At 43.7% G+C, this 104,296-nt stretch overlaps 5 protein-coding genes and 3 long non-coding RNA genes across 19 annotated transcripts; 4 read left to right on the top strand and 4 right to left on the bottom strand.

The window, feature by feature from the left end:
* Nucleotides 1–4,641: 4,641 nt before the first annotated feature.
* On the bottom strand, nucleotides 4,642–14,247 carry LOC310703202. Its single transcript, XR_014523985.1, has 2 exons — nucleotides 13,621–14,247; nucleotides 4,642–6,076 (listed from the first exon to the last, which is right to left on the bottom strand). It is a non-coding gene; the product is annotated as an uncharacterized lncRNA (long non-coding RNA).
* On the top strand, nucleotides 5,997–9,913 carry LOC310703199. Its single transcript, XR_014523982.1, has 2 exons — nucleotides 5,997–6,128; nucleotides 9,732–9,913. It is a non-coding gene; the product is annotated as an uncharacterized lncRNA (long non-coding RNA).
* A 1,506-nt stretch (nucleotides 14,248–15,753) lies between the features above and the next one.
* On the bottom strand, nucleotides 15,754–30,635 carry SERPINE3 (serpin family E member 3). Of its 6 annotated transcripts, XR_014523950.1 has the most exons (11): nucleotides 29,243–30,635; nucleotides 27,603–27,684; nucleotides 25,867–26,157; nucleotides 23,769–24,005; nucleotides 23,137–23,334; nucleotides 22,037–22,235; nucleotides 20,190–20,290; nucleotides 19,103–19,189; nucleotides 17,960–18,043; nucleotides 16,501–17,127; nucleotides 15,754–15,802 (listed from the first exon to the last, which is right to left on the bottom strand). XR_014523950.1 is itself a non-coding variant. In XM_083495267.1 (10 exons), the coding sequence occupies exons 3-10, from the start codon at nucleotides 26,123–26,125 to the stop codon at nucleotides 17,084–17,086; spliced, it is 1,209 nt and encodes a 402-aa protein (XP_083351393.1). In that variant the 5' UTR covers nucleotides 26,126–26,157; nucleotides 27,603–27,681; nucleotides 29,243–30,635; the 3' UTR covers nucleotides 16,444–17,083. The 6 variants fall into 6 exon arrangements, 5 of the variants coding, with proteins under 5 accessions (XP_083351393.1, XP_083351391.1, XP_083351394.1 ...); XM_083495267.1 differs by lacking the exon at nucleotides 15,754–15,802 and having other exon boundaries at nucleotides 16,444–17,127; nucleotides 27,603–27,681; XM_083495265.1 differs by lacking the exon at nucleotides 15,754–15,802 and having other exon boundaries at nucleotides 16,444–17,127.
* On the top strand, nucleotides 23,342–27,579 carry LOC310703229. The gene is made up of 3 exons (XR_014524016.1): nucleotides 23,342–23,708; nucleotides 26,898–26,998; nucleotides 27,559–27,579. It is a non-coding gene; the product is annotated as an uncharacterized lncRNA (long non-coding RNA).
* A 15,590-nt stretch (nucleotides 30,636–46,225) lies between the features above and the next one.
* Nucleotides 46,226–61,608, bottom strand: FAM124A (family with sequence similarity 124 member A). Of its 2 annotated transcripts, XM_083495190.1 has the most exons (4): nucleotides 61,510–61,608; nucleotides 58,628–58,659; nucleotides 50,972–51,702; nucleotides 46,226–47,948 (listed from the first exon to the last, which is right to left on the bottom strand). In XM_083495190.1, the coding sequence occupies exons 1-4, from the start codon at nucleotides 61,572–61,574 to the stop codon at nucleotides 47,154–47,156; spliced, it is 1,623 nt and encodes a 540-aa protein (XP_083351316.1). In that variant the 5' UTR covers nucleotides 61,575–61,608; the 3' UTR covers nucleotides 46,226–47,153. The 2 variants fall into 2 exon arrangements, with proteins under 2 accessions (XP_083351316.1, XP_083351317.1); XM_083495191.1 differs by lacking the exons at nucleotides 58,628–58,659; nucleotides 61,510–61,608 and adding an exon at nucleotides 54,816–54,933.
* A 5,134-nt stretch (nucleotides 61,609–66,742) lies between these two features.
* LOC310703174 (uncharacterized protein C13orf42) lies at nucleotides 66,743–75,836 on the top strand. 2 transcript variants are annotated; one of them, XM_083495324.1, is made up of 4 exons: nucleotides 66,743–66,773; nucleotides 68,753–69,458; nucleotides 73,179–73,329; nucleotides 75,068–75,836. In XM_083495324.1, the coding sequence occupies exons 2-4, from the start codon at nucleotides 69,042–69,044 to the stop codon at nucleotides 75,310–75,312; spliced, it is 813 nt and encodes a 270-aa protein (XP_083351450.1). In that variant the 5' UTR covers nucleotides 66,743–66,773; nucleotides 68,753–69,041; the 3' UTR covers nucleotides 75,313–75,836. The 2 variants fall into 2 exon arrangements, with proteins under 2 accessions (XP_083351450.1, XP_083351451.1); XM_083495325.1 differs by lacking the exon at nucleotides 66,743–66,773 and adding an exon at nucleotides 67,603–67,736 and having other exon boundaries at nucleotides 69,086–69,458.
* Nucleotides 75,837–80,489: 4,653 nt separating this feature from the next.
* Nucleotides 80,490–97,668, bottom strand: APLF (aprataxin and PNKP like factor). 3 transcript variants are annotated; one of them, XM_083495197.1, is made up of 11 exons: nucleotides 97,527–97,668; nucleotides 95,342–95,413; nucleotides 94,971–95,137; nucleotides 93,618–93,789; nucleotides 92,729–92,852; nucleotides 92,530–92,609; nucleotides 90,185–90,585; nucleotides 89,082–89,207; nucleotides 86,553–86,599; nucleotides 85,032–85,073; nucleotides 80,490–81,517 (listed from the first exon to the last, which is right to left on the bottom strand). In XM_083495197.1, the coding sequence occupies exons 3-11, from the start codon at nucleotides 95,081–95,083 to the stop codon at nucleotides 81,309–81,311; spliced, it is 1,314 nt and encodes a 437-aa protein (XP_083351323.1). In that variant the 5' UTR covers nucleotides 95,084–95,137; nucleotides 95,342–95,413; nucleotides 97,527–97,668; the 3' UTR covers nucleotides 80,490–81,308. The 3 variants fall into 3 exon arrangements, with proteins under 3 accessions (XP_083351323.1, XP_083351321.1, XP_083351322.1); XM_083495195.1 differs by lacking the exon at nucleotides 97,527–97,668 and adding an exon at nucleotides 97,209–97,409; XM_083495196.1 differs by lacking the exon at nucleotides 97,527–97,668 and adding an exon at nucleotides 97,209–97,409 and having other exon boundaries at nucleotides 85,006–85,073.
* On the top strand, nucleotides 97,522–101,279 carry FBXO48 (F-box protein 48). Of its 3 annotated transcripts, none has more exons than XM_083495352.1 (3): nucleotides 97,522–97,656; nucleotides 99,441–99,801; nucleotides 100,747–101,279. In XM_083495352.1, exons 2-3 carry the CDS (start codon nucleotides 99,475–99,477, stop codon nucleotides 100,906–100,908), a joined length of 489 nt encoding a protein of 162 aa, XP_083351478.1. In that variant the 5' UTR covers nucleotides 97,522–97,656; nucleotides 99,441–99,474; the 3' UTR covers nucleotides 100,909–101,279. The 3 variants fall into 3 exon arrangements, with proteins under 3 accessions (XP_083351478.1, XP_083351477.1, XP_083351479.1); XM_083495351.1 differs by lacking the exon at nucleotides 97,522–97,656 and adding an exon at nucleotides 97,813–97,982; XM_083495353.1 differs by lacking the exon at nucleotides 97,522–97,656 and adding an exon at nucleotides 97,989–98,252 and having other exon boundaries at nucleotides 99,445–99,801.
* Nucleotides 101,280–104,296: the final 3,017 nt, after the last annotated feature.

The following is a 104,296-nucleotide window of genomic DNA, read 5'->3' on the forward strand; positions in this document are numbered from 1 at the left end:
ATTTAGCAGTACAGTGATTCATGCGATGGTCACCTCAAGGCTTGACTACTATAATTCGCTCTACATAAGGCTGCCCTTGAAGCTGTCCTAGAAACTCCAGCGGGTGCAGAATGCTGCAGCGAGGCTCCTCACGGGGTCTCTGCCATGGGAGCATATTCACCCAGTGCTTTTCCAGCTGCACTGGCTTCCGGTGGAGTACAGGGTCAGATTTAAGGTGCTGGTTTTGACCTTTAAAGCCCTTCACGGCCTAGGACCCTCGTACCTATGGGACCGCCTCTCCTGGCATGCTCCATGGAGGACCTTAAGGTCCATAAATAGCAACACTCTGGAGGTCCTGGGCCCTAAGGAAGTTAGATTAGCCTCAACCAGAGCCAGGGCCTTTTCAACACTGGCTCCGGCCTGGTGGAACGCTCTGTCTCATGAGACCAGGGCCCTGCAGGATCTGATTTCTTTCCGCTTGGAATCAATTTGATTCCCTCCCCCTCTTTCTTTTTTCCTTTCTCCTCCTGTGATGGAACTCCTGTTTGGGGACTTCCCTGGCTTTTTTCTGGCCCATGTAGGACCAGTCTGGATAGTTAGCCTTGGTGAAGACCTGATGTTTTCATCCCCCCAAAAGTTTTTGATTTGAGTTTCCATTGAAATGAGGCTGCATTTTAATGCTTTAATGCTGTATTTTAATCTTGTTTTTAAGTTGTATTTCAATCAATTTGTTTTTATATCGATTGTTAGCTGCCCTGAGCCTGGTCTTGACGGGGGAGGGGAGGGTATAAATAAAATTTATTATTATTATTATTATTTGCCAACACCAGGGTAGCGAATAGTGGAGAAACGTAGGAGCATATGAAATTATCTGACCTCTGAGCCGTCTAAAGGCAATCTAGTATAGGGAAGGTTTTTTAAAAAAAGTTTAATGTTTTATTATATTTATATATATGGTGGAAGCTGTCCAGAGTGACTGGGGCAACCCTGTAAGATATGTGGGGTATAAATAGGAAAATTATCATTATGGCATGGAAATTCCCTATTTTCATCAGATAAATGTTAGAGGGTATGATTTTTAAACAATTAACATATTAAAACTACCATTATAAACCTTTAAAACATAAAAAAAACAGCCCATTAAATTTCCTGCCTAAAACTGTGATCTCAGAAAGCCACTAAGGAGGGGCCGTGAGGAGATGGTACTCTCAAGGCAGAGATACTGAAATCATCTGCACCAAATCCCAGAGTTGGAATGAAGCATAAAAATGAAGGATGTGCTGCGGTAACTTTTGTTGCTGAGGATTGTGTAGGCTGAATCCTGATGTTCTAAGTAGCACTTCTGTTGTAAAAATACTACCTTCTCTGTGCCTGTGTTCACAGTCCCATTTGCTGTGTGCACTCACTGTTTCCAGTGCTGGGTTTTTAATCCTTGATCAATGGACATCCAGAATGCCTATGTATCCTGCTCTAAAATCCTACTGTTTTGCTATGGTTTCTCAAATGGAGTGGAGTCCTTAAGCCTCTAGTCAAGGTGTGAACACCAGTTGCATAAGGCAAAGACATCCCTGGCCTGTCAATGTCCCCTGGTGCATGCACAAAGAGAAACACTAAGGAAACCATGCTGATGTCAACAGCTAGTGGGAAAGAACTGTGAAACACACTGGGGTAGGTGGGGACCCTTGACTGAGCTCTAAGACATTAAGGTTTAAACATCCTAATACTTCGGGGGTAACCAATGTGGTGCCCTTCAGATGTTAGTGGAGGACAACTCCCATCCTCTCTGACCATTGACCATGTTGGCTGGGACTGGTGGGAGTTGTGTAGCCCAGCAAGATGTGGCGGCCATTGTTTCACAACTTCCAGAGGTGTCTATTGGATAATGCGTATGGGATTTTTAATGATGTGTGAAATGACAATACTCCTCTCTTCTTCTCCCTCAACGTTCCACACATATTTTTGAAATCTTTCTTGTTGTACCACACAAGCATGGCATTGTTCCTAGAGCCCCCGCAACACGTGGCAAACTTGGTGTGTCTATTTATTTATTTGCACAGTACTTTTGTCTGTATAATTCTAAGCACCATATCATGGGTTCCCTGATGGTCTCCCATCTGGGCACCTCAGCAGACCTGCCAAGTGTTCCTATTTTCAAGGGACAGTCCCAGATTTACAGAAGCCATCCCGTTTTCTGATTTGACCCCAGAATGACCCTCTTTTCCTTAAAGGTAAAGGGACCCCAGACCATTAGGTCCAGTCGCAAACGACTCTGGGGTTGCGGCACTCATCTCGCTTTACTGGCCAAGGGAGCCGGCGTACAGCTTCCGGGTCATGTGCCCAGCAGGACTAAGCCGCTTCTGGCGAACCAGAGCAGCGCACGGAAACACCGTTTACCTTCCCACTGGAGCGGTACCTATTTATCTACTTGCACTTTGACGTGCTTTCAAGCTGCTAGGTTGGCAGGAGCAGGGACCGAGCAACGGGAGCTCACCCCGTTGCGGGGATTCGAACCGCCGACCTTCTGATCGGCAAGTCCTAGGCTCTGTGGTTTAACCCACAGCACCACCCTTAGGACATTCCTATTTTCACGAGAGAAATTGTTGCAGCATATGCAATTATGTGACCCCCGAGCCCAGGAGATAAGTAACTATACAACCTTTAGAAGACATCTGAAGACAGCCCTGTATAGGGAAGGGGTTTTTTCAAAGTTTAATGCTTTATTATGTTTTTGTATATGTTGGAAACTTCCCAGAGTGGCTGAGGCAACCCAGTCAGAATCATCATCACCATCATCATCACCATCATCATAATAATAATGGAATAGGACATTTCTATTTTCATGGGAAAAATGTTGGAGGGTATAAGACAGGTATAGGAGACAGCTAGTGCTCAGTAGGTGCAGAAACAACTTCAGCTGGAATCCAAAGGAATAGGCACATTTTGCATATTTATAAAAAGTGGAACATGAAAGAAAACCATATGAGAAAACTTAGTCGCGTCCCTTAAGAGGAGCAGTGCTTGTGGCTGCTAGTTATCTCAGGGCCCAGGGTTGTTGGGTCACAAGGTTCATTGTGACATCTCCCTCTGCTGGCTCATAGGTCACCAGAGCTCTAGAAGGCCTGGGATCTCCTATGCTTGGATCATTCTGTGATTGCGAGAGAAAGGAGAAGACATGCAAGTAGGATTTCTTTAACATCAAAATTCTTTGATGATAGAGAATTCATCTTGAGCATAGAGGCGTTAGAGAGCACTAACAGTGAGCCCCATTTCTCTTTCTCTTTAGGCTTTGCAGACTCAGCAAAGTGTTTTCCTGATTGGGAAGAAAGAACAGAATTTCGCCTATCCCAGAGACCTCCCCCTTGCCCACCTCCTCCCCCTTGGCCTCCCCCTCTGGACCCCTCTTTGAGAGAACAAAAAAGGTAAGACCCTTCAGCATATAGATGTTGATTTCAGAATAGGCTGAGGTTCCAAGATGGCGACGGCTTAGCAAGCAGGCTCCGGAGCTCCGCAGATAACAGGACTGTAATTAGCATTGATTGCCACCCAGGGAAGTAATTTTTCCTTTTTTTTACTTCTCTACTTTTAAACTTACCAACCTACTGAGATTCTAACAGCACCTTCTTGTCTATGCTATGAGAAACATCTTGGGCAAGTTCTGTGAAGCATCCTGGGCAGGCCGCCAGCTGCCTTCTATACAGTGGTGCCCCGCAAGACGAATGCCTCGCAAGACGAAAAACTCGCTAGACGAAAGGGTTTTGCGGTTTTTGAGCTGCTTCGCAAGACGAATTTCCCTATGGGCTTGCTTCGCAAGACGAAAACGTCTTGCAAGTTTGTTTCCTTTTTCTTAACACCGTTAATACAGTTGCGACGACTTCGAGGAGCAACTCATAGAACGCAGTGTGGTAGCCTTTTTTGAGGTTTTTTGGTGATTTTTGAAGCTTTTCCAAAACTTTTCCAACAGCGTGGTTCGCAAGACGAAAAATTCGCTAGACGGAAAAACTCACGGAACGAATTAATTTCGTCTTGCGAGGCACCACTGTACTTTGTTCCTGAAACTCTTGGCAGTCTCCACACGGAGAAGCTCTTAAATTGAACAAACTGAGCACTTTCTATTTTTTCTCTTTTTTGGTTGGGGAAACCTGTCATGGTATTGCCGAAGAATGAAGGGGAAGAGCAGAGACAGGCAGAGGAAGGGGGGCAGGAAGTGGCGGTGGAGGAAAGAAGGGAAAGCCAGGAGGAGGGACAGCTCACAGATATTGGACCAGAGCCTCAACACCGCACAGGAACTTCTGGCACAGACAGTGAAACAATGCCTGTTCCGTCTGCCAAGGAAAGGAGAGAGTTAAAGAGGAGGGGACAGAGACATCACATGAAAGTTCCACGCCTTTTCTGTTGGAGAAGGGGCAGGCATAAGGCACTCCCAGAATCTGAGCTGGAGGATTCGGATGCATGATTGTAACGTGCTGCTTGTACATATGTAAAATAAAGACTGTATATATGTATCTCTGAGTGAGCAGAGGTATTTCTTGCGGAGAGCATTCACAAACCATCACAAAACCTCTCCTTGTTTACTCCCCACGGCGACGCTATGCCTGCTAGTAAACGCTACAGGGACCCAGAGGATGTAGCTCTCTCACCGGTTCCCAATCTAAAATAGAGGACTTTTTAAAACAAATATGCTTTTATAGTTCCAACAAAAAACCGGGTTTCTCCCCTTGAGGATGATTGTGAGTGTGGGGAGAGTATTCAAGGTGAGAGCGTGGAACTGGATCCAGCAATGGGGCAAGTTGATCCTGTGCCGCTAAGAGAGGAAGGAATAACAAGTAGGGAGAGCACTCAATTAACTCTAATTGCAATAACGGTTGAGCATATCTTCCAACAAATTAGAGGTATTGCCTCTCAAATAACCCAATTATCCAAAGAGGTCCAGAGTTTATCAGTTAATAACAAGCAGGCATTAACAGAACACCATAGTACCAAAGTGAATTGGCGATAATAAGAGCAGACCCCTAAGCTCGACATAGAACATGCAGGGGCTCTTATGACAAACTCTTCTTATTTAATCTTCCAACCAAAAAAGATCTGCATGACAATTTGTGGAAGGCCAGATCAAACTCCTAACTGGAAAGGTGCGTAGCATTCCAAACGACATTTATCAGACTTACTTGGCATTGGACTTACAGATTTCAGAATAATATTAGTCGCAAAGGTCTCTGAACTGTCTGAGGCCTATTTTGAGGTTCAGAAAAATAATATCACATGTGGCTCTTTGTTTTTCCTGTAGGCTCTGCAGACCTCCTCCCTTCCTCATGTGGAGAAAGATGGTGGAAGAGCTCCTTCATTGGAGGAGCTCAAGAAAGGCCCAAGACAACATGAAGGGAATGTCTATTTCCAAGAATATTTCCAGTGTATATAAGAAAGTCTCTCTAACTGCCAGCCTTCTCTTCTTTTCCATTCAGAAGATCTAATTGCAGAAGACCTTGAAGAAGACTGTGAGCAGTGGCTCTTACTCCTAGGTAAGTGCAGTTAGGATTTCACCCTTAGTAAATCAGTTTTCGGCCAGTGGTCATTCATTCTACCCCAGCCTTATTTACTTCCCCCCTCTGCGCTATTTTCGCCTTATGGTTATAAACTGGCCATTCATAAATATGGATTGTATGAATCTAAAAAAATGTATGAATATGCAAAAGGTCTGAGGTCTAATATACGTCCCTAAGGTTACTCAGGAAAGGTCTCTCTGTAACTGTCTGAGGCCTATTTTGAGGTTCAGAAAAATAAAAATGGCTCTTTGTGTCCCTGTAGGCTCTGCAGACCTCCTGCCATCCTGATCTGGAGGAAGATGGTGGGAGGAAGAACACTCAGGAGAATATGAAGGTAATGTCTATTTCCAGGGATATGTTCAGGGTATATAAGAAAGTCCCTAAAACAGTTATAATCGCTAGCCTTCTCTTCTTTCTTCTGGACACAAGGGAGCACATTGGCCCAACTGCAGCATTCTCTGGGATACAGCACTCATGGTAAGGCAGCCTTCAGAGAAACAGCTTTTCGGTGAGCAGTGCAGGCTGTTGTGAACTTCGCCTTACAGCGTGGACCCGTCCTGGGGGGGAAAGCATATAAAAACAAAACAAGTCATACAGGGGGACTTACTTGTGAGTTAACCCCCTTTCATTCCATGCTCTTTACTTCAACGGGCTTTACATGTGCATGCTACACCTTGAAAGTACATTCTTTCCCGCAAAGGATTCTGGGCACTGTAGTTTACTCCTCACAGAATCGCAATTCCCAGCAACCCTTAACAAACTGCAGTGCCCAGAATTCTTTAAGAATGTGCCTTGGCAGTTGGACTAGATGACCCTTGAGGTCCCTTCCAACTCTACAATTCTAAGATTCTGTGAATGCACATATATTGGTGTGTTCACTTTGGCTCTGTTGAAATCAGTCACAGCTAGCTAAATCCCAATGATTTATGAAAGTGGCTAATTTACTGCATAACCCCATACATGTCTACTCAGAAGTAAGCCCTGTTAACTTCAATGGGGGTTACTCCCAAATAAAATGGGTACAGGATTGCGGATCCTGCCCCCTAACATAAATCCTGGCTCTCCCCATGAGCAGAAGGTCCGAAGGGTGTGATAGATATTTAGGAGGGACACTGCATCAGTTCAAACTATTATTCATTCCCTGAAAAGGTCTTCCAACTTCAGTGAGCCCAACTGGACTGCAGCTCAATAAGCGAATGGTTTCCCACAAGCACTGGAGGGAAAGTGGCAATGCAGAACTTTAGCCCCAGGACTTTGAGATGTAAACTAAACAGACTGCAGGGCACCTTCTTTCTGGAACCCAGGTTGATAAGAAGCACATGGGGAGACATTGCAAGAAAAGGGAACAGCTGCTATCGCGGTAGGAACATGAGAAGCTGCCTTCTACTGAGTCAGACCGTTGGTCCATGTAGCTCAGTATTGTCTGCACAGGTCGGCAGCCCCTTTCCGTTGTTTTAGGCAAGATTTTAATGTCAGGGGCTGAACCTGTGAGCTTCCGAATGCAAGCAGATGCTGTACTACTGACCTTTCCTTTTTATTATTTGAAATATTTATATAACCAGGTTCTTGGACCATTTAAAAAGATAAAAACACACACAAAAATTACATATAATGAAGCATATATATATATATATATATGCTTTCGTAGATTTTCACGGGTACAGGAATGCAGGTTTTGGTGTCTTCGGGTGTCTTCCCGTGTAAGAGTTGGGGTGTCTAGGCGACGTTTCGACGAGGTCTCACTCGTCATCTTCAGGCTGGTGCTTTCGGCTTCTTGTTACTGGAACAGAGCAGGATCTCAGTGTTTGAGTTCCTATAAATACTGTTGAGGGGGTGTGGTGTATAGCCTCCAACGTTCTGGGCAGAGAGGAAGTTCCCAGGTTAGTGTGCCTTTTCTTCTTTTGTTCCTTAATTACTTGAGGGATATCTTGAGTGATTTCTTGAGTGATATTCTGAGTACCACTTAGGTGGGTCATTAAGTGTGGATTAGTTGCTAAAGCTTTCGTGTCTTGACCTCTTGAGCTTGTGAAGAGTTTTTCTGAGAAGATGGCTGTACTGCACTTAGTTGTGCTCTGGCTTGGCTTCGTGTATAGGGGCGAGCTGTGGTTTTGTGCCCTGTGCCAGCCAGATCTGTGTAGGGATTGCAGGGGGGTGCAGCATCCGGAGGTGCCACTATGGTTTGGCTACTGGATGGTGTCTGTAATTTATCTGTGGAGAGGGTCTGGGTTTGGGTCTGGTGTGGTTGATTGGTGATGGCGTTCTGTGTGCCTCTGGTTCTGGTGTCGGTTTTTGTGGGGAGGGCTAATTTCCAGATGTCTGGCAGGCGGGACGTGTCGTCACGCTTGTTCATGTTGTGAGGGTGTTTCTCTATCTCGATGGCTTCCATGATTATTCTCTTGTGGTGATGTTCCATGTTAAAGAGCAATTTGGAATCTGCAAAATTAATTTCGTGTCCTGTTTCTTTCATGTGTTGGAAAAGAGAGGAAGTTTTTTCTTCTTTTTTGACGGCATTCTTGTGTTCTGCGATACGTGCATTTATTCGTCTGTTTGTTTGTCCAATGTACGTGGCTGGGCAGACTTTGCAGGGTATTTCATAGACCCCTTGGTTTTCCAACTGGATTTTATCTTTGGGGTTTCTGAGGATATTGGCTATTTTTTGGTTGGTGCAAAAGGCTGTTTTGATATTGTGTTTATGGAGGATTTTGCTAATTTTATCTGTAGTGCCCTTGATATAAGGAAGGAGGGCCATGCCATTGTTTTCTTCTGTGTCTTGGTTTTTGGGGGGTGTTTCTTTTTGGATTAGCTTCGTAACCCTGTTTTGCTGGTATCCATTGGCGATTAACACATTTGAGAGATTCTGTAACTCAGTTGTCAAGTGGTCTTTGTCAGCCAGGCGTTTGGTTCTGGAGATGAGAGTCTTGGCTACGGAGTTTATTTGTGCAGGGTGGTGGTGTGATTGTGCATGTAAGTAGCGGTTGGTGTGTGTTTTTTTCCGGTAGATAGTGTGTCCTAGGGAGCCATCAGGTTTTTTGTAGATTAGGACGTCAAGGAAGGGAAGTTGGTTGTTGGCTTCTATTTCCATAGTGAATTGTATTTTGGGGTGTAGGCTGTTGAGATGTGTGAGGAAGCTATCTAGTTTTTCTTTCCCGTGTGGCCAAATTACAAAGGTGTCGTCAACATATCTGAGCCAAAGTTTGGGTTTGTGTTCTGACTTGTCTAAAGCATTGGTTTCAAAGTGTTCCATGTACAAATTTGCGATGACCGGTGAGAGGGGTGATCCCATAGGTGCTCCTTCTATCTGTTTGTATCTTTGTCCATTGTGGATGAAGTACGTGTTGGTTAGGCAGTGGTTGGTCAGGTCCAGGATGTATTCGGGGGGATTGTATTTATAGGAACTCAAACACTGAGATCCTGCTCTGTTCCAGTAACAAGAAGCCGAAAGCACCAGCCTGAAGATGACGAGTGAGACCTCGTCGAAACGTCGCCTAGACACCCCAACTCTTACACGGGAAGACACCCGAAGACACCAAAACCTGCATATATATATACACACACACACACACACACACACACACACACACACACAATGGTACCTTGGGTTAGGTACTTAATTTGTTCTGGAGGTCCGTTCTTAACCTGAAACTGTTCTTAACCTGAAGCACCACTTTAGCTAATGGGGTCTCCCACTGCCGCACAATTTCTGTTCTCATCCTGAAGCAAAGTTCTTAACCTGAAGCACTATTTCTGGGTTAGCGGAGTCTGTAACCTGAAGCGTATGTAACCTGAAGCATATGTAACCCGAGGTACCACTGTACATACACACACACACACCTTTCCCCATCATGTTACCAAATAAATTGATTGTATTTCCCTTTTAACAGCAGGTTAAGAGAATGCCCTATTCAAAACCATTTTCTTCCTTTTCTTGTTGTTATTAAATTTTTATGCCACCCAGGGTGGTTCCTTGATTAGCAGTTCCTCATTCTATTAACCCAGTTATATAAAGTTATATAATTTTTGTCTAGAAGTGAAGGCTGCTAATGAACATCTTTCCCATTCCCACTTTCTATATGTGACTGACTTTCATTAATCTTCTCTACATCCCCTCTCCACCCTGTTCTATACAAATAATTAAATTTAAGTTCAATCAGTATGACCATTTATAAAATGAAGTTGAAGAAACCAATAATAAATTCTTTTTTTTTTTTAGAGGTTCAACTCTGTTTATAGGAAGACTTACAAATCCTACAGAGTGAACTTGTCCTATCCACGTTTCCATATTCCATATTCCCATTAAATTAAAAAGCATTAATAGGACGTTTTAAGTCTTGTGACTATGAAGAGGAAGTTATGTGAAACTTAGGGCTGTAAATAAAAAGATATGCTGATTGCCATTTCTGTGGTGGTTCTCTTCTGTTATAGCAGTTATAGACTACTGGAAAATGCCTTAGGGCTCTTGCATTCGAATCCTACTTGTGGGTTTCCCACAGGCATTTCGATGGCTGCCTTTGTTATTGGGAATGACAAAACTCCTCCTTCCACCTTAGAGATATATGAGCGAGAGAGAGAGAGCGCTCTATATAAGTGCACACTTCCGGTTCTGATCAGAAACTTCCAAATGCAAGTTAAGAATGGTGAGGAAACATGGGAGAAATGTCAATAAATCAGGGGAGGTTTACAATCTCCTATGGGTAGGCAAACTAAGGCCCGGGGGCCGGATCCGGCCCAATCGCCTTCTAAATCCGGCCCATGGACGGTCAGGGAATCAGCGTGTTTTTACATGAGTAGAATGTGTGCTTTTACAGTGGTGCCCCGCAAGACGGAAAACTTGCTAGACGAAAGAGTTTTCCGTTTTGGAGGTGCTTCGCAAAACGAATCTCCTATGAGCTTGCTTCGCAAGACGAAAATGTCTTGCGAGTTCCTGCGGGTCCCCCCCTTTTTTCTAAGCCGCTTATCCGCTAAGCCGCTAAAAGCCGCTAATAGCGCTAAGCCGCTAATCCGTCAATGGGCTTGCTTCGCAAGACGAAAAAACCGCTAGACGAAGAGACTCTCAGAACGGATTCTTTTCGTCTTGCGAGGCACCACTGTACTTAAAATGCATCTCTGGGTTATTTGTGGGGCCTGCCTGGTGTTTTTACATGAGTAGAATGTGTGCTTTTATTTAAAATGCATCTCGGGGTTATTTGTGGGGCATAGGAATTCGTTCATTTTTTTCCTCTCTCTTCAAAATATATAGTCCGGCCCCCCACAAGGTCTGAGGGACAGTGGACCGGCCCCCTGCTGAAAAGGTTTGCTGACCCCTGCTCTTTCTGCCTTGCTCTACATTGCACTGTGGTGATATACAGAGTGGTGTTCACTGCAAGAGCCTGCTTCCGCTCTGGTTGCTTGAATGGAATTGTGAAGATTCTTATTTTCAAAAAACGATTTTACATGCTCCCTCCCTGCTGCCACAAGGTTTCTGCATTGCAGGGGGTTGGACTAGATGACTCCTGGGGTCCCTTCCAATTCTACAGTTCTATGATTCATTGCTGCATCTTCTCGTGTTGCACCTCCACTTATTGTGAGATATTTCACTGGAGTTATCCCAGGAATGCTCTCCCAAAGATGATTTCCAAAGATGAAGATTTCCTTCCTAAGTATCCAGGAAAAGTAACCAAGTTCAGCACGAAAACATAACGACATGAATTAGATTGGTCCTGGTTGTTAGATGCTATCCTGCAATGGCTTACCTCTCTATTTTAGGGAATCCACTTTTGGGTTCATTTGTGAAGCAGATGAAAGAAGAAGGGCAGCTTCCCAAAATAAAGGGGAAGAATAAAAAAGGGAAGAGGCAGGGAGAGAGGAGTTGGAAACTATAGCTGCTCAGACAGTGGAACAAATATGAAGGAAAAAAAGCTCAGCTCACAGCTGACTTAATCCTGCAGGGAGGCAGTTCTGTGCATCTCCTGCTAAAGGCTTTAATTCAGACTGAAAGTGGCTCTTGGGATTTCACTTCACTGCGTACCAGAGAGATTCCCAGCAATGCTTCAAAAGTGACACTTGAAATGACAATCCTCCTAGAATGGCGTGGTGCACCCAGGTATCTTGCCATGTGCTAAACGAGCTGGAAGTGGGTGTGCACAAGATGTGCCTTTTCTCTCTCTTGTGGCTGCCGCATGAAGAGAGCAGGACCTTGCTTCTGGGTTCAGGAACGACAGAATCGTCATGATGAGGTCCTTCTTTGAGGGATAGGGTAGCTGAGGGGCACCACGATTGTGACTGTGCTTCTGTTTTCGTGCTGAATTCTTGCTTACTTTTCCTGGACAGTTAGGAAGGAGATTTTCATCTTTGGAAATCTTATTGGGAAGGAAGGATTGATATGCCAGGCAGGATCAAAGCTCCTGATTCTCAGTAGGGTATCACTTTTGCCAGTTTCAGAAGGTCATACTGTGTTCTTAAAAAGACATACATCTGAAGAACCTTAAAGTTGTATCCAGAACAGACTTCCTCTCATGCAAAGTTACTGCTTCCAATTGACTAGTAAACTCAGAGGAAACTCAAAAGCAAAAATTTGCAGGAAAATGGGATGGTTAGAAGAAGTTGGGGGAAGATATAGAACATATAGAATATATGTTCAAAAATACAATAATAGTTCTGACTCCGTGCTAGCATTCGAGTGATAAAGGATGATAAAAGAACTAAAAGGAGGTGGACAACAATTAAGGATTTATTATGTTTTCAGAATGTATTGGCAAATTTATATAGAAAGGTTTATTGTTTTGTGTACATTTGATTGTAAGATAAAATATATGCAAAGGGACTTGACAGGAAGTCATAGTTGAAGAAAAGATTTTGGAAGATAAAAGGGGGGGAAATATTGACTTTCATTATCATTTTGTGTGGGTGTCTGCACATATGTATGCTTTTGTATGGAATATTTGGGAGGAAATAAGACTGTAAACAACAAACTAAATATTGATGTTGAAGGAAGGTGAGGACAGGTGACCTCACCTAGGCCCGAAGTCACCCCCCCCCCAAGCAGGCTCAAAGCTTCTCAAAGCTTTTCAAAATCATTTTCTCAGCAGCTAAGCATCAGAAACATTCCGCTTGCTGTAACTAAAAAGATTGCAACAAGGTAGAGAACAGAGCCCATTGTCTTCTCAGGCCTTTCTCAGAACCACATTGCAACTTGCTTTCTCTCCGGGAACCATGCCAAAGCACAAGAATGAAACAACGGGAACACTCTGAAAACCCCCTCACCCCCTTTCCTGCCAAGAGTCCACAATAGTCCCAAGACAGCTTTCTGTACATGCTCAGGAACCTCAACATGGGGCAGGACTCCTGAGGGAGGAGAAAGGAGGAGGGAACTGGAAAGGGGTATATATGCTTGTGCACATGATTGTGAACTCGTGCATGCTTTTTGTGACTTATCACACTTGCTCCTTCTACCAGTTCATGGATGGTAGAAATAAAAGCCTTTTCTCCGAAACTATTCCTTGAGTGTCTGTTGACTCCCACTTCCCTTTCCCAGGCGCAATATTTTTCCCACCCGAGGGCAAAGCCTCATAAGGCTACAATGTATGTAATTTTTATTTCTTAATTATATTTAGTGGCAGTATGGCTGTATTGTTTTTTGTAACATAAAATCATTCAATAAAAATTATTTTAAAAAACACACAACAAAGTTGCTGCTTCTTTCCCCTGTAGTTCCCATGAACCCCAAAATCTGCAGCTGCAATCGAGGCACCAAAGCAGCGCTGAAGGATGGGGAAGAATCCAGCCGTTGGTGGGAGCCGTTACAGCACCCGGGGGGGGGGCGCAGCAGAAGAGACCCGACCCCTCTGGCTGGTGGGGGGGGAGAGAGAGCCAAAGGGGGCCCAAAGGCAACATCTTGAGTGTCTTCCCATGGGGTGGTGGCGCGATGCTGATCCCAGCTGTCCTGGCCAAGGGAGCCCCCCTCCCCGCGGCCGAGGAGGCGCCCCTGGAACGCGCTGCCTCATGAATCGCTGTCTCCGCCTCGGACAGCGTCTCCGTCCCTCCGCGCCTGCCCGGCCTCCCCGGGAGGCTGGTGCCCTCGGCCCCCCGCCTCTCGCCCGGCCTGCGCCCCGTCCCTCCGGCTCACCTTCCTCCGGGGACGAGGGAAGAAGCGCCGCCGCCGGGGGGGGGGCGACTAAGAGGCGGAGAGGACCGAGACCGAGTCCCCCCCACAGCCGGTCCGGCCCGACCACGCATGCGCGCGGAGACGGAGGAGGCAGGGCTGAGCGAGGAAGGGCGGGGCCAGAGGGAGGCGGGGCTAAGGGCTTTCCAACGCCACCAACGGCTCCCGAGCGCCTCTCGGAAGCACATTGGGAGGCCGTTTCTCCCGCTTAAAGAATTCTGGGCGCTGCTGGGAATTGTAGTTCTGCGAAGGGTAAACTACAATGCCCAGAATTCTTTGAGGCAAAGAGTGTGCTCCCAATGTGCTTTAAGAATACAGTGTTTATGCAGCGTATTCACACAGTTCCCTTCTCGCACACTTCCTTTATTGTCGTAAAAAAATAAAATTATCCCTAACTAGACTCTCTCTTTTCTCCTTCTATGCTGAAAAATCATATTAAAACCTTTGGGCGGCAGGGACAGAAACTTATAAAAGCATCTTTTTGAAAAGAAAAGTCGCCCTAATTCTATTCAAGCAACCAGAGCGAAGCAGGCTTTTGATGTGTATATCATCATAGTGCCATGCAGAAAGCGACTGTCAACCTGCCCTGATTTATTGACATCCGCGCCCCCCACGTTTCCTCACCATTCTTTTAAAAAAATAAAATTACTCATTTTTCTTTTTCATTCATTACATACATCTCATATTCATAACTACTATGCATTCCTTCCTCCCTCCCCTCCTAGGCTTCCCCCAACTTCCGCTTCTGGTGTGATTCTCCTTTCACCCACTTTGCTACCTCCTAAAAGAAAAAAACTACTAATAATATATTTATACAATAACATCAACCCAAAAAACAAAAATAACAATGAATATACCATATTATTTCTCTATCTTCCACACATTTTCTCTTACTCACCATTCTTAACCTGCATGTGGAAGTTTCTGATCAGAACTGGAATTGTGCAGTTGTATAGAGTGAGAGCTGGACCATAAGGAAGGCTGATCGCTGAAGAATTGATGCTTTTGAATTATGGTGCTGGAGGAGACTCTTGAGAGTCCCATGGGCTGCAAGAAGATCAAACCTCTCCATTCTGAAGGAAATCAGCCCTGAGTGCTCACTGGAAGGACAGATCCTGAAGCTGAGGCTCCAATACTTTGGCCACCTCATGAGAAGAGAAGACTCCCTGGAAAAGACCCTGATGTTGGGAAAGATGGAGGGCACAAGGAGAAGGGGATGACAAAGGACGAGATGGTTGGACAGTGATCTCGAAGCTACCAGCATGAGTTTGACCAAACTGCAGGAGGCAGTGGAAGACAGGAATGCCTGGCGTGCTCTGGTCCATGGGGTCACGAAGAGGCGGACATGACTAAACGACTAAACAACAACAACAACATAGAGTTCTCTTTTTCTTATATATCTCAACGGTGGAAGGAGAAGACCTGCCCTTCCCTGTTTGTTTTCCCAAGCACTGCTGAATGTGTGGTGCCCTCAGAGGCACAATTCATTTTCAGGACTCCTATAATAAGATGCAGAATCAGCGGGAGGGAGGCTCTGACACTTTTGACCCACCAAACTTCTGCTGTTGAAAAAGCATGTCAGCTTCTTGAGTTATGAAAAGCTACAGAAAGAAAGATTAATCATGGGCAGCCCAATACGACGCAAGCTTTGACTCAGAATAAAATTCTGCTGAATTCAGTGTGGAGTGACCAGAGAATTGTGGCCTTAGATACACCTGCTTAAATTTGTGAAAGTCAAAGGTGTCTAAATAAATGGTGGAAACTTAGCACCCCTCTATTATCTGAAGTTGGCTGAAAGGACACCCTGTTGTGTTGTTTATGAAGAGATGGATACGAAATACTAAAGGATATTATCTTCCTAAGTGATGCAGCCTTGGCAGCTTTGAGCGAGGTTAACCTTTCCAGATCCTCTATTTCCCTGGCAGATACCGTATTTTTTGCACCATAACACTCACTTTTTTCCTCCTAAAAAGTAAGGGGAAATGTCTGTGTGTGTTATGGAGGGAATGCCTACGGGTGGCATGCCTACGGATTTTCCTCCTCTAAAAACTATGTGTGTGTTATGGTCGGGTGCGTGTTATAGAGCGAAAAATACGGTACTTTGGGTAGAAACTCCCTTACGCAAACTAGAATTAGATGGCTGTAGCTGTAAGGGATGCAGGTGGCGCTGTGGTTTAAACCACAGAGCCAAGGACTTGCTGATCAGAAGGTCGGCGGTTTGAATCCCTGTGACAGTGTGAGCTCCCGTTGCTCGGTCCCTGCTCCTGCCAACATAGCAGTTTGAAAACACATCAAAGTGCAAGTAGACAAATAGGTACCGCTCTGGCGGGAAGGTAAATGGTGTTTCTGTGTGCTGCTCTGGTTTGCCAGAAGCGGCTTAGTCATGCTGGCCACATGACCTGGAAGCTGTACGCCGGCTCCCTCAGCCAATAAAGCAAGATGAGCGCCGCAACCCCAGAGTTGGTCACGACTGGACCTAATGGTCAGGGGTCCCTTTACCTTTAACGTGTTGGTTAAACCACAGAGCCTAGGACTTGCCGATCAGAAGGTTGGCGGTTCTAATCCCCGCGACAGGGTGAGTTCCCATTGCTCGGTCCCTGCTCCTGCCAACCTAGCAGTTCCAAAGCACGTCAAAGTGCAAGTAGATAAATAGGTACCGCTCCGGCGGGATGGTAAATGCATTTCTGTGCGCTGCTCTGGTTCGCCAGAAGCGGCTTAGTCATGCTGGCCACATGACCTGGAAGCTGTATGCCGGCTCCCTCAGCCAATAAAGCAAGATGAGCGCCGCAACCCCAGAGTCGGCCACGACTGGACCTAATTGGTCAGGGGTCCCTTTACCTTTACCTGTAAGCAACAGGCATCTTTGAGCAGGGACAGCATATGCTGCCCGACAATCCCAGCAGATAGGAGAGGCTTGTTGCTGCCCATCAGCCGTCATCCTATTATGACAGGCTGCCATTCCTCAAGTACTTGAGGAAACTGAGTGGCCACACCTGGCTGGCACCAGGGGAGCTTGAGAACATAAGAATCATAGAATTGTAGAGTTGGAAGGGACCCTGGGGACATGTAGTCCAACCCCTTGCAATGAAGAAATATATGGCTGGCCCATATGGGGATCACACCTGCCACCTTGACGTTATCAGCACCATGCTCTAACCAACTGGGCTAAGCTGTTGAAGAACTTCACCAAATGCCTGAGGGAAACCCACAAGAGGATTCGAACGCAGGAACCCTAAGGCATTTTCGAGAAGTCTATAACTGCTATAACAGAACAGAACCACAACAGAAATGGCAATCAGCATATCTTTTTATTTACAGCCCTAAGTTCCACACAGCTTCCTCTTGATAGTCACAACACTTAAACGTCCTATTAATGCTTTTTTATTTTATGGGAATGCAGATATATGGAAGCGTGGATAGGACAAGTTCACTCAGTAGGATTTGTAAGTCTTCCTATAAACAGAATTGAACCTGTAAAAAAAGAAAAGAAATTATTATTAGTTTCTTCAACTTCATTTTATAAATGCTCATACTGATGCAACTTAAATTTAATTATTTTTATAGAACAGGGTGGGGAGGGGATGTAGAGATGATTAATGAAAGTCAGTCACATATAGAAAGTGGGAATGGGAAAGATGTTCATTAGCAGCCTTCACTTCTAGACAAAAATTATATAACTTTATATAACTGGGTTAATAGAAGGAAGAACAGCTAATCAAGGAACTGAGATCTACGGATTAAGGGTATAAAAATTTAATTAACCACAACAACAATAAAAGGAAGAAAATGGTTTTGAATAGGGCATTCTCTTAACCTGCTGTGAAAAGGGAAATACAGTCAATTTATTTGGGAAGGGTATGGGGGAAAGGGTGCAGTTCTTCATAAGGCTCAGAATAAATGTGGCTGAAATTGCATCCTTGAAAGTATCATCCTGGATTTGGAAAACTGACACCAGGAGCCAAGGGTGTAAACAGGATTTATAGTGGGGCAGGCTTTATTTTGGTGGGTAAGGGCAGAGCCGAGTTATCTGTGACACAATTGGTCAGTTAATTAAGTATTTTGGTTGATTTACTTGATTTAGGGAGCAGCTACCTCCCCTCCTCCCTGGCTACACCCATGTCATGAGACTAACACACAGTCTTTGGTGTGGTGATGCTTTCAAGAAAGCAATCCGCAATGTTCATTTTCTTTGGTTTAGTGAGCTTTTATGGACTTCCAAGCTATATAGTGTTTTAAAGAAGGCAATAGCATTTTGCTATCATCATCATCATAACTTCTACGGATAAATTTAATTTATATTTACCTGTTCTGCCTTGCCTAAGGAGAAAATTAAAAGGTCTATCAGCTTTGAAGACAGGAGCCCGGGATCGTTTTAGCAACACCATAGCTGTGTGGTTAAAAAAAAAAACAACAATTAGGGAGTGCCAGAAGTTTCACAAGAAGTCAAAGTTACCACGCTAGCATTGAAATAAATGTCTGTCCTGATCAGACGTGGTTGGTGCCACCACCCTTGACATGTTCAGGTGAACTGCAGGAACGTTGGTGTCATGGCCGATGAACACCAAGCCACTTCCTGGGCTGGTTCCCATATTTGCAGCCCATGTTCTCAAACTCTGGGAATATTCACAAGTTGGATACCCTACTGGCTTGGGCCCTTGCACTTATGTAGATCCATTGGCCCTTGCCTGCTCTTTCCCACTGTAAGTTGGAAACCTCTCATGGAGGTATGCTTTCTTTTATTTTATTTTATTTTTTTTAAAAATAAATTTATGCTTATACATCATACAAACAAACACTTAATAAAACGAACATATAATACAAAAACAGAAGAAAAAACAAAAACAAAATTACAAGGATATAAACATAACATAAACTACAATCGGAAAAAATAAAATGAAAAATAAAAAAGTGACTTCCAACTAACTCCATGTGGAGCTTTATTCCTCATATCACTGGTTGTCTGTAATGATTAAATTTAATTATATAGCTATAGCTTTCTGATGTAATCAATTTCATCCTCTGATGGGAGGGAGGCTTGAGAAGAGCTTTCTCCCTTGTGAAATGGACTACAACAGAAATGGTTTGCCAATATCAGCATAGGTAACAGGGTGGCTTTTTTGTCAAGCTAGGCACTTTTGTGCAGTTGCCCTAAGCCCACCCCACCTTTGCACTATTCTGCTTGAGAAATAACTCTTTGGCAATGAACTCATGCTGAACCCACTAATCATCTGATGTGGAATTTGGACTGCAGTTTGAATAGGGTAAGTTCCTCCCTATATTGCTTGCAAGCATTATGGACATAACATCCCCAGAACCTTCTACTGGTAAACTGGAGGAATTAGTTCTGTGGGACTGAAGGGCAATGGTTTAGGAATTGAATAAATGTAAATAATCAGCCTGTGCTCGTAATCAAGGCTAATGCAAGAACCATCTCCACCTGCTTTACCTGTAGTGCCTGAGGCCTTTGTTCCATCTTCCGTCACTTCAATCTTTGCTCTGTGGGTGGCTTCTGAGATATAAAGATGCTCTTGTTCTAGCAAAGAAAACCATTACTAGTAATTCCAGTTGTCAACGCAAAACCAATACAACCTTACTTTCATACTAATACTGAAAATCTTATTTGTCTAGTACAGCTGAATGGTGCAAGAGTCAGAACACAGGAAAATATGGAATTTATTTGCTGGATGTAATGGTGGCTGCTAACCTGAATGGCTTTAAAAGGGACTAGACAAATTGATGGGAAATAGATCCACTGATGTACTGCTGTTTCAGAAAGATATATCACAGTGGTTTACAGCAATATAAAAACATGAAGCCCAATGATAAAGTCATGAAAAGTTAAAAGCAAAAAAAAAAAAATTAAAAACAGACATCAGTAGAGCATTGTGAGGGATGTAGTTTTAATCGGCTGCATATGTCAGGTAGAGCAGTAAGGTTTTTAGCATGTGTTTAAAAAATGGCACAGAAAGCGCCCTCTGCATCTCTACTGGCAGCGTGTTCCACAGGATTGGGCCAATGGCACTAAAGGCTTGGTTTCTTCTTGTTGTTAAGTGAACATCGCCAACTCGGGGAATGACCCAAGGCCCTCCTGCAGATGATTTCCATGGTTTTATTACCTCCAGGTGGAATAACAAAATGCTTCTGAATTGCTGGGGAAATTGAGAGGAAGAGGACTGGTTGTGGGCTCCCCAAAGGCATCTGGGAGGCCACAGTGGGAACAGAATGCTGAGTGAGATGGGCTTTGGGACTTATTCAGCAAGGCTCCCTCCGCTGGCTGGCCAAGCCAAGAGGAAACAAGCAGGTAGTGGCGTTTACCCTGGTTGTCTGAACTAGAGTGAAAGGGAGCAATCTGGAAAGGAGGTCCACAGGGCTCTGGTTAGGAGGCCCTCTGCTGGGATGTGGGTCCTCAGGAGATGCCCAACCATGCAGACCCTTGACTTTGGCTTTGCCAGTTGGAAAGACCCGTTGCCCTGAATCACTGCGACAAAATGGACAAGGGGATCCAACACACTAACAAAGCGTGTGAGACTTACCTGAAATCCCTTTAAAATTGGCCATAGCGGGATCAAACATGTCTGTAATTCCTAAGGTAGGCAAAACCATTTTCAGGTCCAAGTGGTTTTCGATTCTGAACCTGAAATTTTGATGGGTGGACATTTAGACATGCTACTTGCAACTGCCCCTATCTTTGTTTTGCTCTTTATCACCCACCTGCTTAAAGCCATGACAATTTACGTGGCCCTGGGTTGAGACTCCTGTTCTCCAAGGCATGAGGACTCAAAATCAGAAGGAGAATTGCACCCAGGGACAAAATCAGAAGCACTCCCACAACACTAAGCCACACTGGTGGTCTCTGCATCTCTTTTCCATCCTCACTCACAGATTTTGACGCTGTACTCCTTTAGTTTGTATGTATTTACTTAAAAGACCAATTTCACCCCAGCAGTTTATCACAGCGATCAGTTGAGAAATACAACATTTCTTTATTCAGTGAAACAAAACGATGACAGAAAAACAAAGCAATGTAATATTATGATGGAACCATAAGATGTGCTAGCAAAGTGCCATCCAGAATGGGATTTAATCATGTTTGCAAGAGGATGCAGGCATGAAGCATCCCAGTTACTTTCTGACAAGGCTCCTATGGATCATTTGTATTCTGAGTTGGCTTCTATAATGTGGAAATTACTTGCATTATGACTACTTTACCAATGTTGCTGAGGTAAAATACGGGAGCATGACATTTCGTCTGCGCAGCTTATTTATTGCTCTTTGCCTCAACTCTGAGAATGCAAAAGCATTTCATGTGCCAGTTTTCTAAACCTGTTCCTAATCTAAAACCCATCTTGTAAGTCTGCTAAATGGTTTGAAACTAAAGGAGCCCTTAGGAAAGCCTTAGAGATTCTGGCTTACGTGCATTACACTTCTACTCGTTCCCCCTCTCCTCTCACCCCAACTGACTCTCATAAAAGCTAGTTTTCTTCTCCTCTGTTCTTTTACAATTCCAGCCACCCCAACTTTAGTCATCATTTCCTGTTCATAATAATGTTGTCTACCCCTACAGTTCTGTTCACGCATACCCACACCTCCGCTCTCTGTAGGAGTGCAAATATCCAGAGATGTAGTGATCAGGTGGGATTGCTATGAGGAATTATAACAAATATAGAGTAAGCCATCTGTGTCAGCAATGAAAGCATTGCGTTGACTGGGTTTAAACTATTTTTATATGATTCTTGATCAATCTACACCTCTGCATCTCTGGCCATTTCCTCTATTGCCCATTCCTCTTGTCACGTACACAGCCCAGTTGCTTAGACAGGCAAGCGTCCGGGGTCCTCAAAGATAGTGGGCAAGTTTCTTTGATGTATATTAATCTTAGGATGTTAATCTTAGGGCCTGGAAATAGTTTCACAGGAAGGTGATAAAGATGCCTATCTCCTTGCCATCCTTCCATCCTCTCTTGTTTACTCCTGTTTGTGATCTCTGGAGTTTCTCTAGTCCTCTTTTATTTACTCTCAGATTATGTATGCATGCTCAGAGTAGTAGTCTTTGTAGTTAAAAGAATTTCTTTTGATCTAACTTTCTCCCCACGTGGGTTTGTGGAAATGCTCAGAAGAAACCTGACTGGTTCTTTCAAACACTCTGTAAAAAGTTCTTTTGTGAATAAAAACTACCTGGGCCAGGGGGCTGGAGAGACGGACAAGCACAGAGAGACACGATTATACGCACCCTTCCCAGAGTCTTGCTGGTCCAAGCCTCTGTGTGTATTCTTATCAAGCAGGGTTCAATCCTTCCTTTACTTTGCAAATGCAACAGCTCTCCACAACCAAAGATCAAATTCCACAAAGGCCAGGCAAATGTGTGTACATATAACCTTTACCTGGGGAGAAATAGGTCCATCTTTGTTCTTCTCAGGCTGTTGGACCACAGCGGGAAATTTCGGGCTGAAAGGTATCTCTCAATCTCAGCTATAGGTGTTCTCCTGTCAGATGGAAGCACCACAAACATACTGACTGCCTCCCCCAGATAGGGCAATTCAACCACACTGACCCGCTCCAGAGAGTCCAGTAGGAATTCACCTGTGTTTTGGGGGGGAAATGTTTGTTTAGGACTATTCAAGTGACTCAGTGGTTATCTGAAGAAGTGTGCTTGCACACGAAAGCTCATACCAAGAACTAACTTAGTTGGTCTTTAAGGTGCTACTGGAAGGATTTTTTTTTTATTTTGACTATGGCAGACCAACACGGCTACCTATCTGTAACTGTCAGCAGTTAAGGTTAATCGGAAAGCACTTTTGTAGTAATGTGTAGCTTTGCAACATATCCATCATTTGCATCCGTTTGTACCTCACCTTGGGTGTCAGTATAAAAGCTTTTGGCTGTCAAATTGGCCTGATTTTTAAGGCTCTGGATCCACTGGATCTCAATAAGCAAAAACACACGCCTCTGCTGTTGCAGAGGAAACTGGCAGAGGAGCACAGCTCTCACCATTGTTTTCTCCTTCCTTGGAGGTTTTTAAGCAGAGGCTGGATGGCCATCTGTCATGGATGCTTTAGCTGAGATTCCCGTATTGCAGGGGGTTGGACTAGATGACCCTTGGGGTCCCTTCCAACGCTACAATTCTATGATTCTATGATACTCTATATGCATTGCAGATTACTTCAGCGAAGAAACTGCATGTGGACAGTCTGTGTGGTTTGTATCCATCCCCAATATAATTAGAAGAAGAAGAAGAAGAGTTTGGATTTGATATCCCACCTTTCACTCCCTTTAAGAAGTCTCAAAGCGGCTAACATTCTCCTTTCCCTTCCTCCCCCACAACAAACACTCTGTGAGGTGAGTGGGGCTGAGAGACTTCAGAGAAGTGTGACTAGCCCAAGGTCACCCAGCAGCTGCATGTGGAGGAGCGGAGATGCGAACCCGGTTCCCCAGATTACGAGACTACCGCTCTTAACCACTACACCACACTGGCTCTCCTTACCATAGTTGACTTCTGCGCTGAGATACATAGTAGGCACTTTCAGGATGAGGCCCTCTGTGGTTGTAAAGGACAAGGTCTGAGTATCTGTGAAGGTGAATTTCCTTTGCCAAGTGCTTTTGAAGGACATCACGCTCACCACAGCTATCTGGTTAAGCGGGGAATCAAGAGTTTCCAAAGATAGGTAACTTCTTTCTCCATCTGCAAAGGAAAGAAGAGGATAGTCATTCAGGCTAATCCTGTAGCAAAGGTCACATTGATCACTTGTATTTGAAAAGGATATTCAGAAATAGATGTGATTTCCTGTTTGGTTTTAGTCTATTCAAATAGAGTTGGGGACATACGGGTGGGAGAGAAGCTTGCCTAAAGCCATGCAAAGGTGCTGCCTACCAGTGCAGACAATACTGAGGCTAGATGAACCAGTGGTCTGATTTGGTACAAGTCAGCTTCTCATATTTCTACCACGATAGCAGCTGTTCCCTTTTTTTCCGCAGTGTGCTTCTTATCAACCTGGGTTCCAGACCGAAGGTGTCCTGCAGTCTGCTTAGCTGACATCTCAAAGTCCTGGTGCTAAAGTTCTGCATTTAAAAACTGCATGGCACAACTGTGGGGGGGTGGGAGCGTTGTCACTTTACCTCCAGTGCTTGTGGCAAACCATTCATTTATCTGAGCCGCGGTCCTGTTAGGCTCACTGAAGTTAGCCTGGTGTACTGTGTTGTTTGCCCAGAGTGCGGCATGCTGAACAAACGGCGGCAAAAGATGCGTTCCGGCTTGGACAAAGAGGGCACATGCCAGCTGTGCTACGACAGGGCTTTGGCTTGAGTTGGTCACTTCTCTGTACACAGTGTGCAGGAAGTCTTGAACGTCCTGGTCTAGGAACAAAGTAATTTATTGGGGTTATCAATCTCTTAAACAGTGGATAAACAGTGGGATGAAAAATGCCCTTAGAAGACCATTTCAAGGAGCGAGGCAGTGTTCTGCCTAACCAGGGTCTTCTTTCTAAAAGAATGTTTAGGGGTACTCTCATTTTGACTCAAGAAAATCACCATTTTATAGTTCGAACTGGGAAAAATAAATACGGTAAATGGTCAAAAGTACGACGATTCACAAAATGTTTAGGGGTATGCGTCCCCCCAGAAAAAAGCACTGCTCCTAACTATCTATTGCATCCTTCGGACCTCCTGCTCATGGGCATAGCCAGGATTTATGTTAGGGGGGCAGGATTTATGTTGGAGGGGGCAGAACTAAGATATCAGTGGCACAATTGGTCAGTTAGTGAAGTATTTTTATTTATTTACTTGATTTAGGGGGGCAGCTACCCCCCTGCTCTCCCGGCTATGATTAGTTCTTATTTGTTTACCATGCCTTATAAGCTTAGTTACTATGAGATATTCATGCATATCTGTAGATTCATACCATCCATATTTATGATGGCCAGTTTATAACCATAAGGCTACCTGAGGCACATTCTTTCCTTAAAGAATTCTGGGCACTGCAGTTCATTCATTGTTGCTGAAACTGGCAACTCTGTGAGAAGTAAACTTCAGTGCCCAGAACTCTTTGGGGGAAAGAATGTTCTTGAAAGGTGTAGCATGCACACGTAAAGCCCATTGAAGTGAAGAGCATGGCATGAAAGGGGGGTTAACCCAGAAGTACCATATTTTTCGCCCTATAGGACGCACTTTTTCCCCTCCAAAAATGAAGGGGAAATCTGGGTGCGTCTTATGGGGCGAATGCAGGCTTTCGCTGAAGCCTGGAGAGTGAGAGGGGTCGGTGCGCACCGACCCCTCTCGCTCTCCAGGCTTCAGGAAGCTCTGCGCAACCCTCGGGAGACCGGCTCCGAGGGTTGCACAGAGCTGCCTGCAGTCCCCGGCTCAGCACAGCTCTGCGCGGCCATCGGGAGCGGGGCACTAAGTCCCGCCCCGCTCCGGATGGCGGTGCAGAGCTGCCTGCAGTCCCGGGATCAGCGCAGCTCTGCGCGGCCACCGGGAGCCGGGGGCAAAGCCCCGCCCCGCTCCCGATGGCGGCGCAGAGCTGCCTGCAGTCCTGGGATCAGTGCAGCTCTGTGAGGCCACCGGGAGCGGGGAGCGAAGTCCCACCCCGCTCCGGATGGCGGTGCAAAGCTGCCTGCAGTCCCGGGATCAGCGCAGCTCTGCGCGGCCATCGGGAGCGGGGCGCTAAGTCCTGCCCCGCTCCGGATGGCGGCGCAGAGCTGCCTGCAGTCCCGGGATCAGCGCAGCTCTGCGCAGCCACCGGGAGCGGGGCGCTAAGTCCCGCCCCGCTCCGGATGGCGGCGCAAAGCTGCCTGCAGTCCCGGGATCAGCGCAGCTCTGCGCAGCCACCGGGAGCGGGGCGCTAAGTCCCGCCCCGCTCCGGATGGCGGCGCAGAGCTGCCTGCAGTCCCGGGATCAGCGCACTTCTCCCCATCGCCAGCCCCACAAGCTCGGGGGGCAGCGGGGAGGCAGAGCGTGCCTTCCCATTGTTCCCCGAACTGGTTCTTCCAGCCCCGCACCTGGGGGGGAAATATTTTTTTTTCTTTATTTCCCCCCCAAAAAACTAGGTGTGTCCTATGGGCCGGAGCGTCCTATGGGGCGCAAAATATGGTAAGTCCCCTTGGATGACTTCCTTTTGTTTTTATATGCTCTGCCTACCAGGACAGTCCAAGCTGTAAGGCGAAGCTCACGACAGCCTGCACTGCTCACCGAAAAGCTGTTTCTCTGAAGGTTGCCTTACCCTGAGTGCTGTATCCCAGAGCATGCTGCAATTGGGCCAGTGTTCTCCCTTGCGCCCCAAACTGCAGAAGCCCCAAAGAAAGAGCCACGCTCACTGGGGAGATGGCGAGGTTGATTCCATGGTTGCGCTCTGCCCAGCGTTGGTAGAGAGCGAGGGCAAACTCCGTGTTCAGGTTCTGTGGTTCATGGTTGTGCTCGCAGCCTCCAACGTTCGAGGAACCAAGCGACAGAAGGAGAGTAGTGATGGAAAAGGGCAACATGAAGGCAGATCTGCCGAAAGATGGTCTCAAGTCTGCATAGCAACCAGCGATGGGGATAGTCAGTCACCAACAGAGACGACTATCGAACCAAATACTAACATAGCGTTGTGAATATCCCACTAAAGTTACTAGCCTGCAAAAAAGTCTTACTGGCCTGTCAGGGGCTGGCAGTGGAAAGGTGGAGAGTTGTGTTTCTATACCGGTTGGAAAGGAGGGAGCATCGTTTAAAATAACATTTGTAAAGAAACCAGAAGCTTTTCCATTGGGTATTTTAGGTTTAAGATGTGAAGAAAGAATTGAGGACACTATTTATGTATGCGACAACAGCAGCAAGAATTTTAATGGCACAAAACTGGAAGACGGGAGAAATACCATCCAAAGAACAATGGCATGAAAAGTTGATGGAATATGCAAAATTAGCAAAATTGACAGACAAACTGCGTGAAAAAGATGATAGTGACTTTGGAAAAGAATGGGAACCTTTTGTAACATATTTGCAGAAACAATGTAAAAGCATGGATTCTTTGGCAGGGTTCAAAATAAACATATATAATGTAATTAGAGAGAACGAGAAAGATAACAATGTGATAATCTACTACTATATATAAGCAGCAGAATGCAACAAGTGGTTTAACAAACCAGAAACGGATATGGAGGGAAGCCGAGGGGGAGAGGGGAATTTACAAAATGATTGTTTGGTTAAGTTGAATAATGTATGATATATGTATGAGAACCAATAAAAACTGAATTATTATTTTTTTTTAAAGGAAAGGAGAAAGCATCCTTCCTCTTGCAGCCCACCTGAGAACGGGCAGGTGGTCCATCCTTCTCCATCAGTCCACTCATTCGCCTGCATGGAATTTCTGGTCACCTGTGAGTACCAGGCTACTGATTATAAAATGCCATGCTGGACATATAATGTAACATCTGTAATGGCAAAAGGGTTCTTGCTCCATTCCATGTATCAGGTATAAAGAACGTTGGCCAGAATGTCTAGTCAGTCAGTTTCACACAGTGGCAAGATATTAACTTTGATTAAAAAAAAAAAAAATGGTACAAAGCAAGTTGTATGTGTGTGTGTGTGTGTGTGTGTGTGTGAGAGAGAGAGAGAGAGAGAGAGAGAGAGAGAGAGAGATGTTTTTGCTATATTGATCCTAGAAAACAAGAGATACAAAACAGGAAAAATGTTCACTATTACTGAACTTTGGTATGTGCATGATAAAAGTCTATTCAAAGTCCTTAAGCTAGACAAAGTTATAGAACAGGGAAAATGCAAAGGTAGCTATTTTTCAGCTATAGACTGAACAAGGACTTCTAATGCATATTACTTTTAAATCTTCCTAGGCAAATGAACAAAACAGACTCACCAGCTAGATTTAAACAGCCTCAGTGGTTCTCTGTGTTCAGAAACACGATGTCTTGTTTCGTTCCAGAATTTTACACACAGACGTCTAATAAGCTCCGAAGACTTACTCACCGCAGTTTCCTTCGGATTGCAGTGCAATGCCTTTCTCTTTGTTTCAGCTGAGACCGGTGTCGTGTGTTGGGTCTACCCGCTTCTTTAATATATCAAGAAGTGGGGTGTTAGTCATAAGACCTCCCTGAAAGGGATAGTCAGCGATCGTGGTCTCTGTCGGCGATGTCTGTACCACCCTGTCCAAATTCCCATGGGCTCTGCATGGAGCCAGGCGAGGAGGCATGAAACTGCCCAGCAAATCCCAGGCAAGGAACAAAAAGGTACTGATGGAGAAAGAGCCAGCAAGCACCATTCAAGCCTCCGTAGGCGTGTGACCTGCTTCAGCTGAGAAAAGTATCACCTTCCAGTATCACTGACCTCCCTCCCGCTTCTCTTTCCATGCATTCCATAGATTTCTCATTCCCTAATGGAAGGGAAAACCATGCCTGCCGTGTGCCAGACACAAGGCTTATCTCAACGGCTGGTGGAAACAGCCACTCTAGACAAAACGAGTTAGAAACTTAGGAAGCTGCCTTGTACTCAATCATGCCCTTGCCCCACCTAGCTCTGCAATGGCTGTCCACCATTTCAGGCAGGGGACAGTCCCCTCACCCGTTTGGCATGCAAAAGATCCCAGGTTTTAAAAACCCCAGCATCTCACACAATTTTCGTATTTTGTTAGCTAAAAAGTGGAAAACCCAAGAATTACCAACAATAGAAGAATGGCAGATGAAGATGATGGATTTTTCGGAGCTAGCCGACCAAACCGGAAGAGTCCAGGACTAGAAGGAGGAGGAGCATCAGGAAGAGTGGAATAAATTTAATGATTATCTAGTTAAATTTGTGAAGTTAAATTAAATGAAAATAGCTTGCAGAAATTTAATTGGCTTAGGATTTTATTTATGTTGTGATGAATTAATATGTTTAATTCCATAAGGTGAAGATTTAAGGATGTTAATGTTTAAGTTAAATTTCATAAGAATTGGGATTTGGAAAACCGTTAAAAGGACATGCAATGAAATTCAACCAAGGGGAAGCGAGGAAATCACTTAACAAAGTTAATAAGTGAAATTTTCAATAAGGCTATGATTTATGTTTGTTTGTCTTGTGTGTTTGTCTGTTTGTTTGTTTATAATAGTGTGAAAACTAATAAATTTTTTGAAAAAAATAAAAAATAAAACCCCAGCATCTCTAAGCAGAGCTAGGAGAGATTCCTGACCCTCCAAGTATCCCTCTTTTCCAGGGACAGTCCCAGATTTACAGAAGACACCCCGGTTTCTGATTTGATCCCAGAACTACAAGGCAGCTTCCTCTGGTCTTATCCAGAGATGCTGGGAATCACACCTGTGGCTTTCTGTATGTCAATCAGACTGCCTACCCCCGAGGTACAGTCCTTCTGCAATTTCCAAGGAGTTCCATGGCCCCTCACCCCGAACCTTTACTAGGAAGTATCACATGAGAGGAAAGCGGTTCACCTAAATTATCATCCCTACTGCCATTCTTCGGCTGATTGTTCCTGATTTTTTTATTGGAAGAGAAAGAAGAGAGGGTATCAGGGTGGCCAAATTGGGGGGGGGGGGAGCAGATTTTCATATGCTAGTTTCAATGCACACATGCAAATTTAGAAAGAATTAGCATAATGGAAACACAGCACCTCTCACCCTAGCAGGGAAGACTTTGACTAGGTGACCTGTTTGTCTTCTCAGTCTGCTGTCCTGCTGCTCACAGTTGATGGACAACTTCAAGGCCCCTGCTCTTCCTCCACGTCTTCTAGGATGATGTCATCTCAGTGAAAAAGAGAAGGCTAGCAATTATAACTGTTTTAGAGACTTTCTTATATACACTGAACATATCCTTGGAAATGGACATTACCTTCATGTTTTCCTGGGGTTTTCTTGAGCTCCTCTGACATACGCAATAGTACAATGGCACTTTCTCTTCCTGGCGCCACTGGGCCGGTCCTCTGTTTCACTTTCCCTCAGGTGAAATCCCCAAATGGAGAATGAATCACGAGCGACAGTGGATTTTTTCTTTGTGAAAACAGGTTGAAAACAAACTTTATTATAACAGATGTAAACAAGGAGTTTTGGTTCTTCTTCTCCCACCGAAATGTAACAAACAGTGCTGTTGCTTTTTACTAAAATGAATACAGTTTCAAGTTATAGGCTGTATGCTGCAGGCTTAAGGTTACTTTCTTTTACACATCTTCAATAGATCAGACTTCTCTACACACACTTCAGGAATTTAGGATTTTAATTGGACTGTTTCCTTAAAGGTAAAGGTAAAGCGACCCCTGACCATTAGGTCCAGCCGTGACCAACTCTGGGGTTACGGTACTCATCTCGCTTTATTGGCCAAGGGAGCCAGTGTACCGCTTCCGGGTTATGTGGCCAGCAGGACTAAGCCGCTTCTGGCAAACCAGAGCAGCGCACGGAAACGCTGTTTACCGTCCCGCCAGAGAGGTACCTATTTATCTACTTGCACTTTGACGTGCTTTCAAACTGCTAGGTTGGCAGGAGCAGGGACCGAGCAACGGGAGCTCACCCCGTTGCAGGGATTCGAACCACCGACCTTCTGTTTGGCAAGTCCTAGGCTCTGTGGTTTAACCCACAGCACCACCCACGTCCCGACTGTTTCCTTATAGACCCCCAAATCCTCCTTTGCTTCAGAATCACTACTGCCCTTTCCTGTCAGAGTATTCCCTCTGAGGACCATTCCCTCTGAGGGCCATTTTTCTGTAAATATCATGTGGGACTATGTCTTTTCTATTTTTAACAATGTTCTGCAGTTCAGAACCTTAGAACATATACTGTGAGTTCTCAGCTAGCTCTCCTCAGCCCTACCCCGTCAGAACAAATTTCCTGACAGAATCCCACTCCCAGACCCCATGAATCTCTCACACTATCTCTCACTCCACTCCACCTGCCTCCCTTGGAACTCTGGCCAATCAGGAGCTGCTGCTTGTTGACTGTTTGCTGGCAGGGGAAAAAACATGCAGGTAAGCTCAAGAGGAATTCACTATCATCACAGAATGCAGATGTTGAGAGAAATCCTACTTACGGTACATGGCAAAGGAAATTCACCTTCACAGATACTCAGACCTTGTCCTTAACAAGCACAGAGGGCCTCATCCTGAAAGTGCCTACTATGTATCTCAGCGCAGAAGTCAACTATGGTAAGGAGAGCCAGTGTGGTGTAGTGGTTAAGAGCGGTAGTCTCGTAATCTGGGGTACCAGGTTCGCATCCCCGCTCCTCCACATGCAGCTGCTGGGTGACCTTGGGCCAGTCACACTTCTTTGAAATCTCTCAGCCCCACTCACCTCACAGAGTGTTTGTTGTGGGGGAGGAAGGGAAAGGAGAATGTTAGCCACTTTGAGACTCCTTAAAGGGAGTGAAAGGCAGGATATCAAATCCAAACTCCTCCTCCTCCTCCTCCTCCTCCTCCTCCTCCTCCTCCTCCTCCTCTTCTTCTTCTTCTTCTTCTTCTCCTCCTCCTCCTCCTCCTCCTCCTCCTCCTCCTCCTCCTAATTATATTGGGGATGGATACAAACCACACAGACTGTCCACATGCAGTTTCTTCGCTGAAGTAATCTGCAATGCATATAGAGTATCATAGAATCATAGAATTGTATATAAAGTAACGGCATTCCTCAACTAACCCGTTTATTGACCTTGAACAGGGGTCAGCAAACCTTTTCAGCAGGGGGCTGGTTCACTGTCCCTCAGACCTTGTGGGGGGGCCGGACTATATTTTGTGGGGGGAAGTGAACAAATTCCTGTGCCCCGCAAATAACCCAGAGATGCATTTTAAATAAAAGCACACATTCTGCTCATGTAAATACACCACGCAGGTGTATAACTCAGAGATGCATTTTAAATAAAATGACACATTCTACGCATGTAAAAACATGCCAATTCCTGGACTGTCTGAGGGCCGGATATAGAAGGTGATTTGGCTGGATCCGGACCCCGGGCCTTAGTTTGCCTACCCATGACCTAGAACATTCCCAGATCTTCCATATTATACCTAAGACACAAAGGAAAAAGGGGGCTTTCAGCCCTGTCCTGTTTAGGAATTAATAATAGCTGCAGAAAGGATGACATTTCTTAAGAGAGGGAGGCCTCCCTTTTGGCGAAATGGGCCTACGCCAACGTAATCCATGCTCTCTTCTTTTCTTCACCCGCACATAAATGAATCCGTAACTGGTAGCAGAAACTGCACAGTCCAGCTGATGACTGATGGGCGCAAGAGATCTGTCACCCCAGGTTGTCATCACCACCCATTTCTGCAGGTGAGGGTGAATGAAAGGCAAAATACTACAAATAGTGCCCACCTATCTTGGAACCTTGGCTGCCTAAGAAGTAGCTCCTGACAATATAGCAGGGATGGAGAGTCTGTTGCCCTCCATATGTTGATGGACTACAACTCCCATCATTGTTGGGAAACTGTGTATGTGCAGCTACTTACACAGAGTCAATTAAGGTTTGGCAGACAGCCAGAAGGCAATCTGAAGAAGTCTGCCTGGTGATAACAGAGACATGGAGTCCACTCCCTGATTGGTCAAGCTCTCTCAAGGGAGTGATAATTAATGGCCTACTAACTGGAATGTGTTAGTTCAGTAGTTCAGTTGTTCTGTGTCAGTGTAGGAGTTGTGAGTCGCGTCAGAGAGAGCTAGCTAAAGATCCGTGCTCTGTTCCTGTAAATAGTCCACTGTATATAATAAACACCTAACTACAAGTTCCTGGTTCCTGCTTCGTCTATCCTGTCTGCAGCCAAGTCGCCAATTGCTTCCGTGGATTCTGCGTGTACTCTGCTAGGTCTGGCTAAGGTCTTGCAACTAGTCAGAAAGTTGCGAAACACCAATAGGTTTTGCCAATAATCATCCCTGATCATTGGCCATGGTCTCACTCGGCCTGATGGGAGCTGAAGTTCAGGAGAGCAGAGAACAAGAAAGCAGCCTGAATGCAAAGAACCGGAGGTGCTGAAGACCAACAAAAAAGCGCAGATACATCATGGGAAAGTTTAATTGGTGGCCAATCTTCCGCTTTCATACTTTGTGGGAAGCAAAGGGGTGAGTAAGCCTCCTCCATTCCATCATCTTTCATTACGAGAGACATTTACGTCAAAGCAAGCTCTTTATGTTTCGGAGTTGATCTCCTCCTGCAGCTTAATGACCCTCTCAGTGCGATAATCCTGCACTGGTGACATCACAGAGTTAGCTGCAGTGACCAGAGTGATGTCACAGAAAGAAGATTAGGACCTTAACTGGGAAATAAGCTGTGAAACTCCAAGGAACGCTGACAGGACAAACATTTGTAATTATGTAAAGGCCTAGTAAATTATATAAGGAAAGCTGTAAGAAAGATAGCTGTCAAAACTGCTGTTGAAGAAATGTTAAGATGAAGTGTCTATCAGTATCAGAGGCTGCCACAACTCTACAATTCTAGTATAAACTTCCAACCCCCCACCCCAGAATTTTAACTTGATGGTATTTTTAATCCAGTGCAGAAATCATCATCTCATTTCAAAGCATTTCATAGTTCAACTGTACCTCATACAGAGATGAACACATAAAATAAGTTTGGCACTTTATGTCAGACCCTCCAAGTATCCCTATTTTCCAGGGACAGTCCCTTATTTACAGAAGCCATCCCAGTTTCTGATTTGATCCTGGAATGTCCCGCTTTCCCCTGGGATGTCCCTATTTTCACTGGAGAAATGTTGGAGGGTATTCTATCCAACCAATATATAAACTCAGGGGGAAATGCAGCAAATATTGGCCTGTGAAAGGGGATCTGGGGAGCACAAAATGGCAAATGAAGAACAGGGGTGAGGAACATCAGAACCAGGGGCAGATGTGGCCCTCCAGGGTTTTCCATCTGGCCCTTAGGACCTTCCTCAAGCCACACCCCTCACTGGTTCTGCTCCACACATGCCTCCATTTCTTTTACCTGATAAGGATGTGTTCTTGAACTGTAATAATGTCTCTTGCTTGCCTGGGTGGAGAGATGTGCATCAGTCTACTGTACCTCTGGGGCCTGCAAGGTTCCCCACTAAAGCCTGTGATTTTCAGGCTGAAAAAGGTTCTTACCACCATGTAGAAAGTTATTAAACCACTAAACCAGAAACTACAATGCTTTTCCCCACGCCCATGATGCTGACCTATATCTTTTAGTTTAGCCTAAAAGGCAAAAATCAAGCTCATCAGTTTCTTCCTGCTGCAAATGCCGGAGTCTTTCATATCAGGAGTTGACCATGGAAATTAATCTAGACAGTTTGTCAGTGGCTTCAACTCTTGGTTATGTCTTTCTGAGTAGCTACATCTAGGAAAGGAGAGGTGTGAAGGGGCCAGAGAAGGAACAGTCATGTGCAGGGAGCCCTATATGCCATCGGCGCACCTCCCCAAATGCACCAATCCTGCTGCAGCCTGGAACTGGGTGTGTGCAGACAATTTATTTGTTGAATGGGACACGGACATGGGCAGCCAGAGGAGCCTTCAGCAGACACTGTCGCCTGTCCACAAGTCCTAAAGTGCCAGACTAGGGTGAGGTCAGCAGGTTCAGGGAACTCTTTTCATTGTGAGAGAATTTGGGGTGACTCTGTGAGTTTGTCTGGGCCTTGGCTGAGAGCCAGGGTGCCTGGGAACAGAATGAAGGAATGAATGAAAACCATTTCTTAAGAAAGGGACCAGGGCTTGGCTTCCTCCACTGAGCAAGCTTTGAGCATCTTTTATTTTATAAATTAAGTTGGTGGTGGGGAAGGACGCAAATAAAGGAAGGAAAAAAGGAAATCCGGAGGAGTTCTCATGCGATCTCCCACCTTTTCCCTTCATACCACACCGTGGGACTTGTTTTCCTCTTGCATGTCTCATTTCATCTATGCTGACAAGTGTCAAAAGGGCCAGGAAAATGGAAAAGCCACTATTAGTTAATTTAAATCTTCCTGTCTGGCAAGTGTAGGGATGGGGGAGGGGTGTTTATTGCACCAAGTCTCGCTAGGATGGGGACAATCACAGTAAACTTTCTAGTGTCCCAATGGATGATGTCTGCTGTCTGAAAAAGATGTTCCTATGATACCATACACGTTTTGTCTGCTGCTGGATCCTGGGAGCAGAGCCTGACCTATGTAAGAGCCCTTCTACATGGCAATTTATTATGGAGTCTGTTCTGCTCACACATGCAGCTTTTGCACAAGGTCAACACAGTGTTGTCCTCCATAAAGTGTCATTCCATGTTATTTTTTCCATTTAATCAACACTTACTGTTTTTGAAGAAAATCCTCCTAGTTCCCCCCCCCCCCATGTAAAACTGGTAAATCCAGATTAAATGGGGTGAGGGTTGGAATATGGGATGGCATTTTGAGGAGGGTGTTGTGTGGATGCTCAAGACTTTACAACCTGGAAAAAAGAGACAATGCATGTACTTTTGTAAAGCAAGAAAACCTTTATAATTTTTTTCTTTTAAGAGTAGTACAGAGCCCACAATCACCTGCCATGTGGAAGCACCCTAAGAACATAAAAAGAGCCTGTTGAATCAGGTCACTAGTCCATCTAGTCTAGCACCCTCTTCTCATGGGCCAACTAGATGCCTGTGCAAAACCCTCAAACAGGATTTTTTTTTAAAAAAAAATTAATTCAAAATTAAAACAAGACATATTATTCAAAAACATATCATCCTTGCCCCCCCCCATTTTTCCTCCCTCCCCCCATTCTCCCACACACACACCCCAACTTCCCTCAGTTCCAGTCTTTGGTTTCTCTGAGACTGCTGTTTTCTGCATGTTACAAAGTTGTATAGATCCTCAAACTATTTAGCTGATTATTATCAATAAAAAGTTTGTGAATGTTTATTCAAAACCTGCCAAGGAGTCCAGTTCACTTTGTTGCATCTTCAAATACTTTGTAAAGGGTTCCCATTCATCCTTAAAGTCACAGTTATCCTTGTCCCGTAGCTTATATGTCAGTTTTGCCAGTTCTGCATAGTCCATAAATTTTTCTTGCCATGATTCTTTAGTTGGGGTTTCTTCAGTCTTCCATCCTTGTGCTACCAGAACTCTCGTGGCCGTTGTCGCATACATGAAGATGTTTTTCAGCTTTTTTGGCAGGTCTTCCCCTACAATCCCCAACAAAAATGCCTCGGGTTTTTTAACAAATGTTAAATGGAACATTTTCTTCAATTCATGGTATATCATTTCCCAAATTTTTAAAATTACCTTACAATCCCACCACATATGATAAAGTGTCCCCTCCTTTTCTTTACACTTCCAACATATATTTGAACTAGTTTTATACGTTTTCCCTAACTGCACTGGTGTTGTGTACCATCTGTACATCATCTTCATGTAATTCTCCTTCAATAGGGAACAACCTGTAAATTTTAAATCAGCTTTCCATAATTTTTCCCAATCTTCCATCATAATGTTGTGACCTACATCTTGTGCCCATTTAATCATAGCTGCTTTTACCTCTTCATCTTTCGTCTCCCGCCCTCAAACAGGATTTGAGCACAAGAGAACTCTTCCTTCCTGTGGTTTCTAGCAGCTGGTATTCAAAGGCATTGCTGCCATCAACTGTGGCGGCAGAACACCACCATCATGCTTAGAAGTCATCGACAGCCTTCTCCTCCATGAATTTGTCAAATTCTCTTTTAGAGCCATCTAGCTTGGTGGCCATCTAGCTTGGTAGCTCGGGACATGGGTGGCGCTGTGGGTTAAACCACAGAGCCTAGGACTTGCCGATCAGAAGGTCAGCGGTTCGAATCCCCGTGATGGGGTGAGCTCCCGTTGCTCGGTCCCTGCTCCTGCCAGCCTAGCAGTTCAAAAGCACGTCAAAGTGCAAGGAGATAAATAGGTACCGCTCTGGCGGGAAGGTAAAGGGCGTTTCCGTGTGCTGCTCTGGTTCGCCAGAAGCGGCTTTGTCATGCTGGCCACATGACCCGGAAGCTGTACGCCGGCTCCCTCAGCCAGTAAAGCGAGATGAGCGCCACAACCCCAGAGTCGTCCACGACTGGACCTAATGGTCAGGGGTCCCTTTACCCTTTACCTTAGCTTGGTGGCCACCACTGCCTCCTGTGGGAGTTCCATAGTTCAACCATGCACTATGAAAATAAGTTACCGTATTTTTCGCTCTATAAGACGCACCAGACCACAAGACGCACCTAGTTTTTGGAGGAGGAAAACAAGAAAAAAATTATTCTGAATCTCAGAAATCAGAACAGCAAGAGGGATCGCTACACAGTGAAAGCAGCAATCCCTCTTGCTGTTCTGGCTTCTGGGATAGCTGTGCAGCCTGCATTCGCTCCATAAGCCGCACACACATTTCCCCTTACTTTTTAGGAGGGAAAAAGTGAGTCCTATAGAGCAAAAAATACGGTATTTTCTTTCATCTGTCTTGAACCTACCAACATTCAGTTTCGTGTGACATCTGCAAGTTCTAGATCGGAGGCAAGAAGTGTGTGAAGAGCTGTTCCTTCCTCTCTTAGTGGCACATTGCTGGATCCAGTTCTATGCTCTCACCTTGAATATTCTCCCCACACTGACAATCATCTTCAAGGGGAGAAAACTGGTTTTTTGTTGGAACTATAAAAGCAGATTTGTTAAAAAAAGTCCTCTATTTTAGATTGTTTGGAAACCGGTGAGAGAGCTACATCCTCTGGGTCCCTGTAGCATTTACTAGCAGGCATAATATTACGGTGGAGAGCAAACAAGGAGAAGTTTCCTTAACCAAAGAAGAGAGAAAAAATAGAAAGTGCTCGGTTTGTTCAATTTAAGAGCTTCTCTGTGTGGTGACTGCCAGGAGTTCCAGGAACAAAGTATAGAAGGCAGCTGGCGGCCTGCCCAGGATTCTTCACAGAACTTGCCCAAGATATTTCTCATAGCATAGACAAGAAGGTGCTGATAGAATCTCAGTAGGTTGGTAAGTTTAAAAGTAGAGAAGTAAGAAAAAGGAAAAATTACTTCCCTGGGTATCAATCAACGATAATTACAGTCCTGTTATCTGCGGAACTCCAAAGCCTGCTTGTTAAGCTGTCACAATCTTGGAACTGCCGCCCTCAAAGAGCTGTTTAACTTCATGTCATTTTCTCATTCTTGTTATGTTGTTCTCTCTTAAATTATATTATATTAATACAGGTGGTCTAAGGAAAGCAGCCTGTAACTTAACAAGAAAGTGGCAAGCACTAGTGGGGAAAAGAAGAAAAACAAGATATTGTGTGTGAGTGCAAGAGACATAAGGAAGGAATTATATTCCTAAGAAATGTGGATGGTTTGGAAAGAGAATTTCTAACCTGGGCACCCCAGACTTCACATACAAGGGGGCTATAGGCAGAGATGCTTCCATGGTGATTTGAGGCTATGGGCTTATACAACAATTTCCAAGCTTCCAGTTTTAAAACTCACTCACAAAAGCAGAAGTTAGACCTGCTTCCAGGAAGCATGTGCATTGGCCAGATAATCCAGCTCACTTTACCTCTATGTACCTGGTAGCACACTACTCTGCAATGAGCAAATATCAGAAGTGTGTGGTTTAATTAGAGTCGGATTAATTCAAGCTGACTGCCTGTCTCTGTGTGTAAATAGGGCACTAGAGGTCAGAAAGTACTAAGTACCTTAAAGGTCTCCTTGCATAATGTGAAAAGCTATGGGAGATGGATGACCTTTGTGTAGACATAAGAATTAGGAAAAAACAAGTAGTCGACATTTGCTACCATTAATCTCTTTAAGACCACTGTCCCCTTAATTATTGGGAACAACAGAAGCCTGACGTTCTGCTGATAGAATCTTTTTTTTTTTAAGGTGAAGGATTTACATGATTTGAAGAGAAACCACAGTATTATTTTGAAAAGCTGCTTCTGGCGAACCAGAGTAGTGCACGGAAACGCCGTTTACCTTCCTGCTGGAGCGGTACCTATTTATCTACTTGCACTTTGTTGTGCTTTCGAACTGCTAAGTTGGCAGGAGCTGGGACCGAGCAACGGGAGCTCACCCCGTCACGGGGATTCGAACCGCCGACCTTCTGATCAGCAAGTCCTAGGCTCTGTGGTTTAACCCACAGCACCACCCGCGTCCCTGCTGCTTTCCTTAGACCCCTTGTATTAATGTAATGTAATTTAAGGGAGAACAACATTTTCCTAGTTCTGTTTCCTTGCATCATGTATGTTTCCATGTAATTTGTAAGTAAGAAGAAGAAATTAGACACTAGGAAAGGAAAGAGATGGCTGCTTGAAACTGTCTTGAATCTATTCACATGCTACCAGAAGTGTCATGAAATGGACCCCCTACATGAACTATGGTGTGGATACCAAGGATATTTAAAACAAAAACATGGTGCTACTCATAGTAGGCAGATGGGCAAATCTAGAATAAATCCAAAGTAAATGACTGCATAATACATAAGAATCATGGAATAAAAGGCATAAAAATGGATTGTGCTACTCAGTAGAAAATGTAAGTAGGATTCCTCAGCAGTTTCTGTATTCTGGTTCAATTACTAACTATTACTATTTTATGAGGGCTCCTTCCTCCCCAGAGATATTGGTGATTTGACACAGTCTTTAGTATGATATGGACGCAGGTGGCGATGTGGGTTAAACCACAGAGCCTAGGACTTGCCGATCAGAAGGTCGGCTGTTCGAATCCCCACGACGGGGTGAGCTCCCGTTGCTCGGTCCCTGCTCCTGCCCACCTAGCACTTCGAAAGCACGTCAAAGTGCAAGTAGATAAATAGGTACCGCTCTGGCGGGAAGGTAAATGGCGTTTCCGTGTGCTGCTCTGGTTCGCCAGAAGCGGCTTTGTCATGCTGGCCACATGACCCGGAAGCTGTATGCCGGCTCCCTCGGCCAGTAAAGCGAGATGAGCACCGCAACCCAAGAGTCGGCCATGACTGGACCTAATGGTCAGGGGTCCCTTTACCTTTACCTTAGTATGATATACAAAATTTTTGCAGGGCTGGCACTACCATTAGGCAGCTGGTTTGGGGTGTTTTGAAACGACAGCAAATTGTTATTTATTATTGTTGTTCCACGAAGCCTTATTTTTGTGTGGTCCCACCTCCTGGCTAATGTGGTAACTACTACTAAAGACTGAATAGTGAAATTCACTCCACCTCTTTATCTTTTCCTCTTGACAGATTGCTCCTTTCATTAAATTGCTGGATAAAATGATGAACAAAAGAAAACTATTCTGGGTGAATATTGACAAGGACTGACAAATACTGCAAAAGTTTTTCTCCTGTTGAAATGTTTTATTAATGACTTGAAAGTTGAAGAAAAATGCTCAAGATTCCTCATGAATAATCTTTTGAGATACCCGAGGAAGTAATTGATTCTAACTAAACTCAATTGACTGCAATAAATTACACTTAACTGAGACATTTGCTAACTTGGTGGACTTGCCTGGCTGTGTGGAAAGAGTTTATGAAACACCTGATAAACTAACTAAGTTTAAACTCCTTGAAACAACAAGATGAGTTTCCTAGGGCTGTGTCCACATTAGAGAGTTAACACATAAGTAGGCTACTATGTGCACATTTCCATGTGCACATTTGAATAATACATTAACAGTACAGTGGTACCTCTGGTTAAGAACTTAATTCATTCCGGAGGTCGGTTCTTAACCTGAAACTGTTCTTAACCTGAGGTACCACTTTAGCTAATGGGGCCTCCTGCTGCCACCGTGCGATTTCTGTTCTCATCCTGAAGCAAAGTTCTTAACCTGAAGCACTATTTCTGGGTTAGCGGAGTCTGTAACCTGAAGCGTATGTAACCTGAAGCGTATGTAACCCGAGGTACCACTGTACTGAGTAATAGGAAATAGGGCTATAGTGTATGAGAATAAATATAGAAAAATTCAGAAGCAAATAGAAGGAATTGTGACAAAAACAAAAGGCATCTGGGGAAAATCGGGGAAATATAAATGAGGTCTGCTGGAATAAGATTTCATTCAACAGGAAAACGTCGAGTTGTTATATGAAAATGCAGAAGTATTAGAAAACAAAATTAGCAAGAACAATAATTGTCTTGAGGTCTTAATTGGATGGTAGAAGTTTAATATCTAAAGTATATTCAAGAGTTTTATTGATTTAGTTAATTTACATACTGCTTAGGATTTCAGCAGAAATCGCTACGTGGCTTACAAAATCTCAACAAAAAGGAATTAATATAATAAATACAAATTTCAGATTCGAAATCTAGCAACAATTAAATTAAACTATGAATAATCATAATCACAATTCCACAGTTTAAGTAACATAATTAAATAAATATCTCTAGGCAATGTACATAAAACAATAGAAGCCACAAAACAAACCATACCACACAAAACATTGAAATATATCAAGGTATCTCAAAATGCAACATAATAACAATATATCATTTTTTAAAATAAACATTTAAAAAATCAGGTAATATGACAAGTGAAATAATTAACCTACACATCCACACTACACAAAACTAATCTAAACACACAGTCCTCACAAGCACAATTACTCAATGATTTCCTTACATCACTCCATCCACTTAATTTTCACTTTAATAAAATACTCCAGTGTTTAAATAACAAATAAATAACAAAGAAGTAGCCTATAGTTGCTTACATAAAAATAGACCAACTAAATAAAAATGACTCAGTGGTATCAGAAAAAAAACAAGAATTATTGATTTCCTTTCCACATCTCACTTGCAAACATCCCCCCCCCCCTACTGCTCACCTAGGGAGAGTCAACCTTTCTCTGCCTTTCTCTATTGGGAGTTGGTCCAGCACACATGATGTTCACTATCTCAAAGGCAGCATCCTAGCCAATCTGACAAAAATAAATAAAAACAGCCCCACTTTAAGTGCAGTGCTCCAACCATGAGCAAGTTAAAAGTTAGAGCCAAACCTAAACAGAATAGATACAGAGAGATCTTCTTTAGCTTACAAGATGAGGACCTGGGGGGTGCATGCATGCATGCATGCATAAACAAATAAACAAACAAATAAATAAATAATAATAATAATAATAATAATAATAATAATAATGTATTATTTATATCCCACCCATCTGGCTGGGTTTCCCCAGCCACTCTGGACAGCTCCCAACAGAGTACTAAAAACACGATAAAACATCAAACATTAAAAACTTCCCTATACAGGGCTGCTTTCAAATATCTTTTAAATTCAGGTAGTTGTTTATCTCTTTGACATCTGATGGGAGGGCGTTTCACAGGGCGGGCACCACTACTGAGAAGGCCCTCGGCGCTGGATCTCAGTGTCCGGGCTGAACGATGGGGGTGGAGGCGCTCCTTCAGGTATGAGTTATTATGTTCTGATAATAAATGATGTGGTAATTGTGCCACTATTTCACTCCTTCTTAAAGCATTCCTTAAAGTAACCAATAACTATAGAATGAATTTGCATTGCATTGCTTTTTTACAAAGAATATTTCTGCTTCTTCAGTTGGCAGTTTCATTGAAACAATTTCCACAGAAAACCAAAACATGAAATGTTGTCCTCCTCCTTGCACTTAAAACTCAGATTTTATAAAGCTAGTTTCAGGAGATCCTAGGATGATTTGATATCAGTTCCCTGCAAGATTTGAATTTTTTTATATGTTTAGCCTTGTTTTTTTGTCCATGGAGTTTTCTTGGCAGGGATACTGGAGTTGTTTGCAGGTTCCTGCTCCACACCTGCTTCCTGGGAGAAAAGCGATGACAAACCTAGACAGCATCTTAAAAAGCAGAGACATCACCTTGCCAACAAAGGTCCACATAGTTAAAGCTATAGTGTAGTGGTGTATGGAAGTGAGAACTGGACTATAAAGAAGGCTGATCGCCGAAGAATTGATGCTTTTGAATTCTGGTGCTGGAGGAGACTCTTGAGAGTCCCATGGACTGCAAGAAGATCAAACCTATCCATTCTGAAGGAAATCAACCCTGAGTGCTCACTGGAAGGACAGGTCCTGAAGCTGAAGCTCCAAGACGTTGGCCACCTCATGAAAAGAGAAGACTTCCTGGGAAAGACCCTGATGTTGGGAAAGATGGAGGGCACAAGGAGAAGGGGGCGACAGAGGACAAGATGGTTTGACAGTGTTCTCGAAGCTACCAGCATGAGTTTGACCAAACTGCGGGAGGCAGGGGAAGACAGGAGTGCCTGGCGTGCTCTGGTCCATGAGGTCATGAAGAGTCGGACACAACTAAATGACTGAACAACAAAATGTTTAGTAGAGCAATCCAAACTTGGGCTGGGGTTGGCAGAGTCACCGCTGCATCATGTGAGACAGCGTAGAAGTGGGCTGAGTGCTTGGGCTCTACTTTTGCTGCACCAATAATAGCATCTGTGGTGATGTCTCCCAACCCTAAAGCCAGGTAGACGAAGAGCTCTGCCACAAGTCAACCTGCACCAGTATTGCAGATCAGGGGTTAGGACTGCTGTGCCCAGTTCCTAGGATACAATATGTAGTGACAGAAATATTCATGCTAGCTGTGCAATGAAGATGCACTTTTCTTCTGAAATTCCATTTCACACATGCCAGAGGCAGCTGACCACCAATGCAAACTAAATGGGCATAGATTAACACTCAAAACCCATGAGTGGAGAACATTTTAACTTCACAAGAAGTGGTGCAATTGAGGCAATGCAGATTTCTGAACTACTAACCTTGAAGACAGAAATAGGCCGTCATAAAAAAATATTAATAGATTGATTGAACCTAGTTTTTTAAAACAACAACAACAGCATCTATTTGAGGTGTGTGTGTATGTAAACAGTGGGTGCTTTTAGCCTAATCTAAAGCTACACATTAGACCAAACCACAAGATGGAACCAGCAGCCCACAGATCAATTTCATCTCTTTCTTAAAAGAGAGAACAAGAACTTTTCTAAAGGTGCACAATTTTTTATTATTATTTTTTTGGCATTTCCACAGGCTGGTTCTAGAGAACTTCTCCCATAGTATTCACTCGTCACATGCATCAAAAAATGTAAAGCCACAAAGACAGTATGCAAACTACTAACCATAATGCATTTGTATGTAAGTGTACATATACAAAACTATTTTCCATAGTTGAAAGCTGAATGCAGAAAAATAATTTTGTGTTTGGCATATCATTTTGCAAAGATTCAGGCTAATTCCTCCCTAGTCAGATCAGTCTTCTTCAACTTGGTGCCATCCAGATGTTTGGGACTGCAACTCCCGTCAGCCCCATCCAGGGCTGGGTGCACCACATGGGGAGAAGACTCTGTTAGGTTATCACCTGTCTTATAAATAGGTCCCACTCAATTTCCACCCTAAGGAATGAATTATGAAAATGATGATTTGGCAACAGCACACACCTACCAATCTAAATTGCTTTGTAACTTCTTGCTAGCGACATCCCCGTCCTCCAGACTGTTATGGTTAGCAAACTGTGTAATGATCCCTTTCTACCTTCTCAAAATGTGATCTTGGGCCAAGGGATCAAGATAAGAAATAACAGTGTCTAAGGTTGGATTCAAGACTAAAACCAGCATTTAATTTATTAAAATAGCAAGGAAGTGTTGTTTCCAAGTCTCATTTGAGATATTTGCCAGGAAAGCGACTGCACATGCAGTGACAACCGTTACTGAAGAATTTTATTCCCAAATGACGTTCCTCAACAGGAATAACCATAAATGCCTTTCCCGATAGGACTTTTTATAACTCTGTAAGCTTTTCCATTTCCTATTCAATCCAGTAAGATCTTTAACTGACAGTTCAGAGTTATCTACTTTAATCTGTTTAGCTGTGCTTTTCTTAGCTTCACAGCACTCCTGATCACACCAAGCCTCACCGTTAGTGCTGTCCTGCTATGGGATTTAGCTGGAACTGCTAGAGACGCTGTAAGATTATCAGCTAAGATACTGAGAGACGGAATCTCAGGGCTCAAAAGAGTGTCACATAGTTATAAGCAGTGGCCTAAGGTATCCAGAATACTGTCTCATTTAAGGCACCTAGTCCCTACAATGTCAAGTTTCTCTATCAGATAGCATAGCTAATATTTTTCACTCCAGCTGGAAAATCTAAACTGGGTTCTAACTGGCAGACAGGCACTGCAACCAAACAGGAGGGAGTGCTTGGGTGTGTGGTGTGGGGATGGGAGAAATCTACAAAACTTCCAACAGTACACAATGGAACAAAACCGTAGTGCACTGCACTCACTCCCCAAGTGAGAATATATGTAAAATCGTCATATTATCTTCAGAAAACCTTCAGCTTTAGCACTACCTGTAAATTACAGCTGCCTGAGGGAGACAAGAGCTAGCGGAAGAGAGACCTTGTGCTGTTATCATCAGTCAAAGGCTTTTTCCACCTGCCATGCTCCATCCTCCAGCCCTAGGAAACTTTCCAAGACCATGACTTCAAGAACAGCAGAAGCAGCTGGAAAGAGAGGAGTTCAGGGATATATATATATATATATGCTTTCGTAGATTTTCACGGGTACAGGAATGCAGGTTTTGGTGTCTTCGGGTGTCTTCCCGTGTAAGAGTTGGGGTGTCTAGGCGACGTTTCGACGAGGTCTCACTCGTCATCTTCAGGCTGGTGCTTTCGGCTTCTTGTTACTGGAACAGAGCAGGATCTCAGTGTTTGAGTTCCTATAAATACTGTTGAGGGGGTGTGGTGTATAGCCTCCAACGTTCTGGGCAGAGAGGAAGTTCCCAGGTTAGTGTGCCTTTTCTTCTTTTGTTCCTTAATTACTTGAGGGATATCTTGAGTGATTTCTTGAGTGATATTCTGAGTACCACTTAGGTGGGTCGTTAGGTGTGGATTAGTTGCTAAAGCTTTCGTTTCTTGACCTCTTGAGCTTGTGAAGAGTTTTTCTGAGAAGATGGCTGTACTGCACTTAGTTGTGCTCTGGCTTGGCTTCGTGTATAGGGGCGAGCTGTGGTTTTGTGCCCTGTGCCAGCCAGATCTGTGTAGGGATTGCAGGGGGGTGCAGCATCCGGAGGTGCCATTAGCCCTCCCCACAAAAACCGACACCAGAACCAGAGGCACACAGAACGCCATCACCAATCAACCACACCAGACCCAAACCCAGACCCTCTCCACAGATAAACTACAGACACCATCCAGTAGCCAAACCATAATGGCACCTCCGGATGCTGCACCCCCCTGCAATCCCTACACAGATCTGGCTGGCACAGGGCACAAAACCACAGCTCGCCCCTATACACGAAGCCAAGCCAGAGCACAACTAAGTGCAGTACAGCCATCTTCTCAGAAAAACTCTTCACAAGCTCAAGAGGTCAAGAAACGAAAGCTTTAGCAACTAATCCACACCTAACGACCCACCTAAGTGGTACTCAGAATATCACTCAAGAAATCACTCAAGATATCCCTCAAGTAATTAAGGAACAAAAGAAGAAAAGGCACACTAACCTGGGAACTTCCTCTCTGCCCAGAATGTTGGAGGCTATACACCACACCCCCTCAACAGTATTTATAGGAACTCAAACACTGAGATCCTGCTCTGTTCCAGTAACAAGAAGCCGAAAGCACCAGCCTGAAGATGACGAGTGAGACCTCGTCGAAACGTCGCCTAGACACCCCAACTCTTACACGGGAAGACACCCGAAGACACCAAAACCTGCATATATATATATATATATATATATATATATATATATATATGAAAATCTACGAAAGCAAATATATATATATATATAGCATAAGTTGTGTGTCCCTGTTTCTCAATTTGATCCTTTTACATGGTTTTGTATGTTTTGTGGTATTTTGTGCATTGTGACTTGCCGTTATTTTAACTGATTATAGTTTAAAGGTAAAGGGACCCCTGACCGTTAGGTCCAGTCGTGGACGATTCTGGGGTTGCGACGCTCATCTCGCTTTATTGGGTGAGGGAGCCGGCATACAGCTTCCGGTCATGTGGCCAGCATGACTAAGCCGCTTCTGATGAACCAGAGCAGTGCACAGAAACGCCGTTTACCTTCCCGCCGGAGCAGTACCTATTTATCTACTTGCACTTGACATGCTTTCGAACTGCTAGGTTGGCAGGAGCAGGGACCGAACAACGGGAGTTCAACCCGTTGTGGGGATTCGAACCGCCGACCTTCTGATTGGCAAGCCCTAGGCTCTGTGGTTTAACCCACAACGCCACCCGCATCCCAATGTGCCACCCGCATATTATAGTTTAGTCATTCTTTATTGTGATTGTTAAGTGTAAACTGTTTAATTATTATTTGCTGACATTTAATTTTACTATTTACTATTATATTCTAATGGATTATTGAATATTGTTTTATTTGATGTAAGCTGCTTATTTTAAAGTTATGTTTTTATTATTGGATCAGATTGTTATTAGATATGTGATCTTTGCTGCCTATTTTGTTGTTTCTTCAGCTTGCAAACCGCCTTGTGTATAGTAATATAGAAAGGCGGTGCACCAATTAAAAGTGAAATGAAATTAAACATACACACTTACCACAAGACCCCAGGGCAGCAAACAGGTCTTGGGCGCAGGGTGGAAACTGGCTCAATAACCAAGCACTTAAATAAAATAACTTTCTCTTTATCTCTCTCTCTCTCTCTCTCTCTCTCTCTCAAACACACACACACACACACAGGTTCAGATGTAGAATTCTTCTTCATTGCTTTTCCCACCACCAGTTGTTCTGCTGTCAGCAAAGGGGAAAACGTTTCCTCTTGGCAAACATTTTATCTCAAAGGAACCAGCTGATGGGGAACCTGAATGTGACTCTGAAGAGCTGGAAAACCAATCAAAAGGAAAAGGAAGCGAGCCGGAAGATAATTCAAAGATGTTACACTTGGCTGATGGGGATCTTCCTCGAGAGCCGGGCTCCTTAAATCTCTTGACACTTTGCCCTTGTACAGGACGCTTAGTCTTTGCTTCCACGTCACTACTGAACCCATCTGAAACTGAATAAGCCGAGACCACAGATAGATCAGCGAAGGCAAGTTTCATCCCTGTGTCCACATCAGTCTCCTGAACTCCTTCCAAGTCATCAATGTTGACTCTGCTTCTTGTCCTGTGCCCAGAAGAGAAAGTGCTTAAGGAATTTGGCTCGCTAAAATGAAAAGATTTGGGGACCAGCGAAGAGCGCATTGTGGGCAAGCAAGCAAGAGACTTGCTTCGCTGAAATGAGTCGCCAGAGGCTCCACCAGGTCTTCCGGCAGAAAGTGCTTGGTTGTGATTTCTCAAGTCCTGCTGGGAAACGCCAAGGTACAGACTGGCATGGTGAAATGCAATGGAATAAACTGGTTTTGAAGGATCACTGGCTTTGTTGAGAGTCCATCTGCTGCTTTGGGGAAGAAAACTTCGAAGCGGTGTAACGGGAAGGTGCCTTGCAGGAGATGGCGAGCAAAACTTGTTCAGCTTACCACACTTCCTATACCGGGCCTGCTGTGAAGAAGAGGGATGAAAAGGGAGGAGGTCACATTAACAACAAACATTTATTTCCAGAGCTGAATTATCTACTACATGTTAAATGGCCACTGGTTGCATTAATCAGTAACAGTAATTGGCTGGGGTGCCTGGAGCTTAGGGGAGATGTAGTGGAAAATATCAGAAGTGTACCAAGTTGATGAAGGCTACCGTTTACCTTGGAGTAAGTCTTGTTGAATTAAATGTTAATTGCTTCCGAGTAGGCATGCATTGGATTGCACTGCAGAATCAGAACTTGTATACTACAACAGATTAACACTGCTAATATACAAAGCCCTAAGCCTTTTCTTCTTTCTTAAATGGTGGCATGGAAATAACTAGCTTATAAATAACAAGCATAGCGGAGAAATCTTATTCCCCGCTTTGGAGAACTACCCTCTCCAGGGATAAAATCCTCCAGCTGGTTTAAGGAAAAGAACCACTACTGCGTTGTTGCCTTTTCTTTCTCCTTTATATTTTTGGTTTCTGCAGGGCCATTAGTACTGACAGAGAACTGCTTGTTTTCTGCAGAATGAGTCAGAAGCAAAGAGCACAAGGAACATGGACTCAACTGGAGTCTGCAGTTCTAAGTAACAAAAGCTCTATGTACAAACTGATACACTTATATCAGCAAGACAATAAAGAACTGTTTCTGTCTTAAACAGAGCGGCACAGTTGCCAGACGTCGCACCAGTTTATTCTGATTGCACTGTTGTCTAGATGACGCAAAGCCTAGCAACTATACCATTCTCTAAAAGTAAGCATATCCACATCCTTCAAAAATCTTGCACCGATTTCCCAAAGTTTCCCATTATTCCTACTAAATGCACAGAGGTCTTAGAATAAAATGATGCTATCCTGCTACGTTTTATACCAGGCTCAGGTACTTCCATAAAGTTCCACAGGTTGCCTGATTAAACGGTAAAAAAAGAATCTGCTGCTGAACTAATTGTTTCCAAAGTTAAGTACCTTATTACAACTTGTATGTAAAGAGTGCCTGAGAAACTGATAGTAAATAAATTTCAACTTTCTGTTTTTAGGACTCATCTCCACAACAGCTTGGTTCGCCTATCATGGTAAGCCAAACTATGGCTTACCAGGACCATGCAAAAATAGAATCATAGGATTAGAGAGTTGGAAGGGATCCCAAGGATAATCTAGAACCCACAACCCAGAAATTCAGAGTTCCATGCTTTACCAACTGTGCTATCTCAAGAACAGCTTGCAGCACTTTGCTTTTGCTCCCATGCTGAGCTAAACCACGGTTTGGCTTAGCGTGTTAACTAAACCTGGATTCATGACTACACAATCTCCTGTCTAACCACAACCTGCAGCCAAGAACACACCTATTCTATATTCTTCGTCCTTTGAAAGTACTTTGCCAATACAGTGGTGCCTCGCAAGACAAAAAGAATCCATTCTGTGATTCTCTTCGTCTAGCGGTTTTTTCGTCTTGCGAAGCAAGCCCATTGACAGATTAGGGGATTAGCGCTATTAGCGGCTTTTAGCGGCTTATCTGCTGATCAGATCAGCTGATAAGCGGTTTAGCGGCTTAGAAAAAGGGGGGGAGGGAAAAAACCCGCAGGAACTCGCAAGGCATTGTCGTCTTGCGAAGCAAGCCCATAGGAAAATCGTCTTGCGAAGCACCTCCAAAATGGAAAACTCTTTCGTCTAGCGAGTTTTCCGTCTTGCGAGGCATTCGTCTTGCGGGGCACCACTGTATCATCCTAAGAGTGTTGCCTGTTGACTAATCAAATCAAATGTAGTTACAATGTTATTGTTCCTGTAACACAGCTGAAAGATCTTTGTATAAAACAACCTTTAGCCCCTTTTACCTCTAATCTCAAGGAAACCATGGCTAAGCGTGGACATACGAGCATGTGTGTATTCATGGCAAAAATTGCAGCCATTTCCCTCCTTCCTCAGTCCTGCTGTTCCACGACACAAAGATAAGCCACGGTTTGGTTTAGCGCTACATCTGAACTTGGGTTTCTGGTTTGTTAAGGTTCACATGTAACTCTAAGACACACCATGACTTAGCTCCGGGGAGTAAGCCAGCAGAACCAGGACCAGGGGATGAGCAAAGTGGCTGTGATTTTTGTACTCAGTACCCACATTCACACTTAGCCATGGTTTACATGTGAACTAGGCCTTTGGCTTCTTGCTGTTTTTGAATTCCTCCATCATGCACAGTAAAAAAACCTGACAGATTGTGGAAAATTACACAGAGTCAGCCCAGAAACAAATTAACATGGAAAAGAGTTGACAAGGTTCTTTCTGTTTATACAAGGCTTCTACTTTCTGCAGTCCAGAAGGTTCAAAGGGAAAGTTTAGAATTGGAAGTGATGGATCTTTCAAACTAGAGAAATATATGTGAATTGTGCTATGGGACAGTAAACTTTATTCACCCTCTGGTGTGTTGCCATCATCACCCCAGTCCACACCAAAAGACCAGAGGTCTTTGGCAATGGATGGTGATTAGTATGAAACAATTCATACTAGTATTACAAGGAGCTCACTAGACCATAGTAATCACCGTATTTTTCGCTCTATAAGACGCACCAGACCGCAAGATGCACCTAGTTTTTGGAGGAAAACAAGAAAAAAAATATTCTGAATCTCAGAAGCCAGAACAGCAAGAGGGATCGCTGCGCAGTGAAAGCAGCAATCTCTCTTGCTGTTCTGGCTTCTGTGATAGCTGCGCAGCCTGCATTCGCTCCATAAGATCCTTACTTTTTAGGAGGGAAAAGGTGCGTCTTATAGAGCAAAAAATACGGTATTTATTATACGGACAATATGCAGGCAGCACATTTCAGTTTGGAAACAAAAGTAGGGACTTTTCTGATGGAACTTAATAGTACTTATTTCCAAGGAAACTTTACACACAATTATGCTGTGTATCCTTCAAACACATTCTGATTCCCACCCCCCACCCCATGCATGGCAACTTAAAATCTGCATTCCCAAATGCCACATGGAGATTTAGGGGTGCTAAGAAATACCTGCAGGAGGATCTTGTTCCCATCAGGATCTTCTGTTTGCCACCTGCCTTCACTGATCCGGCTGCAAGGATTAGGCAAGAGAGACATCAGCTGCTCAATATCTTTGACTCGGAATTCCAGCAGCGCTGACTCTGTGGGACTTGGCACATGGCCTTTGGGAAGCCTCTTTAAAGACAACTGAATATCAATATCCACATTGGAATAGACAGGGAACACACAAAAGCCTGCCTTTTTCTGACAAACCCGTCTTCTCAGAATGAGTTCGTAGAGCTTCATAACGCTGGCAAATTTTTCATTCCTGCAGTAGATGGTGAAGCGTATTATTTCCTTCCCATAATGCACTGGCCGTATGGCCCACAGAGGAGTGCCTTGGGCCAAGGTGAAAAAGTCCTGGCTGCCTGGCATGTAAGGGAGGAAGTTGCCGTGCACCTGTTCCGTGTGGTGGTAATGCCAGGGTGGCCTTTGAAAGGACTCGTGAAGTTGCAGGATTGGCTCCTCATCATATTCTTCCTTCAGAAAGAGGATTACTGCAAGAGCTGGCTGGGAGACGGTGGCCTTGTCGGGCTTCCTTGCTTTCCTCCTTTCCGAAACGCGGAAGAGTTGGAGATCTGGGTGGATCCATGCCAATAGGCTATCGATGGCTTGCTGGAGGACACCAGAGTCTCCTGGGTCTGCAATTAGGTGCATGCTAAGAAGGAAAGGATCTTGCACATCCTCCACAGAAAGTTCACCTGAATGGAGGAGGGGGAAATCCCAGTCAATCTGGTTTGGTTTGCAACGGTTTACATTCAGTTTTCTAAAAAGGTGTGGTTTTCAAGTAACTAAATGAGCAAATGGAAGAACGTCTGCCTATGCAATAGGACTCCCCCCCCCCACCATTTCTTCCCCCTGCACACGCCCCACACTGTCCCCAAATCTGCTCCAAAGGGTTGGGGTTAGGGTGTGTGGAGGGGGAATCCCATTGTGCAAGAAGTCATTTCACTCCTGCATAGCATTAATAATAATAATAATAATAATAATAATAATAATAATAATAATAATAATAATTTATTATTTATACCCCGCCCATCTGGCTGGGTTTCCCCAGCCACTCTGGTCGGCTTCCAACAAAACACCAAAATACAATAACCTATTAAACATGAAAAGCTTCTCTAAACAGGGCTGCCTTCAGATGTTTTCTAAAAGTTTGGTAGTTATTTTTCTCTTTGACATCTGGTGGGAGGGCATTCCACAGGGCGGGTGCCACTACCAAGAAGGCCCTCTGCCTGGTTCCCTGTAACTTGGCTTCTCGCAGCGAGGGAACCGCCAGAAGGCCCTCGGCGCTGGACCGCAGTTTCCGGGCAGAACGATGGAGGTGGAGACGCTCCTTCAGGTGTACTGGACCGAGGCTGTTTAGGGCTTTAAAGGTCAGCACCAACACTTTGAATTGTGCTCGGAAACGTACTGGGAGCCAGTGTAGGTCTTTCAAGACCGGTGTTATATGGTCTCGGCAGCCGCTCCCAGTCTTTGAATACAACCCCTTGGAATCTGTATTGGGTCAAACTTGCCACAGCTTTGGGTCCCAAACAGAGAATTCAGTCCACGTCTCCATCATAAATCTGCATACGTCAGATAACCCATAACTGCCAATCCTGTTCCAAGACATATCTGGACCACTAGGCTCTCAGGGTTGAAGTGTGTCTGGTCCAATGGTGCCCAAGTAAACAATATTCCTGATGGAGTAAACAACATCCTAGACAGATTTCCCTGTGCCGCTAACTGAAATAGCCTCCAACCCCAAATTCAGTCACATAATAAAGGACTGGCTGCAGGCAAGGGGAGAACTTCTCTTCATTTTAAACTGATGTGTGTTCTTGCTGCTCGGTTCCATCTCATTAATTCTGAAGCCTACATCAGGAGCTGCTGCCCAGCAGGCTTCAGAATCTGAGGTGAACATCTCTTCAATGCTCAGGAAGACTAAGGAGGAGATAGAGCACAGAATTTCATCAGCTGGATAGATGGAGCAAGAAATAAGTTGGGAAAGAAGGAAAGAAGGCTAGTCCATCCATCTAGGCATTCCAGAGGAGGAACCATTTGTGATATCCTGCCAAAAGTCTCAAGAAGGTGGTACGATGCCAGACTGCCGAACAGGCAAAGAATAGCCAACAAGTTGTCCTCTTTTACGCAAACATGGGCAAAGTCATTTCAGATCATACATCTGCCTGCCACACACAGATGACCAGCAGTTCTGCCTTTGATGCGAAGCAAAAATGTATCACTTCAGTCAGTATAATTAAAATAGCTCGCAGTGATTTTGCAAATCTCTTTCAATGTGAACCGACACTTTTAACCCTCCAGCTAACAGACTGAAGAAGAAGACAACAGCAAAACCTCTAAATTTGGCATGGACTTTGAAGTTAAACTGGAAACCAACTTAAACTACAGTATATCTAGCAGCCCAACTCGCTGCATGTAGGTCAGTAGAGAAGCCGCGAGTGAGATGATCCTTTTGTGCTTCACTCCCGGAGGTGTAACCACTTTGACAGATGTCACAACCATTTGCAATGTGGCGGCAGGGAATGAGAAGCTTAGAAACTCACAAGACACTGAAAGCATCCCTCAAAGTAGAAATGTGCAAATAAATTCAGATGAAGACTAAGGTCACCTCTACACCATACACTTAGAGCACACTTGTGCCACAGTTAACCATCATGGCTTCCCCCAAAGAATTCTGGGAACTGTAGTTTGTTAAGGGTGCTGAAAGTAAGGCCTGCACAGAGATGTAACCCCCAGCCAAAGTCCCACCTAGTCCAACGTCCTCTTCTCACGGTGGAGAAGCAGGAATCTGAGCACAACAGCACTCTCTCTATTCAGTAAGGAGATCCAAACTGTGTTAGAAACGCAGATATAGAATCTAATTGCCAAATGGCACCTTAAACCTAGGTTGCAGTCGCCATAATGGAATGCCTAGGCGCTGCTTTAGTTATTTCTTTGCAATGGGATTTATTATTATTATTATTACTAATTTCATTTCTATAGCACTTTATATTTTAAGGGGAGGGGACCCAAAGCAGTTTACAACACACTGCAATCCAGAATAAAACAAATTCAGTCTTCAAGGAAATTATTTCAGATCCTTGGACTCGGACTCACCTACATTGGCAAAGAAAAAGCGCTTTATACGCATTGTATATGCATTAAAGCACTGTGACCCCAGATGGCGCTGCGGAGTTCTGTTTTTTGCCAACTCGATTTCTCATACAAAGTTTATGACGCGTTTAACCGAAACACTTCTTTGGTGTGTCTAGATCCAGCCCTCCTCTAAGCCCTTCCCCAGTCGTCAACGTGGCATCCAGAGATCTCCATGTGGTCGCAATTGGACCCACACCACTCACAAAACACGCCTGGCTAATTCCTAGCACTGGGTCCAAACAATCACACACTTGAGGCATTATTGCTGCCTACACTTCTTATAAGATATAGGCAACAGACGATCCAACTTCTTCTGCCTGGTTTTCATTAGCTACAATAAATATTGCTCTATCTCACAAGTGCTTACCCAAATGAACATAAAGAGAACCTGTGGATCCAGCCAGGGGCGTATGAAGTGGGGGGTGGGACGCCCTGGGTGCCACTCGGGGTGTGTGTGTGAAAAGACGGCCCCTGCCTCCCCCCAGCTGTAGAGCAGCCAAGGGCGCGCTCATGCGACGCCCATAAGGGCTGCTCCTCTCGTGTGCCATCCATACGGGTGTCCGTACAGGCTGCCTCTCGCACGGCGACCATACGGGCTGCTGTGCGTGCGCAATCTGTATGGGACGCCGTACATGCGCACGCCGTACGGGATGCCGCTAACGTGGTATCCCACCTCAGGTGCCGGAGAGGGTTCCTCCGCCGCTAGATCCAGCCAATGAATGGCCCATGTACTCGAGCATCTTGTTCTCAAAGTGGCCAACTAGATGAACAACCGCATTTTCTCTTCCTGCAGTTTCCAGCAACTGTGAAGGCAGAGCAGAGCGGATGCCTCCAAGCAACCTTCTGCCTTTATTGGCACTATCAACTGAAATTAGTATCAGGAAAAAGAACATTTCAGAACCTCTAATAACACAAAAAAGCAGAGACATCACCTTGCCAACAAAGGTCCGTATAGTTAAAGCTATGGTTTTCCCAGTAGTGATGTATGGAAGTGAGAGCTGGACCATCAAGAAGGCTGATCGCCGAAGAATGGATGCTTTTGAATTCTGGTACTGGAGGAGACACTTGAGAGTCTCATGGACTGCAAGAAGATCAAACCTCTCCATTCTGAAGGAAATCAGCCCTGAGAGGTCACTGGAAGGACATATCCTGAAGCTGAGGCTCCAGTACTTTGGCCACCTCATAAGAAGAGAAGACTCCCTGGAAAAGACCCTGATGTTGGGAAAGATGGAGGGCACAAGGAGAAGGGGACGGTGGAGGACGAGATGGTTGGACAGTGTTCTCGAAGCTACCAGCATGAGTTTGACCAAACTGTGGGAGGCAGTGGAAGACAGGAGGGCCTGGCGTGCTCTGGTCCATGGGGTCATGAAGAGTTGGACACGACTAAACGACTAAACAACAACAAATAACACAAATCCTGAAACCATGGTCACACTAGCAGCACCCAAGTACAGCTGAAGCAAAGAATGTGCAAACTGGTAACTGTCATCGCAAAAAGCCTGAGTTCGCCAGTGCACTCTCTCATTATCTGGGAAGGTTATAAAGGAAAGTACTTTACAGCAACAATGACAAGTAGGTGTGTTGATTTATTTGCTGCCGTGTCGTTTCCACACTAGCTGTTTTCTCTGGAATTGAGATAAATATTTCACTCCATTATTACATAACAGGGTGGGAAGCCTTGGTTAGCCTGAAGCACGCATTCCCTTTGGGCCAACCTTTCCAGAAACACAATTTTAATTTTGCTTCCAGTTGACTGGAGAAGAGCAGAGCCTCCACTGTGCTAATGGGCTCTGGTATGGAAAGGAACCAAAACTTCCCCATAATGCGTACTCATTTTCAGCCTAATATGTCCAGAGGCGGGTGAGCTAGTCTTCTGTCTCGCTGCTCTGTGTGTGTGTGTCAGCTCCTCTGAAAACTAGGGTGATGTCCAATGATTAAGACACAGAAGAAGACACTACCGTGTAGGCAGTAATGGTCAAACTATTCTCGGCAACCTCAAGTGCAGAAACAACGCAATCCCTAATAACTGATCCACAGCATCCCTCAAGGTCAGTGGGCAAAACCAAAGCAGAACAATTTAACTGCTCTACCACACAAAGAGATCTTAATCAATACAGACCTGTAATCTCAAGCAGCAATTATCTGCCAGGACAACGGAGTCTTCTCAACATGCTAACCCTGAAAATAGGCATCTCCAGGACAGTCAAAAGACAGGAAACAAAGTTTGCTCTGTCGGTTGTGTCAGACTAATCACTTTTCACCGTTCCAGAGCCTTCCTGATGGAACCTCGGGTTCAGGCCTTGGATGAATTCACCCAATTCATTCTGCTGTCAGCTGGAAGAGTGTTGGACTACACTTCCCATCATCCCTGACCATTGGCCATGCTGGCTAGGGCTGATGGGAGCTGGAGTGCCATAGATTTCCCACTAGAAAGTCCTCTCCATAATGGGTGGCCTTTTCACCAGCCACAACAGAGTCTCCAACAATAGGGGCACACACTCCACACTGGATAGGTTGCCAGGGGGCAGTCAGATATTGTTGTACTCTAACTCCCCTCAGTCACAGCCAGCATGGCCAATCTTCAGGATGATGGGAGTTGTGGTCCAATGACATTTGGGGAGCAACCTTTTGGCTACCCCCAAGTTAGGCAGTGTAATTTTCTTTCCAAAACTAAATACCCACCTACTGAGTAGCTTCTGAGATTGAGCTGGGCTGGAGAAGATACATGCCTCTGTACCACCATGGCTGCAACACATGTACCACACAGTTTGGGTCCGTCCCCAGTCTGTGTCTGACTGTCGTCATTAAGTGCCACACACATCTCAGTGAAAGGTCCACCCACATCTACCAGCAGCAACGAAAGTCCTGGCTTGCCCAAACTGGCCTGAACTTCTTGACTATGCAAAGGCATGCACTTACTAGCCTACACATGTTTACTTGAAGTAAGTAGATGAAGTAAGCCCCTGTTACTTCAATACTCCCAGGTAAGGATGTGCAGGATTGTAGCCTAGAGCTCCTTCCTATTAGTGAATGTTCCTCCCTTTTCAGACAATCTTTCTTCCTCCATACTAGTTCAGTAGAGGCTCCCCACCCACATACAGTGGTACCTCTGGTTAAGAACTTAATTCATTCTGGAGTTCCGTTCTTAACCTGAAACTGTTCTTAACCTGGGCAGATGAAGGTGATTGACTACATGGAATTGGCAGAAATGACTGGCAGAATCCGAGACCAGGGAGAAGAGTTGGTGAAAGAAGACTGGAAGAAATTTAAGGACTATTTACAGAAATATTGTAAAATTGATGAATGTTAGAAGGATGTTGGAAAGAAACTAAGGGGTTTCCAGCTGTAATGCTTAGGAGATACGAAAAAAAAGGCTTACAAATGGGTAAAAGCTTAATGGTAAGGATTTGCTGAATTAACAAATTTAAGTGGAATACAAAGAAGGGAGGTATGAGGAGGTCCAGGGAAATAAGCGTAAGGAAGATATGTTATGGAAAATTATTTGTTTTTTAATTGTTTTTATGTTGTATGTTGTTTCTTTTTATTTTTCATTTTTATTGTTATATTTTAAAAACTTTAATAAATATCTTTTCAAAAAAAAACCTGTTCTTAACCTGAGGTACCACTTTAGCTAATGGGGCCTCCTGCTGCTGCCGTGCAATTTCTGTTCTCATCCTGAAGCAAAGTTCTTAACCTGAGGTACTATTTCTGGGTTAGCAGAGTCTGTAACCTGAAGCACCTGTAACCTGAAGCGTCTGTAACCCGAGGTACCTTGAAAATGTGCATCCCAAAGAGGGCCAGGCCAAGACATTTTGGCACCAGCAGCAGCGGGTGATGTATTTCTTGGAGACTGCATCTGCTGCCCCTGTGGAACCTGAGGGGTGAACTGGCCCTGTCCCCAAAGCTTCCCACAGGTAGCACAGCTTCATTAAGTGGACACAAACAGAAGAACAAAATTATACTCACTGCTGCTGGAAGACACAAGATCTACCCACCCTGGAAGAATGGCAAATGCAACTAATAGACTATATGGAAATGGTGGAAATGACTGGCAGAATCCGAGATCAGGGAGGAAGATTGGAGGAAATTTAAAATTTATTTACAGAAACATTGTAAAATTTTTGAATGCTGATGACGTTGAAATGAACTGATGGGGTTCTAGCAACAAGGTAAAATGTAAGATGGGATTGATAATAGATAAGTTAAATTGGATATGAACTTGCTGAACTAAATTTTAAAAAAGGGATACAAAAAAGGGAGGCGTGAGGAAGTCAGGAAAATAAGTTAACCAAAGAGAAATTTAAAAAGAGGGAGTTTTGTTTTCTTTTTTATGTGCTTCTTCCCCCCTTTTTTCTTGTCTTTTTTTGTGTTTAATGTTTGTATTTTTGTATTTTGTAACTTTGTATTTTTCTGTTTTTGTATTCTTTTGAATCTTCTTATTGATAAAACCTAATAAAATATTATTTAAAAAAAAATTATACTCACTGCTGGAAGATGACACACAGCTGTATTCTGACCTGCAGTAAAAAAATAAAAATAAAAATGTTAAGTTCAGTAGGGCTGGCGAACAATGGGGACTTGGGTTATGTCATTATGGTTAGAGTGTCAAGCTAGCCCCTGGGAGACTCGGGTTCAAATCCCCACTCAGCTATGAAGGTGTCTTTGGACCAGTCACCATCTCTCAGCCTGCTGAATCTCACAGGGTTGTTGCAAGTCCTCAGGAGGTTAGGGAGAGAACCATGTATGATGCCACAAGTTCTTTGGAGAAAGGCAGGCTATAAATGCAGTTCTAAAATAGCAGAAAACAGCAAATAGTACAGTATGGTCCATGCGGAAGCAAGGTCTTTAACTTCCTTGAAATAAGTTGGTTGGGGGCACTATTTTGGACTGCATGTATGAGTGGAATTCCAATTACAAGCTCATACTCAAATCGTGTAAATCAAAATTTTCTGCATGAATGAAGCCTTACTGCTCCCCCCTCCTGCCCCCCCCGAAAGATACATCTTGCTGCAAAAATATGTTTTGACTATTACATGCTACATGAACAGTCTACTTCTTTGGTTCATAAGATGAGTATGAAGCATCTTGGTTGAAAATGGAAATTGTGGAACAGGTTACATGTACAGGTGAAACTTGGAAAATTAGAATATCGTGGAAAAGTTCGTTTATTTCAGTAATTCAACTTAAAAGGTGAAACTAATATATGAGATAGACTCATGACATGCAAAACGAGATATGTCAAGCCTTTATTTGTTATAATTGTGATGATCATGGCGGTTCAATGCCCATGGGATTACTGTGCTTGATTGGCCAGCAAACTCGCTGGCCCCATAGAGAATCTATGGGGCATTGCCAAGAGAAAGATGAGAGACATGAGACCGAGCAATACAGAAGAGCTGAAGGCTGCTATTGAAGCTTCCTGGTCTTCCATAACACCTCAGCAGTGCCATAGGCTGATAGCATCCATGCCACACCGCATTGAGGCAGGAATTGATGCAAAAGGGGCCCAAACCAAGTATTGAGTACATATGCATGCTTCTACTTCTCAGAGGTCCAATATTGCTCTATTTGCAGTCTTTGTTTTGCTGATTTCATTTCATATTCTAATTTTCTGAGATTGTTAATTTGGGGTTTTCATCAGCTGTACACAATTATAACAAATAAAGGCTTGACATATCTCATTTTGCATGTCATGAGTCTATCTCATATATTCGTTTCACCTTTTAAGTTGAATTACTGAAATAAATGAACTTTTCCACGATATTCTAATTTTCCGAGTTTCACCTGTAGCACAGAAATATTCCCCTGCTTGTCCATACACAAAACATTAGAACATACTGCATGCCCCAGACCATATGCAGACACATCCCTTACACACATGTATATATGTGCCCAAGCACACACACTGGTGGGAGTATGTAGACAGGGATGTGTGCACATACACAATGATCACTGAACACATTGTAATGTGGTCGTAATGCACAAATGCACCCAAGATAAAACATGAAGCGGCCCTGACACACCTGAATTCCATTGCATTTTTGGATTGCTGGGTGCATGTACCTTAAACACACTGGCGTAGCGTGGGGGGTGCAGGGGGGGCCAGCCGCACCGGGCGCAACATCTGGGGGTTAGGGGGCGCAAATCCACGGGTTAGGGGGCGCAAATTACTTGCCTTGCCCCGGGTGCTGACAACCCACGCTACGCCACTGCTTAAACATGCCCATTCTGATTGCCAGACTACGATTTCTGCTGCTGCTTGGATCCTGCTCCCAAGTTCCTACTCACCAAATCTTTTTATGCCCCCTTAAGGGCACTTTATTAACAACAGGTAATGATATAAGGTCTTTCTCTCCTCAACCCTTTTAGAACATTATATATATCCACATATAAAAGCTACCCAAATTTTTGGTTCTTTTTCAACATCACTACTGCCTCTGAAACTGTTCTGCAAGGGAAATGGTTGTGCACTGATTATGACAAAGCACACTGAGAGGCGTCCTGTTTGAGGCAAAATCCTCACCTCTATTTGAACACGTTCACCTTTCTAAAAAAATTTTTTAGGATCAAACATTTGTCCAAGTTTCCCTGAAGAAGAGCTTAGCTGGAAAGGCAGGCAACATTAAACTTTCGACGTTCGATTAATTTACTTTCTTTTCCTAAGATTTCCTACACCCCCCCACCCCCCACCCCACGCAAGAATGCACAAATCCCTCAATCAGTGGCGTAGCGTGGGTTGTCAGCACCCGGGGCAAGGCAAGTAATTTGCGCCCCCTAACCCGTGGATTTGCGCCCCCTAATCCTAACCCCCAGATGTTGCGCCCGGTGCGGCCGGGCCCCCCTGCACCCCCACGCTACGCCACTGCCCTCAATCACAGCTCACAAGCCCCATTACTTTTGGGATCAAACCAGAAGCTTAAGATTTGTGCGAGTCGAATGGCTCAGTCGGTAGAGCCTGAGCTTCTTCATCTCAGAGTCCTGAGTTCGAATCTCAAGTTGGGCAAAGGGGGGTGGAATAGATTGACCCTCAATGGTCCCTTTACAATTACATGATTCTATGATCTGGGGTTTGGGAGAGGCTTGGACTACAGGACCCCAGCGGTCCCTTCCCACTCCATTATTTGAGGTTTGGGGAGGGATGGGACCAGACGAGGCGCCAAAACGCACTAGGAGCGAATCCGGAGTGGGGCTGATCACCTGTGGGGTTTCCCTATATTTAAGGGCTTGTTGCGCTTTGGTTTCGATGCTGCTTCTTCAGCGCCCGTCCAGGGGGATCCCCATCCCCGTCTGAAGCAGATGAGCATCCTTGTCGAGGGAAAGGGACCGGGCACCAGAAGCCCCCGGTGCCGGAGAGGGGACTCACTCACCCGGCCGTCTCGGCTCCGGAGTCGGCGGCCTCGTCCTGCCAGCGGCCGCCCCCTTTCCGGCGCATGGCGCGGCGGCTGCTCCGGCTGCTGCTGCTGCTGCTCCTTCTTGCCGGGCTGGGTGGCGGCGAGGGCGGAGGAGGGCGAGGGACGGGTCGGTGGGCGGGCCTCCCGCGCTGCCCCCTGGCCGGAAGGTCCGTCCTCCCGACGGGGATTTGCCCAGCCGGGCTGCAGGCGCGCGGCGCTCCTCTCCGCGGCGGTTCTGCGGCGGAGGATCCGCGCGGCGCGCCATGCAATGCGTCCCGGGACCCGTCGGGGGTGCCAAGTGCACAAGGGAATGCGTAAAGAAAGGAGGATGGCGCGTTTGAGCCTGGCAGAGATTTAAAATCATCATCAACAACAACCGTCGCTTTATTATGTATATTATGTATTTCCCCTGTTAAGGTGCTACACTCAATACGCCAGCAAGTTTGGAAAACTCAGCAGTGGCCAGAGGACTGGAGAAGATCAGTCTACATCCCAATCCCAAAGAAGGGCAGTGCCAAAGAATGCTCCAACTACCGCACAATTGCACTCATTTCACACGCTAGCAAGGTCATGCTTAAAATTCTACAAGGCAGGCTTAAGCAGTATGTGGACCGAGAACTCCCAGAAGTGCAAGCTGGATTTAGAAGAGGCAGAGGAACCAGAGACCAAATTGCAAACATGCGCTGGATTATGGAGAAAGCTAGAGAGTTCCAGAAAGACATCTACTTCTGCTTCATTGACTATGCAAAAGCCTTTGACTGTGTCCACCACAGCAAACTATGGCAAGTTCTTAAAGAAATGGGAGTGCCTGATCACCTCATCTGTCTCCTGAGAAATCTCTATGTGGGACAAGAAGCTACAGTTAGAACTGGATATGGAACAACTGATTGGTTCAAAATTGGAAAAGGAGTATGACAAGGCTGTATATTGTCTCCCTGTTTATTTAACTTATATGCAGAATTCATCATGCGAAAGGCTGGGCTGGATGAATCCCTAGCCAGAATTAAGATTGCCGGAAGAAATATCAACAACTTCAGATATGAAGATGACACAACATTGATGGCAGAAAGTGAGGAGGAATTAAAGAACCTTTTAATGAGGGTGAAAGAGGAGAGCGCAAAACATGGTTTGAAGCTCAACATCAAAAAAAAACAAAGATCATGGCCACTGGTCCCATCACCTCCTGGCAAATAGAAGGGGAAGAAATGGAGACAGTGAGAGATTTTACTTTGTTGGGCTCCATGATCACTGCAGATGGTGACAGCAGTCCAGGGACGCGGACTTAGAAAAAATATTGGGGGGGCCCGGGAAAGCTCATGAATAATAAATAAGCTCATGAATATGCAAATAAAGTGGCTCCGGCCCTAAATCGGGCAAGCCACGCCCCCCCAGCCAGCCGATTGGCTGGCTGGGAGGTGTGGCCAGTCGGGATTCCCCTGTTCTCGCGGGATTTCCGGCAGTGCCTTGGCTGGGATTCCCTTGGCCGGGGCTCTCCGATTAGGGCGCGCGGCTGGCTGGCTGGCGAACGAGCAGGTGGGGAGGAGGCGGGGGACGGCGGTGGCGCTCTGGTGGAAGGGCGCCCGCCCGAGATTATTGGGGGGGCTGAGCCCCCCCCAAAATTTTTTGAGGGGGCTCGAGCCCCCTGAAGCCCCATGGAGTCGGCGCCTATGCAGCAGTCACAAAATTGAGAGACGCCTGCTTCTTGGGAGAAAAGCAATGACAAACCTAGACAGCATCTTAAAAAGCAGAGACATTACATTGCCAACAAAGGCCTGTATAGTTAAAGCGATGGTTTTCCCAGTCGTGATGTATGGAAGTGAGAGCTGGACCACAAAGAAGGCTGATCGCCGAAGAATTGATGCTTTTGAATTCTGGTGCTGGAGGAGACTCTTGAGAGTCCCATGGACTGCAAGAAGATCAAACCTATGCGTTCTTAAGGAAATCAGCCCTGAGTGCTCAGTGGAAGGACAGATCCTGAAGCTGAGGCTCCAAGACTTTGGCCACCTCATGAGAAGAGAAGACTCCCTGGAAAAGACCCTGATGTTGGGAAAGATGGAGGGCACAAGGAGAAGGGGATGACAGAGGACAGATGGTTGGACAGTGTTCTCGAAGCTACCAACATGAATTTGACCAAACTGCGGGAGGCAGTGGAAGACAGGAGTGCCTGGCGTGCTCTGGTCCATGGGGTCACGAAGAGTCGGACACGACTAAACGACTAAACAACACCATGAAGCAAATTATGTCACTAGACTGATCCTATGATGATGATGTCAAACGGTCTGAGTTTTAGGAAAGGAGTATATCAATAAGTATCCAGCACAAATAAAACAAGTTTTGTTTATTTACATTCTCCTTCTTTTAAAATGCATGTTTTTCCAAAGTTGCTTAAGGCTTTTGAGTTTTCAAAAAACAACACACCAGTCAGTCTGATAGGTTTGTTTTTATGCAGTGCTTTTTATGTATAGGGGTACTCTCATTTTGACTCAAGGAAACCACCATTTTATAGTTCAAATTGGGAAAAATAAAGACAAATTCACAAAATGCTTAGCAGTACGTGTTCCCCCCAGAAAAAAAGCTTTGGGTTTATGGCACACGCGGGAATGCGTAAAGAAAGGAGGATGCCACGTTTGAGCCCGGCAGAGATTTAAAATCATAAAGAACAAAAATCATTGCTCTATTATGTATTTCCCCAGCCACTCTGGGCAGGTTCCAGCACATATAAAAACATCAAGCATTAAAAACGCATGTCTTCCAATTTTATCAGTGCTTTGTACACGTGTTGAATGATCAAAGCTAAGTTGAAATCTAAAGTTGTATTTTATATATATATATATCTCACCCCATTTTTTGAGTTATTAGGGTTTGAAATTTCAATTGTTTTGAATAATTTTTTTGGATAATTTTAGCCTACACAAAAAACTTAAAAGCTCAGCCCAGAATTGAGATATTTCAAAACTAAAAACTATTTCAAAACTAAAAATACTGATCTTTTCAGAATTTAATGGGCTTTAATATGATCTGTCACATGATTACTTTAAATTTTAAAGTTACAAATTTTAAATTTTTTAATTTTTTCCAAGTGATTAAAAATTAATATGGTTTCAAAATTCCAAAAAATGTATTGATTATTTAATATTTCTAAGAGCTACCTGCAAAATGTCATATTGGGATCTCAGTAGGATCACATTTTTTTAAAAAAAATATTTTGTACATCCATGCCAGCCTTTTTGGGTTCTATTTAGGATAAACAAGTCTTCTTGGAGTAAAATATAACAGAATAAACATGACTTCAAACTATAATATCAGTTGCTTCAGGCTTTTCTTTAGAAAGTTATTCAATTAAAAGGTATCTGAAAAGCTAGTCAAGGTCTTATTTTAAAAATGTTTTACAAAGCAGAGTAATAGCTTGCTGTTGCAGAATAGAATTAACACTTTGAAAGAATTCTTGTTAGTTCATGAAAATTACAACATAATACATGTCAAACAAATTTATGACACAGCTTGAACTCTTTAACTGGTGCCGATATAACATCCCTTCAATCTAGTTCTTATTTTCAACAAATGAGGAGTATGGAAAAGAATAAATTTTCCTAAAATGACGCTTTGAAAAAGTGAAAGTGATCAAGGGAACAAAAGATTCCATTGCTGCTGCATCCAGTCCAACAGAAATTGTGACCAAGGTGTATTCCTTTAGCAATGAGAGTGAGAAGTTCAACGTTGAAGGAGGCACAAAATCTCTGTTCGTGTTCATCTCAAGCCTTGATGCCTGAAAGAAATGCATTTTATTTATGTTTTTATTGCTGCTGTGGCCAATTTAGTTCAAAGGTGATTAGAAGTAATGTGAGCTCATCTTGTCATTTAAACACGGACCGGAACGATACAGCTTTGCCACTGCTGTATTGAAACTGTTGTACCTTTACTTCTTAAAACAGATCATGCTCTCCGTTGCTGTCGCTGTTTTGTTTCCTATAGATAATCCTCTCTGCAGTTAGCAAAACTGTGATGATGACAACTCACGGGAGCCTATTAAGCACACATATTTGCCATAACCATGTTAGATTTAAGCAGCCATATGCAAGAACTAAGTAGAAGTGCTGCCTTTTCAAAGCAGGTAATCTTATATGCTATGAAATATTTAGCTAGTCCATTTGATCGGTTCCTCCCCGCATCTTTGGAAAGATTTTAGTTATGGTTTGATACCTCTATGCCCATCTTGTGCTTTTAAATTAGGAGCGCTGTCTTACCTCTGGAAACTATATGCACTGCTGTGTACATTTACATGCAATTCTTCAATAAAGTCACAGTTTTAAATCTTCAGTATTCCAGGCATCTCCAGACCCTTTTGATACAACTGAGAACATGATCGCTAGTTTTACTATGGTTTACCTCCATCAATGCATTTTCATATACTGCATGGGTCAGTGGTAAGGGATATGGGGAACTGTGGTGCTGCAAGTTAACCATCCCTGCCCTAGAGCAGTTTGTGAATAGTTGTCCTGGGCCGGAAGTAACCAGAGCAACGCAGTCCAGGTCTGGTCCCAAATCCAAGGGTTCCACAAGGAGTCAGTCCGACAGGGCCAAGGCAGGACACGAGGCAAGAAACCAGGCAAGGTCAGGCACAGGATCACAGGCAGGTTCTGGCAAACAGCAACGTTGCTCCCACAACCTGGGGCGGGGTCCAGCAGCCTTTTATATCTGTCGGGGTAACGGCCGGTCCTGATCCCCCGGTGACTCACCTCCCTGTCTCGCCCGAAGGCGAGCACTCCTCCTGCGAGTACTCAGGTCTCTCCTTCTCTCAGACCTCAGTCTCTGCAGCTCGGGATATGTCGGTAGACCCAGGGGCCACCTCAGCCTCTCCTGACCCAACAGGCAGTGGAAGCAGCTGTAAGTGATTGTCCATGTTACAGATAAATCTAGGTATGAGGCTGCTCAGTCACCCAGCTCGTCGGGCAGAGTCCACAGGTCCCTGCGGAATAAAGGAAGGATTCCAGCCAACTGGAGCAAATAGCTGTAGACCAAAGTTTATTGCGCAATAGGTTCAAAGAGGAAATTTGAACCCCGAGGATGGGGTGACAAAGACTTTTAAAACTTTCCCACCATATCCCAGAATACAGTTCATACAGCATCATTGCTACATCACTGACATGTCACAAAAGGGGAGGGGTTAACTTTGGCAAACATGTCCAGACAAGTCCTTGGTACAAGATTAGCAGAAACAGACATGGCAGGGCAAGACTCAGGTATAAGATTAGCATAGACAAATATGCCTGAAGTACCCACCACCCAAAAGTACAATAGAACTTCCTTTGCATGTCTGGAGCCTGAGGCAAGTCAGGTGATGAGATTTGGCTTCCCTTGGCTAACAATGAGCCCAGCAATTGTCACCTCTGGGAACTTCCTGGAGTCCTTTTTCAAAGGGAAAATAGCTTTGGAATGGAGGAAACTGGCAAAGGAGTTGATTTTATATTATTTTTAAAGCTAGGTAACTTCCCTGAGCTGTCAAGTTGAAAGGATACATTCAGGCATAATATTATGTATTATGTATGTATTATGTATTATGTACTTTAAAGATGTGCCCCCCCCCCGTAATTTCCATAACACCCAGCTGGAGGCAACGAGGTAACCCCTGCATCTGGAGCCAGGGCAGGATCAGGTCCCTGACTCGGCCCAGCTGGTGCTTGTTGCAGGGGAACCTGTGCAGACTGGGGCTCTTCAGGATCAGGCCTCAGGCTTGGTTCAGACGCCGCCTGAGGCAAAGGATCCGGTGTGGACTGAGAGTCCTCTGGCTCCGAGTCCGAGCCCGAGTCCCAGGCCATCACACTAGTGGTTATTCATTGATAGTCTCTAATCCCATCCCCGGTGCATTCTGAATTTCATTCTAACTTCCAGTTTCTCCCACTGCATACCTCATGCTGAAATGGACCAAACCAGTCAGGACTGGAATGGGCCACTGAAAGTAATAAGAGTCCAGTGTGGTTTCTTCTTCACGGGGAGGATTAATAATGGTTTTGTTTCCTTGACCCGGTGGTTTGGGACTGAAGCACTTTACATTCTGGCACACAAGGTTTTGATAGATGTTGCTGTGAAGTCTGGGTGACATCAGAATAAAAATGTCTATGATTCCAGAAGAGGAGATCCCAGAAGGCTTGTGCTTTCCAAGAACTGTCCGTTGCTTTGTAGCTATATCATAGCATCGTCAATCGGTATGAATTGTTCTTTGCATACTAGCTTTCTCAGATGAGAGAGAGAAAGTTTGGGGATCATGTTTCTTTAACCAAGTGGGGGGAAATGTAGTATCTGGCAAGCTCTGTGTGTGTGTGTGTGTGTGTGTGTGTGAGAGAGAGAGAGAGAGAGAGAGAGAGAGAGAGAGAGAGAGAGAGAGAGAATAAGATAAGAGGGAAGAAATCTTTGGAAGAAATTTAAAGTGTAAACAGTCATTCACTTTGGGTTGGTTGATCAACTTTTGATCCTTATTACACATATGGTCTTTCCCAACCACATTTAGATAACATTTTAAATCATTCAGACCATGAAATGCATGTTCCTCAGTAGCATCCTATGGCCATGTAGACTCCCAACTCTCAGACAGCCTTGTTCCACATTTGGGTAGGGTCTCGGGCCATTAAAACCCCGCATGCTCCTCACCAGCATCCTAAATCCATGTGCAGCCCAACTCTCTGTCTGTCCGGGGCCTGGGCCGCAGCAGGAGTCAGTGCAAAATGACAGTGAGGAGTCTCCTTTCACAAGATGAGAGCAAAATGCGCACCGAGGTTGTCTGTAATATACAAAGCACTGAGCCCAACTAACAGAGACAATCTGTTAAGCTGGCTTTGCTAATAAGTAAACATCTTCAGCCAGCTTTGTTTATTAGGCAGGTGTGTTTTGGAACACAGTTTTATTTGATGGCCAGCCTCCCATGCTCAGGCTGCTGTAGGCGGTGTAATGGATCTGGATATCCTAGTCCACTTTATTCTCAACAATAGTGTTATCAGATAGCTGCAAGCATCTCTCCGTTGCCATAGCACAGAAAACAAAACCCCTTCAGTTCAGTTGAACTGCTGGCTGGTTTTGCAATGTGCTTATCCAGTATAGAGCTCAGCGGTGGAAATGCAGGGGGACCCTGGTTTCCTGGCATCTTTTAGTTTAGCCTTATGAAATCCTCATCTGTCTCTCATTACCTCTTAACAAAATGTGTTTTCCTTTATTCTTCATTTCTAAGGGTAGTTCAGTACCCTGGTCAGCACAGTGAACTGTGCGACCCTTAAGGAGAACTAAAACATGTTAAGGAAAGATGTGACTGAAGAAATTGGAATGATTTCATAATCTGCAATTGTCTGGTATAAACAGATAGATAGATGTAAGTCGGCAGCTGTATCTGCAAGAAACTGGATTCTTAACTACAAAAGGGCACATGGCAAAGTGTTAGTTTCTACTGTAGGCAAGAACCATGTATTGAATTGAGCCTCTTTATGATCGATGGATGAGGTGAAGAAGGACCTACCTGCACGATGCTCAGGAAGATTCATGCAATATTTCACCCCAACTCCCGTAGGAGAAGCCTGTCCGATGGAATCCCTACTTGTGATGGCTCTGCAGTCCGGTTGATCCGTAGCACCTCTATGTATGTGCTTGGAGAGGAGGAGAACAAATTCAGTGAGCCTTTGAAAAAAAGCAAAAGTACCACCAGCCTGGATTCAGTTGCTTGCCTCCATCTGAAGGAAGAAGAACGGGCATGGATGTACTCAAAGACTCAAGACTGTTTGCAGTACTTGCAAGATTTGCTAGCTTTGAGGAAAAAATACATTGAGAGCATCAAAGATCTGAAGTCCAGTGACAGGGCATCTGATATTTCCTCAGTGTCTACAAAATCTTCCAAGACGAGGCAAAAGTCACCAGCCACGCCTCCACCAATACAGTCTTCCAAGGTAGGAGCTCTTGCATCACAAGGTTAAGGAAACATTGCTTATATGTATGATAAGATAAAGGCCCATAAAGGTTTCAAAAATCATGTAATTAGAAAATCACTATATAACATTTGGATAAGATATAAAGATCTCCTGGGAAGGAAAACACCCAGACAGCTTTCACCAATGGAAGCTAAGGCCCCAAAATAGTTAAATATGGAGAATAAATGGTTGAGATACTCTGACCTTTTGCTTGAGGATAATAAAGGATTTAAATTAAGACCATTTGATCAAATCAAAGACAAAGTGGATTGGCTTCAAGATTATCAGATCAATGAATTATTTAAGCTTGACAAGAAAAATGGTTTTGCAACGGAAAAAACCAAATTGGAAACGGAGTTGTTAGATACCAATGTTAAAAATTTGTCTAAGATGTATAATTTACTGTTGGAATGGTATACAAAAGATGAACAAGTGAAATCTGTGATGATAGATTGGGTAAGAGATTTTGGTCACAATATAATGGTGGGAGATTAGGAAAGGTTGTGGAAGTTTAATAATAATGTGCACAAGAGAAGCGAGACCCACAAATGTGATGCGTTTCTCTCTGTAATACCTTCATTGAGTCCATCCCCCGTTCAGTTTTTCACACGCATCCATTACACAGAAGTATCAAATCCAACTTACACTTCATTCACCTAACCCTAACCCTTTCCATCAATCTAGAGAGATGGCGACTGCTTGGTTTAAAAAAACAAACAAAAGCAAAATTCTCAGCAGCCGAAATGAGAAACTTCCTCAGCAGGTGAGGCCATGACTGCAGGGAGTCTAATTTCAAGAAAGTGAAGCCATGCTTTTTTTACAGCCAGTAGCTAAGGAGGCATCAACAACTGTAGATTGTATTTTTCTCTTGCTGTTCTTCTTTTGAAAAAAACACACCATTAGTTTTATGCAAATCAATGTGTTCCGTGCTTTCATTTCTTTATTAGCATGGCAGCTGCTCTCAGATTGTTTTAAAAAAAGGCTTTCATTTCACAAGCAGATATGTTATTAGGTGCGGTATTGAGTAGATTACTCCTTTGCAGCAGTGCCAATAGTGATTTAAAGTGCTATAGGCACACTAAACAGCATCCTAACAGGGTGATTACTATATTTGTTTACTCAGAAGTAAGTCCCACTATGGCCAATGGAACTCACTGATAAGTGTTTATAGGGTTGCTGCCTACATGTGGAAAAAACATGATGTAACCACTGAAACCCTTAAAGTGTGCTCTTGCACTATTTAAAAAGGACAATACAGTACAGAACCACTATTTCCAGGTGCCTGAGCCTATCCAAGAGGCTCTCACTAATATATACATCTCACACACTTGCTTACACTTACTTAAAATAAAAAAATTCCTTCCAGTAGCACCTTAAAGACCAACTAAGTTAGTTCTTGGTATGAGCTTTCGTGTGCATGCACACTTCTTCAGATACACACACGAATGCACACGAAAGCTCATACCAAGAACTAACTTAGTTGGTCTTTAAGGTGCTACTGGAAGGAATTTTTTTATTTTGACTATGGCAGACCAACACGGCTACCTATCTGTAACTTACACTTACTTGTCACTGTCAGTAATGCTTTGCATGTCGCAGCCTGATAGGAAAAGGGAAAGGGAAATGCAGCCAGAGAGATGGATGTTCAACATGAATGCTGCAGCCTGGAGCCAGCAGGAAAGGGGAAATTGTGCTTTCCCAGAAATATTGGGACCCTGCTGGCAACCGTGCATACAAGTACCTTACTATGTAACAGAGGTTGCCATGTCTTATATGCAGGCTTCAGGAAGCTCCCAAGGCTTGCCTGTTCTGGGGGCTGGAGCTTCCCCCGCCCCAGCCCCACGCCTGGGGGGGGGGATAATTTTTTTTCTTTATTCCCCCCCCCAAAAAAAAACTAGGTGCGCCCTATGGGCCAGTGCGCCCTATGGGGCAAAAAATGTGGTAATTTATACTGTGCTCCCAGTGGGTAGCATGCATAAATCTGGTAAACTTTAGCAGTAATAGTTAGGAAACATTTTGTGTGTGTGTGTGTGTGTGTGTGTGTGTGTGTGTGTGTGTGTCTCAAATCTGCATTCGCAGCTGTAATCTAATCCGAACATATGTGGGAGTAAGACCCATAGAACTGAATGGGTCTTACTTTGACAAAACAGGTATAGGATTGCATTGTAAACTGTGCATGATTAGCTATCCTTGAAACAGCCTATTAGGTAATTATTATTATTCACAGTTTACAGAAAACAAAGTGAGGTTGGGCCGCAGTGGCCTCATTATGGTCCTTCACTGAGTTCATGGCGAGGCTGGGATAATGTTCCTCTCCTCAGCAGAATAATTATTTTCACTTCACAGAAAACTGAGTGGTTCTCCAAGCTCACATAGGTACTGTATGTACAGAAGGATGAGAGTAGCTCCAGGATTCCTGTTTTAAGTACCGTATTTTTCGCTCTATAAGACGCACCAGACTATAAGACGCACCTAGTTTTTGGAGGAGGAAAACAAGAAAAAAAATATTCTGAATCTCAGAAACCAGAACAGCAAGAGGGATCGCTGCGCAGTGAAAGCAGCAATCCCTCTTGCTGTTCTGGCTTCTGGGATAGCTGCGCAGCCTGCATTCGCTCCATAAGACGCACACACATTTCCCCTTACTTTTCAGGAGAGAAAAAGTGAGTCTTATAGAGCAAAAAATACGGTAATTATTTCTGCAGCTGTGCTCCTATATTCATTTCTTCATCTAATCCCCCTTCAAACTGATCTACACAATCAAGCAGAACCACTCTAGAGGGTCATTCAGTATCAAGTGATCCAACTTTCTTACTTCATGTCATCCAATTTTCTTAATATTTTGTTTATTTGTTGAATGATCAAAACTAAGTTTAAATTTAAAATTTTAGCTTTTTATCTCATCCCGTTTTTGAATTATGAGGGTTAGAAATGTCAAAAAAATAAATAAATGACAATTTTGGCCTTGTCACACTACACAAAAAGCTTAAAAGCTCAGCCCAGCATTGAGACATGTCAAAACTAAAAACACCAATCTCTTCACTACTTCATGGGCTTTAATATGATATGTCACAATAAGGACTTACTTTAAATTTTGAAGTTAAGTTACAAAATGCTGTGTTGAGCTTTTAAGGCCAAAATTGTTGGCTTTTTTAAAAGGTTTAATTAAAAGCTGTTGATTGTGATTCAGCAGGAAATGCTCTTCCCAAAACGGAAAAGTGGCGGTGGAAAACCACTTAATGAATTTTTCCTGCAGTAATGCAGTTGTCAAGAGTGCCAGGACTTTGGCAGAAAAATAGGTGGCAACTGTAGATATGAAGTTGCATCGTTGCCTTGAGAAATGGTTCATTAAAACAAACCCACATGGCGGTAGAACATTTGAGAATATAAGTGAACCCTGAACTCACAATTTCCATCACATTGGCGTTCTGAGCCAGAGCACAACATTATTTTGATGGAATCCAACTCCCCGAATTAAGCATAAAAAACAACTTTAAAATGCAGGCCAAAGATAAATAAGTAGCAATGGGTTCAAAGAACAATTTAGCCAGTGATCAGAGATTGTTTTGTTGAACAACATTTGCAAGTCCGCTTCCACTATTTTGGTCCCACATTTTGTATCCTTGGATATTGGGTTGTTCTTTGCGACAGCAAAGTCTATTTGTTCAAACCAAACTCCTGTCATATTATTCTGTTCAACAGATCTCAGCAGAGAGAAAAGCCTCGCAGCTCAATTCAGACGTAACTGAGGCAATAGCTTATTTTGACTCAATTATTGCCGAGCTAGATGCAGAAAGGCATCGGAAAATTGTGGTGAGGGATCATCCGCCACACGCAGATGTTGATTTTGATGGTAAGTAGGCATACAATGCAGGGAGCTGCTGAGTGACCATAGACAAATGACACATGGAAATAAAATAAAATCTATCATAATAAAGCCATGCTGTTCATGAACAAATTTAAAGTTAAACCCCATAATATAAAAGCTTTAAAAGCTGCTTGACTGGCAGAAATGTAACTGGTGTCCTGTTTTACAAGCAACTAGCTCCTGCCAAGCTAGCAGATCGAAAGCACATCAAAGTGCAAGTAGATAAATAGGAACCGCTCCGGCGGGAAGGTAAACGGTGTTTCCATGCGCTGCTCTGGTTCGCCAGAAGCGGCTTTGTCATGCTGGCCACATGACCCGGAAGCTGTACGCCGGCTCCCTCGGCCAGTAAAGCGAGATGAGCGCCGCAACCCCAGAGTCGGTCACGACTGGACCTAACGGTCAGAGGTCCCTTTACCTTTACCTTTATGCTGGAGGAAAAGGAAGAATACTTGTTTGGCTTGGAGTATGCCAGAAGCGGCTGAAAAATTATGTAGCTGGCCATTAAGTAAGCAAGTTGAGAAGGCAGTGAGAGCATGTTACTACAAGAGTAACAGGTTGGTGCTGCCAGAAGCAGGCTGAGGAAAACAAGGTGCTTCTTTCTTTGGTCAGCAAGACTTCCAGGGTTGTTCAACATACTATTGTTAAAAGAAATCTTGGCTTAATTTTGCTGGTGAATGTTACTGGGTGATGTGAGAACCCTTCTAAAATGCTTTCAGAAATACACTGGTACTTCGGGTTACATACGCTTCATGTTACATTCGCTTCAGGTTACAGACTCCGCTAACCCAGAAATAGTACTTCGGGTTAAGAACTTTGCTTCAGGATGAGAACAGACATCGCGCAGCGGCTGCGCAGCGGCAGCAGGAGGACCCTTTAGCTAAAGTGGTGCTTCAGGTTAAGAACAGTTTCAGGTTAAGAACGGACCTCCAGAACGAATTAAGTACTTAACCCAAGGTTTTAACCTTTTAACCTTTAAAGCCCTATACGGCCTAGGACCCTCGTACCTACGGGACCGCCTCTCCTGGTATGCCCCACAGAGAAACTTACGGTCCTCAAATAAAAACATCTTGAAGGTCCCAGGCCACAGAGAAGTTAGGCTGGCCTCAACTAGAGCCAGGGCTTTTTCGGCTGTGGCTCCGATCTGGTGGAACACTCTGTCACAAGAGACCAGGGCCCTGCGGGACTTGACATCTTTCCGCAGGGCCTGCAAGACAGAGCTGTTCCACCAGGCCTTTGGCCAGGGCGCAGCCTGAACTCCCTCCCTCGGCAGTCTTCGCGGAGCTCTGGCCCAATGGTTGCCAGTGGCTTGAATTAATTACCGTATTTTTTGCACCATAACACTCACTTTTTTCCTCCTAGAAAGTAAGGGGAAATGTCTGTGTGTGTTATGGAGGGAATGCCTACGGGTGGCATGCCTACGGATTTTCCTCCTCTAAAAACTATGTGCGTGTTATGGTCGGGTGCGTGTTATAGAGCGAAAAATACGGTAATTTTATAATGAATGATTTTAGAGTGTTGTTTGTGCTGTACTTTTGTACTGCTTTATTGTTGTTAGCCGCCCTGAGCCCGGCTTCGGCTGGGGAGGGCGGGATATAAATAAATTTATTATTATTATTATTATTATTATTATTATTATTATTATTATTACCACTGTATTTTTCTTTGTTAAAACTTTATGCTGCTGTGAAGGTCTATTCATTCCAACTTTGGTTCCCTCTTTCAGTCATTGCGAGCTCACGGGAGCACAGCTTGCATTCCAACTGGATTCTACGTGCCCCTCGGAGATGTTCCCAAGACACTGTCCAAGGAGGAAAGATGAAAAGCCAATTGGAGAGAAACAGCCATGGAAGAACAATTTGCTCCAGAAAGAAACTAGAAAGATACCCAATATATCTACCTAAGGCTGTGGAGGGAGCATTCAATACTTTGAAGTTTAAACCCAAAGTGTGCCCCAAAGTGCTGCTCTGATCTGGAAGTAAAATGAAATGCCGAACGTGGAGTTCCTTACATATGAGGGCAGACTAAACAATCAAGGGCCTTTATGAATAATTGGGGTTTATTTTTGCATGAAACACGTAACGTAATAGCTATCTTTTTGATGCATATGGCTCACAGTTCTTCCCTTGAAATTGCACTTCAACAGAAGGGGCACTGAACTTCCTAAATGAAGTATTTTATAGGCTGGAAACTGTGACATTCCCTGGCCCCACCCCACAAATCACACATCTGTTTCTAACTGTCCTTACCATGTAGAATTCAATAGTACAGGCGTCATGATGACGTATTGGACCTTTCCAGTTATGTTGTGAGATATGGGCAAGACAACACCTTCTTCCTCGTGGTCATACAATTTTGTCAACTTTGTTTATATTGTGGTGTGTGTGTGTTTTTTTAAAAAAGTATTTGATGGCCAACCATGCAATACCCAGCTAAACAACCCTAAAACTGGAATACCCATCTAGGATTTGTTTTTTTTAAGTGGCAAAGAGCAGCCGGACTACCTGTATTCTTACAATGTTGTGAACCTCTTAAATAAATACTTTTTTATGTTAACATTTATAACCTGCTTTTCCTGATGATTGTTGGCCTTTTTTTGTTGTATGCTCTCCTTCTACTGGAGCACAAATGAAGCTATTCATGAAGCAAATGCATGCCTATACAGTGGTGCCTCAGGTTAAGTACTTAATTCATTCTGGAGGTCTGTACTTAACCTGAAACTGTTCTTAACCTGAAGCACCACTTTAGCTAATGCGGCCTCCTGCTGCTGCCACGCTGCTGGAGCACAATTTCTGTTCTCATCCTGAAGCAAAGTTCTTAACCTGAAGCACTATTTATGGGTTAGCGGAGTCTGTAACCTGAAGCGTCTGTGACCCGAGGTACCACTGTACATAAAGGTAAAAGGACCCCTGACCATTAGGTCCAGTCGTGACCGACTCTGGGGTTGCGGCGCTCATCTCGCTTTATTGGCGATACCCATCCACTAGGTGTGGACAGGAGCCCGGATCCAAATAGGAAACATTAAATTTGTCCCAAGAACCCAAAAGGGCTTTAGGACACAGTCCTACATTCATTCATTTATTTATTTTCCCCCAAATATTTTTTATTTGATTTAGCAAGTGTAGAATTGTAACGGAACAAAATACATATCCATATTTAGAGATTTCTCTGAATCTGTAGATTTCCCACCTGGAATATAAAATATTCTGAGAGCTATTGTTCTGCCATCAAGATGCTTCCGTGACGTTCCCCGCCCCCCACCAATGTACTGAGGTAAAAAAAAAGTGTAAAATAAGGTTTTTCAAACATGCAAAAACCAGTCCAGAGAAACAGACTTAAGCACTCTTCTTCTATCATGACACACACAGATTTGTTTCAGGATATTCTACTACCTTGAAATACAATGGAATTTAACATGGAGTAGTCAAACATCCCCAAAATCAATTTTCCACATTCGTCTTATTATACAGGTGTTTTAAGTTTCTCATAAGATAACAAAGGCAGTAATTTCCTAATCCCCTTGTTAATCATATGCACATTTAAAAGAAAAGTTGAAAATGATCTCCAAAAGTCAGAACAATCAATGCTATTCAAAATGGGTCACATCTCTGATGAGATCCTTTGGATCTTCCCAATGCTTTGCCCATCTGGCTCTCTGACTTAACCAAATTTCCAACTCACATCCTTCAACTTGGAATCACTGAATGGGTTTATAAAGATTTCAGAAGTGGCCAATCAGTAGAGAAGCAAATTCCACCAGCAGCATTAGCATCTAGCATATGGTGCAGAGAATCAGCATCCCCAGCTGTGGTAGCTTTTGCAGTTTCATCAAATGGCAAATAATAGCAGCCTTATTCTATTGCTTCCAGTTGTTATGGTACTGCCTTGCAATTTAGGAGGGGAAAGAATGAACTAAATCCTATTAATAGATTTAAAGGTCCTTTGAGGGGAACAGCCATCAAAGCCACTGCTCTGTTTCTTAAATTTTCTAAAATTAAACAGTGTAATGGAGCTGTAATAAGCAATTCCCTTCTTCACTCTTTTTCTTTGAAACAATCAATTTACCAGAGTATGCTTATCTCAGTCAATTTCAAGGAGAGACCCTGCTGATTAATCAGTTGAAGGGCCAGACTTCAGAACACTGGTTACGGCAGTGATGAGGAGTTAATATTTATAAGTGGGAAAAGTATTTATTAATGAAGGCAAATGTTATTCCCCTTTAAAGGATCTTAAAGAATCAAATGGTCACAAATCCTCTGGGGGCCACAAGGCAAAAGTCCAAAGCCAAAAATCCTTATTCTTTATTTTGTAGGCATCTATGCATGTACAGTGGAACCTTGATTGTTGAACGTAATCCGTTCCGGAAGACTGTTCAACTTCTGAAACGTTCAACAACCAAGGTGCAATGGGCGGCTGGCAATTTCAATGGAGAAAATTGAGAAACACGCCCCAGAAGCTGTTTTGACTTCCAGGGCGCGTTCGAAACGGAAGCAATTACTTCTGGGTTTTCGGCACTTGAAAACCAAAACGTTCAGCTTTTGAGATGCTCAAAAACTGAGGTACCACTGTACACTGTTGCTTTTGCCCTTCTGCCACATGCTGCCCTGGAGGGGGTGGGGACAGGGCTCCTTGGAAAGCAATCTAAATGAGCATTTAGTGAAGTCCTGTTTCTGACGCTCTGGAGAATCCCATGATTCTCAACCCTCCGCCCTTATTTTATTCTCATAACCCGGTGAGCATCATGGCTTGCTCCCATTGCTTAGTCCCTGCTCCTGCCAACCTAGCAGTTCAACGGCATGTCAAAGTGCAAGTAGATAAATAGGTACCGCTCCGGAGGGAAGGTAAACGGCGTTTCCGTGCGCTGCTCTGGTTCACCAGAAGCGGCTTAATCATGACCCAGAAACTGAACGCTGGCTCCCTCAGCCAATAAAGCGAGTTGAGTGCCGCAACCCGTCGTCCACTGGACCTAACAGTCAGGGGTCCCTTTATCTTTACCTCCCTATTCCTAGACCAACATTCTAACCAAAATACCACCCTGACTCCCCAGTGTTCCCTTTATGGCAGGGATAAGGGACCTGTGACTCCCCAGAAGTTGTTAAGACTACAGTGCCCATCATCCCTATTGGCAATACCAGCTGTGGCTGATGGAAGTTGCAGCCCAACAATATCTTGATACAGGTTCTCCCTCTTGCTTTTTGGTCCCTTCAATGCAATGTGGGCCAAAGAGGAAAACCACCAAAATAAGATCTAGCCCACAATCTTGCAGTCATGACCAGCAACGTCATACATGGAATATCTTGTATTTTTCTCTTGTGAATCACCCCAAGATCTTTTGATGAATGGTGGTAAGTTAGTAAGCAAATAACTAAGTACATACATACATACCCACCCACCCACATAGCTAGAGATGATTATCCATCATTTGGAACTATCTTCAGATTATTTATCATTGCACTGTTTTCAAGTTTCCACTTTCTTCTTTAGTCGGGACAGGGCATCATCCTGTCACTGTAATTCTGCTGGCTTCACTTCCAAGTTAACTGCAGTTCTAACTTGGTTTTGTCCTGGTCGTCAGTTTTTATTTTATTTTTTTACACAATGTAATAGTGTACAATAAGGTGAAGGCAAACTGGTCAGCTGTAACCAGAAAGTGCATTTTCTTCTTTAGACATGCTCCAGAAGCAAAAAGAGGGGAAGTCTCCTACAACTGGAAGGAATGTCATAGGTGAACATGAGAGAACAGCAGACCTGGGAGCGTCTCATGTGCATCAGGGACTGGGAACACACAGAGGAGTGGCTTGCACTCTGTGCTGAAACCAAAATTACGGCTTTGGGAACCCTCTAGAAAACAAGATCTGTTAGATCATTAAGATGGAAAAGCTCACGGTATCATCTCAGCATAAATGAAAACATATGTCACAAAGACACCACCCTCTCTGGGGACCTTTATTCCAAGGACACCACCCTCAAGGTTTGTGCTGAAACACCTGAAATCTTTCACTGCTGAGATTGGCGGGGAGAGGTGGAATAATATATCTGTAAAATCAAACCTTGTTTAATCATTTCCTTCATTAACATATATCCATACAGAACAGCACCTACTTGATTACAGGCAGAGACCACTTTGCACAGGGGTTCCGTTCCTGTCCCCCACACGGATCAGCAGAGTGCTGTAAGCCTGACCCACCTTGTGTTCTGCCCTCTTCCTGGTCCAAAAGGGCCTGTGAATCAGCGGCCGTGCGTCAATTGGCCACATGCAAAATGGTCGCTGCTTGAACTTTCTATCAGGAGTAACCAACATGGCCAATGATCAAGTATGATGGGAATCCAGCAACACTTAAAGGGCACCTCACTGACTACCCCTGCTCTGTATGGGTCCATCTCCATGGCAGCACTCCCATCCTACCGTTAGGTCAATCCATTCACTAGTTAAAATGTTAAATCAGAAGGGTAAACCTCAGGTGAATCTTGTTTATTTAATACAGTTATATAACACCCTCAAACCCTGGAGCATTCTCAGGACAACTAACAATTAAAGAAAAATAATAACAGAGCCATTTTTCTTTCTCCATCTTGTTCACAAAGTTATATGAAGGAGCACTATCTGCAGGATACTATCAAGTGCTCTGTGCAATTGGTTGCCCAAGTTTCTTTGGGGAGGACCTACTGATTACAAAAGAGGCACATTATCCCTAGTTTGGATGAAGTTATTGTGTGAACAAAATGTTAATATTGGGATTGCTCTGCAACACTCTTTCCTCAACTTGGAAAGTCATTAAAATGAAAAGACTGACTCTCTTGCCCTTAACAGCTGTGCAAAACACTCTTCTGGAATCTAAAACATGTACTGCTGCAGTGAGGGGTGAAAAGTTGCTGCCACTCGCCTGTTTACCTGGGGGAATTGCTATTTACCCAGGGCTAGTGGCAATATTGATTTATTTACTTTTCAAAAAGACTTTCATGTTCAATATCTACACAGCATATTTAAATGTAAATCAGTGTTTTTTACAGACAAACCTGTGCCTCAGATTCCAGTGCAAAGCCAAGTCACCTGGGATTTATGTTTCAGAGTAAAGAAACAGAGTGTCGTAGTATTGTACAACCACTTTTAGAAGAACAAAAATACTGGAAAGAGATTTGGGACATAATTGCTTTCATCATAAATTTATAAACATTATTCTGAAATACAGAGAGAAAACAAATGCCGTTTGTAGTATTAGCTGGAATATGAAAGACAGTGATTGTTTACAGCCTGGTTACTAGTTTGGCAGCTAATGAACCAAATTCCAACTTTGTTTAACTGTCCATCTAAAGCTGTCATGATCTAGTGTATATGATGATTACGTATATGCAACATAATGTTCCCTTCATTTAACATGAAGATGAATTTTAGTAATGTAAATAAAAACTTCCTAGTTTAAGCCTCAACACCATATGTGGCACAGTACATCAGGCATTAAAATCAGTAGTGTTAAGTGTTACAACTCAAAATACATGACCTTCTCTCAGACATTACCAGCTGTGAGGAAACAGCATTTAAGGTTTACATAAATTAAGTATACATGAGTGCAAAATTTAAGAGATGATTTCGAGGTAAAGGCTCATCTAAACCACTATTCTTAGAAGGGAAATTACCACTCAACTGGCACTATTGAGCCAGATTTAAATGCTTTCATCCCCTTCACACTAATCGGGTTGGAGTAACCTCTCTCAACTGGACCAATATATTTTTCTTCATTAAACAATCTATTTGGTCTCAATATATTGAGATATAAATTGGTATCAATAAATTATTATGACTGTCTTCCAAATTGCCTCTTGTCTTCTTAAATGCAAGGGACAGAATCAAGAGAACATTTATGCCAACTTGATTTAAGGGTTAAAGTGAACCATTTAAACCAAATTGAATTCAGGACGTTTCATGTATTTCAACTGAATTGTGCACTACATTTGCAATACATGTACAACTACTTATTGCTTTTAACAATCTTCTGTGCTTCTTTCAGGAGTGTGGCAACATCTTCATCATCCTTGTCTTCAAAATCTGGCTCCCAGTCAGAGTCTTCATCAGTAGGGTCACACTCTTCTTCCTCTTCATCATCTATAAAGCTGTCATTCAAATTGTATTCATTGGGCTCACCATCATTATCACTATCATCATCCAAAACACTTCTTCCTGTAGAGTAAAAAAGACAACACCCTTAAAAGATTAAAAACTGGAATGATAGTGGTGTAAGACCACAATATTATTTAATATCTGAAATGTATCAACTAAATCATATCACTTAACATTTGATCTTCCCAGTACAAGTTACTTTACAGTTAAATTTGCTATACGAGTGTAAGATGCTACACGTTAGTCAATATGAGCAACAATATGAAAATTTGTCCAAAATTTGTAAATCAAGGTCATTGATGGGACAATCAAGGTCTGCATGGGACAATGACAATAAAGATACCGTACAGTGGTGCCTCGCAAGACGGAATTAATCTGTTTGGTGAGTCTCTTCGTCTTGCGGTTTTTTCGTCTTGCAAAGCACAGCTATTAGCGGCTATTAACGGCTTAGCGGCTTTAAGAAAAAGGAAACAAACTCGCAAGAACTCGCAAGACCCATAGGGAAATTTGTCTTGCGGAACGACTCAAAAAACGGAAAACTCTTTCGTCTTGCGCGTTTTTCGTCTTGCGAGGCATTCGTCTTGCGAGGTACCACTGTATATCGTATGAGCCAAGCCTACAATTCCACTCAAGTCTGGGTCCAACTTGTGCTGGGCCTGTCGCAGGTCCAGCAATTCTGCTGCTGACCAACACTCTCTACTGCCCTTTGCTAAAATTTATCCTGATGGCATGGTGGTAGGGATTACAGCAGCATCTTTAAATCCTGGATGCTTGCATGGTGTGGACATCCATTAAAGTCAGAGAGAAGAAGAAGAGTTTGGATTTGATATCCCACCTTTCACTCTCTTTAAGGAGTCTGCAGGTGGAGGAGCGGAGACGCGAACCCGGTTCCCCAGATTACGAGACTACTGCTCTTAACCACTACACCACACTGACTCTTGGAACTGGGAGTTTCCCAGTGATAGCAGAACCTTCTATGTCTGTAGGCCTGCAAAAATATTTGAAATACCCTCATCATATTTTGACCAAACTGCGGGAGGCAGAGGAAGACAGAAGTGCCTGGCGTGCTCTGGTCCATGGGGTCACGAAGAGTCGGACACGACTAAATGACTAAACAACAACAACAACAACAATCATATTATCTTTTGCTGAGCTACTACACTGGTGCTATTTATACCATATGCAGTCAAGATTACAGGCTGAAGACTAACCATCAGTGACCTAAACACTGATTTAAATGAGCAGATACATGACACTAAACATACAGTATGTACTTTTTTTAAAGTTAGTCAAAACCTGTATGAGTGGAACATACTCAAGTAAATGAGCTTTCAATCATAGCATCAGATCATCCCTCTTAATTTCCAGAGCATTGTTAAGACAAATGTTATATTCAAAATGTAATTCTATTTCCTTAGCATGCTGCTATGACCATGCACCTTTAAATAAAAGACATATTTATGTCAACAGTCTTGAAATGAGAATGCAGCACATTCTCTTTGCAATGTTCCTAAGAACAGCTTTTACAATTTGCTATATAAATCAAAACTACTGTAGCAGGACTGCAGAGATTCTTTAGCCAATTAGTCCTTCCAGGCGTATTTAGGATGGGGAACCTAAAAGTGGTATCATGGTGGCAATAACAAAATAAAAGATTGGGAAGCGTCAGTGCTGTGTGTTTGATGCTGCCCTCTGAAAATGCTTCAAAAACCTGGCAGTTCCCTATACAGTGGTACCTCGGGTTATAGACGCTTCAGGTTACAGACTCCGCTAACCCAGAAATAGTACCTCGGGTTAAGAACTTTGCTTCAGGATGAGAACAGAAATCGCACAGCAGCAGGAGGCCCCCTTAGCTAAAGTGGTGCTTCAGGTTAAGAACAGTTTCAGGTTAAAAACGGACCTCCAGAACAAATGAAGTTCTTAACCCGAGGTAGCACTGTACTCACGAAGCAACTGGTCTCCTAATAAGGGTGAATACTTTAAGAACTAATGAACCAAAGGTTTTCTAGCCATTGCTCCTCTTTCTTCTTTGGTGGTCACACTTACCTTTAAAAAAAAATAATTGCTTAATTTATGAAGTGCTTCACATGAAATATTCCAAAGTTATTCAAAATAATAAATAAAAACCATATACAAATTAAATTCCCAGGTAAATACAGATAAAGACTATGATTAAAAAAATCTACTTAAAAGACTTGTGGGAAGAGGGTGGTCTTCAAGAGGCACAGAAAAGAAAGTGATATATAATGGGAGGAGTTCAAATGGGTAGGTGCTGCTACATCACATGAACCAACTTCCTGATGAGATTGTAACTACTGTGCAGAGCACAGCGATCAGTTGGGTATGTAAGAGGTGACACCTCCCCTTCCCAGTGAGATGATTCATAGGGAAATACAAACTCTGGTTCATTGTGTATTGCAGCGTGTAATAAAGGTTGATGGAACTCTATGTGGCTGCAAGATAATAATTTTTTTTAATAATAAATTTTTATTTATACCCCGCCCTCCCAGGCCAAGACCAGGCTCAGGGCGGCTAACAAGCAATAATAAAAACAAGTTGATTAAAATACAATTTAAAAGATTAAGATACAGTATTAAAACAATTAGGGAGCAATCTCATCATAGGAGGAGAAAGGAAGGAAAAAGGGGGAGGGAATCAAACTGATTCTGAGCCAAAGGCCAGGCGGAACAACTCTGTCTTACAGGCCCTGCGGAAAGAGATCAGATCCTGCAGGGCCCTGGTCTCATGAGACAGAGTGTTCCACCAGGCCGGAGCCAGTGTTGAGAAGGCCCTGGCTCTGGTTGAGGCTAATCTAACATCCTTAGGGCCCAGGACCTCTAGGGTGTTGTTATATATGGACCTTAAGGTCCTCCGTGGGGCATACCAGGAGAGGCGATCTCGTAGGTATGAGGGTCCTAGGCCATGAAGGGCTTTAGAAGTCAAAACCAGCACCTTAAATCTGACCCTGTACTCCACCGGGAGTCAATGCAGCTGGAAAAGCACTGGGTGAATATGCTCCCATGGCAGAGACCCCATGAGGAGCCTCACAGGAGGTGGGGAAGCTCCTTTGTGAAAGTGGAACTCCTTATGCAGGGCTTCTGATGGGACTCATTAGCTGAATCCCACCCCATGTCTTTGTATGTGAATTCAGTAGGGGCCCACTGTTCCTTTACAAAGCTTTTTTAAGTCAAGCTTGTTGTATTAATCATATAGAATATTTGAATATTAGGATTAGCACTGTGGAGACCCAGCAATATACAAATGAATGATAAGAAGAGCTCCACTCTTCTTTAAATGCAGGAGAGGTCCTAGCTAGGGCAGTTCTGGGTTTCAGCAGTGGCTGACTCCACGGAGACCACCAGTAAACACCCTCAAGTTCCATGATTGAAGAAAGGTGGGCTGTAAAAGCAAATCCATAATTTGCTCCTGTATATTTTCTTATTAATATTGTTCAAAGTAAATCTTATTTCAAAGAGAAACCAACCCTCTGCAAGTTGTCTGCTTACAGAAAGTACATGAGAAATTACTCAGAGCTATTTATCTTGTACCATTTGGAAATACACAGTATCCTAACCTTTTTTAATAGCCTTCGGTCTTGTCTGCCTCCTCTCAGGTTCTAAAGAAACAAAAAAAATACCATTACCAAGGCAACAATAGAAATGAACCGTTCCATATTTTAATAGTATCTGAGAACCGAACTACACAGGAAGTTCTCGGAAGTGGGTAATTTTCAATGGGACCACAGTGCTTAATCCTTCTCTCCTCAGCTGCAGTCCCAATGAACACGCTCCCAGCTGCTATTAGCCTTAGTAAAAAAAATCAAACAAACCCCAAACCCGTCCTTTGACACCAATAGGGGCTTTCTTCCTTAGCTAATGGCAGTGTGTGTATGTGTGTGTGTGTGATTTTCATCCAAGCCCCCATCTGCAACACACATTTAAAGCAGTATCATACCAGTTCAAACCGTCATGGCTTCCCCCCAAGACTTTTGAGAGGTACAGGGGGTGGCAAAGGGAAAGAAGAGGCAAGAAAGTCCTGAGCAGGGAATTTGCATCTTCTGCACATTTAACACACTATTTCAACCATGAAGACAGGAGTGCCTGGCGTGCTCTGGTCCAGGGGGTCACGAAGAGTTGGACAGGACTAAACAACTAAACAACAACAACAACAATTTCAACCATACGTGGTTAAACGTGGGCTGAAGAGAGGAAGGATGGGAGGAAGCTGGAAACCCTAAGCAGATCCAGTGTGAAAAGCACCAGGTCTGCTTGGGGCTTCCAGCTTCATCCCACCTCTGATCTCCACTCCGCCCCCACTGGCTGCCATATAAAAGATGTTCTGTCTGGCCACGAGGCAGCTCCAAATGTAATTTTGGCTATATGAGATTTTTGGGTACACATATAAGCTTTTGAACCAACGCTCCATGTATGATGCCTGTACTGTGAGCATGGACACTGCTCCATTCACAGAATTGAATTATTACTTATGCAAGGTGCTTGCAATAGCCCTATGGGATTCCCCCCTTTTTTTCTTTGAACAATAGGCATGCACCTCGTTTGCCATATTGTTAGCTGTCTTTGAAAGCAGACTTTCAAAAGCAGTTTGCCTAAAAGCCTGGGGGGAAGGAGAAGGTCCAAGACTGCTATCTGAGCACACTTACTGAGGAGCAAGTAACCTCCTCAGATGGACTTATTTCAATGTAAATGTGTATAGGATCACACTGTAAGACTTCAATCCTACATACACATAAGGGGGTACATCCCACCAAACACAGGAGGACTTACTTCTGAGTGAACATGCAAAGGACTGTGCTGCAAACCCTTTTAAACTCTGAGAAATAGTTACGTTACTGCATATAGGTATGGACAGGTTCTTGTATCTCAGCTGCAATACAGCTGCATTATATTTGTACCATTTGAGCATTTGATTTTGTTGGCTAGTTTAATTTTTAGCTTGAAAATCTTAACAACGAAAAGCATCCCTTTTTATGAGTGTGCTGAGCACCAGCTAGGCCCACTGTTCGGTCCTCCTCACTCAGTTGTATTAACAGATATAGACGCTACATTTCCTATATAATGAAACCAAAGCACTTTACCTGGTGGTACAGTGTGTTTGTATTCCAGCTTGTGCTGTGGATTTTTCCTGCAAAGAAAAGGCGGGGGGGGGGGGGGAGAGATGAAACCTGAACTTCCCATTGTATAGTCTTCATAACTTTAATAATATTTTCTAACCACTGAAAGCTACAACCATAATGCTCCAGGGGGTTGTGTTTAAGAGGGAGGGGAAATCAGTTATTTTGTGTACTGTAACTTCAAAGTGTTTAACTGATCCCTTCAGGGAGAGAAAGAAAAAAGGCAGGCAAAATAAATGCTTTTCATCTTTGTTAAAAAGGGAGGACAAGTACAATGTTGCTTAATCAAACTGGAGGTTTGTTTTCTCACTTCCAGATGAATAAGATTTCAGTCTGAGCCCTTAGTTTAAGTTTTTATTGTTGGACAATCTAAATGTATTGAAGAATGATGTACATATCTATCAAAAATGGAAAGATTAAGAGGGTATACAGTACAAAGTATTGAGTATTTAAAAAACAGGAAAATTAAATTACTTTTAAGAGGCCTTGAATGTAAACCAATCAACTATGTGGTTTTACTGTATGTGTTTTTTAAAAATCAATGTATTGTGTAATTTGCACTTGCACATGCAGCTGCTGAGTGACCTTGGGCTCGTCACACTTCTCTGAAGTCTCTCAGCCTCACTCACCTCACAGAGTGTTTGTTGTGGGGGAGGAAGGGAAAAGGAGATTGTTAGCCGCTTTGATAAAGCGGGATATCAAATCCAAACTCTTCTTCTTCTTCAAAACAAAATTATATCTACTGGTTGCAGATGGCAATTCAGACTACAATTTTTTTTCTTCCCAAGCCTCCTTCTCCTCTGCAGCCCTGAAAATCTTCTCCAGAGGCTTAGGAAGGGCTCCTGAACTGTGTGGGATTTGTTGTACAGGGCTGTGGTGTGCTTGAGTGTGGAGGGGGTGGGGGAAATCTCCTGAAATGGGGCAGAGGAACCTTGTGCAAGTGGTAGTGGAAGGATAGGAGGGGAAGAGAAAGATAGGTTGCAGGTCATGCAACCACCAGATACAACCCACAATCTTCCCTCACCCTAATCTCCCCTTGCCCTAGAGTTGCCTTTTTAGAGTTACATGTGTTTCTTCGAAAGTGGTGTACCAAATCTCATTTTCTGGGTATATCTTTCTGGTGCTGCCAAGTCGAACTTTTCTGAGAACCTACACTCATCTTCTGTTGGGTCTAGTCAACTCAGGAAATGGTGTCCCAGTTGTGGAAAGTGATTACTGTACTTCTATCCAGTGCTATTTTTCTAGAAAATGAGGTGCCAGAACTCACAATGAACTCCTTCCTTGTTCTCTTATAATGGCAATGGCACCCACCTGTCAGGTGCCAGAACTGAGTTCCAACAAGTTCAGGTTGAAAAAAGCCCTGCTTCTATCACTTTGTATAAGGCATTTTGTAAAAGGGATGTGGGTAGCACTGTGGTCTAAACCACGGAGCCTCTTGGGCTTGCCAATCAGTAGGCCAGTGGTTCAAATCTGTGCGATGGGGTGATCTCCTGTTGCTCTGTCCCAGCTCCTGCCAACCTAGCACATCGAAATCACACCAGTGCAAGTAGATAAATAGGTACCACTGTGGCGGGAAGGTAAATGGCATTTCCATGTGCTCTGGCACTCATCACAGTGTTCCATTATGCCAAAAGCGGTTTAGACATGCTGGCCACATGACCCAGAAAACTGTCAGTGCAAAAACACCGGCTCCCTCGCCTTTGACTGGACTAAACCGTCCAGGGGTCCTTTACCTATAAGGAACTGGACTTCAATTTGCTACTCCTGTATTTTTAGTAGTTGTGCAGAGGAGAGAAATTCAACAAGCTTCTCATCCATACAAAACCAGCTGTGCCTGCTAAATTTTTCTTTCCTATACAGCTGTTACAGCCCTTTCATTCTTTGAATTTGACTGAGCTGGGAGTAGGGGAGTAATGGACACACATGATAACATTTTTAAAGTGGCTCCCATGTTGGAGCTGACAATGGGACATTCTGCTCTGAAGAGTCCTCCAACAGTTACCCAAAACCAGAAAGGAAATCTGGAGTGTTTCACTGGAGAGGACATTTCACAGTTTCAGTGCCATTATCAAAAAGACCTCCATTGTATTCACCCATCTGATCTCAAGTGAAACAGAGCGGATACCCTGTTTGAAGCAAGCCAAAACTGTCCAGTGCAGACACGGCACTTAACCTTGGTTTGTTGCTCAAACTTGGTCAAGAAACAGTCTCCAACATTGCAAAACCATCCAGAACTGTTATCTATGGTTTGCCATGGTTTCACAGCCCTTAACAACAGTTTAGACAAAGCTGTAATTAAAATTTTATCTGCAAAGGTAATATATTCACTGTGTTTTTAAGCTTATCATTATAAGGCACATTTGACACATCAAATGTCAGGATAGGTTTGAAATATTTAATTATCACAATTTAAAATAAAATTCCAGAGATATAAGTACATGCCCTCTCTTAAAATATTAAAAGTAATAATTTGTAGTAGGCAAAATTTCTAACCTGTAGCAAGCAGTTCCATAAGGGCATTCAGGTCTGTTATCATTGTCAGCTTGAGTTACAGATTCTGTATCATGATAATCACTATCTCCGGGGTGACTGAACTGCTGAAAATGTATAGGATTTTTCCTGTGAAATTAAAAAGACAGCATAAGCTATACTGAAAATATGTAATTCATATAAACAGAGCTAGAAAAATGCCATGCCATGCAACAAACTAAATCAAGCATGTATCTTCTAAATGCAGCCCCCTGGTTATGGTGATCTACAGGACAGAACACTAATATCCTGTTCTTTCTTACCCTGAAAAGCTATTTCAGTAATTCTTCAGCATGCCATTCCTTCTTGCTTCCAATCCACTTTTATCACAGGAGTGCATCCAGATTGGATTTCCTTTCATTATTACTTATAGAATGTTGAGGAATAACAGATAATACACCCATTGTTACAAATACATCAGATATGTCTCTGTCTACTCAAAGAGGACTTTCCCCAGGATTATCTATCTGTATATAAAATGTTCAGAACGCTTGCAGTCCCCGGTGCATGTTACATGATAGCCATTACGAGTTAAGCAAACAGTACATCCTGGCAGATGGTTGATAAGCTCTGTTCCAATATTCATTTTACTTGCAATGCAAGAACAATTTTTCCAGATTTGCGGATCTGCCTACTAAGCTCAATAGACCTTATCCAAGTGCAGAAGTTTAGCACCACAATGTTTGTTAAACTTTATCTTCCACCCCAAAACTTCAGTACAATTTTTTAAAGGCTATTCATAGTACAAGCTACAATGCTATTATTGCTGTGTAGAATTCTGTTTCTATTTCCTGGAGGAAATTGTTTTTTATTTACCTAAACTGCATATTGCTTAACAGAGCATCACACTCTTTATCTATCTATCTATCTAATCTATCTATCTATCTATCTATCTATCTATCTCAATAAAATCCCCTAGATTCACTTCTCATCTGCCACTCATCTGCTCACTCTAGCTTAATTAAAGCAGGCTTTTAACCTCTTCTCCACTGCCCACAGACTACATTACTATACAGCAGGATGTTATCTGAATCAGTTCACTTAGGAGATTGACAATTTGATTTTACCTGTAGCAGCTTCTCCCATAGAGGCAAGCTGTCCTCTGGTGTCTGGTTTTGTTAGTGTTTTGTGGTACATCTTGACTTCCAGTTACATTAGAATTGCCTGTCTCAGTAGACGGATTGCGAAGAAGCTCTTGAATCTCACCCTGGTGAACTGGAGTTTGTGACATGTCCTGATGAAATTGCTCATGATTACATTTAACATTCTCCAAACTGTTTTCATTTTTATTAGTTGTATCCATTTCAGCAGGCTGGCAAGTGAGTCCATCTGTGTTGAGCTGTAACTCTTCATTATGAAGTTGACGATTACATTGCCCTGTAGGGCTTACAGCTCTTTGGGGTAACATTTTGCTTTCATTCTTTTCCATTTTTCTCACAATAGGTTCAGCAGATCGATGTTTCATATCCTGTGGAAATAAGTGTGAAATTATTCATGAAACAGATTTCAGCCCACAACACTGCAGAAGAATAGTGCCTAGTGAAGTTGGATTAATCCATCAATGTACATGGCATTTTATAGAGCAAAAGCTTAACAAGTCCGTCCCCATTGAGCTTATAATATAAACTATTAGGAAAACAATAGAAGGCAGGAGGAAGAGTCAAGGGTATGAATGGGAGCCTATAGTTATATGTATTTAACCTTGGTCACAATTATGGCTACAATCCTATGCACGCTAACCTGAAATGAAGCCACAGGCCTGAAAGAAGGGGTTTGATGAAGGGTTTGAATGGAGATGTGGAGAGCAGGGGGCACTACCTCCATATTTAGAGAAAGCAACATTTACAGCATTAAGAATCTGAATTGGGAAAGATCAAGTTGGCTTGAAACATTACTGAAAGAGACCATGCATGCCTCTGTGCTTGACAGAGTAGAAGGGCAAACACAGTTCCAAAGCTATCCTGAGCAATTAGCTTTCCACCTGTGTCTTCAAAGACAGCCTCCATTGTATGCTTTAACGCACCTGACTGAAAAATGTCTAATTAGTATTGCAGGAAGAGTTTCAAGAATAATTTCCACTACTGTGCCAAGAAAATACTGGGATTTGAAGTTACCAACATATGTATATCTTCAAAGTAGATGTTGAGGGATTGGACATGAGTATCTCTCTTGTGACTAGCTTTCATTAGTATGAACTGAAAACATCCAATACTTCTAATAGAATCTCTCTTGGCTAATACACGGAAGTATGAAAGCTAATGTGGCTTTGCCAGCCAATTTTAGTTCTGCAGTTCCCAAATCCCACGCCACACACAAAATTTTGTGATACAGTGGTGCCCCGCAAGACGAAATTAATTCGTTCCGCAATTTTTGTTGTCTAACGAATTTTTCGTCTTGCGAAGCACGAAATCCCATAGGAATGCATTGAAAATCAATTAATGCGTTCCTATGGTCAAAAAAAGTCCAAACAAAGCCAAATTTGGTACAACAACAGTTTATTAACTGCTCTTTAAAGTCACACATACTGTAAAGAGCAGTTCGAAAATTTAAGGGAAAATAAATTAACTTTATAAACAAAACATGTCTTTGTTTTTAGTCAAAGAAAAAAAGTCGCGAGACGTTTTCGTCTTGCGAAGCAAGCCCATAGGGGAAATTCGTCTTGCGAGGCAAATCGCGAACGGAAAAACCTTTCGTCTAGCGAGTTTTTTGTCTTGCGAGGCATTCTTCTTGCGGGGCACCACTGTAGTTCTATCCACTAACTCAAGCTATAACTTCGGTTGCGCTCACCAATGACTCTGGTTGAAATTCTAAGCAAATTTATTTGGATATAAAACCAATTAAAATCTATGTGATATACATACTTCCAAGGAAGTGTAATTAAAATCAAGTTGTTTGGTTCTACTCCAACTTCAAGAATCAAAGCCACAAAATATATTTGCCACCTACATTTGTCCGTGTATCATGAAGTCATTTGAGCTGGAAGGAATTCTCTCTTTCCTTGCAATTGGCTTTCCAGGAAGCTACTCTATACCCATAACTCAGTGCACTTGCACTTGACTTGCACACCCAATGATAACCATTTGGAATTGGCTGATCTAATTTGTCTGACTCTAGCAACAGAATGGAAAACTATGAGTTAACTGCAAAGGGACACGGAGAAAGATAGTCTTCAGTGTAACAGAATTCATGTCATTCTTTTGTTAAGCTTTCATGACTGAGCTTCCAAGTATGGAACAAATTTAGTACTCTAAAACAACACCAGATAAGACACGGTGCACATATTATGGGAGAGGGGAGCCTCTCCTCTAGACTGCTAGTCCTGATACACAAAATGGTTTGCATAGGGTATAGAAACACAATACAAACAGTAGTTTTAAATATCTGCAACAAAGAGCAGATCTGTTTACAACACCTGTGTAGCAAGGGCAGCATCTTCATTTTCAGTCCTTTTTCGCTTTTTCCCTGGACTTTGTTTTATTTCTCTACTATTTCCTATGAAAAATTACAAATGACATTAGTTATCAGAAATGGTGGTATTCAAACTCTGAAGAACTGCACATGTTGTAATATTTTACAATGCAATAATACAATACAATTTAAAAAAGACTTACCTCTTCCTGAACCTGAGGCTGATGAACTTTGGACTATTATGTCTGCTTGCAGCATCCATGCCGGAAGCACTCTTTTCCTTTGAGGAAGTCTTACTTCTGCATTTTCAGAAATGCTAGCAGAAAACTGAAAAATATGACATTAATTTGTGAAATAAATGAGTGGAATTCAGTGCTAGTCCTACACAAGAGTCCTACTCAGGACACTGACATTACCTGACAGATTATGTTAGGTCCATTAATTCCAAGTAGGACTTAGGTACACATTATATTGGATTCAATAACCATCATTAGGAAAGCAGGAAGAGACAAAGAGAATACCACCCACAATATCTTGAAAGTGGAAAGACCTGTTATTTGATGCATGAATTCTGCCACACATACTGCCACTGAAAAAAATGTTTGGGCAAGAGCCCACACTGCAAGACAGAAACCTTGTTAAAATGAAAATTGGTGATTCACCAAACACACATCATTGTTTAGCGTAGCAGGCACCGGCATAATATCTAAAGAAGGCACAAAGGAACTGAGAAAATGTATCCTAGATCATTCTGGGTACATTTTGTATTACATTTCCTTCACAAGGAAAATAGTTTCATGCTGACCAGATGCAACATTAAGTCTCCTTTGTGGAGTGGCACAGTTTGTTTCAGTTAGTCTGCCTCATGCAACTTGGAAAACAAGTCTAACACATAAGACAGAGCTGTTAAGATTTAATTTGAGAAAGGAACAAGCAACATTATTCAGAAACAGAACCTTTGAAACGGTCTATTCCATGCCATCATGCTCAATATGTATCCACAGCAGTCATCCCATAAAGTTCCATCAACTTGTCCATAACAAAAACACAATCTATTCACGTCTGCTATGTACTCTAACATTTATAAGGTACCTTCTCTGGGATTTCAGCTGCTTCTTCTAATCGTGAATTTACTTCCAAAAGTTGGCTCTTGTTGGAGGATGTTGTTTGCTGTGATGAAGACTGTCTGTGAGGCATCTTGGTTTGCTGAAGTGATGAGGTAGGTCGATATGGTATGTCTTTTACACAGAGGTTCCCATTTTTCCTATTGCATGACACAAAGGCTCTTCGTAAAATAATCATGGTGTACCACTAATCAGTTATGTCACACCTTGCCTGCAGAGCTGGCAGACTCTCACCCTTTCTCTGACACCCTCCCTTGTGGAGCGTTTTCTCAGCCTCTCCTTGAGAGTTCTTCAGGCAGCTACTGCTGCCGCCCCTGGTCTCTGAGTCCCCCCCTGCACCCCAAAAGAGATGCCTCCTTGTACTGCCCCATAGGGGCCTGGGATTTATCTATCCATTCCCAACAGCAAGGGCTGGCGGGCTGGCTGGCTTGCTTACTCCAAGGCCACCTCAGCTCCTGGCAATCAGCACCCCCTGACCAGCCCCAGAGGCACCATTCACCTGGGGAGCTTGTAGCCAGGGCTGCTGCAACAAACAGCTGTGCAAGCCTTAGGGAGCAGAGATGCAAGAAGACATCAGGGGAGGGAGGAAAGGAAAGAGGGACAGAGGCCAGTGTTGCCCATGGCACCCCTGACCATCTTTCAAGGCACCCCAGGATGCCATGGCACACGGGTTGAAAACCACTGCACTACACTGTTCTGTAAGCAGAAAGCAGAGTCAACAATGCTACTTCTTTCCATTTATCATTAACACTTGATAAAAAAGCAATTTTCTCTCTCTTGGATACTACAGGAAAAAAATCTACTGTCACTGCGATGTTGCACTTTTGCACTTAATTTCCTGGCATAGCAACTCTTATTATGTTTTCTCTTTTCAGGAAAATATTCTTTTTTCTATCTTCTAACATCATAGGATTAGACATTTAAGATAATATATGCAAGTATGACTGTACCATAATCTTCAAACAACATTGTGCACATTAAGAGCCTTTTACATCATCTTAATTTCTCCATGGAATAGACGGCACAGCTTAGTAGTGCTAAACAACCAACAAGATAAATATAATATATTTTGCTAATGGCTATTACCTTGACTCAAACAAATTTTGACTTATTTAGCATATTATACAGTCAGGCTGGGAAACCTGTGACCCTCTAGATGTTGCTAGACTCCAATAGCAAGGCCCATAGTCAGGGATGATGGAAGTTGAAGTCCAACAATATCTGAAGACCACAGGTTCCCCACTTCTACAGTATGGAAAGATGAAACTGTTATACATTGCAAACAACACTTGTTCTAGATTTTCACATCAGATAGCATTACCTTAGCAGACTTTCCTCCTCTGAAGAAATGAAGAGAACCCTGAAGATATATTTGTCTACTAGCAGGGAAAATCTGTCACCTGGACTCAGCTGATGCCATCTATCAGTATCCATTGGCAATAGTTGGTCATTTTCAGTCGACTGATAAAAACAGGGGTTTACATGGACCTGCCAATTAAGAAGAGACTCTTACTACAGATGATATGGCCTAATTACAGACTCAGGTCTAATTACCTTATTTTGGAATAGACTACCATTTTTATCCCAATCTCTGTTTGGAGCATTAAAGATGAAAGCTAGAACATGTAAAATCAGAACCTCCAAGACTGATTTTTATTATTTTTATTGTACTGAGAAATAAGAAACAGTTACCGGTTTGATGCTAAGCTGGTCACCAACTACTTTCAGAATAGCATGTTTCCTGGATACTCTTTTATCTGTAATCTGTAAAGACACAAAACCGACAGATGTCAACAGTGGGGGCATAAAACCCACCAATAAAGATATCTAAAAATAATAAAGCTACTATATAGTTTTTACTGTGATAACAAAATTTGTTAGCTTCACTTTTTAGTATAAAAATATTGTTCACTTTGTTGACAAGTTAAATGCTAAAACTTTCATCAAAGCCAAGAAAAGCAAACTAGAAATCTGAGTTTTATCAAAATAAGAAGCTACCTTCCATTTATACCTGTGAGTTTCAACTGAATGCAGACAGAGGAGGGAGAGGTGTTTGGTTGTGTTTTTTTAAAAAAGCCTCCTAAAACCTTCCTCTATTTAGATAACTCATTCTAGGGAAAATTGGCAATTCCAGACAATGGTGTTTAGAATACAGTGGTACCTTGGGTTAAGTACTTAATTCGTTCCGGAGGTCCGTTCCTAACCTGAAACTGTTCTTAACTGAAGCACCACTTTAGCTAATGTGGCCTCCTGCTGCCCCTGGAGCACGATTTCTGTTCTCATCCTGAAGCAAAGTTCTTAACCTGGGACGTTCTGCTTGTAAGGCAAACACTCTGCCACTGTGCTATGGCCCATCCTAAATAAATAAATAGGAAGCTGCCTTACACAGACCATTGGTCCTTCTAGCTCAGTTATTGTCTGCACAAACTGGCATCAATAGCTCTCTGGAATTTCAGATAGGGAGTCTCTCCCTCTCCAAAGCCCAGTCTGGAGATGCCACTCAGGAGGTTGAACCGAAGATGTTCTGCATGCCAAGCAGGCTCCCTGCCACCAAGCCACAACCACCTGGAGTAGCTGCCTTTTTTTCCTCTGAGAGATGCTGCGAAAGATTTGCAGCCAAAAAGTTGGAAAGCCTTCCCCCCCCAGCCAGATTTGGAACATAGCAGGCCAGCTGGACCAACAGTCTCATTTGGGGGGAGGTGGGGATCACGAGTTTGAGAAGAAGAAGAGTTTGGATTTGATATCCTATTTTATCACTACCCGAAGGAGTCTCAAAGTGGCTAACATTCTCCTTTCCCTTCCTGCCCCACAACAAACACTCTGTGAGGTGAGTGAGGCTGAGAGACTTCAAAGAAGTGTGACTGGCCCAAGGTCACCCAGCAGCTGCATGTGGATGAACGGGGAATCGAACCCGGTTCACCAGATTACGAGTCTACCGTTTCTAACCACTACACCACACTGGCTCCCAAACATCTGTGTGGCGCAATGGGTCAGTGCATCTGGCTGTTAACCAGAAGGTTGGTGGTTCGAGCCCACCCTGGGGGCAGGATTGCAGCATGGCCGAGGACTGGACTAGATGACTCATGTGGTCCCCTCCAACATAATAATAATTTATTATTTATACCCCGCCCATCTGGCTGAGTTTCCCCAGCCACTCTGGGCAGCTCCCAATCGAGTGTTAAAAACAATACAGCATTAAATATTTTAAAATTCCCTAAACAGGGCTGCCTTCAGATGTCTTTTAAAGAGAAGATAGCTGCTTATTTCCTTCATGTCTGAAGGGAGGGGAGGGCGTTCCACAGGGCGGGCGCCACTACCGAGAAGGCCCTGGTTCCCTGTAACCTCCCTTCTCGCAATGAGGGAACCGCCAGAAGGCCCTCGGCGCTGGACCTCAGTGTCCGGGCTGGACTATGGGGGTGGAGATGCTCCTTCAGGTATACAGGCCAACATTACAGTCCTATGATCCAAGATCTCCGTCTTCTTCCTCTTGCACCAACTCCACCGCGACCCACCCGCCTACCCCAGACCCCTCTGGAGCGCCGCCAGGGGGGGGACTTACTCCCAGCAGGGCACCTCTTCCTATCGCTGTCTCCCCAGGCGGCAGCACCACGGGGCAACCCCCGTCCGCCGGCGCCAACTCAAACCCTGGCATGAAGGTCCAGCAGCGCCTCTCACAGGGAGGGGGACGCAAAACACGGGCGGACCGCCTCGCCACTTCCGCTCCGCTCCCGCCTCTCCACTGAAACTGAGGTAAAAAGTTCCGGCCTGCGATAACAACAACAACAATAATAATAGAAGAAGAAGAAGAGGAGGAGGAGGAGGAGGAAGAAGAAGAAAGTCCTCGGTTCTTTATCAAACTACATCCCCCACAACGCACTTCGGCGACGGCAGCTTCTCCTCCTCAGAGCCTCTGCGATTACGTCAACTGAGCGGTTGGGGGAACGAATGGCGTTCGAATGGAGAAACCGTTTGGGCCGTTAACGGACGCTGCGCGCGGACGAACGCAGGTGAGTGGCAGGCGCTTCGGCGAGTCGCGAGGCGGCCCCGCGTGGCTGAGTGGTGACGGCGGTGCCGCGAGCGCTCGAGACATCCAATCCCCGAGTAGAAAGGGGAGGGGAGGGGGCGCAACTGGAAGCCGGTTTAGCGATTGGGGGCGTGGTGGGAGAGTATCCCGAGGCTCCCATTGGCCACAGCTGGCCGTGTAAACAAACATTGCCTGAGCTTGGCCGAGTCAATTCGCCTCAATCCTCTCAAAACTTACCAGGGCTACCAGGAAAAACACATACAAAACATTTTCCTCAAAACACTTGCATTCTCGATAAACTGACCCAAAGTAACTAGCACCTTCTGGTGCTCAGAGTCCATACAAATTTAATTACTTAATAATAAGAATAAGGCCTAGCTGCCGAAATACTCACAGAAATTCAGAGCAGCCACCAATTGCACGTGGCCACTTTTTAAATTAAAATCAAATAAATACGTTTTTAACTCCGTTGATTGGGGGGAGGGAGATAAACAAATAAATACATTTTAAACTTGGAGGGGGGGACCAAACCAGAAAAATCTAATGGCTCTTTATGTTAGATGCAACTCACACTCATATGTCTTTACAGTAGTTATTTCCCCTTCCTCAGATCCAAACAGTTGCTACTTCTGTGTTTGCCTTTTGTTTCATTTCCACTTTTAGCAAGCTTGTCCACACTCAGCTTGTCCAGTGGCTAGAAAGCACAGGTCCAAGATGCTTTCCTCTTGCCCGGGGCTTTCTAGTCATGGGTCCAAGCAGTTTTCCGTTTGCCCCGCTGCTTTCCTTGGGGAAACCCACTCTTTTCTGCCGGATTGGCACAAACATCAGTCTGTGAAAAACCTGACCAGTGTTTGCTTCAGTTCCACAGTAAAGAGCAGGTTTAAAAGTGGCGGGACAAGCAGAAGCGTGGATGATCCCCAAAGGATTAATACATATTATGAAAACCTGGGGGGAAATAGTGTCAAGAGAGGAAGTCCCAAAACATAGAATCATACAATTTTAAAGTTGGAAGGGATCCTGAGGGTCATATTGTCCAATCCCCTGCAAAGCAGGACTCTCAACTAAAGCATCCATGACAGATAGCCATCCAACCGCTGCTTAAAAACCTTCAGGGAAGGAGAGCCCACCACCTTTCCACGGTCGAACAGCTCTTACTGTCAGAAAGTTCTTCCTGGTGTTTAGTCAAAATCTCTCTTCCTGTAACTGGAAGCCATTGGTTTAGGTCCTTCCCTCTGGAGCAGGAGAAATGAGCTTGCTCCATGTTACAGCCCTTAAGATATTTGAAGACAGTTCTCAAATCTCCTCTCAGTCTCCTTTTTCAGCAGGCTAAAGAGCAATGCTGTTTTGCAGCCCAAGCAAGGACTGCTGTGCATTTTTGCATTTATTAAGGCCCCACATTCCAGGCCCCACATTCCGTCTCATACCATTTTAAAGCTTCCCCCATGCCAGTATCCTGAGAACTGTAATTTGTTAGTGTGCTGAGAGCTTTTAGGAAACCCCTATTCCCCATACAGAGCTACACTTCCCACGGAACTCTTGGAAATGTAGTTCTGTGTAGGGAATAGGAATATCCTAACAACTCTCAGCACACATAACAGGCTACGGTTCCTGGGATTCTTTGGGGTAATCATGAGTGTTTAATGTACTATGATACAGCTTCAGATGTGCAGTGCAGATGGGGCCCAACAATAATCAGTTAAGTGTTTCTAAGCAGAATTGATGTTACAAGTTCCACACAACATTCATTGATAATTCTACTTTTTCCAGAAAGGGTGGTTGGTATTTTAACAATATCTGAATTATGAAGAAAGGCTCTAAGCAGACAACTTCCAGAAGAAACAAGCAGACTGTTGCCAGTACTACCTGTAAGAAATTGTCCATTCAGCCCTCTGAGCAGAAGATAAAAACATGCCAAAGAGATTTTGTGCAGCTGTTCCCACTAGAAGTCAGCTTAAAAGTTTTTAGTGAACTTGACATTCAGAGTTTATGCAGTGCTGCAATGACATGCAAAAGCTGGAATCAGACCATTGAGAACTGTGATGATTTATGGAAACATCATTGCTTGACTGTAAGGGCTGTCTGTCAGCGAGAGATTGACGACGACAGAGGAAATGGTTATTCATGGAAGGTAAACATTTGACTGTTGAAACTATGGTGGTGAATGAAGATCTTGCATTCAGATTTTCAGTCCAAGCACAATAGCACCCAAGTTGTTAGGCTCAATTGCCGTTTGGTAGGGCTGTTCACCTCCAGTACCATTCCCATTTAACAAGGTGGTTTGACATAGCATCATAATAGTACAGAGAAACATAGCTTAGCTTGCTCTCCTTTTAATCAATAAAAACAATATGTAAAAGAGAACAATGCATTCTCAAGGCTTCTGAAAATAATCATCTTTGATTATTTCTGAAAATAATCATCTCCTAACCATACATTGGATACAATAGCCCTTTGGCTAGCACCGTTGCAGCACATGTCTGGTGCCACAGTAATTACTGAATTGCTTTGCTTGTTAGGCTCTTAATCTTACATTGCACTGCTATAAAACAAGGATATCCAACATGGTACACACATCAATATATTTTGGTCTACAACTTTCACCAGCCCCCACAACATGGCTAATGGTCAGATATGATAGGAGTTCAAAGGCTTGCAAAATCTAGATGATACCACATTGCCTAGCCTTAGGGTAAATATTTCCATAGCCCACTAGTGGGCAGTAGTAAACCTGTATCTTGAGAGTTCATTTTAACTTGCAAATACATTTTTCTGGTGTAAGTTATTCTCAGTTTTAGGGTGTTTCCATATATAATGCTTGAATAGATCAGCAGAGCAAATGTTAAACCTATAATGGCTAGTATGTAGTCTCATTTATTTCTTTTACCTTCCCTTGTGCATTAGCAGTATTTTAACATCGTACAACCTGCATGAAACAAGTTCCAATGTGTCACATTTAGCAACAGGAATAAGCAGTCCTTAGTTCTATTTATGAAATGATTTGCAAACAATGGTTAATTAAGAGGAGGGCCAATTTAATTCATTGCTCATGGCTTTCTCATATTCCCACCCTCAGGTCACGCTCCTGAGAAACTACTGGAAAAGCAAGGTGAAGTATGAATGGCTGAGCGGGAAATATAGCAATATTCATTCCCGTGTTGCCTTGCCAGAAAAGAGCATGTATCCCATGGATGTGGACACCTGGGGAGAAATCCTAGAAGCCGAACTGGAAAGATAAGATGCCCAAATAAGGATCTTACCCAGAAGGAACTAGAAATGAACTCACCTGCAGAAAAGAGTGTTCTATATACAATTGTGGCAGCTTTACACATTGCTGTTGTTTTGTTTTGCACTTTCAGAGCTGCTGTTATTTAATTGTTTATTTTAAAGTTTGAAACGCAGTGTGTGTGTATTTCTCTTCTTGGACTACTCTCTCAATATGTACTTTGCAAATTGTGTCAAAACATGTTTGAAAGCTGGAATGTTATTATATTCTGCCTTAACCTGTTGCAGGAATTAGCTGGAAGGGAAGCTTAGGATGACATAGTAATGAAAAGAAAAGGAACATGCCTGCTGCATGAATAAAGTCATCAGAAGGATTTTGATATACATCTGGAATAAGAGAAAGAACATTTGTAATTCATTGTGTGTTTCCATGCAGTTTTCTGGTTCACATTATTATCCGGTATGCTGGGCCAGAGGAAAAGGTTGAGAAACAGAGCAATCCTATACCTGAGAGCTGGTAGTTAATGGTTTGTGGGATTTGATGGAAGCCCTGCCACACTGCATGAACTTGAGCTACACTTCTAGCACAAAAGATACACCAGCAGAATATCCAAGATAGGCCAGTGGAACTGCTGGCATGGCTAAAATGGTGTGGAGAGGTGGGTGTGATGGATGGCACAGAGGAGGTGCACACTTATGCTGTATCTTAAACTATGACAGACCATGATCACATCACACCTATGGTGCATCTTTGCAGCAGCTAAGAACATAAGATCCAAAAAAGACCCTCCTGGATAAGGCCAATCTAGTCCAGCATCCCGTTTTCACCAATCAGATACTTATTTTGGGCTAAGCAGATGCTCGTGGGAAACCAGGGAGAAGAACATGAGCACAAGAGCACCTCTCGTGGTTTCCAGCAGCTGGTATTCAGAAGATATTTTCCAAAGAATGTTCATCTCGTTGACTTTAATGTGGGGCAGTGAGAGGGGGAGAAGGATTTTTAAAAGGGGCCTCATATCAGCAACCCCTGTGCCCATGGGTTGTCATCCTAGTGCTACAGCTAAGGTTCCCTCGGCACAGGGATTTTCCTTGCACAACAGAACCGTCTCTCCCTCTCCTTCCCTGTGCGCTTCCTAAATCTGTTCTGGGGTTTCCCCAAACCTTTCAGAGCAGATTTGGAGACAGAGGAGAGTGCATGTGGAGGAAGAGAAGAGTGAATCCCCATTGCACTAGTGGAAATATTTTTTGTGGTGGCTTCCACTATTTAGTTGAATACAACCCCATGTTACCATGACAGAACAGAGGATATGCTGTAACTATACCACCAGTATATGTACCCCACATAGCAGTAGACCCAAACCGTACATTTAAAGCACATCCATTTAAAGCACACGACTTCTCCCAAAGACTCCTGGGAATGGTAGTTAGTTAAGGTTGCTGGGAATTTGTAGTTCTGTGTTTAAGAGCCAGTTGTGGTGTAGTGGTTAAGAGTGGTAGTCACGTAATCTGGGGAACCGGGTTCGCATCTCTGCTCCTCCACATGCAGCTGCTGGGTGACCTTGGGCCAGTCACACTTCTTTGAAGTCTCTTAGCCCCACTCACCTCACAGAGTGTTTGTTGTGGGGGAGGAAGGGAAAGGAGAATGTTAGCCGCTTTGAGACTCCTTAAAGGGAGTGAAAGGCGGGATATCAAATCCAAACTCTTCTTCTTCTTCTTCTAAATGTGTGTGTTGGGGGGGTGTCCTTTATCTCTCTGCCCTCAGTGTGTAAACCCTTGGAGATCACGAGTGAGCTCTGGTTGTAGACAAAAGGGAGAAAAGAGAATGTAGAAAGCTGCCTTATACCAAAGCAGGCCACTGGTCTATCAAGCTCAGTATTGTCTTCAGCGATTGGCAGAAGTGCTCCAAATGCATAGGGAACAGACACTTTCCAAAAATATGCGGAAGATTAATAATAACTGTACCCAGTAACCTGGGAGTAATACCCATGTAACCCAATGGAACATTTCTGAGTAGACGTGCATTGTTTCTAAATGTTTTCATTTATTTTCATGGTAAAGGTAAAGGTAAAGGTGAAGGGACCCCTGACCATTAGGTCCAGTTGTGACCGACTCTGGGGTTGCGGTGCTCATCTCACTTTATTGGCTGAGGGAGCCGCCGTACAGCTTCTGGGTAATGTGGCCAGCATGACTAAGCCGCTTCTGGCGAACCAGAGCAGCGCACAGAAACGCCGTTTACCTTCCTGCCGGAGCAGTACCTATTTATCTACTTGCACTTGACATGCTTTCGAACTGCTAGGTTGGCAGGAGCAGGGACCGAGCCACGGGAGCTCACCCCGTCGCGGGGATTCGAACCGCCGACCTTCTGATCGGCAAGTCCTAGGCTCTGTGGTTTAGCCCACAGTGCCACCTGCGTCCCATTTTCATGGTACAGAGGATAAATTTTGAGAAAACAATTATTACAACAGTAAACAACAAATAACTTGTCCTGACAGAATTAGAGACTTTTATTATGCCATATGTTCAAATTTCATTTGATTACTCTAGGAGATCACCAGATAACTAGGAGGTAAAATAATCTAGAGACATGGGCTTACGGTGGTTTGGAATGCAATCCTATACCCCAGGGACAAGGAACCTTTTTCAGCCTGGGGGTTGCATCCTCATCTGAGCTACCTTCCAGGGAACATGCCAGTAGTGAATGTTGCCTGGTGCAAAAGTAGGCAGAGGAACAAATGTGAATTTTACCTTTGTACAGTAGGCTAGTTTTGACACACAAACAACTGCATCTTCCATCAAGGCAAGTAAGAAGTGTTATACTAGAGTTCAAGGACATATTCCAGCCAGGCCAATTTGATTACTATCCCAAGTAATCAAATGATTGCAGCACTTTGGGATATTCCCAGGGGAACTGAAGGAGGCGGTGGTGCGTCCGCTCTTAAAGAAAACATCATTAGATCCCTCAGATCTATCCAATTACCGCCCGGTCTCGAATCTTCCATTCCTGGGTAAGGTGATTGAGAGAGCAGTTGCTGAACAGCTTGGTAGGTTTCTGGATGAAACATCTGCTCTAGACCCATTCCAGTCCGGCTTCCGCGCTAGTCATGGGACCGAGACGGCTCTGGTCGCCCTAACAGATGATCTCCGCAGGCAGCTGGATCGAGGCGGGTCAGGGCTGCTGATTCTTCTAGATCTGTCAGCAGCCTTTGACATGGTCGATCACGAACTCCTGGACCACCGCCTTGCCGACGTGGGGATCCAGGGCACAGTCCTTCAATGGCTGCGCTCGTTTCTCTCTGGTCGGGGACAGAGGGTGGCGCTTGGGGGGGAATTGTCATCACGCCACTCCTTGGTGTGTGGAGTGCCTCAGGGTGCAATTCTCTCCCCGATGCTTTTTAACATCT

This window comes from Podarcis liolepis, assembly GCF_965112155.1.
Source record: "Podarcis liolepis genome assembly, chromosome: 3".
In the NCBI taxonomy this organism is placed as follows: Eukaryota; Metazoa; Chordata; class Lepidosauria; order Squamata; family Lacertidae; genus Podarcis; species Podarcis liolepis.

Bases quoted from the DNA above. Each gene is read 5' to 3' on its own strand.
- SERPINE3 (XM_083495267.1), bottom strand. From the start codon at position 26,125: ATGTTGCCCTTTTCCATCACTACTCTCCTTCTGTCGCTTGGTTCCTCG. The intron at 24,006-25,866 runs GTAAGGCAACCT...CTTTGTTCCTAG, and splicing joins TCTGGGATACAGCACTCAGG to ACCAGGACGTTCAAGACTTC. The intron at 17,128-17,959 runs GTAAATATAAAT...CTTTTTTTACAG, and splicing joins CCTTAGGCAAGGCAGAACAG to GTTCAATTCTGTTTATAGGA.
- FAM124A (XM_083495190.1), bottom strand. From the start codon at position 61,574: ATGCGCCGGAAAGGGGGCGGCCGCTGGCAGGACGAGGCCGCCGACTCC. The intron at 58,660-61,509 runs GTGAGTGAGTCC...TTTTTACTGCAG, and splicing joins TCCGGAGCCGAGACGGCCGG to GTCAGAATACAGCTGTGTGT. The intron at 47,949-50,971 runs GTATTTCTTAGC...TCTTCTTCACAG, and splicing joins GGAACAAGATCCTCCTGCAG to CAGGCCCGGTATAGGAAGTG.
- LOC310703174 (XM_083495324.1), top strand. From the start codon at position 69,042: ATGCTCAGGAAGATTCATGCAATATTTCACCCCAACTCCCGTAGGAGA. The intron at 69,459-73,178 runs GTAGGAGCTCTT...TCTGTTCAACAG, and splicing joins CACCAATACAGTCTTCCAAG to ATCTCAGCAGAGAGAAAAGC. The intron at 73,330-75,067 runs GTAAGTAGGCAT...TCCCTCTTTCAG, and splicing joins CGCAGATGTTGATTTTGATG to TCATTGCGAGCTCACGGGAG.
- APLF (XM_083495195.1), bottom strand. From the start codon at position 97,301: ATGCCAGGGTTTGAGTTGGCGCCGGCGGACGGGGGTTGCCCCGTGGTG. The intron at 93,790-94,970 runs GTAATGCTATCT...GTCATGCAATAG, and splicing joins GAGGAGGAAAGTCTGCTAAG to GAAAAATGGGAACCTCTGTG. The intron at 92,610-92,728 runs GTAAGTCTTTTT...AATTTTTCATAG, and splicing joins AGCCTCAGGTTCAGGAAGAG to GAAATAGTAGAGAAATAAAA.
- FBXO48 (XM_083495352.1), top strand. From the start codon at position 99,475: ATGAAGAAAGGCTCTAAGCAGACAACTTCCAGAAGAAACAAGCAGACT. The intron at 99,802-100,746 runs GTAAACATTTGA...TCCCACCCTCAG, and splicing joins GAAATGGTTATTCATGGAAG to GTCACGCTCCTGAGAAACTA.